The sequence below is a fragment of the Stegodyphus dumicola genome, chromosome 7 (assembly GCF_044657685.1).
Source record: "Stegodyphus dumicola isolate Sdum_Otavi_A_Nest chromosome 7, ASM4465768v1".
NCBI classification, from domain to species: Eukaryota; Metazoa; Arthropoda; class Arachnida; order Araneae; family Eresidae; genus Stegodyphus; species Stegodyphus dumicola.
This window is the reverse complement of record NC_140774.1, coordinates 181,317,431-181,438,236: the sequence shown is the minus strand read 5'-3', so window position 1 is coordinate 181,438,236 and position 120,806 is coordinate 181,317,431. Positions and strand designations below refer to the sequence as shown.

Here is a 120,806-nt window from a genome sequence, read left to right as displayed (position 1 = left end):
ATTGGATCCGGCTTATTATTTTTTGCAGAGTGTTAGAGCAATGTTATAAAAGTAAGCTTGAACTTTCGATTATGTCAAATAGAATTTCTGATATATATTTACTCCTATGTAAAGGATCTACAAAGCAAAAGTATGTTTCGAAGTCCATTAAACAAAAAGTGGAATTGCTGCAAAAAAGGATAAAGGATAATGGATTTGTTTATCTAACCATTCCGAAATCTGTTTATTAATTTCACGCTGCTCTGCGCGCGTGTGTGTGTTTGGGGGGGGGGGAGAAGTCGCGTCGCTCAATGAACTGGAAGTTGATCTGTCAGCATTATCCTTATCTTCAGGGCAGATGTTTTTATTTTATTTGGCTTATAATTCCTTACTAAATGTAGTATTTCATATCGATGCACTCCGTCTTTGATATGATTTAAATCAAATTCCTCGTCATTATAATTCACTTCCGATAGCGAAAAAGCGACACAGAGGTCACTTTCTTCGAAAACGAAAAAATTCCGATTGACAAATTAGTCGGTATTCTCGACACAGCAATTGTAGGACTTGAACAGCGGAACTTTGTAACTGAACAAGAAATTATGTCTGTTTATAGAATTAAAGAGAAAGTATTATCACATTAAAAACGAAGCAACAAATAACAACTTACGTTGAAAGAAATGTTTAATAAAGTAAACAAATAAATATTAAGCTTTTTTTTTTTGTAAATTTTGATACCCTTTAGATCATAATGATCTATAATCTGGAAAAATCGATAATCCGGAATTGCCGAAGTCCCGACGAGTCCGGATTAACGACTTTTGACTGTAGTTGGTATACTGCTGTGACAGTCGTATCTTTATTCTAATAAACAAACCTAACTGAAATAATGTCAGATTAACTCACCTTTCTGTGAAATTATTTTTACTTTTTAATAATTAACAATGTTTTGACACTTAAAACTATTTCCGAGAGTGAATCTTCTCTACTTGCTGTCCCAGATGATTACGATCTTCAGTGGAAGTGATCTGAGGGATGATGTTCAGTAAAAATGTTTATTTAAGAGTCTAGGAAATACCTTGTCAGTCCTTTTTAGAGATGGTCACCATGAGAATGTTCAGTGTATTTTGTTTTGTGTCTTCATAAGTAATGTAAATGATTTCATTTTATAGCCTGTAACAAAATCTAAAGAGAAACATCCCTTTTTTTTGTGATATTTACAAAGGCTATGCCGCTTCTGTATCAGATTTAGAGAAAATTTCTACATTTTTAAAAAAGCAAACTTGAAATATTAACCATTAACATTATGAAATAAATTCTTTAAAGATTCTCTAAAAGTCATGCATTTTCACCTGAAAAATATAATAAATAGTATTACTCTTAAATAATGGACTGCTACTACAATCAAATACCGAAAATCCACGGACCTGAAATCTGCGTTGCCTCTCAGAATATAAACATTCAGTTTATAGGTTCCAGAAACTGCAACACTGAGTACGAAATATCGAAGAAAAAAATACTTACCGAATAATGACGTCCTAATTACTGAATAATAATGAGTCAAAGCAGAAATACCAAATTATTGACATAAAAAAGTTGAAAAAAAATAAGATAAGTTTTTTCCCTCTCTAATCTGCATTGAGGTAAAAAAGCAGACGATTCACTCAACTCTTTGTTCAAGTTCACGATTCACTTTGTTGTATTTTCCGAGCTTTGTTTTTTCATTTCACGAGATTGTTTAGTGCTGCCTTTTTTTTAATCCGGATATTTTGTGGATAAATTAAGAATATTTTAAATTTCATCCCTTTTTAATACAATGACAGATAAGAAACGCACTCGTGATTTCACTGCTTGCAGCGTTGAAAAACGTAAACACTTTGCATTGACGGTAACGCAAAAAGTGCAAATTCTTCAAAAGATGGAAGCAGGTGCTACTCCTCGATTTATAGCAGAATGGTATGGAATTACGACATGATTGTGTACGACATACAGAAAAATAAAGAAAAGCTGTTGAAATTTTACAGCAACAGTGATTCTAACACCGGAATCCGAAACCAGAAATCTTTGCATGAAGCGAAATCGGCAAACCTTGATGCTGTGTACATATAATGCAATGAATAATATAATCAATTTATATATGTAATAATAAATTAATGCATATAATAAATTATTGCAATAATGTATATAATAATTTAATTAAATGTATCTAATACGACTTATTCATTTTACACTTTTAGTCCGAATATTATGCTTTGTCTTTTCTGTCCTGAAATCTGCACAACCTCTGGTCCCAAGTTTTGCATATTTCTGGAATTTTACTGTACTTTTTATGAATTTTATATATATTTGGATATGTTGAATAAAGAGTACATTTAAAAAAACTTTTTAATATGCATGGCACATTTTTCATGTTCAGGATTACGTACGTGGTACATTATTTGGATTACTAAATGAAGTAAAAAGGAAATTATGCCCGAGTATGCAGATCACGTTGTAAGGAATTATTGTATTTCACTTCGCCTGCTCTAGTGCTTAGCACATCCAGTGAGAGCTGGTCAATCCATGCATCTCATACCAGGAAGAACACAACTGATGTCTTTCATTTCCTGGCCCTGGAAAAATAATAAAGGTCTATAATGATGCCCAAATTAAAATGTGGCAAATGAGAGTTGCTGGTTTTGATTGACTAAACTTATATGACTCTCTTCTATCCTTTATTGAGTGGGGAAGAATGTAAGCTATGTCTTTGCATTGTTGTGCTATCAAATACATATCTAGGAAGAAATATAGAAGTCCTCGCTTGAAAATGTTTTAGTTTTGTACATGATATATGACTTAAAAATAAAAATGTTGATGAAATTCTTTAAAAAATTTAATACAGACCAAGATATCTGTTGGCAGCAATGGGATAAAAAATTGAAACCAGTTTTCATGTTTAAAAATTAAAGGAATGCAAGATATGTAAGTACCTCCCTTTTTCTATGAGAATATTGGAATATTTCCATTTTGAAATCTGACCTCTTGCATTAGAGTCCCAAATCAAAACTTTTGCTGTGTGAATCAAGTTAAAGCTTGAATTTATTTACTCTAGCATTTCTTTATTAAGAGCAATCTTGACCGACTTTTATTGGAGGGAAAGCATATGTTTTTATTGTAATGTAAGAAATATGATTTGGGCGTTTTCTTTGAAATAAAATGCTTTGCATCACATTTAAATTTCTAATTCTACAACAAAAAGTGAACTGATATATCACGGTAGTTGATTAAAATTCTGAGTCGAATTTTTGAGTCTCTGTTAAAAGCTTTTTAAAATTAATTTTGATAAGCTGTTCAAGAATTTTCTATCTCAACAATGTCTTTTCTTGCCAACTGCAGAAAGCAAGATTTAATAGAAGCACACAAAGAATTAAAGAAGGATGAGCTGCTAATTAGACCAATCCAAGAAATTAAAAAAAAATATTCATTGGAAGTCAATTTTACGATAAGGAAAAAGTTAATTTTAAACCGAGTAATTGCTGATCATGAAATTATAGAAGCTTTGACCGATTCTACAAGGACATATGCGTTACAATTTACAACATATAAAAGAGTGTTCTTTCAAAGCTTTTCTATCCACTACATTTTTTGTATTTTACAGTGCTCAAATTTTTATTTTTTGGTTCTTGAAAACAATAATAATATTTTTATCGAATTTACTGTGATATGATTTAAATTTTTGGAATAAATCAAAAATATAAAACATGAAACAAAATATCCCAATACCTATCACAAAACGTGAATCCACATACCTTGAATTACAATCACCATCATGTTCACGAAATTATAACACAATTAATGCTTACAGAATTAAATCATAATTGTATATAATTAGATGAATGACAATTCTTCATAATGAGAGCTACTTAGGAATGTGGATAAATTGACTACTGATTTTTGTCTCCATGGTTGTTGAAAGATAAGAAATTGCATTCATACCCTTTCCGAACATAAGTTTGAATGCAAAATCAAATTCAGCATCTTTGAATATCTATGAAGAAATGAACTGTAACATAACAACAAAATTCCTCTCTGGCATGCGTGCCCTTATATCTGACAGAATTGACAGAGAATATTTGAACTCCACTGAAAACATACAAACAATCCTGACACGGAAATACAATCGGTTAATAACAAATCCCACTGCATCCATCCATATGCACACATTTAAGCATGATCTCAAAACTGAATGCGATATATATATATATATATTTTTTAAATATAAAAAATGATCCTTGAACCATGAATGTGTGAGTGGGGGCCATAATGTTTGTACTTTACTATTCTTGTCAATTAGTCTATATAGGCACATATGATCTAGTTATATAAGTTTATTGCATCATTACAAATCGGATTCTTTACTCTCCTGCCAAAAGACCTAAAATGATCCTAACAGTGATGAAATGTTGAATTATGAATGTGAAAATGATAACATCTCAGCACAACAATGCACTCTTTGAAGTAAAGCTCATATAGGTACAGATATGTCATAACACAGGATACATTTTGAAACTTTCATAGTATCAAATGCCCAACATTTAAGATTCTTATTAATTATACATTTAATACGAGACAAAGGAAGACATTCACATTGAAAAAAAAAAAAGATATAGATTTCCAAAGTAAAATATTTACTCAAATTTTACAATAAATTTTGATGTGTGCAAGAAATAAATGATCAAACATTTCCATTTATTAACTAAAACTAATAACCAATATATGTAATGCTAAACTTTGAAATTAGAAAACAAAGTATAATTAAGTACAGTAATTTACACTTTTACAAATATACAGGAAATATTAGGTATTAGTATTATTGTTTGTTACTAGACTTGTTTTCAGTATATGTACTATTTAAAAAGATTCATACTCCTTCATTTTAAGATTACTTCAGCTGTGAAACAGGAACTATCCTATTTCTCCAGCTTAGAGAGGCAGAAGGATATTTACCCTCTCTCCGTATTTGAAAATTAAAGGCACAAATGAGCAAATGTTTATTTTCGAATGCTATCTGGGAGGGAGTAGAAATGCATTTCTATGGTCAAGAATTATCCTTTGAAACATTTCCCCTGTATAGAGCTTAACAAATGTGTATAACAAAAATAGTGTACTTTTTGAAACATTTTCACTGTGTAGAGCTTAACAAAAATAGCATACTTTTCAAAATTGTACAATCTCTCAGTGGAGATTTGGCAGTAAAAATTAACGTGAAAATTTACTTATAATATATATATATATGTATATAATATGTTATATAATATTTTTCTAGCATTTTAAACAGAGATTCTTATTTTTAAATGCATAGCAAATCAAGCATAATGCCCTTAGTATTGAGCAATTTACTTGTTACTTCTAAGCCCAATGTTCATACTTCCTCAAGCTCAATTAACACACCACCACAGTCCTTAGGATGCAAAAATACAACAGGTTTACCATGAGCTCCGATTTTAGGTTCTTCATTCAGCATTCGTATTTTCTTTTCTTTTAGATCTTTCACTGCATTTTTTATGTTATCTACTTCTAAACATATATGGTGCATTCCACCTGATGGATTCTTTTGCAGAAAATTTCCAATTGGACTTTCGCTGCCATAAGGAATAAGTAATTCCAATTTCATATTTGATAATTCAACAAAAACTGTAGAAACTCCATGATCAGGTAATGGTACTGTTTCACTTGTCTACAAAAATATGAAGACAATTAATATACTGTCAGCAATAAAACATACAGATATTTTTATGCAATTTCATTGCAAATCATCCATAAGAGTAAAGCTGAGTAACAAAATATAAAGAACAGAATGAAAGAAAAAGGAGAAAGTTTCAGAAGAATAAGTTGGATTACAAAACTTTTAAAATTTTTAACTTGCCGTCACCTATGATTTATACCAATAAAGCCAAAGTAGCACCCATAAGAATTCTTTTTGAATCTAACATTTCTGGTCTTTTATGAAAAAAGTACACTTATTATTTACTTTATTTAACAGTGGGATTTTTTCATATGGATGTGATTTGTATAATTCTCAAACGGATTGTCTGTTCCTCCAATGAGCAAGTTTTAAATTAATGTTCTCAGTTATTTATTTTAGTATATTTTGCTTTATTACATTAATTTGAATTTTAAATTCAGTAAAAAGTGTCCAATTTCTTTTGCTTCACTCGACATTAGAATTTTTACTAGTGCATGTGTCCTTTTTTATTTTTCTTTAAAAGAAATGACACTGCATCAGGAAGGAGTTCAGAATTTTCAGGTGAACTGTTATACTTAAATGATTTAGAATGGTTCATCAGCTAATTTTGGATAACAGACACGCAGCGTTTTTCAAAGGGAAGAAGGGGTTCAATTGAGTTTGATGTACTTCCTCTACCTATATTTTTATTTTTTGAGGTTTTAGTATTTCACATTTCTTTAATTTTTCTTACTTTTGGTTAATTTTACATATTTATTGTGAATTTTTAGAAGGATAATGGATTTTCAGCAGCATTTTTGTTGTAAAACACACAAGTGCTTTTTACAGACGGTTGAAAACTAGAATATAAAAGTTGCAAGTGATTATAGACAATGAAACAAGAAACTAAATAATATTTTTGGATTGCTGAAGAGGTTATCTGATATTACAAAATACAGGAAAATGTACATGATAATGAGGCTATATTTTCAGTTGCCAAATAAGTCACTTTCTTAAAAATGTGCATAGAGATAACATAAAATACCTCTAAAAAATAAACATAAATGAAGGTAATTTGAAACAGTATACTTTAGATAAAAATATAAATACATAAGATGCTGCAAACATTTTATTAAAAACATAATTACAGAATGATAGGCATCTACATGTTCATAGCTTTAAGTTATTTCACATGTTCTGTACAATTTCATTTCAGTGAAAATGTGATTAGATAGCTTTACCTTGATACCTAACACATCTCGATAAAGTTGAATATTTTTTTCCATATTTTCAGAAGCTATGGCAAGATGATTGACTCTAAGCACATTCCAAGCCCTTTCCTTGTTAATTACAGAATAACAGCACTGACTTTGGGGCATAAGCTTAGCAATGTTGAATAAGTTCGAAATTTTTCTACCTATCAAACTGGCCATAGTGATTTGTTCAACTGCAATGAAAATGTTGAATATTTTTAATTACTTACACATCATAATATTTTATTATTTTGCATTCGATAAGAAAGAATTTAAAAAGTAGGCAATAAGACAAAGAATCAGATAAATTTATATATGAAATAATATTCAAAATATTTAATAAAATGTTACAAATTTATTCTTATAAGCTGAAGTTTTAATAATAATGACAGCACAATTCCCAGGCGACTGAATTCAGTCCTTTCTGATTACCCATATCCCCACTGAAGGTCACAAAAATGTATTCATGAGACAAAGAGCAAGTCATCAAAATAGTTAATGTGACAACTCACAACATTGCCAAAAATTATTTTGGCAACTATTGGTACTATTTTTGGTACAAGTATTTAGTGTATATTTTTTATAGTTTCTAAAGTATTTAATTTTTTCTTCTTAGTATGCTGCTATTTTGAAAATGGCTATTGCCATTGATAGGTAGAAAAATTAGTTGCTACTGAGTTCAAAACATGGGGATGTAAATAATCAGAAAATAACTGCAATTTTAAAATGAAGAGTAATAATTAATGCACAGTGAGAGCCAAGCATATTCATGAAACCAATAAATAATACAGTATATTTACAAAACTAATAAACCACATTAGAATGTAACAAGGTTTCTTGTATTAAACAATAAAAACTAAACTTCAACCAACATACTGGCTATGTTTATTGAACAAATAAAATATTTATAAAGCATCTATAATGCATATTAGTATGAAAAACAGGAAAAAAAAAAAAAAAACTATTTTAAGTAGCCATATTTTGTATGCACATTATAATTAACTTTGTATGTAAAATTCAGATAATGAATTCCACATGGAGAATGACAACTTTGTTCAGTAAATTACTTATTTTTATTAATTAAATGGTGATTATTATACTCCACTACCTTTTAATTAAGGCAACAAAACTAAAAGTACAATCACCCACAGATTTTGAAAAATCTAAAATCTCAATTCTTGACTGACAGCAATCTGTACATACATCTCAAATCTGTTTGCAGAGACATAACAGGAATTTATATAACTGTAGAAGTACTCCCTACACCTGCCAATTTTGCTAGAAATTATCTTTAGGAAAGAAATTTAAATGAAATACAAAAAAGTATATAATTCAGAAACATTCAAAATAGATTTCTACAGTTAAAAAAAGTACTTTTCTGTTTCGTCGGCGCAAATCTCGCCAAGCAGACTTTATTGGCGAAAAACACATAAAAATTGTTGACAAATGTTAGTTCTAAGAATTTTTTATTTCGAAGGTATAAACAATTTAATGCTGTTCAAAATTTTGTAAAAAAGCCAATAAATAAAAACAATAAATTTGTAAAACGACATTAATATAAGAATTTACTATGCTTTCATCATACAACATCCTGATTCGCCGGTTCATATCACGTGACCGCAAGTGATCTCATCTCACATAAACTACGCTACAAAAATCTAATTCTCTCGACAATTATCTACATTAATTTCAAGTTAAATCTTAATTTGGAATACGAGTTTAAATGCAGGAATTATATCAATTCATACGAATAGAAATTATGTAAAACCGAAGTGCTTTACTTTGCTTAGTGCATTTGAATTGATGAATTTAACTGGTACTACTATTCCGTTTTGAGGACCGTAAAAAATCGCCAAACTATCGTTGATGCCAGTGCTGCCAAAAATAATTGCGGCAACCCTAAGGCAAGAAAGAAGTATAATAGTAAATAACTATTTAAAGATTATTGTTTTAATTTAGATAAAAGGTTAATTTCATATAATACTTTTTTATTATTATAATTTATATGAAAAAGGCTAAACCTGACTGAATGGAAGCATAAGAGTAAATAACTATTTCAAATCATTTTTATAATTTATATAAAAAAAAGCTAAACATAACTGAACGGATTCCTGCATCGCTATTTCGCTACCGAGTTATCGCTAAAGCATAATTTCATCTTGTTGGTTGTTCAAACATAATTTTCTATAATGAATGATGCCTTTTCTTTGAAAAAATTCTTGGTAAAGTGCTGAATCGCCCACTTATTTGTTTGGCAATTTTTACAAGGTTAAAAACAATTGAATTTTTATCAATTTTCTTTTACTTTTTAAGTGAAAATAGGCCGATGTGTACATAGATAAAGTCAAGGGTGTACGCAGTGCCATTTTTGTGATTTTTTTTTAAAGTGAAAATAGGTCGATGTGTACATGGATTGCAGACTTTTCGTCATGGGCAGTTCCAAAATTGTTAAATCTATAGGATATCAAAAAAGGATTTGAAATCAAAAAGGATTTAAAAATTAAACTAGTATTTCAATGCCGTCTTAAGAAATATAGAACTATCTAAAATTACGCAATTTGAAATCAGTGCGTACGCTAGATTTGGCGCGCTGTTAAATGGGCGCGTTTGCTAGATTTGGCGCTTTTGTGCATACATTTTTGCTGCAATTTTTTACGGTCCTCAAAATGGAATAGTAAAATGAATTTAACCCTTAACTTTGCCTCTATATTTTCGCTATCGGGTGAGCAGTGTGATTCAATCCTAATTGACTTAATTACCACCCATGAATGGCCTTAGGGCATAAAATGGAACTATCTGGTAAAAATTCTGTGTAATTGTCTGCCAGTATTGAAAGAAACAACCAATCTAATAAGAAATGGCTGCAACTTGTTTTGAACATGTAAAAGTTAAAGTAAAAGATTACCAGCGAGGATATTTCGTTTGGCATCGGTAGTACCATTACTGGCGACTTTATCGCTTGCGTCAGCAAAATGAAAAAGTACCGATGAATTTAACCCTTGACTTTGCCTTTTCTATATTTTTGCCTTCGGGTGAGTGATGTGATTGCATCCTAATTGACTTAATTATCACATATGGCCTTACGGCATAAAATTGAACTATCTGGTAAAAATTCTATGTATGGCAGTATTGAAAGAAACAATCAATCTGATAAGATATGGCTGCGAATCGTTTTGAAAATGAGGCGTAAAAGGTTACCAGCAAGGATATTACGTTTGGCATCAACTGTACCATTATTGGCGACTTTAATGCCTATGCCGGTAAAACGGAAAAGTATGAAAAAAATAATATTAGGAGACTTATGATTTCCCCAGAAATTTCACACCAAGCTTTGATTTATTTCTTGGCACAATGCAACTACTACTTAAATTTTGTATGAAGAATTTAAGTAGTAGTTGCTTTGATGTTAAAATAAAAGATCCCACTGTACCTTATGCAACTTTAACAAGTTTACAACAATGGAAACTTTAAAGAGATTTAAATCCCAATATTTGCCTTTATTTACAACCTTAATAAAATTTGTTATCAAGTTTAATTTAATATATAAAACTAACAGAATTACTCTTTCGGAATCAATTACTTCTTCTTCTTCTTTTTTTTTTTTTTAATATTCTTTTCCCTTATAATGAAACTTTTTATTTTAAAATTATTAGGGAAATTATTTTAAAATTTCCACAAAAACTTCAGTTATGCTCAATAACTGTTTATATGTAATATTATCTTCAGAATCTCATACGACTCCTTCATTTGGTGAAGTATGCCAATAAAATGAATAGACATTTGCATTGTACAGTAGTACAGACTTTAGAGATTCCGCTGACATTAACCAATTCCTATTCCCATCAATGCAGAAATGTCATTCATTGTTTGTAAAGTGGAAGAGGGGGTAAATATAAATGTTTCCTACTCAATTTAAAAAAATAAATATTTGGGTATTTTTGTCAAATGAATTCTAACTTTATGATTTTGATTTGGTACTTTTCACGGTTAATCTTCGGATTATGGTAACTTGGCTATTTTTTGGCGACCAACCCCGCTACAGAAACCTGCTAGTTTTGTTTTGGATGCCATTTTGTTTTCCTGAAGTAAAGGCATTTTTTTTTTTTTTTAACTCAACATTTTTTCCAACAATCTGCTAGCCGAATTATGCTTATACTAGAACTTTTATGGAACAAAAATGCTTAATCATGACGAAGATTAGGTGTGAAATTGGGAGAAAGTGCAGAATTGCCCACTGCTTGCCGCGTTTTTAAGAATTGCACATACACGGTATCATCCATGTACATGTCCACCTATTTGCACTCAAAAAAACATCCCAGAATTGCACAAAAATGGCATTGCACACACTCATTACTTTATCCATGTACACTGCTAAAGTCCTAGCTAGTAACCTTTATCGCCTTACCAAAATGTCGCCAAACTACCTGTTATCATATTCCAGAGATTAACCCTTTTCACTTTTGCTAAAGGTCTCACACAAGCTCAAAAGTTTTACTGCTTGACAATTCCTGTCCAATGCTAAACTTTCTAGTGAAATCAGTTTCCATTTTTTGTCTCATAAGATCAGAAATTTTTAAAAAGTTTTGGAAGCAAAAATTTATTTGTTAAGACCAATGGATATTATGAATTCAGATTTGGATAAGAAAACATATCTGTCATATATTTTTAATCAAGTTTTATTTTGAGGAAATAAAACTCAAATTTGTCTAATGGTTGGCTGTAAATTATTGCCACCATATGTCTGGTTTCCACTTTTTGTACTTATCATATGATTTATACCCAAAAGAGAATTGATAATTTTAACATTTTAATTCTCAGTACTTAAAATAACAAAACTTCTTTGATTTTTAAAAACAACAATTTAAACAAGTATTGATATTGGGAATAAAAAATACATTTTAATAACTATCAAATGAAATTTTATCTCAGTTGAAACACTGGTCATATAAGACAAAACTACAAATTCAAAGAATAAAATTTTGTATAAAGAAATTATTATTTAGGAACAAAAGATTTTAAATAAGCCCCCAGGTTCTGATTATCACTTAACTCAAAGAAACCTAGACTTAGATGTTAGGTTTGTGCATGCCATAAAATCATCTTACAACTTCTCGTAGTGAATTTTTTTCTTAATGAGAGCCCGGATATTGGGAACTCTACAACAGGTCGCCCTCAAAATCCATACTTTCATTCAAAATTTATGTTAATCTAAGTTTGCCCTCTTTTGGCTAATTTTAAAATTATTTTTAAGTTTATTTAGCTCACGACTTTTTTTTAAAATAAAATTCCACCCATTTAAATATTATATTGTTAATTCTTATAATATTGTTTTTCCTTAACATTATATTGGCATTAGAAAAATGAAAAAAACCACAAAGGTACTAAGATTTAAAAAAAAAAAAAAAAAAAAAAAAAAAAAAAAAAACTGTCATATGTTTCAAACACCAGCCATGACATTCAACTAAAAGTATTTAATATTAGATACAAAGATATGTTGAATACTAACATGGGATGAAAAAGTTTCTTATACACTGGAAAAACAAAACATTCATGTGAATCACTTTATTGTGGGGAACGTTGTGGACTTGGGACAACTTGATATTGTATCACAATCATACAATATCTAAAAAATAATCTACATGAAAGAAGAATGTGAGACAGATTTAAAAGAAAGAAATGAAAAGAAATCCGCATAATACTTCTGCGGGAAAAATTAAAATAAAATTCATTTTAAACTTTTAGCATTGGATTTCCCTACTGAATGACAATACTTTTACTTCAAAACAGTGGAATTTTGAAGAACGACGCTATTCAATCTAGGATGCTGTTAGTCGGATGATTTTCTAAAAATTTCAGTTCCTGTTTTCACACCGGCATAATTATTACCTTTATCTAAGACGTATTGGCAAGCATTTCACCTGTCTTTCCTTCTGAGCTAACTCCCTTTTCAATTTCCTTCTGCTTTTCAGGCCGTTCCACTATGAAATAAGTATACAACTGCGTGCCCAAAGTAATACCTAACACACCGGTTAGTCCTAACAGACCAGTAACAGCCACTTTATGTAAACGATCAAGGATTGCCATATTTTAATCGTTCTCTAGTTTGCTATCAATGAGTAATAAAAACAAATAGCTATTTAATATACAGTATAAACGTGATCAACAATTTGCAAAGATTACACCAAAGCTCTTTGGCTTACACTAACGATTCAAGACAGGAAACGTCCGTACAAAGAAATTTCTGCGCATGTGTGGATATCTTTGTAGCAATCTAATCTACCCTACGCAAAGATTCTTTGCCCTAAAGACGTTCTTTGGCATAGTTTTTGGTTTAAATTTTCTATGTTCTAGGTTCAAAGCAATTGTAGTTCGTTTGAATAATTAGTTCAGCAGTAATGAATGAAGAATTCAGTAACTCAAATTAAAAAATTCTATAGTTCTTTCATATAAAAGCGTAACGTATGCTATAGCCATGTACTTATTCAGCGGTTTATTTTTTATTAATTTCAAAGATATCGAATCGTAATCTTTAAAGTTTGTAAACAATCTTTCACGTGCTGTGGGATCGGGGAACATGGTTGTTACTGGTAAATATAGTTTCACACATGTTTGTAATCTATTAAGAAAATCTGATTAATTTTAGATTTGATGAAGAAATCTTTTACAGATGTGAAAAACATTATTTTGGTGTTGTCTGGGAAAGGCGGAGTCGGAAAATCTTCAGTGGCCGCTCACCTTTCGTTAACACTTCGGGACCTTGGTTTTAAAGTTAGTATTTTGACGTCTTAAATATTTGGTTTAAAGTGTTCCAGTTATTTCGCTGTTCGAAGACATAAGTTTCATAAGAGTGTAACTTACCTTATTATTTCATTATCTTTGACTGCTCTAACGGAGCATGTCAGCACATGAAATATTTAAAGATTTTGCTTGTCTGGTGTCATTCTAGCTATAAAAGATATCTGTTATATCTTAAAATAATTCCAGACGAAAACATGGCAAATGATATAAATAACAAACTTATTATATTTGTGGAATCCTGTATCTATAGCAGGTATATTCTTTTATGCCAGGGGTTCTCTTCTAGGGGGAAAATTCTCGTATGCTAGTATCTCGTATGCTGTCAGCCTGACTCCATGTGCTCTGCTGTTCAGTTAAAAATAATCTAAATCTGCAATTGTTTGTGTTTCGTGATAAGGGTGGGGAGTGATCTTCTAGCAATGGTGAAAAGGGTGCATGGGACAAAACGGATTGTGAACCACTGTTTAATGTAGTTCAAGAGATAATTTAATAAAGATGCTTAATAATGTTTTTTTCTGTGCAAATATTTTGCAAAGTAAAATTCACATTTCCATGTCATATTTACTTTTGTGAAACAGGAATTTATGATTATGTTATCAAAATTCATTCAAGGAACTTAAATCTTATTTAATTAATGGTAAAAATTATTTTGATTTGATATATGAATAGAATATGTTATTTTTGTAGGTAGGTCTCCTGGATGTTGACTTATGTGGTCCTAGCATACCGCATTTGTTAAACATCGAAGACAAAGATGTACATCAGTGTTCAGATGGGTATGCATGGAAGTTTTTTTTATGCATATTAGTAAACTTATATTCTTTTAATTTCGGTGTAATAAAATAATCCCAAGAAATGATTGAATTTAATTTAAAGAATATGTTTTTTAGGTGGACTCCTGTATATACTGACAAAAGTCAAACGCTTGCTGTGATGTCTATTGGTTTTCTGCTAAATAGTAGAAATGATGCTGTTGTATGGAGAGGGCCAAAAAAGAATGGTATCTTTTTAGTTCTTCTCCTCCTTACTAGTTACCCCCTTGTTATCTTTCAGTTTTAAAGTATTCTTATTTTATTCATTTACAATAATTCTTTTCAAATGCTTTCAATTCTCACTCATTCTGTTCTTCCCTTTCAGCAACAGCTTTCATTGCATGAAATCCATTTATTTATTTGATAAATATAATAGTAATTTGATTTTATAATATAATATTCTATGTATTCCATGATTGATTTGATAATATTTTTGCTACAGAACTGGAAGTAAATGATGGTTCTAATCTTGTAACATGATAATACCATTTCAGACACCTTGTACTTAAGGATAACGATATTTTTTTTACAAATTTCACAACAAGCAAGTTTTAAAGCAGGTCTCTTTCTTTTAAATGGCAAAAATCATTTGAAAAAATATGATTAAACACAGTAACGTAAATTTTACAGTGGCGGGAAACTTTCATTGAAACCCATTATATTTGGGCAATGTTCATGGGTTGCCTATTTTGGTGACATAATTTTTTCAGAGGGGTACAAAAATCAGAAAGAACCGAGGTTTTTGTGGTTACTGGATAATTCATCACATAGTAAAATAAATGATCTTGAATTTAATTTTCTGGATTTAAATAAAATTTATGATTTTTACATCTATCCTGAACCTTTTTTAACATATTTAGAATTCATTTTACTACATTATTCTCATATGTGTCCTTCTCTTTCATCAGCTGTAAATTATTCAATACATCTGATCAGCTTACATGAAGCTGGTATGTCTTCAGTAGTTTCTCCTTTATCTCACAACTACTAGAGAGAAATAAACATGTTTTTATACAGATCACTGCAGCCTCCAAGCAGCTCATACAGGCAACCCTGCCATGAGGCAAAATGGCTCACATTCCTTCATTTTTTTCCTCCTTCGAAAGTTGAGGCAGATCTAAATTTTACTCTAGTGCAAGCTTTGAAGAAATCTTGGTTCCCTTGCCCACCTAATTTTAGCAGACTGAAGGAAAAATTCAAATTCAGTTCTGACCAACTGGATTAATTTTCTTAATTTCTTTTCTTTTTTTTTTTTTTAATTTTTATTGTTAACTTCTCCTGTGAAGGTAATGAAACTATAGTTCTTAAAGAACCTTGCCATTTTGACCATTTGCAGCAAAGAGTCATGTACATGTGGGGCAAAATTTTACCTCTATTATCATTTAAAGCAGGCAGTCATCATTTCCCGTCTTTAATTGCTCGTGCATTATACCGAGTTTGTGCAAATCTTTGACTTATTATTTTGGCTTGCATAACGGTGATTTCTTCACCAAAAATTGCTGCTACACAAAGCCAAAATAACAAGACAAAGAATTGCACTAACTTGGTATCCATGTACACATCGACCTATTTTCACTTTAAAAAAAATCCCTGATTTGCACAAAAAAATGGCATTGCGCACTCCCTTTATCCATGTGCATGTCGACCTATTTTCACTTAAAAAGATCCAAGACTTGCACAAACTTGCATTGTGCACTCCACTCACTTTGTCCATGTGCACATCGATATATTTTCACTTAAAAAGTCAAAGGAGCACCCAATTCTACAATACAAGCAAACAAAAAATACATAATCTCAATAAACTACATTTTAAACCAAACGATAAAATAACATAAAAAAGGAAAAACAGTTATACATTTAAGCACTACAAAAAGCAAATATCCACTTACCCTATTTAGAAGTTCCTTCATCTTTATTCTGTGGCACACAAAATTCCTTAACAGCATCCAAAAACTTCCTAAAATTATCTGAACTTAAATCCGTATATTGGCGTCGCTACGAACAGGCGCCACATTATTGTGGGGAACGTTGTGGACCTGGGACAACTTGATGTACACTGCTCAAAAAAAAAAAAAAAATGGGACAGTCCTATATCTCCCGATCTACTGGGCCGATTGACAAAATTCAAATTGCGTTCTTCATGTCTCGAAAGCGCGACTTAGGATATATATTAGATTTATGTATAGCACTATTCTAACATAGGTATTTTGACACAAAATCGGACTTTTTCTGAAATAACATAGCAATTTTTTTACATATTTCGATTCTACGACTCAAATTACGCCTAAATATGAAATTTTGTAAAATTTGGAGCGAAATTTACGGAGAAATTCACAAATTTATGTTGGCACTTTTTTGTCAGTTTGCGCCAAGAATACTTCACTTGGCGAACTTCTTAATATATGGCAACCTAGTTTCCTTTCCCGTGAGAGAGGAAAAAAAGTCACCATCGTTCCTTTTTTCCAAATAATATTCTTTATATTATATTTTTAATTATAACTTATTTTTTTAAGTAATTTTTTCTTTTTCGAATTTCATATTAATTGTTTAAGTTGCACATTTTTTTTTTTCGAATAACTGTTTTAAAAATTTCTATTTACCTATTCGAACTGCATAAATAAAGGTGCAGAGTTTATTTATTTATTTTTTTTTCAAATAGTTTTCTTTATATATATTTTTCGTCATAGCTATTATTTTAGGTCATTTTTAAATTTTTATACTTTTATTTTAATTGTTTGTGTTGCATTGTCTCTTCAGATAATTGTTTTAAAATTTTCTATTTATTCCTTCGAACTGAGCATTTTAAATATATTTATTAATATCAATTTTCCAGAATTTGATTTTATTTATTTGAACTACGTTTTTTTCGGAAGAATACTTTGTAACCCAGACTACGATGCGTTTGAAAACTGCATACTATATTAAAAGAGAAAATACAGTAAAGCACAGTTTTACACGCCTTTCAATGTTCCGTTCAGAAAAAATATATATAAATAAGAGAGATGTATAACCGATATTTTAACTTAGGATGACTTGCATACACTGCTTTAAACAGTTTTATCATTGTGCTCATTGCTTTACACAATTTTATCCTACATTTAGTTTCTTAAAATGTTATTCATATTTTAGTCAAATATTTTATTTTTGAAATCGCAAGAATCAAATATCATAAGATTGAAAAGTTTTAAATTTAAAAATACGAATACTAAATTTTACGAAAATATTTATTTTTCTTCTCTGTTTCTTTAAGCATTCTGAAAGTATATTGAAAAGTATCCAACTTTTCGAAACATTTTGGTATTTCTGACAATCATTTTAAATAAAGTTATCGCCTTCCATTTCATAAACGCCTACAAACGGCCGAGCGGTAAAGTTGCTGAACACTGGTAGTTCACTCCGGGGTTCGAACCCCGGTAAACGGGCTGGTTGCATGGGCGTTTTCGTGGATTTTCTCATGTGTAACGTGTATGACAGCTGGTTTCCCTTAGAAAGTTCTTCACGAAGTATTTCGTCAGAGCCTTTATCAGTCTTTAGAGGCTAAACATTTTGAAGCTATGAGATGAAAGAAAAGACTGGTTTCATCAAAAGGTTTTGGTTTATTTTATTATGACAAAACACACTACGGCTATCTGTCTAAGGGGAGGGATGCCTTCCTGGAGGACTTTCTAAGGGAAACTGGCTCGCATACACGTTACACATGGGGAAAACCACGAAAACGCCCATGCAGCCAGCCCGTTCGCGGGATTCGAACCTCGGACCGAACTACCAGTGTTCGGCGACTTTACCGCTCGGCCGCTGTTTCATCAGGAAGGGAAAAAAACATCTTTAAGTGACATCCACATACATCACTGGATAAAATCCTGAATCTTCAAATAATTCGACTGAAGAAATCATGGGATTCACCATTTATGATACGATATGATGTTTTGTAACATAATTTACACAACCATATAGTTTAAAACCAGTCGCTCTTCACTTTAATCTGCAATGATATCGTTTTGTCTTTTCTGTTAACACAAGCTCAATTGATGGTATTTGCTGGTGTACTCATCCAAGTGTTTTCTCTTTGAACACTTAAATTCTTTGAAGTATCCTGAAAGTATATTCGAAAGCGTCCAACTTTTTGAACATCTTGGTACGTCTGACAGCCAAATTTCCCTGAAAATTTTTGCTTACATTTCTCTAATTTTCTTCTTTCCTTCTACAGTTATTTTCAGTGCTCACACAAGAAAATTAAGATTTTTCGACTGCTAGACTTCCATACATTTTGCATTCTCGTCAATTTTTTAAAATATAAATTATATGAATTGCGTTTCAGCTAAAGACAGCTTTTCATTTTCTAGTCATTTTAGCTATAAATAAAGTTTAAAGCAAAGTCCAAAGGATAAATATTTTAATTAAAAGATTTTTGCTAAATGACAAAGAAATAAAACAGTCCAGCAGGGTTTATTCTGTACTACAGAGTGACCCGATTCTTATATCAGATGAAACAATCTAAATCATATTAAAGATCATGTTTTTTTATACAATCTATAACGTGAGAGAAAAATTAGCTTCTTAAAACATGCTTTCTAAGAGAATTAATATAAAAATTTATATTTATATATATATTTTTTAAAGTTGGGACTTGAACCAAACTGTCAGACTTTTAAAGCTTATTTTACATGGTGGTTATTATTAAAGTTCCACTTTGAAATGGTCATAAAAGGAAAACTACCGGACCAAATGTTATCAAACTTGGGAATCGTGTAAAGGAGGTTATGAGAATTTATTTTCGGCGGAAAAAAAGTGTTCAAAAACTCACCATCAGGGGAAAAATGGCGCTGTATACAATATTGTTAAATGAAATAAGACACGAAAACATCTGTTTAAAATGTGTTTAATATTTTCCGAAACGTGTTACAAAGCATGTTCAATGTCGCGTCCAGCATTTTCCGAAAGCAAGTTAAATCATGTTACTGCATTCTCAACAGCAGCTCTTAGCATATCAGGTTTGGTTTTGGTTTGGTTTATTAGATTACGGCAAAGCACTCGAGGGCTATCTGCCTCAAAGGAGGGATGCCTTCGTGGAGGACTTTTTAAGGGAAACTGGCTCGTATACACGTTACACATAGCATATCAGAAGGAATGTTACAGTGTATCACATTTTTCATTTTTGCCAAATTGTTTAGATTATCACCATAAACAGTGCTTTTGAGATAACCCCATAGCCAAAAGTCACAGAGGTTGAGGTCTGGTGGGAAGAGGGGAAGTGTTGGCCTATAAGACGTTCATTCGTGAAATGTTGCCTAAGTAACTATGCGACGCTCTTGAGGTGGTGCCCAGCCCTGCATAAAAATCGTAGTATCTAAAATGCCACGTTACTGCAGTTCATGTATCACGAAACATTTTAATATTGGCTCTAAGTGAACTGCAATTGCAGTGGTCCAGCTGTCGACTGCTCTTCAGAAAAAATGGTTCAGTTATAAAACTAGCTGTCATTCAACAGTAAACGGTGTGAAATGACTGTTATGCAATCGAATGCAGTAGGAGAATGCAATGGAACTAGATAGATAACATGAGAGATTTTTTTTGGCCCAAATCAATTAAAAGCGTTTTGAATCAGTATCTTCATGTTTTAGTACCGAATTCAGGCTAAAAAAATTACAAATTAGCGATCTGTAAGAAAACGATTTCCAGATTGTACGCACTTGTGAGAGTGATTTGCGATCTCACATTTTCTAATCGCTAATTCGTGGTTTTCACGGACGAAATTCTCACTTACAGGGATAGCGCACTCGACATTTATCGAATTTAACGTCTTTAAATGGTAATTTGCCTACTTCAAAGTTTCTTAAGGGTATACAACATATTAAACCCGTTTAACAAAAGGTTAAGTTAGATTCCGACCCATATTTTGTTTAACAATATTGCATACAGCGCCATTTTCGCCCTGGTGGTGAGGTTTCGAACTTCCTTTTTTTCGCGGAAAATAAATTCCCATGACCTCCTTTACACGATTTCCAAGTTTGATAACATTTGATCCAGTAGTTTTCCTTTTATGACCGTTTCAATGTGGAACTTTAATTATAACCACTCTGTTTATTATTAAATTTTAATTTGAAGCTATGCGTTATATGTATACCATGCGTAAAATTTTCGCTTTTATGGAAAAATAAAAAATCGAAGCAAATATACTTAGTATAATGGACCAAAACTGAAAACATTTCCCCTCCCTCCGAAAATAAAATATTGAAATTTCGAACTTGAATTTACTGGGTTATCGAAATATTCAATTTGACTTATCTTCTAAGTCCTAGTTCCGACAACAATTCCGTCAAAAATTCCGAATTACTTAAGCTAAACTAAAAGATTTAGTATATATTCACTGTATGTTAATAAAGTAATCAGAGTGTAATAAAAATAGATTATAGAATTTACGCTGATGTAACTTTTTGTCTGACTGCACAGCATGTAATGGCAGAGAGGGTTTGTAGAGATCTGTTTTTGACATGCCTCTAAAAGTAGATGTCATACTCCTTTTGTCTCTTCAATATCAAAAAACTTTCCTTTGAGAGGCAACTTTAGTTTTGGGGAAAGAAAAAAAATCACAAGAAGACAAATTTGAAGAACATGCAGGACGATTGAATATACATACTTATTTTCCGAACACAAGCGGTTCTCCGACTGGTTATTGAATAATAAAAAGATGCATTGTCATGCAATACAAAACATTTGGAATACGTTTTCTGGCTGAATATTGTAAGATTAAAAGTCATCTGCTTAATTCACATCCATTTACAAGTCAACTACTCGGGCAATTGCAGAATCGTTTTGATCCTGAGCTTGTAAGACAAACCTAATATCACTGGATTTAAACACTTCTTTAATCTTCCGAGAACGTTCCTTCTTTAGCTCATATTCCAAGAATATTAAGTGAATACAATTATTGTCAAAATAATTGAATATTCATTTGCACTACGGCTTGGTAGTTTACTAACGAGTTAACAAAACTTAAATTCTGCTTTTTGTGTCAAAGAATACAACAATATTTTAAATATTTACAAATAAAATATTAAATTGGAGATTTAATTAATAATAAGAGCCTCATCCGTCGCCTAGCATTTGAAACAGAAAAGATTGTTAAATACTAATTGTTTGCTGCTCAGTCTAACCCAGGCTGCATGGTTGGTTTTCGTAGTTTTTTAGGTTCTCTTTACAAAGATTCTCTATGAAAGCATCTTAATCAAATAGCTCCCATGTTCTTTCTATGTTCAAATAACCAACTAACCTAGTTTAAGCACGATTTCCAAGTGAAGTTACTAGTAAAATCCGAATACTCATTAAAAATCATGTAGCTAGCCAATCGGGAGTAATACGAGGGCCATCCAGGAAGTAGATTACGTTTCTGTCTGTGTCCGCTAGGGGCGGGGCTAGCGCGGCCATCTTGGGGTCAGAGCGTTGCGCAGCTCAGTCTGCATCTAGCCGTGCTAGTGAGAGGTTCGTGCTGTGCTCCGTTCAGATACTGTGACGGTTTGAAATGTCTGCGTTAATTGAAAATCCCGCGAGCTGCGAGGTGCGCTCAGTAATAAGGTTTCTGACTGCAAAAAACTGTAAACCGATACATATCTATCGGCAGCTTCGTGAAGTGTATGGGGACAACATTATCACTGAAGGTGGAGTGCGTCAATGGGTCATAAGATTTCAAAATGGCCGAACCAATGTTCACGACGAAGATCGAAGTGGGAGACCCAGCATAGTGACCGCCGAACTTCTCGAAAAAGTCGATGCTAAAGTCCGTGAAAATCGAAATTTCACAATAACGGAACTTTCTTTGAGTTTTCCACAAATTTCGCGAAGTTTGTTGCACGAAATCATCAGCGAAAAGCTTGGTTACCACAAGTTTTGTGCAAGATGGATTCCAAAAATCTTGGCAGAGGACCACAAAAATCAGCGAATGGGTGCAGCGTTGAACTTTTTGGACGCTTACCATAAGGATGGTGACTCTTTACTCGATCGCATCGTTACTGGTGACGAAACATGGGTGAAACATGTGAACTGTGAAACGAAATTGCAATCAATGCAGTGGGGGCACACAAGTTCTCCCCAAAAACCCAAGAAATGCATGCAAACAATGTCAGCAAGGAAGATGATGGTGACTGTTTTTTGGGACAGAAAAGGTGTAATTTTGGTGGACTTCCTGGAAAGAGGCACTACAATAAACTCTCAAAGGTATTGCCAAACTGTCCAAAAACTCAGAAGAGCAATTCAAAACAAGCGCAGAGGAATGTTGAGCTCTAAGATCTTGTTGATTCACGACAACGCCCGGCCCCACACGGCAAATGTCACTCGTAAAGTTCTTGAATCTTTTAAGTGGGAGTTGTTTCCTCATCCGCCGTACAGTCCCGACCTGGCACCGAGCGACTTCCACCTATTCCCAGCAATGAAGAAGTGGCTGGCTATGCAGCGTTTTGATGACGACGCACAGCTGCAAGAAGAGGTAACGAAGTGGTTGAAGGCGCAGACGGCCGAATTTTTCGACGAAGGAATTTCCAAGCTCGTACATCGCTACGATAAATGCCTTAATTTGTATGGTGACTATGTAGAAAAGTAGTATTTGAGTGTGGCTTTCATCTGTATATAATAATATAATGTTTCCTATACTTTGTTTATTTTTTTATTCCAAAATGTAATCTACTTTCTGGATAGCCCTCGTATGAAAGATACGGAACCAATAATTGAAATGTTGTTACGTTACGCTGTTTCTTAACTTAGATGGTCATTCCTTAATTAAATAGCCCACCAACGGCCGAGCGGTAAAGACGCTGAACACTGGTAGTTCAGTTCGAGTTTCGAATCCCGCGAACGGGCTGGCCGCATGGGCGGTTTCGTGGTTTTCCCCATGTGTAACGTGTATACGGGCCAGTTTCCCTTAGAAAGTCCTCCACGAAGGCATCCCTCCCTTTAGGCAGATAGCCCTCGTGTGCTTTGCCATAATTAAATAATCCAATCCAATCCTTAATTAAATGTATTTGATTTGTAAATTCTACTAGAACTGACGGTAAGAATTGAAGTGGAAATAAGTAATATGGTGTGCAATCTTGATTAATATAAAATTAAAAATATTTGCATAGAAAAATGTTTGCATTCAGACAGAAAGTTTTTTGAAATATTTGCAATTACTTTATAAGAAGGATTTATTAATAACCGTAATAATTACTTATTATATTACTGATGATTAGGATTCAGTTCTTGACAATTACGTTCTAAATTAGAATTTTAAGGATATAATGAAAATACGCTACGCACAAAAATACATTTTAGGAAAAAAAATGAGTTGCTTTTTTATGTTTTAAAACTTCTTAAATTCATTTAGTAAACATCGTATCCTCGTTGTTTATTGAATCCAGAATGTTGGTGTCGTTTATATAATTATTCTTACTTGTCCACAGAATCTGCTGACTTATCCAGCCATTAAGTAGCTGCAGATCATTTCTACATAACCATTGAACTTCCATTAATTCAGTCTCTAGAGGGTTGTATGTTTATATCATAATTTGACTTTTATAAAAAATGATTATTCTAAATATTATGTTTCTATAAAAATATATTGTGCTTTAAAAATATGGATAATAGTATCAGCCGCTCTTTCAGCCACTTCAAAAGCAACAGTTTGTTTAGAAATAAATTATGCAATTAATGTCATAAAATTCAAATAAATATCAAACGAAAATTCTCAGTTTTAGACAATTCGATTTAAACGAAGTAAAGTAGCAGACGATAAAACGCGGAAGGTAAAAATTTACTCTTACAAAAACTTACTCTTAAATTTTTTTAAAAAAGAAAAGATACGAGAGAAATTTAAAAAAAAATAGTTAAAAATTTGAATAATATCATCTATAATTTAAAAAAATAGCCTTTCATATAGTATTAATAAATATTTATTACGCATCATTGAGGGAAAAAATGTCATATAATTAATTCTCCGTAAAATTTTACTTGAAGTTTAAGGTTAAAAATAGCTGTGGCAATTCAGTGTAACAAAAATCCATAGACCACATTTGGCGTTATTATCGCTCAAAAAAAAGGTGCCAAATTTCAAAACGCGAAATTATGTAAATTCGTGTATATTTTAGAAAATTTTGAGTAAAAAAGTCTAATTTTTTGCAGATATGCTTAAAAATACACCTACTTTAAGATGATGGTAAAAATTTTATAGGTTATAATTCAAAATTTTTTTCGAAAAATCTATAGAAATTATTTAAAAATAAAAATTTAAAAAATAAAACGCAAAAAATGGGTAAATTTTATTTGGAATGAACCAAAATTTCGAAATATGAGAGAAAAAATCAAAAAAGTTTAATAAAAAAAAGAGATATTAATAAATATTTGCCAAATTCAATTAACATTGAGGAGCTAAAATTTTGAGAGCTAATATTTTAAAAACTATTCGTACGATTTTTACAAAACTTGGTATTCTGGCATAATTTGAGTCGTAGAATCGAAATATGTAAAAAAATTGGTATGTTATTTCAGAAAAAGTCCGATTTTGTGTCAAAATACCTACGTTAGAATAGTATTATATATAAATCTAATATATATCCTAAGTCGCGCTTTCGAGACATGAAAAACGTAGTTTGAATTTTGTCAATCGCCCCAGTAGAACGGGAGATATAGCACTGTCCCATTTTTTTTTTTTGAGCAGTGTACATATTGTATTACAATCATACAATATTTAAAAAATAATCTACATGAAAGAAGAATGTGAGAGAGATTAAAAAAAAAAGAAATCCACATAATACTTCTAATTAAGTTCTAATTCATATTACTCTCAGTACTCTTCTAATTAAGTTCTGACCAACTGGATTAATTTTCTTCATTTCTTTTTTTAAAAATTTTTATTAAACACATTCAAATCCATCTAAACGGTTTTTACATTCGACTAGATGCATATCCTTCTTACATACAGGACACTTATAATGGCTACTAAGTAAACCTTCATTTACACACCAATTAACACTCTTTTCGTTCCACATCATAGAGAAACTTCGAATTAATCTTACTACATTCAGCCATTCTACCATCTAAACAAAACCAACACACTCCACAAAAGCACTTACAAAACATCCTGTGATTCAGAATTCTCCAAAATCATGCACCCAATTATGCCACAGTGGAGTTTCCATAACATTCAACTACTCAGGCTACCATAAATGAAACAACTTGGCGATAAATGAAACAACAACTTTGCCATAAACAAGGGGTACCTTAAAGGCTACTCTAACTGATAGAGTGACAAGATAACCTTAACTGCTCTTACTCATTCACAGCCTGCTAAGAAAATCTATTAGGGGAACACTGACCAAGCAATTTAGCCTCCTGTTTCTGTCCAGATGTTCAGAAAAACAACCACCTGCATTCTGTGAGGAATTTAACAATAAGAACTGAGTGTAATGAACATTTTAACTGCCAAAAATAAATTCTCACTACCAGTGCAAACAATTTCATTTAAAATTAAAAAATAATCCATAATAACAGTTGATTTAAATTTGTGACACAACAACTGCTCTAAACGTCCCATCTTAATGTATCAGTTGGCAATAAGTTGCCTGAACTTTGATAAATTAAAATATGTAGTTGTCTGAAATAATGTTTTTTCATGTGTCTATGAGTGATAGTTTTCATGCAAACAATAGTGCATCAAATTATAGGTTTTCAATGCAATGTTTATTAAACATATGTCCCAAGAGGTTTTTTTGTTGATATTTATTTAAATGATGCAACTAAAAGGATAAATTATTTAGTCTGATGTACTGAAATTAGTTCTTTTAATTGGTTCCAGCCACCTATACGCTTTTGCTAATCAAGGTTGTTGCCCCAAGTAATGTTTTGGTTTTCTTTAATTTTATGCACAACACAGTATTTGGTCCAATTATTTGAAAAATTTAATTTTTACATTATAAGGTATTTCTTTCGCCTTCTTAGCATGGTTTCATGGTGTAGTGGTCAGCACACTCAGCGCGTATTCGAGAGGTCCGTGGTTCGAGTCCCGGCAATGGCATTGCTCAGTTTTCATGTCTTCTTCAAAATATCTTAATGTCTCTACAACATATTTGAAGGGTTTTGAAGAGTTCACCAGAACCACTATTACAATAATGAGAATATCATACAGTGCTACAATTCTTATTGATTCTAACTTTCATAAATGCACACACACACATATATATAAACGGATAATTTATAAGAAAACTTTTCAGATACCATCTCCAAGGAACAGAAATTCAATTAAAATCATGAAAAATTAAAAAATTATTTTTAGTCAGAATTTTAATTAGATTTTCAAAAATAGTATTTCCTAAACCTCATTGCTTTAAAAACAGAAAACTCTTAAAAAAAAAAAATCTTGAATTGGAGGGGGGGGGGAACTCTTTTCTTGTTCTCTCTATATATAGAGTGAGAGAGAGAAATAGATGTAAGATAAAATTTTTATTTCTTAAGCTTATTTTAAATTGCAAAAAATATCCTTTTCAAGTTGTATCAGTTTTTTTTTTTCATATTTGTATATCATGCTGTTTTATTTCAGCAAAAATTTAACAAAATGATTACCTCTGGAAACAGTTAGATAGATCATTAATCAGTGCTAAATACTTTTGATAAAGAGTTGTTAGAACGTTCTTTTAATCCCATGTAATGTAGCATCATAACTAACAGTAATATAATTCAATAATAATATCTTTTGAGAAATTAAGAATGCTTTGATCACTTTCAAACTTTATTTTTTTAATATCAGCTTTGCAGCAGTGAAGGCATGAAATATATTCTGTAAAATTATAAATGGCAAGAGCTTATGTTAATTTATTGTGCTCACTACGCACATGTTTTACTAATCTTGTTGCAAATTATGGTGATTTAAAATTACCATGTCTAAATTTTTTATATTAAAAATGCATCATCACTTAATAATATATATACAGTCAAAAGTCGTTAATTCGGACACCCATAATCCGGACCTCAAAGCTACAAACTTTCTGCGCATGCGTCAACAACACATGCGCATAAGACCTTTACCGCTGCAAATTTGCGTGTGCGCGTGCGCAAAATACGTTTACGAATGTGTGTTTAATGTATAACGGACGGGATAAGCTAAGCTAAAATTATCTAATTATCTATTTCAGTTAATGTTGCAGATTGCGTTGTTTCTTAATCTTCGAATTGGATCCGGATTATTATTTTTTGCAGACTGTTAGAGCAATTTTATAAAAGTAAGCTTGAACTTTCGATTATGTCAAATAGAATTTCCTATATATATTTACTAATATGTAAAGGATGTACAAAGCAAAAGTATCTTTCGGAGTCCATTAAACAAAAAGTGGAATTGCTGCAAAAAATGGATAAAGGCATATTTTTTGTTTATCTAAACTTTGTTTATCTTTAACGCCGTGGCGGCGTGCAATGAATTGGAAGTTGATTTGTCAGCACTATCCTTATCTTAAGGGCAGATGTTTTTATTTTATTTGGCTTATAATTGCTTACTCAATGTAGTATTTCATCTCAATGTACTCCGTCTTTGATATGATTTAAATCAAATGCTTCGTCATTATAATTCGCTTCCGATAGCTAAGAAAGTGACATAGGTTATTGAAAACGAAAAATTTCGACTGACAAATTAGTCGGTATTCTCGACACAGCAATTATAGAACTTGAACAGCGGAACTTTGTAACTGAACAAGAAATTATGTCTGTTTTATAGAATTAAAGAGAATGCATTATCACATAAAAAACGAAGCAACTGAAACAACTTACATTGAAAGAAATGTTTAATAAAGTAAACAAATAAGTATTAAGCTTTTTTTTTTTTTGTAAATTTTAATACCCTTTAGATCATAATTGTTCTTTATTTTGTAAATTACAGTTTCATATTTTTAATTTTATAATTTCTGCATGCCATTTTACCAGATTTAAACTGATGATCTATAATCCAGAAAAATTGATAAGCCGGAATCGCCGAAGTCCCGACGAGTCCGGATTAATGACTTTTGACTGTATATATATATATATGTGTGTGAAATATAAAATAAGAAAATAAATCTAATATGCAAAATATAAAATAAGAAAATACATCTCTAATAAAATAAATTACTAACTTAATTAGCAATATCTCTTTAAAAATTTCTTCTTTTATTTTTTTAAAGATTTTTATATGTTCCTCTTCTGGTATCTACAATCAAATCAAAATTTCTCTCGACTACATCATTTCTAGATGAATCCGTACAAATGATTTAATAATGCTGATGACATAACTAATGAGGAACTTAAACCGAAACTTTGACATAACTAATTTGGAACTTGAACTCAAAATTTCAAGAGCTGAAACCTTTCTCTTAATAGATGTCCGTACTGAATAACTGTGCACCTTTAGCTTCTGCCCGTCTTCCCATCAAGACGCTACTTCGCTCGCTGAACCTCTGCTAACTGCTGTCCATTGTTCCAAAAATATAATCTTTAAAAAATTGGAGGGTGCGTAGAGTACCCACAATGATGATGTGCAATAAAAAAGGAATATATGTCTTAAGAATTAGTTATCAAGTAGTAAAATTATGTGAGGAATTTGTGGCTATATCTGTTTTCAAGTGTCATCTTTCTAACTAAGCAGTAAATCATTTGCAAGTTATTACAATGTAAAGAATCATCGCTAGTCCATTGCAACTTTCTTTAAGTCATCCTGCTACCTGTAGACACACACACATAAATTACAGTGAAAAAACTAAATTGAAAACACAATAATGTTAGAATAAAGAGTCGGTAAAAAATAAATAAATTATTTTAAATAAATAATAATTAAAAATAAATAAAGAAGTATTTACCATTATAAAAAATGAATGAACGAGTCTTTTTGCAGTTTCCCATAGAATTCAACTAAAAATGTAAAATATGTAAAAATGAAACACCAAAGGATTTTTCATGTCCCAGTACATCTTTTTCACAGGGGGTAGTACTTCCAATACAGATCAACTAGGTTAAAAATGAATTACAAAGGGATTTTACATTCCCCAGTACATCTTCTTAAGGGGGTTAATATATTGAGAGAAGCACAAGATGTACCAGTAGAATTCTTTTGCGTTTAATTTTTATTAATTAAATTCTATGGAAAATTGAAACTGAACTCATTTACTAATTTTTTATGATTGTGTATTGTTTTGCAAAATAATTTATTTAATTTTTACTAGACTTATTTACTAATTTTTTGTGATTGGTATACTTATTTGCAATATAATGTATTTAATTTTTATAAATTTGTTATTCCAGAGTGAATGAATTTAATTTTTTTATTTTAGAAGTATTACTACAAATTTTAGATTACAGTGCATAATTTGGTTTTGGTTTGGAACTTATTAATGTTTCTATTATATATATATATATATGTATAAGCACATACACCTAACTTATGATCTTTGTTTTAGCAATGATAAAACAGTTTTTAAATGATGTAAAATGGCAGTCTATTGATTATTTGGTAATAGACATGCCCCCTGGGACATCTGATGAACACATTACACTTTCTGAAAATATTAAAAATATTCCAAATGTTGGGGCTGTAATTGTCACTACTCCTCAAGTAAGTATTTTCATCAGACTTTCCCACTTATTAGATAACAATGCCAAACTAATTTAATATTTTCTGTCTAGATATTGTCAGAATTTCACACCATTTTTGTACTTATAGATGGTTGCTATTAGTGATGTATTGCGGGAAATCACATTTTGTAAAAAGGCTTCTTTACCAGTAATAGGAATAATTGAAAACATGAGTGGTTTTGTTTGTCCAAACTGTAAGGTATGTATATATTTTTTAAAAAAGAAATCTGTTTATACAGTTGCATTCTGAGCTTTCATGTACTGCCATAACTAAATGGTATTAAAACTTTATTAAAGCCTGAGGTGATATCAGTATGTTGTTAAAACTCAGTTTCAGAAGTATTACCATCAGCAAACATTAATCATTAAATTTTTTTTTTTTATAACTAAAATTAGATTTTCTCAGTGCTTCAAAAATTCAGACTGTACATCAAAATATATGAAATTGAATTGATGTTCAAAGTCATATGCTTCATATAATATGAAAACATACTGAGTATTGCATATGTTAAATAATGGAAAATATCCTCAATATCAGAATTTTGATTCTTATTACACTTAACACCTGTTGCTTAGAATTAATCTAGAATCCATTGCTGAGAATTAAACTAGGAATACATTAATTTATGAATTGAAGTGTAACCATGTTTTTCACATAATGTTTCCATTAAAAATAACTAATATTTTTTAAATGGATTGGGTTAAATTATGGAAAAGCATATTAGGATCATCTACCTGAGTCAAAAGATTACTTCATGGAGGATATTTTAAGAAATTCGCCCCTATTTACATTGCATCATGGGAAAATTTTATGCAGCCAGCCTATTCAGCTGCAAGGAACACAATCTGGATCAAACTGTAGTGTTTTGTGGCATTAGCCATTTGACTACTAGTTGGCAGTTTTAATGAAATAACTCTAGTTATCAAATATAAAGGATTATGTGAAGATATATGATCACTGATGTGTAGTGGTGTAGTTATTTATGTTAATTATTTACAACTGAATGCAAAACTGCATTTCTATACATAGGTTACTGCATGAAATATGCAAATTAAGTGATTGACGATGCATTGCGCAATGGATGCTTGTTCGAATTTCAGTGTGAAATGTTATTTTAATTTAATGTGGTTTCTTTATGAGGCGATGAGTTTAAGTGATGGTTTGTGTTCGATGGCCATGGTAATGAGTTTTCATTAGTTCTTTCTCGAAGGCATTTTTTTTGGTACGTACGTATAATCTTGTTGACCATGAAAGTTGGCCATGATCTCACCTTGCCAAAGTGAATTTATGGGTGCCAAAGTAGTCATTTATGGGGAATTCTGAGTTGCATTTCTGTCCACAACTCTTACAATAAAATATCATCAATGTGTTTGCACAATTCGCCAAATAGCCGCTGCTGCAGAAGTATTCAATCATTTCTTTTTGCACTTTATAGAAAGTTTTTGTTGATTTCTATTTCATTAAACCTTGCAATTTTCCCAAAAACTTTGTGTAGAATCTGATGAATATGAACTTTGAGTAGGTGATGGTTCTAGTCTGTTACTGTTCTGTTGGCCATATCCAGATGCTTGCTTGCCCCTCAACAGATGTTAATTCTTTTGACCAATTGTAAATGAACTGGAGTTTGGTCACTAATGTGATTCTACAGCCCTTGAACTAAATTTTTTTTTCTTTAGAATGAAAGAAAAAAGTACAGCAATAACAGTTAATTTATATACTTGTTTGTAAAAGCAAAAGGTGGCTTATCAAGAATCGTTCGAGATGACATCACATTTATCTATAATTGGCACTAAATTGTGCTGCTTGCAGTTTGTTATGGTTGATGGAACAGATTAAAAATCATCCCATCAACTATGAAATGAAGGGCAAAGGCTCAGTTAATATGTAGTCTCAAGGGAGGCAGACACAAATTAAGGTTGCGCAAGATTAGAATAACTTCAAAATGTCATATCAAGACTTTGGAAAAGTTTTCTAGCAGTGAGACAGCTTATAGAGTTTAGTCAAGGGGTGCCAAGGCTAACAACTGTATTGGAAGACCTTTTCTGACATTTTCAGTTCAAAGAAACTGAAAACCAACAACGACAGAGTTGCTTTTGGGCTTTCACGAGAATTTGAATTAGCCATTTTGCTGTTCCACAAAGACTTCATGAGGTTGGTTTTTTTGCAAGAAAAACCTCGATTTGTGTTCCATTTATTTGATTTCCCAAAAATAAAATAATAGCTTGTGTAGTGTGGTGTTGCCTTTATGTTCAATAGAATCAAGAGAAATAAAACCATGTTTTGTTTACTAATGAGTCCAGATATAGCTTTAACTGTGATTCTAGATGTGTGCTGATCTGAGAGAAATAGGCAAACTACCTTCTGTTCATGAAAGATCCCATTTCCACAAAAGCAGTTTCACGATTTGATATGGAATCGTCAAAAGGTCCTCATTTTTTCTGATGAATGTCCTTTGGATGGAGGTTTTATAATTGATTGCAAATATGTGAATGAGGTCTTTGGAGTCCCATGTAAGGCTATTTAGGGGTGCTGCTGGCTCAAATGTTTTGCTGATAGATGACCATGCTTGTCTTCATTGAGCAACTGTGCTGTCTGATTACTTGGTAACAGAATATATCATTTGAACTTACTTACCATACTTGAATATGTGTAGAATACTGTAGGCTGTCAAATTGCAGTGCACCAAATGTTTCTACTAACCCTTCAGGCAGTGTTGCCAGATCTTGCGATTTTTCACAAATTTGGTACTTTTGACAAACCTATGCTACTAACATTTGTGTCTATGCAACTTTGCAAAATTTTGTAACCTCCTCATTTCTCTGTGCTACTTTATGTTTAACACAGCATAAAGTATGTATTTGTTAATATAATGTATCCATTGAAATTAATTAAAAAATAATAGTTTATTTATACTTAAATAAAAATTGGCAAGTGGCAATCCTTCATTCATAGTCCATGAGCACATATGCCCTCAGTTTTCAACAGAAGTCTGATATTTTTCCATGTTTGATTGATTGCTTTGTTTAATATCTTGGTAATCTCTAAATAGGACTTCAGGTTATAAGTGCTGTAAGTCAGGTTATAAGTGCTGTGTTAATTAAAGCATAAATTGCAAATAATATGAAAAAATTCAACATGACCTTTCAAAATACTTTGCTTTAAACTCTCATGCTTGAGAACTGGTTACAAGAAAATGTAAATAGGTCAGATAAAAGTGTACAAGCTATGTAAGTGAGAAATGAGGGCAGGTAAAAAGTAAACCACCAACTTCAAAGAATTATTGTGTTAATAATCCAAATGTGGGAAAGCATCCGACAGTGGAATGAATTAATTAAAAAATAACAAACTAAACTAAGAATTAATTAAAGGAAGAAATGGAGGATTTAAACAATGGAAAATTAACAATAGGGTTTTAATATCTGGTTGTAACAAAAGCTTTCCCCCCCCCAAAAAAATGCTCTTGATAAAGTTAGAAAAAAACATAAAAGCAGTATCTTTAGTGCAAGTAGTAATCACCATCCAAATCTATGATTTTCTGCCAACATTTTGGTAGTTTTTGAAAGCCTTTGGCCCAGAAACTTGGTGGCAGCTAGTCCATGGGTGTGGCAAAACATCCCATTTGAGTCCGTACAGAGTCCAATCGGTGAATGCTACATGTGATCTTGCATTATCTTGATTAAACACTAACTTTTTGTATTGGAACTCAGTTCGACATTTTGCCTTGATAGCAGCATCAGCATGGACAAGCATCTCAATGTACACCGTACTGTCAAAAGTTTTCCTTTTTCCGGATACTTTTTGTGGATAATACCATGGCAGTCCCACCAGATGTAAACTATGATCTTTTTATGAGTCAAATTGCACTTTACAATGCTGCTGACTGGCTCACAGGGCACAGACCACCCCCTTTTCGGCCTGTGTTTTTGAAGTAAATCCACTTTTCATCACAATTGATGATTTGGTTCAGAATTTTGTCCTTGCATTGATATTCGAGTAGATTAGTGCAGGCCTGAACACATCTGCCCTTATCTGCTTGAGTCAGCTCATGCGGCACCCAGCGGTTGAACTTGTACATCAAGTTTATGCGATGCATAGCCTGATTAATGAACATTGCACTAACGTCTAACTCCTTAGCTAGCTTTCGAGTGGTTGCGTACTGATCTTCTTCCACAAGTTCTTGCAAACGGGCCTCATCAACATAAGTAGGTTAGCAAGAGTGCTCTGCTTCTTGAATGCCATAGGCCTTGTTTTTGAACTTCCGGTACCAAACCTTCACAATGTCATATAGTACAACATTAGAACCTAAAGCTGTACACATGATTTGGTGACATTCTGTAGCTGACCTTTTGCAACAGAACTGGAAGTAAAACATGTTTCTAATATGGTAGCATGATAGTTCCGTTTCAGATACCTTGTACATAATGATAATGGTATTTTTTTACGAGTTTGACAACATAGTGTTCTAAAGCAAGTCTGTTTCTTTCAAATGCCAAAAATCGTTTGACAAAATATGATTAAACATAGCAACGTGAACTGTTTGTGCAGATGACATTTGTGTTGGCGGGGAAACTTTCATTAAAAACCAATATTTTCATTAAAACTAATATATGCAGTATAATGACTAAGAATCGAATTACAATTCATAACCGATGAAAATTTAGGATGACATCAGAATGCATAGTAGCTTATGAATCTAAGATGTTACAAAAGTCACATATCTCTGATGTCACATACAAAATGAGCAAGAATCAAATTATAAGTTGTAACTTAGTAGCATAATGAGACTGATTTTGTGATGACATCAAAGGTCATGTGAGCTTGCATACCTACGACATCACAAAAACAGTGCATGATCTTTGCTACTTTTTCCAACTTTTCGGCTCCTTTCTTATTACTTTTGTTCAAAAATTTCTGCCAACACTTCCTCCAGGGTGCGAATGTGCACTATCAGAAAAGCAGTGTGCAATTTCACATTAACAGTTTGGTAAATTTTAAGAAATCAAGATGTGAGCTTTGCTTTTCTGTCTGAAGTGATCATACATCATGCAAGTTTTGTTGCAATATGAAGGTGTTATTTTTTCCATAATTTTAAAATTTACTTAAATATATATGACTTTGTATACAGTAGCTGAAGATAAATCAACTAGCAAACATAGTAAGTTATATGTTGAATAATGTTTTTGTACAAATTGCTTTTAATAATTTTCTAATAAGTTATAGTTTAAAGTTTATTTTTTTAACTAAAATTATTTGATTATTAACTATTTGATTTTTTATTATTAACTATTTGATTTTTATATAGACTTATATAGCCAAATTGAGAGAAAAGTCATATATCATACAAAATATTTGGTTCATATTCATATTTATGCATAGTATGCATATGTAATATATTTTAACTACATATCATTATATTCTTGTGTAATATTCTTTATACACAAATTGCTTAAATTTTGTGATAAATTTATAATGTTAGACAAAATGTGTCTTTTTCTTCCTCTATAATCTAAAAGGAAGTGATTACTATTTCCTAGAAAATTTTGGGCAATTTTTTCCCCCCTGTGTTTCCTTCCCAGCTTTCAGTATTTATTTAAGTTCATAATTTAACCTGCACATATTCAATATATTCTGTATTAGTGTAAGTGAGAGTGCTAGAAATTTTGATACATAGAAAGCTGTCATCATATGTTAATCATTATTCTGCAATGGAAGTATGGAAATCCAATTTTTGAGGCAGAATCTCTGCTGAATTGAACCATATTTGGACTGAATTTTTAGCAACATTTTGTGTGTTTTTGCACATTGTGATCTGTCCTTTAAAGCAGTTCTATGAGAAATTTGTGAGTAAGCTGTCCTGGTGTTGTTGGTCTGATATAATTTTACTAATCCATGTAACTTTTTTTTGAGATCTTGTTTTTTACATGGGCTTTGTTTCAGTTGTGATAGAAGATTAACAGTATATTTACTGACTACTTTTCATCCACAAGTATTTTGATATGTTCCAGAGAGTTGATAAATATAAAAAAGGCAAGCATTTTGATTGCGCTTTAGATGAAGTGCCATATGCAAATATTTTTATCCTTTTTCTTGTCTTTTATATTAATTGGATCAGTTATCCCCATTGGTATGGGTAAGCATTTAAATGCAATCTTGAATTTTTGTATTTACATTTATTTCAAGGTATTGTATTCAGTTGTGTGCGGAAGTTTTATGTCTAGAATTAACCTTCTATTTTTTCATAGTCACTGTAATTTTTTTACAGAAAACATAATTAATTATATTGCTCATGATAGATGATATCAGATTATGCAAGATATACTATATACAGTGAATGGACAAAAATATGGAAACACCTTGTGAAATGCATGTTTGAAAAGAAAGATTGATTTTAATGAAATATGTAGGTGGCGCTGGTGTTTTTGACTACTGACGCCACCTATACAACTTCGTAAATGTGCTAAACAGTTCAGTTGTTGTCGGAGTACTGTTATGTGAGGTTGTCATTGCATTATGTCAGAGTTAACAGACTTCAAACGTGGGCAAATTGTTGGAGCACCTGTGAGTGCTTCCGTAAGCAAGGTAGCCGAGGTGTTTAGTGTTTCAAGAGGTACTGTATCGGAGATTTATTCCGCATATTTGAAAAGCGGAAAAACATCATCTGCTAAATCACAGCGCGGACGAAAGTGTGTCCTGAGTGATCATGACAGACGATCATTAAGGGCAATTGTGACGAAAAATAAGACGACCACAGCTGCAAAAGTTACTGCTGAAATGAATGTTGTGTTACTGAACCCTGTGAGTACCAAAACAATTAGAAGGGAGCTTCATAAACAGGGAATTGCTGGCCGTGCTGCAATTGAGAAGCCACTCATCAGTGATGCTAATGCCCGTAACAGGAAAAGGTGGTGTTTAAGTCATAAAGCCTGGACTATAGAGCAGTGGAAGCGAGTAATATGGTCTGACGAGTCTTCTTTCACATTGTTTCCCACTTCTGGCCGAGTTTACATCTAGAGAACGCCATCTCAAGCCTATAATACAGACTGCTTGTTGCCAAGAGTGAAACATGGCGGGGGTTCTGTTATGGTTTGGGCAGCCATATCATGGTTCTCTGCTAGCCCCATGATAACTGTGTCAGGGCACATGACTGCCAAGACTTATGTGAACATTTTGGCCGATCAAGTTCATCCCATGGTACAAACTTTGTTCCCCGATGGTGATGGTGTCTTCCAAGATGACAAAGCCCCTGTTCACACAGCTCACATTGTCCAGGACTGGTTTTCTGAGCACGAGGATGAGTTGCCCCATCTCCCCTGGCCACCACAGTCACCAGACCTGAATATTATCGAACCTTTGTGGTCTACATTGGAACGGAAAGTGCGTTCTCGTTATCCACCGCCAACATCGTTATCTGAACTTGCCACCGTTTTGCAGAAAGAATGGTATAATATTCCCTTGGCAAACGTACAGGAACTGTATTTATCCATTCCGAGAAGAATGCAAGCTGTTTTGGATGCCAACGGGTTTCCTACACCATATTAAGCAAAGATACATGTTTTTTTAAAGGTGTTTCCATATTTTTGTCCAACCCCTGTATCTTGTATAAAGTAACAAGAGGAATATGACACTACACCGTGTACTGTTGCATCTGTCAGTGTTATTGTCACTTTTTTAATTGTATTTATGAATGATATTTGAAGCCATCCTAGATCATATAATAGTTGGTAGAGGTTGATTGCTAGATTGAAATCAAGAATGTGGCTTCAGCTGCCTTCGGTAGTTCTTGGCTGTATGAATAGATCTTTCCTTCCTCATCCATGGCAGTGTCACTCTACCCCCTGGTCAACATTTTCAGTGATAAGTTGGTTAAATGACCGATATGGGTGTGGCAGTTCCCATTAAATGCCTTCAAGAATATCTGAGCCCTGGGATGGTTTTGAATGCATACGCACCGTGGAACCATAATGTCAGTAATATATAAGTTCATGTTATCTGCTTTATGTATGTTCAAATTAATAGAAGTGTTCTTACGTAATGCTGATACAGCATTTCTTGTATAAATTCTATCTGGTACTTAATGATATTTAACAGAATGTTTTCTTAATGACCTGATTTTACATTTTTAACATAGTTAAGAGCTTGAAGTTAACATCTTTTCATACTATTTAAAATTGTTCAAAGTAAATGATTTATCTAGCTAAAAGAATCTCTTAATATCACTAATAAGGATCTTGAAAATGAAGAGATTTAACAAAAATACAGCTAATTTATAATGACTTATTATAAATTATAAAATGCTCATCTATTAAAAAATAGATGAGCATTTTAATATAGTCATAATCCACAAGTACTAATTAATATTTATTAAGGATAACAAATATCTTTAAAATTTAATTTAGGAATGTTCAGCTATTTTTTCACAAGGAGGTGGAGAAGCTTTAGCTAATGAAGCAAATTTAACATTTTTAGGTATGTAAGTTTGCATTATATTTCATTAACGTGGTTAAAAAAGATGAAAATATGAACTATGCATATTTAAATTATCTTTTAACTTTTTAAAGGATCTATCCCTCTGGATCCGGAATTTGCTTCATGTATTGGAAAAAGATGTGCAAAGGAAGATATTGGCGAAATTGAAACACTAAAAAAGTTTGAAAGTATAGCTGAAACTGTTGTAAATAAAATGAAAGTATCTTAGAAAATTGAGTTGTATTGTGTAAATATAATTAAATCAATATTTTTTTTTAATATATGCCCATGATATGCTTTATTCATTGAAAACATTATTTACGAAAGTGTAATGATAATATTGAACATTTAGCCCCTTACTCATCGTGCCTATCTCTCATACGGGTAACCAATACGAATAAATTTTGTCGTGCTCATATCTCACACGGACTCTGCTTTTGCAATAAAAAGTCAAAGGAATACCAGAATTTGTAGCAGTCCTTATAAATGCTTATAAGTCCTTATATTTGAAATTAAAATATAAAAGTCCTTGTAGGTGCTTACTTTTCCTCTAAAGCACTTATTTTTTTGTTTTTAGTGCTTTTTTTTTTTAAATGAACACACATTTTTTCCCCATACCAAAGCTGAAACTAAATAAGCATTTTTTGTTCATTATATGGAATGTCAGATGGTGAATCATACTACCAGAAATAGCTTTTCGCCCCTTTCTCTGCATTAACATAACATTTGGTGCGCACGAGTACAGACAGGTGCATGTCATTCTATTGGTCAAAGAATTGTAAAAGTGGTAGAAAGTTCCGATATATTCTGTATTTTGCTCCTACCTAATACTGCACACGTTTGAATTTCTATCAAGATTTTAATAATTTACATTCTCATTCCATGTGGTCAGTTTCATATTCGCGTTTATTATGATCGGTATGCTTATATCATGAACATATGTATGAATATTTATAATAATATATTTGCAGTTACTGCTGAAGTATAGATAAACTTCAAAAATGGGTAAGTGTGTTTTAACACAGATTAGTTTTCTAAGGAATAATATTTGGAATGGCATAAATAAAGTGAAAGTAATCGAATAGTCAAAATAATATATATATATATTTTCAATGCATTACACAATACGAAAGTTGGGGGTTCTCCCCTTTCTCCGCAAAATCTCAAATATTGAAACCATTACAGTTCACAGCAAAGCAAGCAACGGATTTTTTTTTTTTAGGTCACTTTCCAATCTGGATTGGCTAGGACTAAAAGTTCTGCAGTCTACCAACCGAAGCGAAGAATGATTCTGCTCCGGAAATTTAACGCAGTCTGTTCAAACATAGAATGAAAAACACCCCAGATTGGTAAATCTCTTTATTAATTAATATGAGCATGACAATATATCGCGCGGAGTGCGATGTGTCCTGCTCAATGATAAATATGCCACATTGCCGCATGACAATGAAAACTGGATGAAGCAAAGGAGACTTTTCCTTTATTTAGTTATTTATTCTCCAAATACCGACAGCTGTTGATTCCAATTGCGTAATATCACATGCAGAAGAATTAAGGCGCATATATTGCGCAATAACATTTGCGATATTTCACAAAGATAAGAGTTTTACTGTGCTTGCTAAAGCAGATTATTTATTTTTCAGTTCCATTGGGCTATTTTTTATATGATGCACATATCAAAATGTCAAAAGTATTAGAAAAATCTAAAGAACGGCTACATACTACCCCCTTCATCTTTTTCCAGTTACGCTCGACTATTCAGAATTTTCAGATACTTGGCAATTTCCGAGTATGCCAGTTAGTTTAGTGTTTACTGTTAAAGGATGACTGCATGAAGCAATTTTCCGCCTTTTGATTTCAGAAAAGTTCTTTTACTTAAATTACTTTGCTTGCAATATCTGTTAAGGGAAAACTGTTATACAATGAAAATTTAGAAAATGTTCAGAATTTTTATTTAAGTTAAATTATTTAAATATTAATATGAGTGAAAAAATAAATTGTATTTATTTTTAGGTGCCAAGCAAATATAATAATGGTGTATTATGATTTATTTTCTGTATTTTGAATTGAAGTTTCATCATTATATCTTGTAATATAATTTAGTTCTGCATAGTTTTTTTTTCTCATTGTAAACTGGTTCTGTAAATTAAACTGTTATTAAAAAAAAAAAAAAAAAAAAAAAAAAAAAAGAAAAAAAAAAGAATGTAATTGTTTTTTGTGATTGGGTAATGCTCATTCTCTCTTAATAAATACTGAATTTCTCATATTTTAAATTACAAATCAAATTTTTCTTTTAAGGTTATGTTGTTTTGTATAATGTAATTAGACAGGTGCTTATTCTTTTTCTTAAAATGTGATTGAAGAGTGCTTATATTTTTAACTAAAATGTGGCTATGAATCCTGAATACCAATTTTTATCACACCCACATTAATTCTATTTACACAGATGGCAGCACAGTACTTGTAAGTTGATTAGATAATAGTAATACATAGATTCAGAATATTTTTTCCATTAGAACACATTTTGAAAAGATGCAGTTTCAGTGCTCATCACTTTTTCGTGTTTAATGTTTGTAAAATGAGTTCAAGTGAACAAGAGAATTCAAGTCTTGAAGAATCGGGATGTGATTCAGAAGGCAGCTTTTTTCAGATGCTTTTGTTTCTGAAGTACCAGATTCTGAAGATAGTGACGATCTCACACAACTTTTACCAGGGTGCCAATGGAACCAAATTATGCCAGTCCCAGATATTTGTCCTCCAGATTTTCAGTTCAAATTATTTCAGTTAATATTTCATTTCAAGCCCGTGCAGGTGTTTTAGAATATTATGAGCATTTTATAAATGATGAAATAGTGGATATAATTGTAAAAGAGACTAATCGTTATGGTGAGCAATCAGGTAATGTTGTTGGTAAAAGAAAACTGTAAGGGAGAAGAGAATGAAAACCTGTATCAGTACATGAAATGCATTTGTTCCTTGTGCTTTCAGTTTTATAAGGTATTATAAAGACAACTTGAAGAAAGAGCATGTATTGGACTAAGAAAACATTGGTAGAAACTTCTTTTTTCCGTAAGATTATGTCATATAATCAATACTGTGAAATAAAAAATACTTGTATTTTGTGAACAATGATTCTTATGATCCAGAAAATTATCCTAATCTGAAACTCTAGAAAATTTGGCCTATTTGTGATCATCTGAATGAACTATATCAAAAAACAATTATTCCAAAAAGAGATATTACTATAGATTAGAACGCTGAATATTGTACAAAGGACGTTTATCCTGGTGCCAATGCCCTTGAAAAAAAAGCAAAATTTGATATCAAAATATACATGCTAAGCGAATCTAGTTCTGGGTTTATATGGTCATTTATTATATATACCAGAAAGGTACTTTGTTTCATCCTAAATTCTGATCTCTCTCGGTAACTTCACAAGTTATGACTCTGATGATGCCATTATTGAAACAAGGTTACTGCATCACCTTAGATAATAATTATACTTCACCAGAATTATGTGATATCCTTTTGACTTATAAACAGATGTGGTTGGAATTGTTAGGCAAAACAAAAAGGCAAATGATTCTTATGATCCAGAAAATTATCCTAACCCGAAACTCTACAAAATTTGGCCTATCTGTGATCATCTGAATGAAGTATATCAAAAAACAATTATTCCAAAAAGAGATATTACTATAGATTAGAAAGCTGAATATTGTACAAAGGACGTTTATCCTGGTGCCAATACATACCCTTGAAAAAAAAGCAAAATTTGATATCAAAACATACATGCTAAGCGAATCTAGTTCAGGGTTTATATGGTCATTTATTATATATACCAGAAAGGTACTTTGTTTCATCCTAAATTCTGATCTCTCTCGGTAACTTCACAAGTTATGACTCTGATGATGCCATTATTGAAACAAGGTTACTACATCACCTTAGATAATAATTATACTTCACCAGAATTATGTGATATCCTTTTGACTTATAAACAGATGTGGTTGGAATTGTTAGGCAAAACAAAAAGGATTTACCTTTAGCATTGGAAAATAAAAAATTATAAACCAATGGAAGGACAAAAAGGAAGTAACAATGTTATCTTTTCATGATTCTGAAATTACCCAAAGTAAAATTTGAAAACAAAACCAAAGGTAGTAAATGACTACAATAAAAAAATGAGAGATAAGGATTTTGTAGATCAATATTCTAATTATCAAGTAGCAAGAAACAGCGAGAAAAAATACTCTTTCACTTTTTAGACCAAGCTCTTTTTAACGTTTTTCAAATTTTTAAAAAAGTAGGTGGGAAAAAGTCACATTTAAAGTTGACTGGATTTAATGAAATAAATAATTGACAAATATCATACTTTTATCAATTTTTCAAGATGAGATCGTCCATCAATTGAACGCCATTTTTTGGAACCTATACTACCTACAGAAAAAATAGGAAACCAGAGAATGTAAAGTATGTTCAGCAAAGAAGTGACATCGACCAATGAGAGTACGAATGGATTTATCCCTGCGAGTTGATTGTCTGCGTATCATCACAGCCTCACCTAGCATATTCTCTTGTTGTATCTCGCTAGTCTTGTCCATGATGTGGACTGTCTCGCATACTGTACTTTAGTGTTGTGTTGACGATAACTTTTTTTAGTTAATTAAGCCCTTATAATGCCACCTAAACGCTGTGCTCCTGCGAAAGCTTCCTCCAGGGCGCCCAAGAGGAAGAAGATGATGACCATCAGGGAAAAAGTGAAACTTTTAGTTATGCATCTGTGGCACGCCATTACAGGGTGAATGAATCTATAGTGTGGTACATCAAGAAAGAGGAAGCAAACATCCGCAAAACTGCTTCAGTAACCTTCAATAAAGAAGCGAAATGTGTGGTAACTGTGTAATAACAGAATTATGAAAATGGAAGCTGCATTGGCATTGTGGATTGCTGATTGCAGGAAAAAGACGGTGAGTTTGGACACTAGTATGATCAGGACAAAAGCCAAAGCTCTCTACAACCAAATCTTGCCCGATGAAGAGGCTGAAGAAGGTTCTGATGAACCTCGAGCCAGTAATAGCGCTGCCAGGAGTGATTCTCCTCCTCGAGAACAAGGCTTTTCAGCCAGCAAAGGCTAGTTCGAAAAATTTTAAAAAACATATGGCCTCAGAAAGTGCTTCTGTATGGTGATTCTTCCTCTGCTGACGATGATGCTGCTAGTCATTACATGGAGGAAGAGTTTCCTAACCTCATCAGTAAGGGAGGCTACCTCCCTGAACAAGTTTTCAACATGGATGAAACATGCCTTTTTTGGAACAGGCCTTCACGTACATTCCTCTTCAAGGACGAAGTGAAGAGGCCAGGCTTCAAGGCTCACAAAGACTGTGTGACTGTCATCATGGCTGGCAATGCTGTAGGTTTTATGCTTAAGCCAGGTCTTATTTATAAAGCCAAAAATCCACGTGCATTAAAAAACAAAAATACGGCTCTGTTGCCCGTGTTCTGGATGCATAACTCCAAGGCCTGGATAACAAAAGCTCCGACCCTCAAGTGGTTCCTCCATTGTTTCATTCCTCAGGTGAAGCTGTATCTGGCTGAAAAGGGCCTCCCCTTTAAGGTCCTTCTGATGGACTGTGCAGGAGGAGATGCAATGGACCTACAATATGACAGTGTCAGATAGTTTCTACCTCCAAACACTGCATCTCTAATTCAGCCGATGGATCAAGGTGTCATACGTGCCTTTAAGGCTCTCTGCACTCGCTCCATGATTGAGGGCCTCATCTCGGCAGTTGACGATGCCAATGACAAATTCATCTTGAAAGCATACTGGTTGCCTCATATTTGTCTAATATTCAGCGAGCATTAAAGAACATTAAGAGTGAGACCATAAATTCTAGCTGGAAGAAATTATGGCCGAACATGGTGTGCACGATTATCCAGGCTTCACTACTGAAGAAGTTCACCAATCAGTGGTGGAGAAGGTGGTGAGGCTGGCTCACATCATAAGGAATGAAGGATTTGTTGACATGACAAAAGAAGACATCAGTGCCCTTATCGATTGTCACTCGGACCCACTGACCGATGAAGACCTCCTTCAGATGACAAAATCCGCAAGTGAGGAAGAAAACGAAGAGGAAGACAAAGAAAAAACTGAAAAGTGTGGCTTTACCCTGGAGAATCTGTAACAATTGTGCAACATGGCAAGAGCAATACAACAATAATTTGCACAAGACATTGTTGACAATATGGTTCGAGCTGTCGAGTTCAGCAATCGTGTTGATGGGGTTATGTCCTTGTTTAGGAGAATTTTGAAAGAAAAGAAAAAACACAGACAACAACTACCCATCACCATGTTTCTCTCCAAGGTAAAGCCCCCGGCTCTACCATCAGCGCCTCCAGCAGAAGAGTCTCCGAGTGAGCCTAAAGCTTCTACGAGTCAAGTGAGAGCCTCTCCTCCACCACGAACACAAGACTCTTCGCCTCTCTCAGAAAGCAATGTTGATTAATGTTTATTAGTGTATAAGGTTTTGTAATTAACCTTATTAATTAGCACTGACACGTTTAAGCAAATACGTATACTGTTGTAATTTTATCTTAAATGTGTAAAGTATAAACACTGTTAACATATTTAAAACATTCTTGTACCAGCATACATGAAAATTCCTAGGTGCAAATCCTACTTTGCGGTTTTTCAGCTTTCGCAGAAGGTTCTGGTCCCCATTAACCATGAAAAATGAGGGATCACTGTATTTATGTAAAGATTGCAGTGTATGACTGTGCGTACCATGTTTCAAACTTTACCATACCCAGAAAGATGATTAAATTTTTGAAAAACTAGTACAGCTGTTATTAATGATGAATAACGACATCAGTATTTGCAGATAATAGTGTGCGTTATTTAAACATACGTGAATTTTTTCCCTCCAAAATTTACATATAATCTTAAAGACCTGCATTGAAGCTTTTCTGCCTAGCTTGGGTGTAAGCCAAATATAACGTAAGGTAAGGTAATAAAAAAATTTACATATTTAAAAAAACTTAAATTTAACAAAAAAAAAAAAAAAAAAAAAAAAAAAAATGTTTTGTAACAAAATAGTGTTTTTATATGATTATATATTAAATTTCATAAACATTAAAAAACAGTTAAAAAAAACTGATGATTGCTGAATAAATTTTGCGACGAGTAAGGGGTTAAATATATTGAATTGTTGTAAAATAAGTAGCTTAATATGCATATAAATACTATTGCAATATGACAAACTTTATATAAGAATTTAACTACAGTTTATACATAAATATTTAAATAGTAAGCTATTTTGGTACTGTTATGTTATCGGAACCAGATTCAGATATCACTAAAAGCTGATGATTTGGCAAAAGTTTCGAAGCATTAAAATAATCGCCAAAATGTTTATGATGCGGTTAAGTTGAAAAAAAATCCAAGTGGGGAAAATAACAGATATTCATAAAATTAGGAATTTTTAATGTAAATTAAATACTTCACAAAGAAATCAGGGGGGGGGGAGTTTGGTTAGTGAACTAGAATTAATGTAGTGTCATGAAATTGCAGATATAATTTAACATGGAAACATTTGTGTTTTAGGATGCTTTTGCCCCATGTAAACTCAATGAAAAAAGAATCTAATTGGTTATGGTCAGTGCTGCATTGACATTTGTTTAGCTATTTCGCACTGCCCCATACCTTTTCAATAGCTTGTTCATGACAATCAGTGGTGGGATGAATAAATTTATATTTATGGTTAATGCAAAAATGTTCAAGTCTACCCTTTGTTAATTCCTTAGCATTATACCCTTTCAAATAATCTCATTATATTATAGTGCCATCAATAATATTTACTTCCATAGCTTTAAACAAAGTTCTGGCATAACAACTAAAACATTCTTTTGTTTCTTTGCAAATCCTGCCATACACCCACTGGGGTGGAAGGATAGATGGATGCTAATGCTACTAATATTTTTCTGGGACCTACATTGCTTCAAAACATATGAAAAAACTAATTAATTAATGATCCTAAGAAATTTTTAAGTGTGTACTAAATAAAAAGAAAGTTATTTTAGGCAATTAAATATTCCAAAATATCACATTAGTTAGAGAATAAAGAATTCTGCTGTTTGCACATAATGTATATCATTTCCCCCCAATGTACCCATTTTTTTTTTGTTTATATAGGTTTTATAACGTCATATTGTATTTTTCAGTATAAGCCTGTTTTATGTTGGGCCAGTTGGATTCTAAATTTAAAGGTTGCAACAACAAATCTTCCAATCAATTTTGATTAATGCACTTTTTGCATATCTTATAAGAAATCTTATTTTAATTCCTAGCAACCCTGTGGCAAATTTTGAATCATCTGTATTATTTTCTATTGAATGTTTGAGACAAAAGCAAATGTCCATTTTAAGTCTTTAAAGTATGGCATTTTGGTGTAATGAGTGTCTGATATTGAGTTTGCAGGTGTTTGGAGTTACTGTGACTATAACAAAAATCAAGGATCGTATTTCAAAATGAAAGTTTAAGTGGAAAAATTCAACAGAATTTTAGTGCATTTTGTAAACTTTGTGGTAATCAGGCAGGGGATTGCAGTCCATTCTTCTGTCAGGCTACTTGCTTTCGTGAAAAACATATCAGAAATTAAAAAAATGACTGATAGCCAGGAAGATCAAAGGTATCGAGAGATGAAGGAGTGCAATCAATATTTGTGACAAGCTGGAAAGGAAGAATACCATCAAGCAACATATGAAAAAATAATCTCAAGCATCAATATACTTTGTTTTGAGAAAACCTTTGCAGTAAGGAAAAAGGTTTTGCCTAATAGGTTCCTTACTGCTTGATGCAACTTTATTGAAATGAAGATTTTATGAAGAAGGTGAAAGATTTCTGGGAAGCACTTCCGCAGAGAACCCGGTAAATGTAAACATCGCCAACTTTGGCGATAATAGTTCAAACCTGGTAACCTAGCTAATTTATCCTATTCGCTTATGCGAAGGTTGTCGTTGTTCGCATTTGAAGATTTATATTATTTTTCTCTTATTTATTATTATTTTTTCTGAATTTTTTACCAACGAATAGATAGAAATATTTTCGCATAATTAAAGAAGTTTTCGTCGAAAGATGCCGGATCTCGGGTCGTCAGTTCAGGATCAAAGGAAGAAATTATGGCGGGAGGGGTGAATGCTAATTTGTAACATGACTGTTCGCGTTATGTTCTTAATTATTAACAGCTGTAAGCACGCAGAACTATGAGGTTTGCAACCCCTATAATAATTTTTAAATGTATAAAGTTCTAGTTTTATTAAAAATGCTACTGAAGAAAATTTGATTACAGTTGACGGTTATTTGTATTGTGAAATATATTATGAAAAAGGATACGTATTTGTTTCAACGTAAAATGCTTTAAGCTGTATGCAAGTAACTTGAAAAAGAAAAATACTTAAAACTATGTAAAATGGATATATTAAAGGTCATGCATTCATTAATTTATTACATGGGCATGGCTCTTACCGAAATACATCAATCAACAGGCAAAGTACTTCATAGTGAAAAAAGACATTTGTAATAGAAATATTAGTATTCTATATGAATTAGAGAAAATACATATAAGAATACTAATTGTTATTTTTTAAATGAATTTTTACTTCCCGTTATGTTTAATACATTGTTTTCTGTGCTAACTTGAATTTAATAGAAATTTATTTTCATATATCACGTTTAACCTGTTAGTTTTATATCTACATACTTATTATCTGTGAATTTTTACTACCATTGTCTGCTAACTTGAATTTACATCACTAAAAACCACGTTTACAAAATATCACGCTTACGGCTCGGCTCATCAAGGATGAGCCGCGAGCTTGGCGAGTAAAACTGCAACGGCGCCAAAAGGGTTCTTTCCCGAAGCGCCAACGGGTTCTCTGCGGATGAAAAGCCGATTTCTGGCTTAAATAAACTAAAGAAACATGACTTTGAATTAAAGGTGAAATAATGGTCAATCAAGTGAAGAAGTCCATCCTCCCCATGGCTCTGAAAATTCGACATGCACAATCATAGATATAGTAAATCATGATTTGTGCATAAGATTACTAAGGAATTATTACGAAAGATAGAAACTACAGCTGGAAAAATGTAACTGTAGTATAGCATTGAAAGTATTTGCAAAAACTGCACAGAAAAATGCACAAGAGTCACCTGAATTGGTTAGGTATGCTTAGAAATGGACATTGTGAGCATTCATGCAGATCCATACCTGAAAAAAAAGCTATGAAAGATCTGTTGACCAAGTAGGAATGAGAAGTTTTACCTCATCCACCATAAAGTCTATATGTACACCAGTATTCAGACTTCAAATACTTCTACAATTTGAAACAGCATCAGTAAGAAATGTGTTTTCCATTCTTGAAAGTGGTTTTGCAAATCTTCCAAGACAGGGAATTGCACAGAACACTAAAGAAAACTGTGAAAAATAAAATCTGACAGAAAAAAAAAAAAAAAATGAGAGCACATTTTTAAAATGATCTTTACATTTATCCTTTGTGCTGTCACAGCTGCCATTACCTTCTTTAAAAATAACATGCCTGCTACAGTAATTCAGAGAAATAGAATTATTTGACATTTGTAATTCTGATGTATGATGGATAGTTTGCAACCAATTAAATTTTTACACACATAGTATAACTAAACAAATTAAATGACTAATTAATAAAAAAGCATGTCATTGCATTCTATTACAAAATAAAACTATTGTTTATTGTGTGCCACATTTAAGGGACAGTTTAGTGAGACAGTTTAGCCATGCTTATTATATATGAAAACATCTAACACATAAACAAGGAGTTTTTATCCAGAGGAATATTCTGTAGCACTATGTACAAAGGAGGACAGCAAGGAGAAAATTTTTTCTTCATCTAATTGACATTTAAATTTTAGAATGCTATGGAACTCAATCCTGAAAATGTTTATGCCTTTTTTTTTAATCTGAACCAAGAGAATTGTTACTGTTTGAAACATTTATAAAGTAATTTATGACATTTTTCCAAATCACAATCTGCAGGTGTTTCGGTGAATTCAGAACAAAGTCTTGTGATCTTTGTGGCCGATTGGCCACTACTTAAACTAATCAAAAGAGTAGTCTATGGAATAAATATTAAACAAATCATGTAGCTTATGCTTTTAGACTGCCAACTGTTAGAAATATTTTTCATAAAAAATGTAGTTTTAGGTATCTTTGTATCATTTGTTTGAGAATCAATGAGAACAGGCTTAATTAGGGGAAAAAATTGCTCCAAAGATTTGATTACTCAAAAGTAATTTTTAACATCATATCAAGTGATAAGTCTTGGTTCTGTCTATATGATCTAAAAATTAAATGTCTACTATATGGGTTTGTTCTGGTAAAGATCAAGAAAGAGTGAAATACTGAGATGAAAATAGTGTATTCTTTCTTCTCTACAAGTTGATGCATTAAACCTGTGATATTTAAAAGATGCATGAATAATGACTTGTGAGTAGCATACTACAAATTTCTTACCTAGTCCAACCAGAAAGTAGATTAGGATTAACACTGTTACATTGTAACAATGCAACAGCTCCCTCAAAAATGATAAACACTTCAATTTCTAAGGAATTCAAGGTTTGAAATTCTTAGCCATTCTCCATATATTCCAGATTTAATGTTCAGTGGACTCCTTATTTTATAAATATAATGAAAATATTCCTGGAGGAATATTTAGGATAGAGATTTTAACTCATCTAAAAAGATTATGCTGGTCTGAAGAGAATTTAAGGACAGTATGTCAAAAGAAAAATGAAAGTTGTGTTTAGCAAGTTGTTTAAAGAAGCTTCAGCAGAAGAAAGAATATTTCGAGAAAATATAATAGGAATTACTTTGATACTTGTCTATTTTAATAAAAATTCTTTCATGAAGCAACCCTTATAAGATTTTGTCAATATCAGAAATTTACTAACCACGGAATCCTCGAAATAAATTCAGTTTTCCCCCATTAAATTATATTTCTGTTATGAAAGAAAATTCTTGTTTGACGTATTATGCAAATGAGAATAATAGACTTCTACAATAATTTTAGAAAAAAACTTTTTCTATTAAAAATAGTAATTTATAAATTTGTATAGTTTATTTCCATAATCAGTTCTTGACAAAATAAACTCTATTTCATGAATTGATAGTATAATATAATCTGCAATATAAATATTTTAACCAATACAATAGGATTAAATGTTGAAATATTAATTTTTTAAAGTTCTCACTGAAAATGTACAGATTGAATAAATGTTGGTTTCATAAAATTTCTAAGACTTGACTATTTTTAGGAAAAACTGTGGACAAGTTTTAGAGTTGTAATTTGGTACATAAAAATAACTTATTGACTTCTTCTCTCAAGGCCAAAATATTCCCACCATAATGGAAATTAATTGCAAATAAAGTGAGAGTTTGAAACTAACACTGCATCATATAAAATTAAGCTCATGTTTTTTAAATAATTTCCACACTGATGTGGCTAATAGCAGCTATAATATTCAAGTTTCTTAAAAAAATTAAAAAAAACCCTGCAAAACAAAGATCACCACTATACAACAACTAAAATCAATGAAAATAATGCTATTGCTTTAAAATAACAATAAACACAAAAATCCCGTAAATAGGATGATTTACATAGAAAACCAGATGTTTGAAAAATAATCCAGCAAGAAGTATTGTATCAATTGATATGAAATTACCATTTTGCTCTTTATCTGTACGAGATTTTGACTTTGCAAAACATAATAAGTAAATAAACCGTATACTATATAACCTTATATTTTCCTGTGGTGATGACATTATTATTGTTTTTGCTGTTGTATATATAACATAATATAAATGGTTATGCTTTTACATTTCTGCCATTTATAATTTCTTATGTAAACAGTTAATTACTGAAGTATGCTTGAATATTTGGATTGAACTATTTTATTCTAAATATTTCATTCCAGTTTGACAAAAATGTGAAGTATGAAATGTTCTAGGAGTATTTTGAGTTGAAATATGAAATCCTACTTATAATTACAAATGCATTAGCAGGAAGAAATAAACACACAAATTTTATTTCATTTATTATTATTATTTTATTAGTCCTTTTTTTATTCGAACACAAAACATCACATTTTTAGACTTTTTAATGAATATAAACAAACTTCGTATAATTTAAATTCATACTGTATCTTATTTGAAGCAAAGATCTGATAAGTAAATAAAAGAAATATATCTACTTATGTTTTGAAATTTTTGCTATAGCTACAAATAAGTTCTACTTAGTAATACAAATAATAGATTTTCAATCCCCAACAAAATTCTGGTAGATATAATAGATAAATGCATCCCATTAAAAACTCAAGTTGACTGACTAGAAGGAAAAGGATGTATTTAAAACCTCATTAAAATGGAGGAAATGGCAAAAGGAAAATTTAAGTAGAATATGAGTTAGAAATTATTAAAAAAAAAAAAAAAAAAAAAAAAAAAAAAAAAAAACTAACTCAATCCCAAATTATATGACAAAATAGTAAATAGTATTTTTTGATGTTTCTCAGGACTCAGGAAACATATCAGACATGATGAAGGTTGTAATTTAGCTAGGCACTAGCATTAAAAAATTATCAATTTTAAATACACTTGTGCAATTCTAACTAATGGACTGTGTCATGAAAAATAAACTGTTAGCTAATTATTACATTTATATTGGCACACTATTTTTTGATTGACAATTTAGTCACATTTGATATAAGTTTTCTCAGTTTCATACATATTTATAATTGCTTTTATTTTGTGCATATTATTCTTTAAAGCAAAAGTATTGCTTTAAGTATAAAATATAATTTCTGGAATTTGTCCATCTTCAACAGAGGTTCCATTATTGTTCCCGGCAGCATATGTATACAAAAAAGTTACTTTTCCACCACTTGGACAATCTAAGGTAATTTTTCTTAATCCTTTTGTTCCATAATGTGAATCTGGACCCTAAAAACATATGAGAGAAAAAAAATAGTTTAAAATCCTAATAAATCTATTAAAAGTGAAATGCTAACACACAACTGTCAATACAATAAAATTCTGTCTGCATTTGGTATCGCATCTTCAATGACTAAAGAATGAGTTATAACAGAAAAATTCATATGCTGAAATGCTAACATGTGACATTGCTTGTTAAAGTGAAGACTTATGCACACAATCCTGGAATTAAGCACTTTTTGAAAATTTAGTGACTTCTAATAAGGTAGTTGCATTAATACATAATAACCCAAATGGTATGCTGGAATCACTAAATCACTGCACCCCAGATGCTTTTGTTGATACATAATTTCATTTTGTGGCCAGTTAAGCATATTTAAATGTGAGGTAAAATGTCTTTTTCTTGAAAGAATGATACTGCATCTTCCTTATTCCTTGGTAAATTAAAAATCATTAACATATTTTGGGGGAAAAAAGAGCAAACAATATAAATCTGACAACACCATGTTGCTTAGGCTGGAATAATAAAGTGCCTTTTTACTTCCTCGTATGAAGTAAAGCAAGTATTGTAATTGCGGAAATTTTTGGGTATCATATTTTAACCAATATATCCATTTTGACTGCTATCAAATGCAATTTAACGATGTTTTTACATGACATATATACATGAGAACAGAATAAAGGACTCTTTTTCCCACAATGGGTTGCAAAAAGGATTTAAAATGGATTCAGAAGAAATTTTTTCATGATGTTTGTACATACTTACGTACAGCACAAATCAAAAACGACTAGCCTTAGAATGTTAAAATTTTGTATATATGACTGCTATAATAATAACAAGTCGTTGTGCACCTTCCTTTCTGGTGTAATTGGCCGCACCAAAAGTATATATATATACACCCACACACCAAAGATGTTATACACAATACAGACAGAAGTTTCCAGTAGACCTTATACAATATAGTGTGACTCAGTTGTATGTTACTTGGCTCCGTGACCTCGGTTTCCTTAATTTTTATATGTTGGTAAAAAGTGCATTTTTGGTTTTAAAAATGATTGAACTATGTTGTTCTTATCTTCTATTTAAGGTTTTTATGCCTTTTAGTTAACCTACATGCAATAGTTGTTGAATTATCAACAATTAAAAAGTTTTAAGTGCAGCTAAGCCAAATTTTTTTACCATAGCAACCATAGTTGTTTACATTTGAAACTTAGTAAAGTCAGAATAGTGAAAGTCAGTTTAAATCTTAAGTGTCTTTTTGCCAAGTGAGACCAAAAGTAAACTTTCAGTTTTGTGCACGAAAAATCTGCCTTATTGCCTTCTGTAAACTGCTTGTTTTTGGGTAAAAACTCTAAATGAAAAAAAAAAAAAAAAACTTTATTTGGCATTTTATATTTTTCTATATTTAAAAATTTTTAATAAACATATTTTAAGGTTTTATGTATTTTTGCCTTGCTGCGAAGTGAGAACTGAATTAACTAAATGAGAAATATATCTCTAATTGAATTAGAGAAAATAAGTTTAAATGAAATGCAGTAAAAAATGCATATAATTTAATATTCTGTACAAGGAAGTCATGTGATGTACACATCAGATTTTTTTTTATGGGAATGAAGCCATTGAGTTTGAACTACGAGAAACAGATCCAAACCAGTGCTTCTAAACTTAAGTATCTAAGATGTGTGTGTACAGACTCAGAAAGAGATAAAATATTATTTACCTTCAGTAAGAATTTCAAAATTTACATGCTCATAACATTACATGCACTTATAAAGTATTACATAACATCGCTACAGCAATTATATTAATTTATAATAATTATTTATTTTACCTTTAGTGTTGCACAGGCTGTGTAATTGTTACTTGGAATAATTTCTACTGGTGTTTTAAACATTACACGGAATGTAGAGGCTGATCCATCACAACTGAAGCTTGTATCATTTGAACCAAGTAATTTTCCTGTTCCAGTGTGAATAATCTACATAAAATTTATACATATAAATATACATTCTGAATTCTTCAATTTCAAAAAGAACATTTATATTTTACCTTGAATAAAGTCATAACAATAATTAAATCGAAATTTTGAAAACCAGTAAACATATTTCAATTCATATAATATATGAACTGAATACTTCATTAAATACTTAAAATATATAAAAAAGAAATTTTTAAAATTAAAATTTTAAATACCTGTATATTAACTGTATAATCCGAAGGTCCATGAATAGATCCATAAAGCCCAAAACCAACAACATAAATTTTTCGATCAACCATAAACCTACACATTATGAGGAAAGAGATAACACTAGAATGCATCATATTTTTACATATAAAATATCAAGCCAAAAATTTCAAACTGCAATGTAATTTTACTACAAAATCAGACTTAATCATAATAAATGTTAAAATTCTTATAAAAAATAAAATGTAAATTAATCAGTTTTCATTTACATTCTCTTTTCAAAAGAAGAATGATAAGCACTGACCTGAAATAAAGTACATCTATAATAATAAAAGCAAGTGTAATGTGTCTGTCTGTCTGTCTGACCGAGCTCTCCAGCCAAATCTATCGCACGCAGGGACCTGGAATTTTTTATATGGAAGCACAAAGGGGCTGGCCACCAGACCTCGAAGCCCGATTTTCGATTTTTGAATTAGAAAAATTTAAAAAAAATTATTTATAATTAATTAATCACGGTTTTTTTGACTCACTGATATTATTATTTGTTTTCAAATAACGTTCGATTGTAACAATTGATTTCTTTATTCTAGCATTAGTTTGCTGTTTTGACGATACATTAAATCGATTAATTACAATTCATTTCCTTTTTGTAGCTTGTGGGGGGGGGAAGAGAGAGAGACAGTCTACATGTCCTACACTACTATTCCTGCGCTATTCACTTATCTGCATTTTCTAAATGCACGGGCAACGCCGGGCGGGTACACCTAGTATGAAATAAAACTGAATCTAAAATAACCAAAAACTAAAATTAAAAAAAAAAAAAAAAAATCTTGATATTTTAATGTATTATTTGCAAAAAATTCTAAATGCAAAATGTCATTTTTCACCAATTTCAGAAGGAATTTTGCAATACGACTTCAGCTGGAACCGTAATAACCTCAGATACTCAAAAACGTGATTAACAGAAACTAAGTTAGAATTCTTTTGATAAGGTTTTTCCAATTTTTTTAAATTCTAAAATAAATACACAAGCACTATTAATAATATTTTAATCAACACTTTTGTTACAAAAATATTCATGAAAAAATTAGAAACTCGACAAACTATATGAAAATTTATGCACATTGCGAAATTTTATTAACATTTCTTGCCTGTAATTTTAAGATATTAATTTTGTTTGAAATTTTTTTTCTGCGATTGTCCTATAATGCTATCAGTCTTAGCATGATTATGCCAGTTTTTGATTATAAATTATCCATAGTAGAAATATCAGACACTGATGCTGATTTAAAATTTTTATTGCTTATTTAAGTGATATCGGTACGGGAAAAAACAGACAGTTATATAAAATGTTTATTCATGAAAACAGTAGGTACTTTCAAAGTATTCTATTAAATTAATTTGCTAAATAAATAACTATGTTGTGGCCACCCTCTTGACTGTTTTACTGACCCCTGACCAATACTACCCCATGGAAGGCTAGAGTGCCAAATGGGAGATGGTATTGCCTCCATTGGGAATCATGGCATAAAGCATTTTCTCAAAATAAAAAAAAAATTAAAAATATATATATATATATATATATAATAAATTAAATATTAACACGAAAAGAGTAAAAAATACAAAAGGTACAATTCTGAGATTTGTTTCAAATATTAAAAACTGTTGAAAGGCGCTTATATACAAATAATGATTATAAGATATCACTTTAGTTATTTATTTATCTCTTAGATGGCCTATTGAGGGAGTTCTGTCTATTGAGGGAGCTACCATGATATCTTAGTGCTAAAGTATTGTTTATCCTGTTGCTTTTATTTCCACCGCCACATTCGCAATGCTTGTAAAGAAGGAGGAGAAAGCTATTAGTCCAAAATAAACAGCTGCTTGCTACGAGTAATTTATTTGGAGTCAGATAACATGAAATAAATTCACCGCAAACAAAAGATCATATGAATAAGTAAAAATGGATTGCTCATGAATGGGTGTAAGATACTCAAATTAATAACTGCAGAATGAAGAAAAATTTGCTTAGAGTACTAACAATAATTCTATAAGCATATTAGAAATAACAACAGATTATTTCAGGCAAGTCCTATAAAATAAATTCAACACTGAAAATATTTATCTATTAAGCTCACATACATGTACCATACATTAGTTACTAGATCAAAATTTCATAGTTGATGCAAATAAAAAAGGAAACATCTATTATTTAAAATAAGATTTGAACATTTATATTGTTTAACAATTAAAAACAGCTATTTAAACTTATTGCTTACATTTTTACATCCCTTTAAAAATTTAATACTTTAATAAATAAATAAATAAAAACACATGCTATAACATTATCATGTCTAAACCAAATAATACTCATGGTGAATGCCGACAATTTAATAATTAAGAAACTGCTAATTTTTTTGCAGCATAAATGCAAGGGAAAAAAATTAAAGGTCACACATTTCTTTAGATGCCTTTTTCATTTATGTGTCTAAATAAGAACATAACCTTTAATTTAGCTTTTCAAAAATTAATGATATCATAGCAACAACATAAATGTGAAAAAGGGACCAAGTTTGGGAGAAATGTTCGGTGTAGTCGATGACACCGAATGTTGTGAATGTTGTTGTTATGATTTATTTTACACAGGAATGTACTAATGAAAAACTTATATATGGATAGAGTGATTTCTTGCATTAATTCATTTATAATAGATGTTAATTTAAAGTCATCAAGTTCATTTTGTCAAAATAAATTTATCAAGTATTTTCCTTTATGACAAAAAATTCAAACCATTCAATTATAGTAAAACAATCACTATGAAATGCAAATCAATCTTTCACACATGCTATTTTTTTTTAAATACATGATGCAGCTATTTACCTAATTCTATCACTAGTACCGCTATAGCCCCATCGGCTTTCAGACTGTTGAAATCTACATACAGTTTGCTCTTTACCAATGATACAACAACGAGGAACATCAGGAAAGTTGATTGGAGGTTTTGGATTTACAGTAAAATACAAAAAGAGAGAAACTATTTCTTTATCAGTCAAAATATTAGCTTGTGCTGGTCCAACAGCGAACTCCTCCACAGTCATTATGGGAAACCTTATAAGATGAAGAGCACGGCCAAGCAGCATTCTAAGATTTTCAGCATTAGCTGTTAAATTTTGACGTATGCTTTCTTGTTCTCCCCACCTAAAATTTAAAAACATAATGTAATGTAATTATCCTAGCACAAAACAAATTTGTGCAATTAAGTTAAAAAAACTAATAAATTTAACAGACATACATACAATTCTTCACATAAAAGTACCAATTTCAGTTCCTGATAGATCTACACTATCAAAACTATACTTGGATAATAGAATAGGAAATTTATGACTCTTACCAGAATAAAAATGAATTATTTTAAATATATTTTATAGTAAAATAGTTAGAGAGCTATAATCATATTAATAGAATTATCACAAATTGTTAGTACAGTACAATGCTCAAAATCCGGAAGTCCAACATAAGGACAACCAGGATTTTTTTTAAAGGAAATTTTTTTTTTCTTTACAAAATCTAGGAATAGAGGTATAATAACTTCAGGAAAATATCAAATGTGCCATAAAAGCAATTTTTCTGACTTAAATTCCTATATAACTTTCAAATACCTGCTGGCTAGGAAATCATACTGCCAATGAAAATAAATTGACAATGTATTGATATTGGTAACAGTCACACTTTCAGCTGTTGAGCGACTGAGAAATTACCATTTTTTTTTATCTGATCTAAACGATAGCTGAAACTCTAAGACATTTCTTTGCAGTGGGATGCTGCTTAAACTGCATTCTTTTGGTTGCATAGCAGCAGGGAAAGAAGAAAGAATTAGATTGCGAGAATTAACATAGCAAATTGTGCTCTTCTTTAACGTTCTAATTTGATTTAGCTTATTGTTTTTTATATGCTATTTTTATTATTATAGCTATCTCATCAAAATTAAAGTTTGAATTTTTGATTATGTTGAAAAGAGTTTTTAATACTAGAGCTGCAGCCAAATCTGGAAAGTGAAAGCATTTTTTGATATCAATTCAGCAAAAAGTAGATTTGGTAGGGGGTAAAAAAATGGATAGAAATATCGATTTCAAAATTATGCCATGAATATGGTGCTGAAAAACATTTGATTTTTTTTGGTGGATTCTGACATTTCATTCACAAAGAATAACAGAAAAATCATTTATTATGCTAAAAGTGACAATTATGACAGATAACTCAATGTGTAAGACAGCCATTGATACGTCCAATGCTAATAGGTGTGAACACAAGCATTCACATCGGTATTTTAAGTTCATTGAGGTCATTCAATGAGTTAAAATCATTGCCGAACCTGTTTTTCCTCTCTTGGACTGTGAATGCCACTGGTGAAGTAGGTTTTACCCTTCTCTGTGGCTCAAGTATGTGCCCGAGTTTTTAAACCTCTTTCCTGTGGCTTGTGTATGTGTGCTGAAAATTTTTCTTCGAGTTAGCAGTTTATTGTGGAAAACGTAAATTAAAGTAGTCATTTTTAGCAGTTTGAAGAATGCCTACGAGTATATTCTTCCATCTATAAAGAGATTTCTTTTAGCATGAGATACCAGATGTTCAAAACTCTTAACTTATTTTTCTTGTTGCCATTTTACTTTCTGAAATCAGAAAAAATACCCACACCTCAGGCATTTCAGAAATAAAGATTTCCCCTGTCATCTTTAGTTAAAAAAAAGAAAAGAGCATGGATGATACAAACATTAATGTATGATTGGCTTGAAATTCATTTCATATCCAGCAGCATTTGATATCTATGAACTGGTTTACTGGATGATGCAAAAATTGTCCCAACTATACAAAAGCATTCAGCTCAAACTTCACTTATAATTTTAATTAAAGAGATAAAAGTCTTCTTCTTATTCTTTTCACCAGATAGTACCATTCAATCAAAAGATATCAAAGTGCTGCACACATAGAAATAATGAACTAAGGTAGTCATTTTAAAACTTGAGCTTAACTTTCTGAGCAGTGGCAAACCATTAAAAATTTTTTGAAATATTTTAACATAGAAAGTCACCCATATGGTATAGTGGTTAGGGGGGACTTGACTGTGACACTGAAGAGCCAGGAGAAGGCATGATGTAAAATTGTCTGTCCCTTCCTAGGACGTAACAGTGCCCGCCTGTTAGGTGCCTCCACTTCTGGCCTTAGGAGTAGCCAATGCATAGGCAAATGGCCATCACTGGGGAAGGGGAGGACATAAAATCTACTGTGTAGATCATTGCAAGGTCATGGGAGAATAATGTGTTTGCGGATATTAAAAAAATGCTTGACATGATTTATGGCAGCTAATTATATTCCCCAGTGATGATGATGATGATAGCTGCAAATTTAAAGGCATTTGAATTTGACAAACAAAAGGAAAATTTTCAATTAACTCCTGTACAGTTGTGTCCACATGCCAGATGAAAAACACTTTTTTTTTTTTTTTCCCAGCCTGATTTGCCCACCAGGGTTCGTACACATTTCTGCACATGGAAATTAAGGACTTTTAAGGACCATTAATGAAAAAAATTAAGGACCTATGAACAAATGGGAACTGAATAAATTCAATTGAAGATATTATCTATGCCTGAATTTCACTTTTATAATACCATCCTAAAAATAAAATAGATCCCTAAGTAGTACGCATTATTACTAAACATGAATTAATTAACATAATTATTAATAAGTTTGAGAATAAAATAAAATATGCAAATTTATCAAGTGGCATTAAATATTTTACACTTATGACAGTTGGTCATATTTGAACGTTTATATCGATTTCCTACTCTTTTGAGCATCTTTTCTAACAATTAGAGATTTGTCTCAGTATGCAAACCAATGCTCTCACTAGTTTCTGCGTGCTTCATCTCCTGACTTATCAATCTCTCCATAATGTAACTATGAGGGTTTAATTGATCTGGTAAAAGTTAAATAGTCCAAAACCCCCGACAGACGTGAAGCATATTATCACTATGTCTGAAATTAACTACAGTATCAGACAAAGTATCAGACAATTTAATTGTAATTTAATCTGGCTCAATAACTCTATCATATAAGGAAATAGAAATTGGAAATTATAGTAAAGGTTGAAATCAAACAATTGGGTAATTTACATAATAATAACTGCACATATCTTTAAAGAATAATTTCCTTTATGTACTCAGTTTCTTTCTTCAACACGTTTCCTTTTCATTTTAGAACTTTTGGATTTAATTAAAGATTTCCATTATTCTAAAAACACTAAATGAATTTAGAAAGTACAGAAAAAGTGGCTAATTTTATTTCTTTAGTAATATGAACATTCAGAAGCAATATGAAATATATATAGTAAAGGATGTTTACAGAGCTGATGTGGCAGAATTTCTAGAATTTAGTAACACACCGAACAACAAAATCTAGAAATGGCAAAACTTTTAGAATTTAAAGCAAGCATTGGAAGCAGAATTTAGAAAGGCAGTAGGCAGCAGAATTTAGGATCCACAGAGATTGCATCAGGTGGGAAAATGCCTATTGCCAGCTATGTGTATGATGCATTAAGAAATATTAGATGAATCTTTTAAACTGTAAGTTTTCAATTTCTTTATTAATAAAAAAATCCCTTTCTATAATGCCTGCCCATGTGATAAGATCAGAAGCATTTTTGATATTTTCCATGCTTCTGTCTAATGAAAAGTAGAGAAAATAAAGAAAAGATAAACATGTTAAGATTCTAGTATCAGAAGTAATACATTCAAATATTATGTTTTAATTGTTCTTCCAGATGTTCTCCCAAAATTAAGAAATTCATTGCAAACTTTCTGTAAAATACATCCACTACGTGTTGATACCATGGAGACATTTTTCATTATGTCGCATATTTCTCGAATCTTCTAGAATCTAGGTCTATAAATCTTGCCTTCAAATTCTTCTAAACTTTCCAAGCTGCAATGTCTAAAATCCTAAAGAAAAATTATCCCTACCATTTCTGTAACAGAAAAAAAAGCCAGAAATATTTTGGAAAAAAGTATAAAATTAATTTTATAGAGAAAACTGATGCACATTCTGAGAATTTTGAATATTCTGAGACAATTACATGGGAAAAACTTTTACTATGAAAAAATTAAAAACAAGACAGTTTTAATTAATTACACAGCTAATTTTGCTTTTGCTAAGAGCTGTTTCGTAAATTGTGCTTTATAGCATTATACCTTGTTTATTTTTCAGATTTAAAATATTGTATAAGTTGCCAAAATAAAACTTTATAATATGACTGAAAAATAAAAAAGTTTTATTTTAATGTTATTTTTTAAATATAATTTCAATATACTACCATTATTTTAATAAAATTTATCAATGTTACGATGTTTTAAAAAAAAATCGTTTAAAAATTCTCAGATTTTGGAATTAAAAAGTTTCTATAGAAACTTATCTTAAAATCGCCAAAATGTTGAAAAGTCGCGAAATTTAGAACAGTTTAATAAAAGAACTCACATCCCCAAAAGCAAAAAGTTGTTTAAGAGCTCTTTACTACAATAAATGAATTTTGAAATGCTTATGTTTCACTTCTTGCTTAGAAACTCGAGTATCCCATCATTTATATTAGAAATAGAAACAAATTACAACTCATGAACCTATTCAAACCATTACCATATATACGGCAGTGAATCACCAAAAATATTCTTCAAAATGCTAATTCACACTCAAAATGACAGTCGTAAAAAGAGACAGAAATTTTAGATGATTAAAATTAAGGACCTTCTGTTGATTTTGACCAAAATTAAGAACTTTTCAAGGACCAAAAATCGATTCCAAAAAATCTAAGGACTTTTAAGGACTCTTAAGGACCGTACGAACCCTGCCCACATGTGGCTTTTCATTTCCAAGTTTTAGATTTGACTATCCTGTGTTATTTATTTTAGTTCACTTTTTCAGTTTCTAGGCTGTTCATACTTTCCCCCTTTTTGCTAGTGAATTCATAGTGAAGGGTCTACTTCATTACAGTTACACTGGTGTTGCATTTCCTGAAGGTCTTGCTTAGTAATGTTTTGTTACAAATTAAACTTTTATTATCTTATTATTAAAAGCATAAGAACTTTCAAATTATAATACTATTATTGTAATTTGCATGTTTTAAATTTTTTTTTTTTGGTTCCTTGTTTTAAAATATACCAAACATTATCGTTCACATGCCATTCCTTGTTTTAAAATATATCATACTGAAATGATGTATTAAATTACAGATAAAATTTACAGATGCGCAATACCATACGTAAAGCTATGTAAAATTTTTATTACTACCTGCAAATGTTGAAAGTGTCAGTATTACAGGGTTATTTTATGCAAAATAAGCTTACTACTCATATTCAAGTATGTGCAAAAAGCCAACATTATAAGAGTATTGTATTTCTTGGTGCGTTTTCAATTTTTTTTTTTTTTCTGATTTTATTTTCTGAAATTTAATAGCAAAATTTTACAAATAATTTAATTTCTGAAGAACACAGTTACAGTAAGAACATAACAAATGAGCAGATGTTGTGGATAAACTACAGGTAAATTAATTATCTCAATATTATTTCTTTAAGAGAAACTTGCATTCCAATCAGAATATACAGGATGTTTCATAGATCTTGGGAAAAACTTGGAGGGGTGTGGAGCATATTAAAACATGTATTTTTTTATAGGAATGTAAGACCTAAAGTGATGGATTAAGGCAAAAAAAAAAAAAAAAAAAAAAAAAAAAAGAAAGACATGAGAGGAAAATGTGTTTATGTACAAAATCAACGCAAAGTGCTTCTTTGTAGCAATACAGTATTCACAATAAATGTTCAAAATTCGGACCACCAGCAGTAATACATGCTTGGTAACGTCGCAGAAGGGATTGACGAATATTTTGAAAAACGACAGGCATTTCGCGCATGCTTGCAGCCACAATGGATAGTCGTGCAACGAGGTCCTCCAGCGAGTCAACGAGAGTTTCGTAAATGATGCTCTTCAGATGGCCCCATAAAAAAAAAAAAAAAAAAAAAAAAAAAATCCAAGCTGGATAAGTCTGGCGAATGGAGTGGCCATCGAACGAGTCCACCATGGCCAATCCATCGGCCTGGAAATGTCCCATCCAAGTAATTGCAGACCCGCACGTGATTATGGCGCACCATCATGCTGGAACCACATGCAATCACGATCAACAGACGGAACATCCTGCAGCAATTCCGGTAGCACCTCTTGCAGAAAAATATAACATAAGACGTGCAGGTAAGAGGTATAGGCCTATGAGGTAGTCATTAACAATACCTGCCCACACATTCACGGAGAAGTGGGTTTGGAATGCATGTGGACGTGTGCTGTATGGATTATGAGTTGCCCACACGTGCATATTGTGGCTATTGAAGATGCTATCCTGTGACAAAGTTGCCTCGTCTGTGAATAGCACATCCGATGGGAAATCTGCCTGCGCCACACACTGCTGCAAGAACCAATGACAGAAATGAACTCAAAGAGGATAATCTGTCTCTTGCAAGGCTTGGTCTCTCTGCAAATGGTATGGGTGCAAACCATTTTCATGCAATACTCTCCAAACAGTGGAATGACTCGGCTGCAGACGACGTGCAATAGCTCTTGTACTTGTCTGAGGTGATTCATGGACAATGTTCACGATGGATTCTTCAATGCGAGGTTGTCGTGCACTTCTTCCACTCCTAGTGTCAGAGGTGGCTTCAAATGACCTGTTTTCACACAGAGACCGATGCAACCTCTCGAATATTGTGTGCTTCGTCATATGCCTGCTTGGAAACCGTTCCTGGTACAACCACAGCGCTGCTCTGCCGTTCCCATTAGCAGCACCATACATGAGATGCATGCCAGCTTTTTCCCTGTGCGCAAACTCACCCATCACGCTCGACATCAAAAGTTGTGAATGATCTTCTGATGCATCGGATCGTGGTTTGTACGGCTCACTACCGCCCTTTACCACTGCATTGCCAGCCAATCACAGTTGTAGTTCCTATTACTGTTAGTGTTCCCTTCTTTGAACATTTATTGTGAATACTGTATTGCTGCAAAAAAGCACTTTGCGTTCATTTTGTACATAAACACATTTTCCTCTCGTGTACTTTTTTTTTTTTTTTTTTACGTTCCTGCCATAACCCGTCACTTTAGACCCTGCATTCCTATACAAAAAATGCATATTTTAGTACGCTCCACCACCCCTCCAAGTTTGTTGATCTATGAAACACCCTGTATAATAAATAATATTACTAGTACAAAATCTAATAAGATATTTAATTTCTATTTCCCTGAAATTGAATCTTGCCTGTTCTTTAAGTTGTCTCCACTGCTCCTTAGGCCTCAAATCATACATAAATAATAAAGAGAAGGTAGTGTGCAGCTGACTCAGTGAAATCATACAGTGACTGTCAATTCGTGTTCGGTTAACTGTGACTGGTTGACCCTTTTATTAGGCTCACATGAAGTTTACTTATTAGAAAGGTTCAGCATGACATTTGTAGGCAGTTTGTGAGAATTTGTCTGTTAGTAAGATGAAAACAATTACTATGCGGATGAATCCAATTTAAAATTTAGGGGTGCTTCTTCACTGATGAAGAGTAAAATTAGGTAAATATTTTTTTAAATTTTTTAACCTAGCTTTAAAAAGCTAGGGTGGGAAATATGAAGGAACTATGGTATACTTTATTTTTTACATATGAATTACTTTTACATATAATTCATCTAAAAATGCAATTTTCTTTCAAATTTTACAACAACAACAACAACAACAACAACAACAACAATAATAATAATAATAATAATAATAATAAAAAGACAATGTTTGGAAGATTTTTTGAAATTTATTAAGATGAGAAACTGTTAACAGAATTTGTGAAGAATTTTGGAGAAGTGACTATAAATGAAGATGATGTAATAGACATTTCTTATTGTGATGACAAAGTCCCAATCATCAATTAAATAACGGATGACACAACCTATAGCATAGTTTTAAATCTAGAAAATATCACTACTGATAGCGAAGTACATGACAGAGAGCTAAAAGATTATAATTGACGGTTAAGGCAAGAATTCTCGACATAGGAATTGGATAATGGAACACTGTAACTGAATAAGAAATTATGTCTGTCTATAAAACTGAAGAGAAAATAGTAATATAAAAATAAAATAGCTAAAGCAACTTATATTGAAAGAAATATTTCACAGACCACCCAAATACTGATTTTTTTTTTTTTTTTCCGAAATTTCGATTTTCTTCAGATGATTGCTTCACTATTTCATAAACAAGTATTTAAAATTTTAAATTTTATAATTTCTATATGTCATCTTACTTGATTTCAAGTGACGGTATAAAACCTGGAACTGTTAAACTCGGACTTTACAATGTATATTTGTTTTTGTCAAGTAGCTACAACAGCTCAAATTTGTTCAGAGTGCCATCTCAGTTAGTTTCCAAAATGATTTCCAACTTGCATTAATTCACATAGTTATGACTGCATTACACAGCTTTTGCATCAGATACAGTTCATTTTGTAAGTAAAAGCATAGACTTCATTCTAAAGATGCTTACAGAAATGAAGTTCAAAGAACAGAGAGGTGCCAAGTTTTTTTTTCAACTGAGGCAAAAGGGAAAATGCACACCCTCCTCTCTCTATATATACATATATCAAAATAGCTATATTTGTATTAAACAAAAGTAAATGTATTAAATCAAAATATCATAATTCTTTAAGTATTTTTTAATCATAGCTTTATAAATTCAGAAAATAATATAACCAATTATTTATATCAAAATATCATAATTCTTAAAGTATATTTTAATCATAGCTTTATAAATTCAGAAAAATAATATAACAAATTATTTGTAACTTTCACATGAAAATGTTAAAAAAATTATTTTTTGATAAATAAGAAATAACATTGAAATGCACATTGCATTATTTTCCAAGTTTTTTTACAATTTTTCCTATTGGTTTATTAATTTAAGTTTGCTGAAGCTTATTTTCTCTAATAATAATTGACAAATTTAAAAACATAATTAAAGTAATTTTTGAATTCGTATGGCCAATTCGGAGACCCTTCTAGTGATTCACCCGAGGCAAATGCCTCACTCTTGTCCCGCCTCTATTTAAGAATTATAATAGTTATTGAAATATGACAAACTAAATGTCGTTTTCTCGGAGCCTTATCATATCAGGTTCACTAAATCTTGGTCATGATTGCAGTTCTGTTTTGACAAATTAAGCATCAGGTTAGTTCAGGTTAGTAAGCAACCATTTAGTCTTATATCTGGTGAAATAAGTGTTTCAGAGTACTGATAATATTCTTCTAAACAGATGGCACCACTAGCAATGCTTCACTCAATTGCACTGCTAAAGATATGAAAAATATGCTAAAATTTTAGCATATTTTTCAGATGCTGCCCTACAGACTATTTGCTTTTCTGATTGATGTAGTAGTTTTTTCAAGGGTTTGAGATGAAGTCAAATTTGCATTTGATCACTTTTCCCCATACAAGTGAACACATTTTTATATAATAGGAATAGGTTATCACAAAATGAATCACTAAATTTTGAACTACTTTATACTTCTATGTATATGATGATTAAAACTTCTCCAGTCTTCGATTTTTCCAAAATCACTTTCTTTCCAACCTGTTATTGACATTACTATTCCATTTTGAGGACTGTAAAAAAATTGCAGCGAAAAAGTATGCGCAAAAGCGCCAAATCTAGCAAACGCGCCCATTAATTTTTAAATCCTTTTTTGATTTCCTATGAATTTAACAATTTGGGAATTTCCCATACGAAAGGTCTGCAATAGAATTTTGGGTAAAGAGCAGAATCACACACTGCTTGACACGTTTTTAAGAATTGCACATACTCGGTATCCATGTACACATTGACCTATTTTCACTTAAAAAATCCCAGAATTGCACAAAAATGCCACTGAGCACACCCTTGACTTTAATCTATGTACACATCGACCTATTTTCACTTAAAAAGTAAAAGAAAATCAACAAAAATCCATTTGTTTTTACCCTTGTAAAAAGCGGCAAACAAATAAGTGGGTGATTCTGCATTTTACCCAGGATGTTTTCAAAGAAAAGGCATCATTCATTACAGAAAATTATGTTTGAACAACCAACGAGATGAAATTATGTTTTAGCGATAACTCGGTAGCAAAATAGCGATGCAGGCTTCCATTCAGTTATGTTTAACAATTTTTATATAAATTATAATAATGATCCGAAATAGTTATTTACTCTTATGCTTCTATTCAGTCATGTTTAGCCTTTTTTATATAAATTATAATAATAAAAAAGCATTAGATGAAATTGACCTTTCATCTAAATTAAAACATCAATCTTAGATAGTTATGTACTATTATACTTTTGTTGAATCTTCGGATTATGGTAACTTGGTGAATCTTTGGCAACCAACCCTGCTACAACAACCTGCTGGTTTTTTTTCTTTTTCGAACGCCATTTTGTTTTCACGAAGTAAAGGCATTTATTTTTTTTTTTTACTCAACATTTTTTCCAACAATCTGCTAGCTGAATTATGCTTATGCTAGAACTTTTGTGGAACAAAAGTGCTTAATCATAACGAAGATTAGGTGCAAAATTGGGAGAAAGTGTAGAATCGCCCACTGCTTGCCGCGTTTTAAGAATTGCACATACATGGTATCCATGTACACATCGACCTATTTTCACTTAAAAACACATCTCAGAATTGCACAAAAATGGCATTGCACACACTCTTGACTTTATCCATGTACACATCGACCTATTTTCACTTAAAAAGTCAAAGAAAATTAACAAAAATCCATTTCTTCTTACTCTTGTAAAAAGCGGCAAACAAATAAGTGGGCGATTCTGCACTTTAGCAGCAAAATTGTTTCTAAGTGCTTATTAGCTAAAATTCCGATTGGAATTTTCCCGACTATGTCACATTACATACCTCATGATCTCTCATTTCTCCGAGACAAAATAATCTGTGATTCGAACTGTGTACTTCTCAGATTATTGCTAACGTCCTAGCTAGTAACCTTTATCGCCTTACCAAAATGTCGCCAAACTACCTGTTACCATATTCCAAAGATTAGGCATACTTTTTTTCTTGCATTAGGGTTGCCACAATTATTTTTGGCAGCACTGGCATCAACAATAGTTTGGTGATTTTTACGGCCCTCAAAACCGAATAGTACCTAATTAGCATATAAGCTAAACATGGGATAAAAACTTTTCTAAATAATGAAGATTACATAAAATATGTCATTATATAAAAATGTAATTAAATACAAATTTTTATCACAGAAGACAGAATAGCCAATTAGCAACTAAAAAAAAAAAAAAAAAATAATGTAAAAAAAAATTTCACAAGAGTTTAAATTTTATGACACTAAATTAAATTTTATTTTTAACAACATACATGAGATAAATAATCATACTAAAATTTTCATTATTTTACATAAGAATAGGAAAATATCAAGCAAAGTGGCAATCGAACAATCATTACCTGACAACAGCATTGAACAATTTAGCTTCTCTAATTCGCAATGTATCACGCTCCAAAACAGCACACAGTGTTTCATGATCAATGTCAGTGAAACCTTCTGCAGCCAAAGCTTCAGAAGTATATTTATCAATAGTTTCCAAACACAAAGCAGCAAGCTGAGGTTCATCAAATAAACGAGCTTGAGTCAAAAGCATGAAAGCATTATCACTGCTCAGATTTGATTTTAAAAAATCTACACAAGCTTTTTCAAGAGCAGGAACAGCATATTTTTTTGCTGTATATAACGTCATCATTACAGTTTCTGGACCTATTTGCACTTCATCCGAGTATAAAAATCGTAACAGAGCTAAAAATGCTGCTGGTTCTACATCAGGAAGTTCTATTTCATCAGATGTTGTAGCCATTGCACCATTGAACATTGCATCAAAGACTGCACTACCAACAGATAATATAAACTTGTGAGCTGGTATCCTCTGCTGTTGGGCACCTTTACCCACAATAAAATGAACGTCACTAAGAATTTCTTTATTAAATATAAATGCTAGCCTATCCTTTACAGTAAGACGAGATGCTTGCCAGTTGAACATAATCTGCCCAGAATAATTGACAACACTGTTTCCCACAGCAGCTTGAGTAGTATTAGGGAAAGTGTCTTCTGGTGGTCGACGGCCATTTGTATTTTCTCTGTCGCGATGGTTTCCAGGGATATTAACTGGTAATTCCTGTACATCTGATGGGCACATATGTGAGCCATTACTTGGTGTAAGCTTAGGAATGCCGGAAGACATTTTTTATTTTTCTTTATGCATCAAACAAACAGCATGGCATCTGATTAAAGATGAAGAGACCGACACCTGGAAGAAAAAATATCCAATGAAATTAAAGGTAATATAGCATTAAAAATGTACACACTGCAGGATAAAAAGGGGGGACGCAGTTATATATCTCCTTTCTACTAGGCCAACTGATGAAATTTAACTTACATTTTTCATGTCTTGAAAGCACGACTTAGAATATATATTACATTTATACATAGCATTGTTCTAATACAGGTATTCTGATGCAAAACTGGAATTTTTCTGAACTGTTAATCTTTAGTTTAAAACTTTGAATTTGCATACTGTTTTCTTTTATTTAGAATGTTTTCAAAACTTAGTAAAAGTATTGATAAGACAATTAAACAGAAACACACAAAAATTACCAGGAACTGGATAACATTAATTTAACTTAAGGTGAATTTAAATTACGGTGATATTCAAAAATTTAACCATAGGAATTTTTAACCCTGATTGCAGTATCAAAGGCCAACAAAAAAAAAAAAAAAAAAAAAAAAAAATGTAATTTTTACATCTGCTATTACTTGGAAAGATGCAAGCACAAATAAAAAAAAGACTGGGCAAAAATGTGGTCAAATGCCACGAGGAAAACTTCTATTAATACTGAAATATTGATAGAGATACAGAGGGTGTTCACACATTTTTGTAATGGTTTTGCAAAGATTTATATAAAAAAAAACCTTAAAATTTTATTTTTTAATATGTTCAATTCGATGGCCATTTTGTTGAACTATCATATTACATCTTGATTTTCAAGATAAAAGTCATTTTCTTAAAACATCAAGGTTGATTTTATTTCACGTCTCCTTCACAATCTTCCAGAGTCCATCTAATATTTTGGGATGCCGCTTATAAAGAGCTTGTTTTAAGAGTCCAAATGCACAGTAATCCATAGGAGACTTGGGTGGGATGCATTTAAAGGGAATAGCTTCAATTCCAGTTTCATTTCTTTCAAAAAATAGAGCAGTAGATTTAAAGATGTGGCTTGGAGCCTTACCCTATTAAAACTTTTGTATTACCTCATATGTGAGATTGTTTGGATAAAGAGATGGAATTTCTTCTTTAAAAATAGGTGATAAAATATACTTCTGATGGTAATATGAATTAATTTGGACATTTTGTTCTACTTTCCTTATTTTAAGTTTTCCGTAATAAGAGAATCCAGTAATAACCATAAAACCTTTAGAAAAACTTTCCTTGTTTTCTCTGAACCAGCATATTATTAAGTCTTTTTCTCTTCTTTTTGTATTGCAATCAGATAAGTATATCCAACCCTCATCAGTTGTAATTATATATTTCTATTTTTCACTTTCTAAATAATTTTCATAAGCAATCTGTACATAGTCCTATGTTGAGAAACAAGTTTCGGCATTAGGCGATGAACATCATGTTTTTCTATTTTGCTTTACCTTTTATAATTTTGTTCACAGTTCCTACAGAGATATTTAAATATTTTGCAATAGCTCTTTAGGGAGCTGGATTTTCCTTTAAAACATGAGAAGCGACTTTAAGATTTAATGAGAGCTGTACATACCTTTGTTCAGTATGCATTTTTTGTCTTTTTTTCTAGTCAGATGTAAACTTTAACATTTGTTTCCTTTCATATTAATTATGTCACTTATTTTACGTGTAGAAATATTAAAACAAAGCTTTTCACATTTTTTTAATAATTGTATTTCTGTTTGGACAGCCCAAAAATATAGCTTTCAATCCATTGTTTATTTTTCAGCAATATTTTAATGAAAGAATATTTTTAATGCTTCAGACGATAATTAGACCTTATTCCAATTTGAAGCCAGTCATGTTTGCATTTAAAAATTAATATTTAAGTTCAATTATTAAAAATTAAAATTGTTACAAAAATGTATGAACACCCTCTGTATATATTGAAATACTGAAGATTCAATGATTACTGCTTTGAGTTATTAAAACAGTTTGAAGTCTTTCGAAACAATCCATTAATCACAAACTAATCAATTCTGACAATTAAATTAATGAATGGATTAAAAGTGATACCACAGAAGAATTAAATGAGGATATCATAAATCAAAGATTATTGAATATGTATACAGCACAATAAATGAATAGAAATAAAGAAGGAGAAAACTCAAACGAGATTACTTGAAATATGGCTGGAGAAGCATTAAACATTAGTTCAGTTTGCTAAAAAAAAAAATGAAAAATACAACAATGGGGATAAATAATAAATATTCACATTCTATGGAATGACATGAAAAAAAAAAAAAAAAGAGAGAAAGCACAATCTATGAAGGAAGTAAAACTCAAATTTTATTTAGAAACACTTCATGTATTAGTAATATCAATTTCTGAGCAAAAAATTATTATATACGAATCACGAAATCAATTATGAATACGGTTTGCCAAATGAAAGTGCTACTGCCATAACTGTGCTATTGTTTCAAGATGTAAAAGACTATGCATGTCCCTATAGAGGGTGCCATATTGTCAGATTGCAACAGATGCTTGGCAATAGCATAGAAGCAAGGTCAACAGTATTGTTCGTATTAGAGATATCAACGTGCAGCTGTGCAATTTTTAATAGCTGCAGAACATGAGTGCTGGAAAAATTTACTTCCACATCCAAAACATGTATAGCATAGAGTGTATGTCACACAGATGAATATTCAGATGGTGTAGCGATTTTCGTCGAAGGACGAAGCAGTATGGATGACAGGACAGGACCAGATCATGCGCATGTGGTTATCACCCAGGCAGCAATTGCAGCTATAGACAGTCTTCTGAGAAACAGTCAACAATCACCACTTGCGAGATAGCGGATGGAATGCCTATGAGCAAAAAAAGTGTTCACACATTTCTACATGAAAGGCATTGCAGCATTTCTGCATGTTGCAATGCCGAAAGGTTTGCAGGAAATGAGTTCCTAAACATCATCTGAAAAAGAAGCAGAAGAGTTACTGCATAGGTGTTTCCATGTAAAACCTTGTGCATTACCACAAAATGGAGAAACATTTCTTTCCTTGGATTATTGCTGCTGATAAAACGTGGTGTCATCTCTTTGAACTGGCCACCAAACGCATAAGCACAGAATGCCGACACCCTTCATCCCTGCAGCTAAAGAAGGTTCATTTATCCAAGGGAGCTGGATAAGTCATGCTTCTTCGACATTGATGGCCCACTGTTGTTAGGATGGCTGACTCTAAGCACAACTGTTAATGCTACCAGCTACTGTGCCACATTACATAAGCCGACATAATACAAGAGTCATAAAAAGTTCTGAAGTTTTGCTATTAAGTATGAATTAATTATCAATAATTATATACATGTAATTATTTCATTTCCTACCTTTTTTTCAGTAACTACAAGGTTACCACATGAATACATTTAGCAATTCACAGCTATGTGCATTTATGTCCTACACTAAAAAGTTTGAGAAGCACTGGCATAATAGTTTTCTAATAAAATACAAATCAAAGTTTAATCTCTACTTACAGTCATTGTGTTCTACTAAAGCTTTTAAAAGCAAAAAAGCAATTAACTATTAACTTGTACTTTAAAAATACAGTTTTCTTATATGCTGAAATTTGGGTTAATTGGAATGTATTATTGTTATTTATTTGAAAAGTTCTGACAAAAAAGTGTAAGCACTCAAGCACTATAAAATACCTCTACAAACAACATTTACAGAATTTCTACAAAAATATGTACACTAATTTACAATTTTATAAACCAACTAACAGAATCATAAAGTATGATTTTTAATTCAATTTTAAATAATTTAAAATGGATTGAATATATATTCAAGAACCTTTTAATGTAGCTAATGAAATGCTTAAAGAAGAATTTTACTTTACCAACAGACACTATTTCACACAAGGATAAATAAAGATATAAATTTAAAGAGTAAAATTTCAAAATTTTAATGAAGTTCTACAAATATATGAAGCAACACATTTTTAAAAGCATATTCTTGAAAACTGTTAACAAAAAGTCTATTTTATACGTTTAAATGCTTTATATATAACGTTAGCACACATTTCAGAAAAGTATGCAAAAAGATTTTGTTTGACTCCTAGACTGTGTTTTCATAAGCTCACACATATTAGAGTTTTAATAAAGTGCATCTTTATAAAAATGATTTAACATGTTGAAAGCTGTCTAAATAAAGCATTAGAAGACGCGTGAATAAATATTCAATCTTTTTCTAAGTGCAATTATTATTTAAATTTGTTAGCATGCTTTAAAGTATTTATAGAAAATAAAACAGTTTTTCATTTAACAGCTATATTTAAGCATTTTAAATAACACACAATTTCGTTCACGACAATTGTTAAAATATCGAAATTCAAACAATGTATTTCTGAATTTAGAGAAATTATTATCGAATTAAAACACACTGAAGAAAAAACTCATATACCCCCAATAAAATCGAGACGTTATTATAACGCACATAAAAACAGATAGTGCAAATTCAATAAATATGTAAAAATGTACCACTTAACATGGTTTGGAAAAGCGCTGAAAAATGCTACAAAGATTGCGAAACACTGTTTACCTTTTGCTAGCTAATTTGCATACAATTATACTTGAAAGATAAGCAATAATGATGAAACTAACTTGCATTCCATCCTTGATTTATAACTAATTATCGACGCACCATCTAAAGCTGCACGAGTTTTTTTTTTTTTGGCCCCTTTAAATAAAATAAATTGACTTAGTGATTGTCATTTGTACTTTTTATTGAAAGACAGACAGACAGACAAACCCAAATAGTTCTTAATTGCAAGGTCACGGTTATGATTAAATTGGAAGTTAATCATGATTTTAGAGTTGATTTATTAGTTAAAAATAAATAAATTCATAAAAAGAAACCTTCTGCTAGCACTTTTATGATATTTTAATTTTTGGCTTTCCAAAAGAAATATCAAGAAAGAAATTTATTTTGTTCCCCATGTTATTTACTTCTCCTTCGTAAAAGTTGTAATATATCACTTCATGATTGGTTAAAATTAAATCAGAAATACGAGTCCTCCTTAAGTTTATCCACATTTGAATTAAAAAAAAAGTTCTGATGTCAAGATTACAGTAAAAGCTATAACTAGGGAGCTGATAGGGCTTTAGGTTAGGAACCTACCACAGCACAGACCTTTGTACTGCATTTGGCGGCTTGGACGAAAATTCTGCCCGAGTCTTTCTTTAAAAGCTTTTCTTAATATATTCTTTCAGATGTTTTAATTAATACTTGCTTATTCGGACCAACTGTCTGCTTGTTCTTCTTATTCGCTCCTGCCCTTAAGGCTGCTGTTGACCTGGGGTTAACTAGACCTAGAGCCCGAGTCTGGACACCGTCGAAACCGGTATTTTTCTGTGATTTATTCGATAAAGAGCGAGTCTTGTTGTATTCGTTTCGATCATTACAGAAATCGGCGGGTCGGAAATTTTTTTGGCAGCCCTCTAGAGAAATTTCTTAATTTTTCGGTTTAACATTTTGGCGACTGTTTTAAAGTGGCTGAGTTGACAGACTCTTTTTGGAAGTACCATGGATCTCAGAATGTCAAGATTTAAGAACTCGAGTGCTTTGTGATAGAAGCAACTCATTTTATGCTCATGATTAAACTTTTATCAGGTATACGATTTTAGAAGTCTATAAAATTGCCTCTTATCAATGAATTACAGCCACGTTTGACGGGGAATATCGACATCGAAGACTACAATAACTACTAAATTAAAGGTAAGGAATAATAACAGGCGAATTATTATTTGCATTAGTTTGATGTTTGTGTAATATAGGTTTCTGGCTATTGATCTCTGAAATAAAGTGTTCATTAATTTTAGTAAATATAAAATATTTGGCACTCTCAATTTCACGTATCAAACTCAGGAATACATTATGTTCCTGTTCAAATAGACTGTTTTCTCTGTCTCTGAATGGCAACACGAAAAATCAATAGAAGAGCATTGATTTAGAGAATGCTAAGTGGCAATAGTCTCAAATTTGGAACTTGCTTTCGATTTCTTTGAAGCAACTCGAATGCTACAGGCGTGGCGTAACTAGAACTCTAGGACTCATATGAAAAAAAATTTCTTCCCCCCAATAAATTTAAAGTATTCTCCCCCCAAAAATCGGGGTTTCTAGGAGCCAACATTTTGATAATGATTTTTCTGAGATCAGGATTAATAATTTAAAATCTGATATGAACACACATGACTTCTTTGTATCGCCTATTAAATTATACATATTTTTTGCTACCCTTCATATAAAGTTATTTCCTCGAATTATATTTACTTAATTAATTGATCCCTCAAGGAGAGTTGAAAAATAAAAAATTGCAAATTTTTAATATCCCGGTCAGTTTTTGTCGTACGGGAGTCAAATTTCTCTCAAATAATTTATTTTTTCATAACGAGTATAAAACTTTCCCAAGTATTAGTATAGGAACCGGGAGACTGCATGAAAAGTTAAATTTCATTATTCGTGGAAAATTATGTTTTTTTAAAAATTTGACTCAGACAAAGCATTTTTCGTCATTTAAAACATTCTGATTTGTCACTATTTTATATGGTTTTTCTGGAATTTGATAGGATACACAAATGTTTCTACGACCTTTTGCTAGGTCGTAGAAACATTTGGGTATCAAACCTCCTTTCTTATTATATATATGTAAGATAAAAAATATGAAAGCAAACTTCTAAATTTAATTCACTATAACCTCTTATATTTTTTATTTCATTTAGGAACTTCATCTATCCGTCCTAAAAATAGCGCTTACACCTAAACTGCGTCATTAAAATTAATCATGCGATCTTACGTAACGCTTAATGCATATGCCTCTGGACCAGTCACCGAATTGTAAACGAAAACCAAAAACTGAAACTTTTGACTCCCTTCCTTCTTTTTACGAACTGATGCGCCACTTTTGCTTGTGCTTTCCTCTTGGCCAGACGTCTGTCTGCAATCATGTGTGTACTGCTAACTTCTCTTCTATGGCAATAGTATCAAAATTGTAAATGTTCTTTAATAGGCACGAGTAGAGTGCAAAGTGAATTGTGTCCACAAAATGGGAATTTAAATAAAAAAGGAATTTAATCCGGCTCGACTGCTTCTTCTTCAAAATGGATGGACGCTCTAAGCATAAAGTATCGACGCAATTAGTATTTCTGCGCATAGTGCTTCCAAAATTTGTGCTATCATTACATATATACATATATGTACATACAGATGTCAAGAAAAAATTCCTTTTGAAACCATTTTAAACATATTTTAGGGAAATAGAGTCCTTTGTACTGTCTGTACGTACAGTCGTCAAGGAAAAAAAAAGGCCCAAATGGTTTATGTGATTACGGCAAAGCCACGAGAGCTATCTGCCTAGGGAAAGGAATACCTAGGAGATAGCTCTCGCCTTAGATAGATAGGAGGTCTTTCTAAGGGAAACTGGGTCGTATACACGTGAAGGGCCAAGTCACGGATACAAGTGACGTAGCAGACACATCGCCGAAACCAGTTTTTCCCATAGGACAGCAAGTTGAAAAATCTGAACTCCAGGTATAGCGGAGCTAGTTGGCACAGGGAACTGACTCCGTTAACTCAGATAAACCCCAGTAGGAACGGCCCTTTACACATAAGGAAAACTACGGAAGCACATGCAGCCAGCCCGTTCGGGGATTCGAACGGGATCTGTCAACCTCGGACCGGACTACTACTATTACTTTCAGCTCGGCACTGGTGGACCCCAGATGGATTTGGGAACGGTCAAAATGGATATTTCCGTTTAAATATGATAATATTTAATGATGATATGTTAAATAAAGGACAGCAAGTTGAAAAATCTGAACTCCAGGCATAGCGGAGCTAGTTGGCACAGGGAACTAACTCCGTTAACTCAGATAAACCCCAGTAGGAACGGCCTTTTACACATAAGGAAAACTACGGAAGCACATGCAGCCAGCCCGTTCGGGGATTCGAACGGGATCTGTCAACCTCGGACCGGACTACTACTATTACTTTCAACTCGGCACTGGTGGACCCCAGATAGATTTGGGAACGGTCAAAATGGATATTTCCGTTTAAATATGATAACTGAAGTTTTTGCGATTACGCTACTTTCTTTACTTCGTTCAAAGGAATAAAAAAGAGAACTTTTAATTTCATCCAAAAGCTTTGTTTTCAAGCAACTACTACTTAAATAATAAATTAACTCATTTACTGTTGCAGGATTCAAATATTCACAGTGCTTGAGCAATTTTTTAACATTCATCACAATGTAATATTCTGCTAATAATTTGACATCAGATAAAAAATTAGCTATGTATTATCTGAGGTACTTTCTATGTGTCCGCGAAACCATTGTTATTTTCTGCTAAAGTTATCAGGATTTAATCTTATAAAACGAATTGAAATTGTTTTCATATTTTTTCGATTTTTGAATATTTGATCAATACAGTTATTTGCTTCCCAATTTTTCTTTGTGGTACAACTTGCGATATGATGAGAACTTCCCTCGCGCATTTCTTTTCTTATTGTTAACGTTTTCCTGTCGACCACATATCTCCTTATTTGAAATTAAACAACATGGTTCTTAGTAGTCTTTGTTAAGTTCAAGTGAATAACAAAGCAAAATATGTCTCTAAAAACGGAGTTATTAATCACTGTATAATTAACAGAAGGAAATGATCTGCTCTCTTGATTTTGGGACAAATTGGTATCTGTTGGTCTACAAAAATAAATCTTTTCTTCTCCTTTGTACGGATTTCTAGATAATGACCAAAATCGGATGGATATCTTTCATTTTTTTATATCTCTAAAAGCAGTTGGAATATTGTCTGATCTTTCGTCACTGTTTATGACCTGTAACTGAAATATTTTCTGATAGTTCGCCTTCTTCATTGATTTCAGTCGAAATAGTTTTTGATACATTTTTAATTCTTAAAATTATATTTGAACTGTCTGATGCTGCATTTAAATGCTCGCAAATTTCTGATGAATGTTCCTGAGAGCTCAGAGTTGATGCTTCATATTCTTCTTGACTAGAATTTTCAACTGGGGAATACTGATCAGCAGTTTTGATTTTTTCATTGCCCATTCAAAAGCATCGCATAATTCTTTTTTCTTCTTTCTTTTTTTTTTTTTTGTACCCATTTAAAGCTTTCTTCTCTATGTTATAAGATTTTTCAATGTTCTAGTTTATGAACAAAAAGGAATATAAGTAGAGTAAATCATTTAATTCATCATTTAATAAATCAAGAAGAAAATTTTAAGAGTATCATTCATTATTTTATGCCTATTTAAATCAGTAAATTCTGTATCGTTTCATAAAATCATAAGGAATTCATTTCACTTTACGTTCATTTCCAATCTAAACAAATAATATAAATTAAATACAAAATTTTATATTATTTTTTATATTTAGATACATCCTAGAGTTCCTTTATGTTAATTAACTAGTTATGATTTAGACGTATACTGTCATTTCTTCTTTCCGTTTCCATGCCAGAATAAATACGGCTCCGAAAGTCAGAAGGAGATAGTTGGTATTCAGATGTGAGAAACTGCGGTTCAAGAGAGTTAGCTGAACTGCGCTTTAGATCTTAGTCTGAGAATGATATCGGTAATTTATTACATTTCTCGTGTGTTAAAGAGGATTTGCTTAATACCCGATTTCTCCTTAAGCTGTTTATAGGTATTATTTTTACTGCGCTTTTGCTGTGTTTTTCTACAATAAACTATCAGTCTTTTCCTCTTCATATGCAATGTAATTATTTAAAGCGGTAGCCAAGAATTTGTAACTTGCAATAATACTATGATATCGAAGCAAGTGAAGGATAATTCTAAATAAATTCTAAATAAACCTTCTAAAAACAGATTTAAGAAAACTAAGAAAATGAGAAATTATTCTAAAACTTCATTTATTGGGTAATGGTTTGCATTTTTTTCTCAACTTTTACCAATTTATAAACTTCAGTGCGTAATAAACTCTCCGTATTAGAATGTAACTACTACAGTTCACGTTTTTTACTCTTAAAACTGCGTAGCTACTTAAACACGTTTAGAATAACTGTTTGCACAATTTTACAATAATTTTATTAAAAAAATGTAACCTGAAGATTTTAAGGATTTGGGATTCTAGGGATTTTAGGGATTCGGACTATAGACCTCGCAACTGCTAGGCAGATGGGCTTGTAATTATACCACGAAGGTAAGCGGTAAGGAAGAAGAAAAATCCCTTAAAAAATCTCATTACATTTTTCAAAAAATTATAAAAAATTAAATAACGACCCTCACGAGTGACCAAGTTATTAAAACCGCTGAATACTGGTAGTTCGGCTTGCATTGTGTTTGACCCAGGCAAATGGTTGATTTATGTGTTTTCGCCATGTGTAACGTTATTATGGACCAGTTTCGCTCATGAATTCCTCCACGAAAACATCCCACCTCTTAGGCAAAGAGCTCTCGTTGCCTCCATATTCAAATTACTTAACCAGACAAACAAAGGATGAAGAGAGGTTAATCTGCAGAAATTGATTGCAAGAAGATGGATATTTTCCTTTTGGGATTTGGAAGGTTTAAGTCTCTTTTGCTTTATAATCTATCAAATAATATCCTTTGAGTGATGTAAGTGGTTTCTTGAAAGTGCACTTTTGATATTACACTGATCTTGGTCGTTATTGACGATATGATTCAACGTCATTTACGGGGAAGAAAAGAACTAAATATTTTGTTTCCACCCTCCATAAGCCCATATCTTTCTTTCATTTTTAAACCAATCGCTTTTAATTACACTCACTCTCTTCGATTTTATAAGTTTAAAACTTTTTTTAGAATTTTCAGGCTACTTTGTAACTTTCAGATAATTTTATTTTGTGTGCTTCTGCTAGGAGGGAAATTGTCTTCAGAGAAGGCTTACACATGAAAGTTGATTTATATGTTTATTACACAAAGAAGTGAGAAAAGCTTTTATCACTTTAAAAATGATGGATTAAATGAGCTTCTTAATTAATAATTAATAACTAATTTTTAACCAATATTAATTCTGTGCTATTGGTTATGAAAATAAAGTCATTTGCTGTTTTTATAAATGATTTTAATTTGTCCAGAAGGCATAAAAATTTACTAACCTAAGGACACAGAATATACATCTTTCGGTAATTTTACATTGAAAATTTTAAAATCTTTCTAAGACTTATAAATCTCCATATGTACAATACACTAGCATAGTTTTTACTAGTTACGCATTTTTCTGTAAGAAAGGTCCATTTTAAAAAATAAATAACTTCTATTATCTGAAAATCAATGTATTTAATGAGTAATACTTACGTCTTCAACTATTCTTGAGTTCATATGCATCATTTCTGAAATCGTTCATGTTCTTCTATATTAAGTAACGGTCTTTCAAAATAACTTTAATCGACTAAATTTAATCGGTAACTAATTTTTGACTTTAATCGGTTTTCGACTTTAATCGATTTTCAAACGAGTTAATTACCTGAGAGATGGTTTTTGGCACTTAAAAATCCTTCATACTGATTTTAGCTGAAGCCATTTTTCATACATCTTGCTTCATGCGAAACTAAGGCAATGACTAAGGTTGAATAAGCAAATAGTTATCATACTCAATTCTAATATGGTAAATTAATTGTATAATCTAGTTATCACATGTCCTAGTCTGGTGATAATTGTGTTCAGTATCCATCTGAACGATTAATGGTTTTTGATACATTTAAGCATTTTTTTTCAAATTGTACAGACATTTTAATTTTTCAAAAATAAAATGTCTGTACTTCTAAGGTGAGATGAATTCTAATATTCATTCAGTAAATGCTGAGGTATGATAAAGAGCAAGGCAAATACAACAAGCACAAATGTGTCATATTAAACTAATGAACGAAGACTGCTAGAAACATATAAACCCAGTCTTACTACCACCTATGAAGAAGGATTACACTGATGGCAGTAAATTACCAATAAAATAGCCTCCTCACCTTCAAGATTTATGTCTCAAATTCTCTACTGCCATTTTTTAGAGGATTTTGGTCAACTAGATCGTACCCTGAGACAGTACCTTCAAAAGATAAACCTATTTTTGAGAATAATGGTTCCTCGCAATTCCTCTGGCATGTTTCTACTCCACATTTATTGATGGTTGATTCTTGGAAGTTACATTTGGAAACGCGTTTGATATATAGCCTTACCTGTTCTACATGAATACGTTATTAATGAATGGATGGTAGATAATTCGAAATAATCCGTCTATATAAGTATACCAATCAAGGAAATTCTAATCAAAGAAATGCATAGTTTCTACAGGAAAAGGTATTCAACATTCTAAGGTTCATCAGACGGTTTACTCATATCGAAGATTAAATGGAATATTGTCTTAGCAATTTAATGGTTATGTATTTTTTAAAGGTGGATATTCATCTCATTTCCTTTCTAAAGCAAATTATTTGAGTCTCGATTTAATTAAACGCACAAGATAGATTTCACAGAGTTAATAACTGTTGTTGCGTTTGACAAAATACAGAAAAAAACTTAAAGTGAAATATGAAATAAAAAACTCTTATCTTAAAATGCATAAAATGTTAAAATAAAAATTAGTTTTTAGTTCCATTTTTTGTTCATTGAAAATAACAATTAGTAGTAAATATATTTATTCCTACAAGAAAGTCGATTCATTAGTTTTTGGGTTTTTTTTATTACTTGGATTTAAATCAGTTTGTATCATCTCGTATCACTTTAAAACTTCGACTCTCTAATATTTCAACATTTCAAGGTAGATTACGTTATTGAAAAAATCCTAGAGATACTTAAGAGAATCCTAGAGATACTTAATCCTAAAATACTTAAGAGAAAATCCCCTATGGATTCAAACTAAGAAGAGTTTATTATTTTTAGTTCCAAACAAGTTTTAAAAATTGAAGAGAGAATTAACAGAGAAAGAACATTAATGTCACATACAACAAATTAAGTTACGAAATTTATTTAGTTTCCACTAACAGTTAATTTTGAGCTAAAGCAACTTTCTTTTCGCTCTCTTTTTCACCTACGCTTTTCACGTTTGAACGTAAATGAGGTAGCGAGCGTTTATTTAGATTAAGTGAGAAAGAAGTGCTATTTAAGCGAAGGCTTCGCAAATTGATTTTGGACCGTGTTCTGCCTACTTGAGGCTATGTTGTTACCTTGACTAAATACCGATTTGATTCTGTGGTGTTGAGTGCTTCCTAGCCATTAGGCTTGTCTCGCCGCCTTCTAAAAACCAGAGCCTTCCTGCGCTTTACTTTATCCTATGAGCCGTTAAGCTAATCTAACTACATTTAATTTCAGTTCAACATTACTTGTTTATGTTGAGCCAGAAGTGTTGGCTCGTGCAGAAGTAGGTAGAAGGCTTTTCAACTTCTACAAGAAACCCACATATGATCCAATCTCTTATAACTTCTTCATCAACATATTCTTATCTGGACATGGTCCTTTCCGCACGTACTACTTTGCACGAAATTTGAGCGAATCAGACAAGTGCGTATGTGGGGAAAAGGGAGACCCAGAGCACTATATTTTCAAGTGCCAGCTCACAAAAGAGCTACACTGCAAAGGAAGGTCACAAATTACGCCTGAGTACATTAAATGCATGCTAACGATACCTCATTTACAACAAAAGGTTTCCTTGATTATGAAGAAACTTTTTGCATATAAAAGAGAAGACATATGTCAAGATGCTATCGCATCTGTATAAATACCTCTTATTCTACAACTTGCAAAAATAATGCAAGATGTCAGAAATATTACAAGTGTCTGAAACAGGCTAAATATGGTATAAATAGTTTTTATAAAATAGTTACATTAAGAATTTGGACTGTATTAGTGTAATAATTAAATCATTAATTAAAAAATAATGTAAATAATATACGACTCTATTAGATATATTAGTGTAAATGTAAGTATTATGTGATTTTATAATGTATATTTTCTGTATTTATGATACATTAATTTACAAAAATAATAATGTAAGACTTCAGTGCTGATGCATTTGTGTGTAACAAGTTAAAAAAATGAAAGGAAATGTATTAATAAGAGAATTCGCCTTAGTAATTCAACTAAGTATGATAAAATGCACAAAAAAAAAAAAAAAAAAAAAAAAAAAAAAAATTAGCTCCTTAAAACGATGTTTATTTTAATTCGATGTAACTAGATATACTAATGTAAATATATTGTGTATGAAGTACAATGTACAATGAAAGTTTGTATGTATGTTCGAAGTAATTATGTTATTTCAATCTGCCATAATCCAACTTTTGTTAATAGGTTAATTTCTTTGCAATAATTGTATACTATGTCTTTGTAATTGTATATTCAATACGTAAGTCTAATATTAATGTAAAATTACTATGTAAATGTCTTGGTAGGCTAGCATCCGATGCGGGCCAACTAAAAGCCCAGCGGGGTACAGTAGTGCGGCGGAGCAACACCTGTAAAAGTCACTGACGAAGTTCTGGTGCTCCGTCCACTTTTCCCTGTCCCTGTCCCTGACTTTGCCTGTTTACAGTTTAAGACAAGAGGATAACTCTTCTGTAGTCTTTCTAGAGCTGAGTTTGTGCTACCAAAGAAAGTGAGATTCCATAAAGTTATTATAATAAATTGGTATGTAATAAAGGAATGCAGAAATAGTCAGACTTGTACCACAAATCATACCAGTTACGATTCTCTCTCTAAATTTAAGCACATCTCTCTATAAAAATCTGCGTAAACAAGTGACAACTAAGCAAGTGACAAAAGGACGTATAAGGGCAAGACATCATATATCTTAACTGTTATTTAAGTTTAAATGAAATGTCACAAATTTAAACTGTGGGCGGTTTTAAATGTCACAAATTTAAACTGGTAAATCATCATAAAGAGAAGGTGAGGAATCAGAAGCCATATTTAATCGCAGCTCCTTAGCTCGCTTTCATGAATAATTTTTTTAGAAAGCAATACTTATAACGCAGTGATTTTCTTTTACGATGTTGCACAATATATCAGAATTTCGGATATTAGCAAGTGATTCATAAAACCAAACAAGTAAATAAAGTGGCCTCGTCTCCGGATAACATGCCAAACACCAAAACAATAATTTATCAAGGAGTTAGAATCTTTTCCTAGGACGAACGCAGCCAAATAATGCAATGCGACTATCCTCCTTTAAAATTTCGGTTTTCAGCAAATGATTGTTGAAAATTTCGAAATTATTAAAATATTTTATTTTACAAAATGTTCATACGTCGCATGCATGTTGTAGGGACATTAGGTATTTTGGAAGCAGGAGAAATGAGCAACGCCTTCGTCGGGAATCGAACCACGGACCTGCGCCCAGAGTGCAGACCACACACTACGGAAGACACGCTAAGAAGGCGGATAAATGCCATATATAATCCCCCTTTTAAAAAGCGAGTGGGGTTTTTTAGGGGACCCAATCGCCAAATCCTAAGTGGGGAGAATCATCATCCACCACCTTTTAGTTCGGGCGCCACTTGTAGAGATGCTAGGTATTTTGGTAGCAGGAGAAGTGAAAAAGGAGTAACGTATTCACCGGGAATCGAACCACCGACTTCTGGAATACGCGCCCAGTGTGCAGACCACCACACCACAAAGGCAGGCTAGGAAGGCGGGAAAAATACGTTATAACGTAAGTAAGCAAATAACTTTCATAAAATAAGTATGACGTAATTTTCGTTTATATGTACAGTAGATCTTTGATTATCCAAACCATCCGTTATTTGTCTTTGAAAAATTTTCATACTTTTAAAATTAAAATTGCGTATATTTTCTCTTCATTTTGAACCCACTAAACAATATAAGACCTACATAATTTTTCAGTATTCACGTAACTTTTCGTTTCCTCAAAGCTTTCAGAAAACGAGCTTCCCTGAATTTAAAAAAAAAAAAAAAAAAAAAGGGATCTGTCCACGTAGTGACTGCTTTCATTTTAGAACATGATCTGCTCGTGAATTGTGGGTGTATGCGCTTTGACTGCTGAAGCATTAAGAGAGCTTTAAAGAAACGGGACCATTTGATGCTCATAATCGTTCTGATCATTGCACATGGATAGGTAGGTGATAGGTGACGGAGGGCGTGGGCACCATCCCTCTACCATGATGGTCAATTGGTATAGCGCCACGTCCTCCCTTACCTAGAGTCCAGCTTGAGGGCCCACACGCGAGCCTCGCACAGGACGCTCTGTCCCAACGCCCGGACCGTACCGTCAGCAGCCATGCCGATCAAATGCCAACGGGGTAACGGTAATAAAGACGATGACAAAATTGATAATGGCGACCACTTTCAAGTTTTACCAGCATTAAAAGATTTGGGGCCTAGGAAGTAGCAGTGGACTATAATAAGGGTAAGCGAGATTCAAGATACTGGCACCGGGGGGGGGGAGAAATGAAGATAGCTTATTAGATACTGGTAAAGTTAATATTACTAAATAATCTTATTGGAATGTAGGTTTCTAATTAAATAAATATTATAGTCATAATTACCAGTAGTTTATCCATGATTACTACAGGTAACAATCACTATTATGCATAATTTTCAGTTGTTATTTTCTTACTGTATATACGTCCTCCGCATAGTTGGAAATTATATTATTCGTATAACTTTCAACTCTCGAATTTCGTAACATAAAATTAATAACAAAAGATGGAAAATACACACGAAAATACAAGAAATAAAGTAGATAAAACGGATAATAAGGTAGATAAAAAGGATTTACACTACATATTGAGAAATATAAATTCTTGATTAAATTTCTTAAAAAAGCAGATAGTGTTTCCCCCATTTTCTCTCTCATGTAGCTATTGAAATAATTTACTAAAATAGTAATATTTCGTACAAGAACGAAATGGATTTCTTGTTGCTTACAAATACTGGAGCTTTCATAAATATCAGAATACACACGTGTTATTATTATTATTATTATTATAAAGTTAACAGAGATGACTGAACAAAATGTCCTTTTTCATCTTATCAGAACTTTGATCAGGTTGCACTAGAGAAGTAGGTAGATAATTGCACTTGTAGAGGAAGAAAGAGACCCTACCCCCCCCGAAAAAAAAAAAAAAAAAAAAAAAAAAAAAAAAAAAAAAAAACAAGCTAACAGAAGCAGTATCAAATGAAATTTATTAGAGCCAGGAATATATTTCATGTAATGCTAATTTTATTTTAATATTTAAGAAATTAACCCTGTAAATGGAAGAGAGAAAACCGAAGAGAAAGCGAGATAAGGATGCTACTTTATTTAACCAACTAAATTAAATTTTATTTCAATTTAGCTCATTAAATGGAAGAAAAATGAGACTGAAACAAGTAATCCTGTTAAGGTGTTTTAGCCCAGTAAAGAAAATTTACTTTCAATGTAGTTCACTAAATGAAATGGGAAAAAACCAGAGACACCAGTGATCCTTTTTCATTTTAAATAGCTTTCATTTATTTCAGCTGAGGATTTGAGTTTGAAAGAGAAATTTCATCACTACGTTTAATGACAAAGCTATTAGAAACCACTAAATAATAAGCTGCAATAAGCAAAATTCATAGGATAGCTAACAGAATGCTTAGATGAAAAGTAAAATAAAATATATAAAGTAGAGAAAAGCCTATTTAATGCAAGCAGTGTTTAAGAAAAAAAAAAAAAAAATTAAAACAGCCCATTATAAAAGTCTTTCTAGAATAGAATATATGTTACAGAAATTTTAATCCCAACACGGCGGTTTATGAAATAAATGACACTTTTTAATACAGTGTAAAAACAAGGTGTTTAGTTTACAACATACCATATTGCATAATAATCCAACATCATTAACAAGAAAAAATAAATAAAAGCTAACAATTAGATGCATTTTAACGCATTGCTCTACGTCATCTGAAGCTCTCTATTATGCATTTTATTAATTCTATGGATTACATCTGACATTGCTTTCTGTGTATTCTAATGAAAGAAGTTTCATATTGGTTAAGGCTACATTTAAAATACTCTTTCTATACGAAAAACAAAAACATGTCAAACTAAGCAAATAAGGTAGCGAACGTGATTTGGAAACGCACACACATTTTCATAGACACAAACACCATCATTAAAAATTACTCATCGCGTTATTTTAAATATCATTTCGTAAAAATCAAAGCTATTTGAAAACAAAACATTGCGCTTTTGTGTAGAAAGGGGAAAAGTATAGTTTATTCTTTGGAAGGACTCTCCAAAGTAGTGTCGCATATAATAAAACATGATAATCTTGGAAGAATTTAAGAGACTAGACTGCAATGAAAAGAAAACTAGATTGCAATTTACGGTATTTTCATCATTGAATTAGAACACAACAGCTTGTAACAGCTTTAAATAATATTAAAATCTTGTAGTTTAAATAATTTAAATAGATGAATATTAAGGTATTTGCGAATGGCAATATTTGAAACCAGACTCGAGTGCCTCGTGCGACTCTCGCACGAAGAATGTAATTTATTTTTAAATGTTAGAATATGTTTTCTCTTCTTGTTTGTATGTCGCCATTTTTTTTTGAGTGTTAAATAAAAGTTATTGCTGTGTTCCAACATTGGAGTTGCTTCATTTCGCCAAAGAAGTTGAAACAGTTTTAAATATTATGGACTGAATTTCAAAAATTGTGTTTTGGATAAAAAGACAATTTTTAATTGAAGGTATGAAACTGCCATTCGTTATGGATAAGAGAGCACAAACAGTATCTTTGTATTTTACAAAATATACCTTTCCACTATTATTCTCTTTTAAGCTATAAAAAGTATTCTCCACACATATAAAATATGCAAAGATGTTTTATTTAGTACCATCTTCTAGACACAATCCCAGACTTTCTTACAGTCTAGTATCCTGTTTGCAGCGTCAACGTAAAAAGAACCATATTTTATGGCGACAAGGCTCTGGCCCTGAGGGAGAAAAAATAAGCAGATACTTTTGCCCTGAAACCCATTCGTAAATCTGAAAGAAACCCTGTAAACACTATAAAAACAGAGTCACAACTTTGGATTGATATTAATGGAGCTCCCACTCTTTTTTCTTTTACTTTTTTCTACAAAGTCGCAACCTTCAAACTTTCTCCTGTTATGTTGATGTATTAGCGTAGGAGAACCAAAACTGAAAGTGCAGTTTACGGCTATTTTTTAAAATGTCTCTTAAACTTAGCATTCAAAAGGAAAGAATGAAATTAAAAAAAAATATGTTATTGGGTACTTGCATTCCATTATTATTCATTAAGCAAATTAATCATGTTAAGCTATCAAGCTTTTTTTTTTATCTTTAATATCAACATATCCAATAACATGTCCGAGTATGTAGCGTTGATGTAAAATGTTACGTGATGGAAAAATCGCGCTTTTTAATAAACATTTTATTACAAACTGAATTGCAGTTGAAATAACTGCATCATCTGTGACACTGTAGGAGTACTAAAAACTAGCATGCACGCAATCTGTCCTCTGACGTCATATAATGTCCGCATTGGAACTCTGTTTGTGTTGTTAAGCAGACTAATCATTTTTCCAAAAACAAGTAATATAAAAAAATTTAAAGTCAATTCCTATTTAGGTCAACAAAGAAAAATTTCATAATTACGGGGAAAAAAAAACCATTAAAAATTTTTTTTAATATGGGAAAAAATTGTATTATCAAGTATCATCCACTACAAGTTTAAAAAAATGTATTTGAACTGAAGTGCATGAATAAAAAGTATTTTATTAACGACTGAAAAATTAATTAATTAATAATTAATTAAATAAAAAATTTAAATTCCTACTTAGGTCAACAAAGAAAAAATTTTAAAATACAAAAAAATTAAAAAATACAAAAAAAAATTAATTTTTTTGAAAATTCATTTTTTTACATATTAAAAATTAAAAAAAAATAATAGGTACTTTTCCGTTTTGCCGGCGCAAGCGATAAAGTCGCCAATAATGGTACAACCGATGCCAAACGGAATAATCTCCCTGGTAACCTTTTACGCCTCATTTTCAAAACAAGTCGCAGCTTTTTCTTATCAGATTGATTGTTTCTTTCAATACTGGCATATAATTACATAGAATTTTTATCAGATAGTTCAGTTTTATGTCTAAGGCCATTTTCGGTAATTAAGTCAATTAGGATGCAATCACAGCGCTTAGCCGAAACACAGCGAAGCCGAAAATATAGAAAAGGAAAGTCAAGGTTTATATTCATCAATTCTAATGAGAATGCATTAGTGAAGTAAAGCACTGCAGTTTTACATAATTTTCTGAGTAAGCTATTCGTAAGCATTGAAATATTTCTTGCATTTAAACTTGTGTTCCAAATTAAGATTTAACTTGAAATGAATGTAGATAATTACTGAGAGTATTAGATTTTTGTAGAGTAGTTTACGTGAGATGAGATCGCTTGGGGTCACGTGATATGAACCGGCGAATTAGGATGTTGAACCATGAAAGCATAGTAAATTCTTAAATTAATGTCTTTTTACAAATTTATTGTCTTTATATAAAGTTTTAAGCGATATTAAAATGTTTATGCCTTCAAAAAAAGAATTCTTAGAACTAAAATTTTTTAAATATTTTTCATGTGTATACTGTATGTTGTCGCCAATAAAGTCTGCTTGGCGAGATTTGCGCCGGCGAAACGGAAAAGTACCAATTAATAATAAGAAAAAACTGTATTAACATCCAACAAGTGTCATCCATTACAAGTTTAAAAAAAATGTATTTGAACTTCTGTGGATGAATAAGAAGTATTTTCTTAACGATTGAAAATTTGAACAAGATATAGGGAGAGTTGAGCTAATAGTAGGAATTAAGACACAATAACACGCCGAATAAATACTAATTCAGAAGTCAAACAACAAAAATCAGCGTTAATTTACAAAATTTTGTAAATTAACACTGATTTTTGTTGTTTGACTTCTGAATTAATAGTAGGAATTTAATAATGAATTTTCATAGTTGAAAAATATTTTGCTATTTTAAAGTTACAATGAACAATGTGATATACTAAGACATCTTACAAAATTTTTATTGCGTTTCTTGTAGTTAATTAACATGAGGTATAGATTCCAGCAAGATAATGCCATTGCCATCTAATGAAATAATGCAGTTCTTGGATGTATTTTTCGGCACTTGTTCAAAAGTACTATGGCTTCCAGATTAATCGATATATCGTACACAGAATTTTCCTGTGGATGTGTATTAAACGAAACATCAATGCAAACAATCAGCATGCACTGGCAAACATCACCGCGGCGGTTGACAGTATCAATGTATAATCTTTTAAGATATTTTGAAGGCGACATCTGCGTCATTTTATCAACTTTCGCCAGTTTAATCTGAGCCATAATGGTTGGTTTCCCAAATCTCTTCTGTCCGCAACTGAGCTGCATTCTCCAGAAAAGGGACGACTAATCATCTTGTTAATCTCAAAGTATTAGGTACTGCCGCATCCGGATATTCCTAATAAACTCGTTTACAATACGTGCATTCGAATGACTAGCGAAATACTGCTCATAAATAAAAATTTCTATAGCAAATATTATTAAGACTTAAACATTTCCTGACTTATCAAATTTATTAAAATGAACTTGAACTCGTTTATAACAGAGAAAGATCTCTTTTATATTGCATCAGTTACAATGAATAGTTAATTCATAATAATAATTCGGTATTAAGAATAGAGGATGCAATGGTGCTATTTTTTATGAACTGGTGCTATTTTTTATCGTTTGGGTTCGCAAATTTGAGTTCTCGCCATTAAAATGGTGTTAGCTCCTTGTCTATTGCATAAGCGAAACATTCTTTGTATATTCAAATTTTGTAAAAAAATATGAACTATTTTGCTACTTTTCGCTTCCTTGTACGAAGTAAAGGAAGTATTAAACGCAAAAAATTTCGGGTGTCATATTTCAACGAAAATATACATTTTGTCTGCTTCCAAATCCATCTGAACAATGTTTTTGCGTGATGGGCGTATACCCATCACGCAAAAGAAGAGATGAAAAATTAGCAAACACCTTCACCGGGAATCGAACCACAGACATCTGGAATACCGGCCCAGCGTGCAGGAGCACTACATTATAAAGGCACGCTAGGAAGGCGGGAGAAATACCTTACCTCCATAGCACAAAACATCCTCAGGATGTCCTATTTAAGTCGCAATATCCCTGGACATACTTAGGATGTCCTGAGTATGTTGATTCTCAGATGTCCTGAGGACATGATAACTTAACATCCTGAGGATGTCTTATTTAAGTCGCTGTGTCCCGGGATATGAGAGGATGTCCTGAGGATGTTGATTCTCAGATGTCCTGAGGACTTAACAAATTTCACATCCTGAGAACATTCATACTGCATTGTCCGGAGGACTTCGGTTGTCAAACATCTGGGGATATTTGTTCTCAAGTTTACCAGTTTTAGTTTTTTGACATTGCACATCTGAAACTTGCACATTATTTAATTTTCACATGTATTTTACTAAGTTGTTTCTAAATGCTGTACATTAAAATATTGATATGATTGATAATTTATTCTTGTTATTTTGTTATTAATTTTAACTGCTATTTCTTCTGACGTTTTTAAAAATTATTTAGTCATGAAAAGATTTTTTTTCAATGGATTAGCATTTTCTAGAATATTTGCTAAATTCCAAATAACATATATTTTTTTATAAAAAACGTATAAATTACATGTATAATTACTTACAGATTACAAACCCTACTATAAATACAAGTAAAATTGGAATTTTTTTTTTAATTACGGAAACGAATTTTTTTAAATTAGGGTGTAGAGACATTAGGTATTTTTTTGGAATCAGGAAAGATGAAAAAATAGCAACTGCTTCGCCGGGAATCGAACCACGGACCTCTGGAATACCGGCCCAGAGTGCAGAACCACTGGAATACCGGTCCAGAGTGCAGAATTATATATAAAATAATTAAGTTATGAGATGCAGGTTAAGAAATCTTCATGAAATTAATTAAAGCCTTTCAAATGCAATCAAATGTTAATCAAATGCTAATCATGCAAGTTTGTTTACAGGAAGAGCTATAGAGGAGATCTCATTTAAGCTAGCAATGCTGAGTATTTTTACCTCCTGCACTTAGTCATGCCTGAAGTCAATTTTTGTTTTTAACTCCTTTTTAACCTAACTTTGTTTAATTTCGTTATTCTCAATCTCCCTGGCACTTGTTAATTGTCTAATAATTTGCATTTAGCGAACAGATAAATGACGAGGGATATTGTCATTTTTTCAACAGTAATTCAAGCTTCAATCTATACAAATGAATGCCGTATAGATAAGACAAAAACTATAATAATACAAAATAAATTCAGAATGTTATGTTGGGTAAATTCTGGCGATTTTAGCTTGGAATCATATGTGTTATGTAGAGAAATTATCTGATAGCGTTATAAAAAAATTAGGTGAATGATTTTATGATAATTTAAATTTTATTTTGATTCTGAATTATTTAATTTAAGGCTTTAATTTTGGGGAAAAACAGATGCTTCTGGAAATATTATTTAGTTTAAAAGAGTATTATTTATTTTCCTCTATTTGTAAATCTTGTACAAACTTTTATTCATTGTGAAAGAAGCAGGGAAAGGGAGGCAATTTTCGCCAAGTCATGATTTCGCGCGCTTTAGAATGTTCGAGAAAGAATTTTCATTGTTAGTTGACCTTAAGAGAGGAAAGTACGTGACGGAAAGGTCAAAGGTTGCTACTTGTCTTTCAATGTAAGTCATTCAGGTTTTTGGCGATTGAGGGTCCGGTGGTTGGCTAAGTGAAGAAGGGCGCGCATGCGCGATCACCCTTATTTCCGCATTTCTGGAGTTGAAAACGAAGATTTTGCCATAATTAAGGGGGCTCAAGTAGCAGTTCTGCTTGCTCCTGAGCGTGAAGGTGCTCGTCCCCTCGCTCTGCGTTTTCGCTGTTCTGCAGTATTAACCTCTCGTTTTTCTGAGTTTGACTATTGTGACTGAGATACTGCTGTGCTCTCTCGATTGTGTATTCAGGTCAGCATGCAAATCACTATGTTTAGTATGCTGTAAAACGACCTGCTTTTACCCTGTGCTTTTTAAGCATAGACTTTCTGCATTTCACTACTTCATCAACCGGCATCATGGAACGTTTTCTGGACTTCATTGCAACTGAGATTACTCAGCTGGAACTCCGTCAAGAAGACAAAGGTTTCCTTACCCCTGAAGAAACAAGAGACCTGAATTTGTTCAAAAAATTCCGAGCTCTTGCTGACCAGGAATTTGTGAACTCCAGAACACAGGACGACCGTGCTAAGACCAAAACTGATGACAACCCTGGCTTCCCGCCTCTCCCAAAGATCAACGCTCGACGTGCTGAGAGTCCCGCCAGGTCGGATGAGGACTTTACAAAATACAAGGCTTTAGATGTCAGCTCTGACTCCGATGGAGAACCCAAAGGAGACAGAACCAGACGCACCAGAAAACCTGCGAAAAAAGCTGTTGCATCCCTGGCTGCTGCGACTGCTCCTGAAATTCCAAAGACTCACCCTGTTGCTGATCTCACTCCGCAACAGAATATGGACACAGACCCCGCCCCAGTGCAGACACCTCCAACCAATCAGAACGCTCCGATCAACAGTGCGAGAAAAGTGCCGCCGATTATAATCAAAGACAGCAGATTCACATGGAATGACTTAAAAACGCTGTTTAATAATAAGAATTTTTCTCTGCACGATTTCTATGGAGAAAACATGAAGGACGGAATCAAGATTAAAGTGAAATTGCCCACCATTTATCGGGAAATGGTAAAAGTGTTAGAAGAAGAAGGCATCAGGTATCACTGCTATGCGCTTCCCGAATCTAAACATATAAAAGCTGTGATACGTAACCTCCCGTCTTACATGGACCCTGAGGAAATTATGATGGATCTTAAAGAACATGGACTCGACGTCGTGCGGGTCAACCAACTCACTATCAGGCGTAACGGAGAAGTTATTAAGCTTCCCCTGTTTCTCGTTACTCTCACCCGCAAGGAGAAAAACAAGGAGATACACCAGTTAAAATTTGTGCTGGGAATGAAGATTAGTGTTGAGAGATACCGTGGCCGTAAGGGACCCCTGCAGTGTTATCGCTGTCAAGGGTTCCATCACGCCCAATCGCACTGCAAACACGAACCACGTTGTGTTCGTTGCGGTGAACCTCATGAATCATTTAACTGTGACAAGGATAAGGCAACTCCGCCTAAATGTGCCAATTGTCATGAGATAGGTCATACAGCTAACTACAGATTATGTGTGCGTTTTCCAAAACCAAAAACCACTCCGGCTGTGAAAACGTTCTCTGATCGGGTAGTGCATAATAAAACTTATACACAAGCTTTAAACACCGGCTTCGCTCCTGAATTTCTAACTGAAGCAAAACAAGTTGCAGCTGAGCTACGTATGCTTGTCTCTGTTCTAAAAGAAACTGGATTTACTCTGATGGCAAAATCAAACGTATCTCAAGATCATACTCCTGCAGCCCCTGTTAATGGCTAATTACATGAAAAAGTGTACTCCCGTACAAATAATGATATGGAATGCCTGCGGGCTACCCACCAAAATTACTGAACTGCACCATTTTTTAAGTGAGCATGATATTGACATTGCAATCATATCAGAGACTCATGCAAAACCATGCCAACGCCTGAGAATTGCAAATTATAATTCATACCGTTGTGATAGACTTTCACACAGAGGTGGTGGTGTGGCAATATATGTGAAACGTAATTATGCATCTTGTCTTATATCTGATTCAAGAAATTTTAATTGTGAGCAAACTACTGTGTGTGTCACTCTTCCTGTGTTTAATAACATCAATTTTTGTGCTGTGTATAACCCTCCTACGAATAGATTATGTGATAATTTTCTAAATAGCATTCTACCGGATGACATACCTACCCTTGCTGCCGGGGACTTTAATGCTAAGCATATAGACTGGAACTGTCGTCGAACAAACCTAAATGGTAAAATTCTCCATGAATATATTTTACAGCATCCGGTGGCGCTACATGCCCCACCAGAATACACGCGGCTCCATAATAGAATTGAATTTTCTGATATACTAGACATTGCAGTCACTACAACGACTATCCCCGTTGCAATGGAAGTATTTCATGAATTGTCCTCTGACCACCTCCCCGTAATCGCAACATTAGGAGTGACAAAAACTTCTGAGTTCTCTACTAAGCGAATTACGAATTGGAATCTCTTCAGCAATATCATGAAAAACTCACCTCCTCGACTGCAAAATCTCAATACCAAACAAGGCATAAACACCGTAATTAATGCCTTAAGTGAAAGCATTCAAGGTGCAATTAAGGAAGCCAGTACTGAAATTACTAATCGTGATAAGGCTTTCAGACTGCCCCTTAATATACGACAGCTTATGAGAGAGCGAAATAGACGCAGGAAATGTTATCATTTAACGTGGGACCCGGCACTTAAACGTGAAATAAATCGTAAAAATAAGCAAATTCAGAAGGCCATTAAAACCTTCAAAGAAGAACTATGGGATGATAAAATGTTAAATCTGGATTCTAGAGAAGGTACATTCTGGTCTTTAATCAAAAATTTTAAAACTTCCTTCACAAGTAATCGACCCCTCTATGACAGAGGTAATATTGCCATCTCCAATCAGGAAAAGGCAGAAATCTTCGCAGCACACCTCCAAGAACAGTTCTCGCCAAATGATTGGCCAAATGACTCTGATTTCGAATTAAAGACCCTCCTACGAGTGAGGGATTGGCTCAACGCCCCTTCAGTCAGACTTCCAATTAAATATGCCACTCCTACTGAAACGACTAATATTATCAAACACCTGAGACAAAAGAAATCTCCAGGAATTGATGAAATCAGCAATACAGCAATTAAAAATTTGCCGCCTAACATCATCTGCAGCCTGACAAGTATTTTTAATGCTTGTCTTGCTCTTTCTTACTTTCCAACACCTTGGAAAATTGCTAAAATTATTTTACTACCTAAACCGGCTAAAGATCACACCCGACCAGACGGATATCGTCCTATTAGTCTACTGCCGGGCTTAAGCAAAATTTTTGAGAGAATTATCCTGAATAGACTGAAACCATATTTTCAGCATCTTCCGCCGGAACAATTTGGGTTCCGTGCTCACCTCTCAACAACGAAGCAACTGGTCCGAATAACCGAATTCGCTGGTGCAGCTCTGCACTGCAAACTTAATGTTGCTATACTCATGCTAGACGTGGCGAAAGCATTCGACCGCGTCTGGCATGAGGGCTTAATTGCTAAATTAATTGACCTTCAACTGGACAGAGAACTCATTCTGCCAATCCATTCTTTTATCAGGGATCGGACATTCAAAGTCTCGGTAAAAAATGAATTATCCAGCACTAAAATAATGACTAGCGGTGTTCCACAGGGTTCTGTGACTGGCCCTATACTCTATCTATTCTACGTTTCAGACTTTCCGAGATTGCATTTAAATCATAATTCTATGCTAGCCTGTTATGCAGACGACACTGCCCTGGCAGTGAAGTCTGCTAACATCAATCATGCTATTCGGAAACTCCAAGACACTATTCCCTCCATAGAACAATGGTGTGGATATTGGAAGATACGAATTAACGCTCAAAAATCGCAGCTCCTACTCATAAGGAAAAGGAAGAAAAATGTTCCGATCAGGCAAAGTGTTTATCTTTTTAACGAGGCTGTGCCTATCGTGAAACAAGCCAAATATCTGGGCATCACCATCAACGACAAGCTCACATGGCAGCATCACATCCAACAAATCAGGGATAAAGCGATTAAAGTCATGAAATGTTTATATCCTATGATAGGGAAATATTCAAAACTTTCGTTAGACAAGAAACGACTTATTTATCTAGCCACAATCCGACCCATCATGACGTACGCTTCGCCAGCATGGACTACCGCTACGAAGGGTGAAATCCAAAAATTACAAGTTGTGCAAAACCAATTTTTAAGAATTATCACAAATGGACACCCGTATGTGAAGAACAAACGTCTCCATGAAGATTTAAAAATGGATACAATAGTGGAATATTTAAGAAGAACTAACACGGCATTTTATGACGCCGCTAAGGAGTGCCAACATATGGACATTTTCAACCTATTTCACTATGAAATTTTACACGAGGACAGGCACCTCCGTCCATATGCCGCTTTTCTACTCAGTGGAAACCAGGATTTTCCAACATAATTTGTGTTTTTAAGTATGTAGTGAAAAACTTATTTGACTTGTAAATAATGATGTTTAGAAATCTTAGCCGGATGATCATGTGACACACACAGCCAAGCCCACAAGATATTACTTATATTTTTCCTGTATATACTATTATACTTTTTGGAATCGTATTCTATTTTCTGCATTTATGACTGCAACACACACCTTTTATGAACTGATTTAGTACTATTTTATGTATAACTACTGTAAAACTTCAGATTTACAGCGCTACGATGCCTGGATACCTCATCGCCAACCAGATGTCTTATCGCTCATCACGTGACATTGGTCACACCCCCTGCATCTGCTATCCTGTCTCCACGAGAACTACGTTCGGCATTTCCTTACCTGCAGCGCTCCTAGAAGCACCAAAGTTCGATAGCCGAAACACAACCTGCGATTTCGCAGGTTAATCGCAGCAAATAAAGCAAGTTGGAGTTGGAATTAAGGGGGCGATAAGTGAAGCCATAGTGGGAGCCCGTTTTTGTGAAGGAGACGAAGGAAATTCGAGTTGGATACAGACTTACTCTGGACTCGCTTAGGCACTCTCTGACTGACTCGCTGATTTTCGGGCTTGCTGGACAAAATGTAATTACGAAGCGGGATGTTTTCCGGCGGGGAGCGGCAAATATGCTCCCCGGCCGCGTTTGGTTAAGAGGCGAGACACACTTACTCTTGACTCGCTTAGGCACTCACTGCTTGGATTCGCTGACTTTCGGGCTTGACGGACTTGTTGACGGAGACTGAGAAAAAACTTGTGGGTGTTGCGAAGGAGAAAGGAAAAGATTTAGTCGGCATCGAGCAGTGCTTCCGGCGGGGAGCGGCAATTATGCTCCCCGGCCGCGGGTTTTCTCAAAAATGCGAAGAAAAAAAAACTGTTGAGCGAATAACAAAAAAATTAACAGAGACTTGGGTCTCTATCTGTATCGGCAAAAGTCAGGACGATGTCCTCTGAACTCCGACTTGAAAACAGAAGGAATTATGTCACCTTAGTCAACTGGAAGCCTGCGTTAGCCGTTCTCTAAAATGCCTAGCTTAATTGTCTACGTTTTCCTTGGTGGAGCTGAGAGTCTAGGCAGACAGCCGTGCGGTGTAAGCTGTTCTCTTGCTTCCAGTGGGAATAATTTTCTTCTATGGAAACCAGTAGCAGGCGTAAGATTTGACGGTATAGCTGATGTAATTTATTGTCGTGCCGTTCGAGTCTCTGTCTTGCGGATTTGCCAAGTGACGTAAGGATAGAGCTAAGATATGAGCTCTCCTCCACTTCAAGATGTCCACTCAAGATAAGTATTATTTTTTTTGGTGTGTTGGAACTTTAGGCAAGTTTTTTCAAAAACGTCCTTAGCAGTGAAAACAACGTCGAATCTAAAATTTAACTCTCAGGCCATAAATTGTTTCCCTTTCCTTTCTTTTAAATCACCAGACAAACCTTAAGTTTTTTTATGAATTTAAATGAACAGACTCTCAGATGAGGTTAAGATTTTTCTTATTGTGTTGTAATTGAATAAACTGATATTTAATCTGGAACCTCTTACAGTATGTTTTCTTTATATATTTAATATGAACTTTTCCTTTATATCTTGTATATGTTTTATGTTTTCGATCCTCTCACGGCGCGGTCCCGGAATGCATTTTTTTTTCACAACGCAAAAAATGCTGTACACGTTTCACTATACGATCACTCCCTTTAACGGCAAGTAGTTTCATATTTAACATTTAACAATATAGGAATTTCAGATATAACTGGTACCTAGAAGTAAACTATTTAACCTTGGTGTCGAAACGTTATTCTTTATAACATTGGTGCCGTGACCAGGATCTTAAGGCGAAACTTTCTTCATAACATTGGTGCCAGGCGTCTTTACCAGATAAGAATTTTTTTTTCTTTGGATTGAATTCTCACGAAACTTCTATATAACATTGGTACCGTGACAGAAACTTTTAACATAACATTGGTGCCGTGACCTCTGCTTAGTGAAGGATCGAATCAGTAACCTATTTTGTGAATTTATTTATTTCGTATAACTTACTGTTTTAAGGAGGTGTTAAATTTTAGGTGCTAGGATTAATTAGAGTTTTTTGATTTGTGTTTGCTTATTTGTTAATACGAGAGTGATAAAGTTTGAAAATGTGTGTGAATTTCAGGAATTTTGGACTTTAACGTTAGGCACACAGAATTGAACTTTAAAGTTAGGAAAAATATATATTTTTAATGTAGGAGAATAGATACTGTATATTTTTACTGTAGAAAATCCTTGAGTGTTTTCTGGATGTATACTTTTGATTTCTGATTTCTGATACAAGATGGAAAATGAATTATTTCACGATAATCCTATGCTATTTGTGTATCCTTGTATAAAGTTTCGAGTGCTTGTCTTTAAAAACTGGACTCATTTTTTGAGCACTTCTAAGAGAAAGAGATTAAAGACTCTAATTATTTTACTGAATGAGACAAGCCATAGCTATGCGTAGCTAGACATTTTTTTTTTGTCTGTGTGTTTTTGCTAATTATTTAACCTAGAATCTTGTGAAATGTGTAATTGTGAGGGGTTAACGTTAGAGAAATTCTGATTTTTTTTTTTAATTGATTGAATAATATTTTGTGAAATGTATGTAATGTTTTCATGATTCTCTAGCGTAGTATATTATTGCTTTTTGATTTACAATGTTTTGATATAATCCCAGTATATTGTGTAATTGTTAGTAATTTAATTTAGTATTGAGCAATGAATTTTATAAGTTCTTAAGGCATAATGATACAAATGAATGAGTTAGAAAAATTGAAGATTGTTTTTCAATTGCAAAATTCTGTTTTAAAATTAACATGGGTTAGATTTGGATTTTTGCCAGAGATCAGCAATAGTGATGTTTGCATACTTAATTTTTTTTTTGGATTGAATTCAGCAGCTTGAGTGAAGTCCTGATTAGTTAAATGAGTCAGAGTAATTGGGATTAGTTATCTTCTGAGTTTTAAGTTTGTGAAGAGTTGTCATGTGAGAATTGTTTAAACAGTAGAAATTTAGTCTTGTGAATTGTAGAAAGTGAAATTTTAATGAGAATTTTGTGACAACGGGAATTTGTTTTGTGAAAATGTTTTGAAATAAGTTTGAGAAGATTAGTTACTTTTGCTCTGTACTCATGTGTGGGAATTTTCTGTTGATTACAAGTAGTTTGACTTGAATTTGCTAGTGAATCGTAATAGATTTGATTTGAGTTACTGAATTTTCTTTCTTGGTTGGACTTGTTGCTGAATTTGGGGTTAATTCTTGTTTTGGCTTAAGTTTTGTATTTGAATTGGTAGTATCAAGATAGTTGTATCAAGTTTTTGTTTTGTTTCCTGGTGGTTTCTGCCAAGGTCCGTAAAATGTAAGTTCTCTGATGTTTGGTTTCTGTGGAAGAATTGATATTTCTGTGGTTATAGGAAAATGGTAGAATTTGAGTTATGGATTTGATTTGTGAGATTTTCAGGGATTTTTGAGTTATGAGTAAGTACTTTTTTTTAGTTTAGCACTTTTGAGAACTTTGCATTTGTTGCTTGCAGTTAGGTCTTGCGTGAAGTTGTAATGTCCTGAAAGCTCGTTTTCTTGTAAATACTTGCACTTCATGGTGGCACTTGACCTCTTACACCGGGAGAAACAGGAACTTGTTATCTGAGAAAACTATTGTTGTATCTTTTTCATTGTGTTGGTTCAGGATTGTAACGTTTCAGTCAGCGCACTTTTCTTTCCGAGATAGGAGATCTTATGCTCTCTTTCAACGTGTCTGGGGGTTTGCTTGATACGTAAAGTTTGAGTCTGTCATTCATAATACAGCGCTTTTCTCAGCTTACATGGACGCGGTAAAGAGTTACTTTGTTTCTTTTGTTTGGGTGGAGGTGTTGCTGAAGGCTGCTACTTAGGTTACTATACAACATTTTGGAAGAGTCTGATGCAGAATAGATCTCAGTTTTTGCCTAAAATTGGGAGGTTTGTTTTAAACACTTTTTTTTTATTTGTGATATTTTATTTAGTGTTCTAGTAACGTGCTTCAGTCCAGCTTTGATTGATTTCTTTGACTAGTTGAAATTTTTTTTTTGTGGAATTAAGGGTTTTTTAGAATTACTGAAATTTTTGTTGTCTTAATAAGGGGACTTAAATATGGTGTTGTTACTCACTAGTGTTTATCTTGAAGTTTGAATTTTTTTTTAGTGACACTTCACTCTTGCTGGTTGATTTTTTTTTGGCTTGATTTGAATTACAGTGAAATATTTTTTGACTTGATATGGTTTAACATAATGACTATTTGTGTATTTGTTTAGGTATTGCAGTTTAAATTTTTTTTTTAAGTATCGCTGATCTCATTGCTCATTTGAATTATGTACGAAATTTTTACAGTTTAATTGTATTTTCATTTTATGTCTATATGTGTATCTTGGTAGTATCTGTTTGTAATTATTGGCCAAACGTCATTTTGTATATACATTAGGTTGTATTATTACTATTATTTTTGTGTGTTTTGGATAAAATTCTAATTGGTATTTGCACAGCGTATTCGTTATGTTCATTCTCGGAATTGATTTTGGTTGGATTGAATTTTTGGACAATCACGTTTTCCTTCTTTCTGATCTTTGTGTGGGGTATTTTCGGCTGGTTCCGAGGTTCCTTGTGTTGTAACGTTCTTTTCTTTTCTAATGCTTGGCCCTGATCAGGCCGCTTCTGTTCTTAGACGTGACTGTTTGGGATTCAATCTTAGAAGTTATTCAATTTCGTAGTACTTAGGGGTCTTTACTCCTTATTTGAATACGTTCATGTGACATATTTTATTTGGAATTGTTTGAATTATTAGTGTGTTTATTTTCTCAGGAATGTATTTTATGTATCTGCGGCGCGTTAATTATCTTATTGATTGATCTTAGACATATTTTGTTTGTGATTAGCGCCTTATTTTTATTTTTATTTTTGTATGTGTTCTGAGTATTTCTAGGTTTAATTAAGTGATTTAATTGATGTTTTGATTAATTATTTTTGATGATCTTCCTTGAGTATTTTAATTAGTAATTGCTTTGATTAATCTTGTTGTTTTACTTGCACATTTTGGACTTGAAATTTAATGTGTCAGTAACGTCACTGTTACCAAGGAGTCGTGTGAAATATTGTTACATCATGTTATCCTTTAGCCTTATTGCACAGTATGAGTCATGGTATTTCAAGAAGTGTCTGTCTGCTAAATTTTGGTAAACCAAAATTTAATTCCTTAGGGGAAAGGAATGTTATGTAGAGAAATTATCTGATAGCGTTATAAAAAAATTAGGTGAATGATTTTATGATTTATGGAAATTTAAATTTTATTTTGATTCTGAATTATTTAATTTAAGGCTTTAATTTTGGGGAAAAACAGATGCTTCTGGAAATATTATTTAGTTTAAAAGAGTATTATTTATTTTCCTCTATTTGTAAATCTTGTACAAATTTTTATTCATTGTGAAAGAAGCAGGGAAAGGGAGGCAATTTTCGCCAAGTCATGATTTCGCGCGCTTTAGAATGTTCGAGAAAGAATTTTCATTGTTAGTTGACCTTAATAGAGGAAAGTACGTGACGGAAAGGTCAAAGGTTGCTACTTGTGTTGTGTAGCGAATTTAATTTAATTAAGTGATTAATAAAAATCAAAATTTTAAAGTTTTAATTATTCAAAATTTGAGCTACACAAGTTTGGTTATATTCTTTTTGGGCCTATTAATTCTAGTGTAATATATTTTGGCTTTCCGAGTTTACGCGAACTGCGTCTTCAATCTTGTACATGCAGACAATGGATAAGTATTTTTGTTTCTGCGTAATAAACTCAGTTTTTCATGTCAAAAATTAATTTGATTTCTTAGTATTTAATATCATTAGTTGCAGAAAAATTAGCTCTTTAATTTGGTATAACTTTCATTTTTCTAACTTTAATTGCATTTCAGTTATGAGCTTTAATTAGTAGATTTTCTTCGTTTCGCTTGTGATTTAGTTAAAGGGGGATGAAATGCCTTCTTTCCGGTTGAAAAGTCACTTTTTGCGAGTTTTCAGCGTTCTTTCGTTGGGACCCTTGCAGGGTTGTTGAAATTCCTAATCTCCCCCGGTCGCAGGTGGCAGTTATTTGGCGAGGGTTTGGCGACTTGGATTTTCCGTTGAGGTTTCAAAATAGTGGTTTTGGCGAGTTTGATAACATGAGGGTATGCTGTGGTTGCAACTATTTCAACTTTCGGCGAAAAAATGGGTTGTGCCAACTTGGCAGTCCGGCGCTCTCCCTTTTAACGGGTTGTTTTAGGGGACGAGCTCACTTTTGACACTTTTTGCACTTTACTTCTGTTGCCCTTTGAATTGGCCGGAGGCGACAGCTGACTCCGACGAAGAAAATGGAGTTTCTCCCCGATAGGCCTACGGGCCTCTTGGCTAAGCGCTGTGAGCGCGGGCCGTAGGTATGGGCATCTATGTCTTCAAAAAAAAAACAAATCGAAATTCTTTCATCAGTTTTTGTTGTGGGTGTTTGTGTATCTCAAGGAAAATATACAGAAGTAAATTTCTAGAAAAATGATGCGCACCATTGATTCTTCGCTTCACTCGAGACCAGAGCGTTAATTAAAAACCATTGCTTTTGGAACCTCATTTGCTCATCCTAAATTCTACTAGAACTTCAAGGCTACCATAATGAATAAATTAAACACGTTGCTTTTGGAACCTCATTTGCTCATCCTAAATTCTACTAGAACTTCAAGGCTACCGTAAGGAATCAAACTGTTCTACGAACATCTTTTTCCATTCAACAGGCCGCCAGCACTGTATTTCACTTATGTTGCCGTAATGGAACCTCAATTGTTCATCCTAAAATCTACTAGAACTTCTAGGCTACAGTAATTGAATCCAAACTGTTCGACGAACATTTTTTTTTTCCATTCAACAGGCTGCCAGCATTCCTCATGAGCTTCAATGGATTTCTTTTGTTTGATGATCCTTTACTAATAAGTTCCTTTTTCTTTTTGGTTAATTCTTGGTTAGTTAAATATTATAGATTTCTGCAGTTAAAATGATTGAATTAACTTAATTTGTTAATTTGTTGAACCCTAAAATTTTTTATTGTAGTTGATAACTTTATCCTAACTCTATAGAAATCATTTTTCCTTGGTGTATCAATCAAGTAAAAGCTTTAAATGGAATAAAGATTTATAACCTTATTAAAATTATTGTAACTTAACTTAATGGTTAAGAAAATTAAGTTCTTCAGGAAATTATTTACCTTAATATTTTTTTTTTTTTTGAATTACTCATTGGTGAGGATGATTTGAAATAGTGCTTGTATTAGAGCTTTCTTGTTTCTCAGGACGAACTTGTTTGTAGAATAGTAAATGTGTCAATACTTATCTTATCCGGTTAAAACCATATTTAATTAATCTAAGAAAAAAAATTAAATAAATAAAATTGTTATGTGCAATAATAGTATTTAAATGATTATATTGAGTGCAATATTAAGCAATATTTTTGTTGTATTGATGAATTCTGTGTGAAGTAGAAAGTGTAGCTTGTTAAATTTTTTTTTATTATTTTTTCCACGGGGAGGGTAGTGTTTCTTAAATTTATAGTTTATTTTGGTATGTTTTACCAGATTTGCAATATTAAATTTAATAGTAATTACAAGGATGTAAAATGTGTAAAACAATAGTTCAAATTTTGTTGAATATACTTTGATATTTTTTTTTAACTAATGGATATATATATATATATTTATAATTGGCATTAATAGTTAAATAAATAAGTTTTTCTAGATCATTCAAAGGTTAAATTTTTGTGTGTGTGCTCATGATTTTCACCCTTCTCATTCTCAAGTTGATTTCAGGGTTAATCCGAAAACACAACGCAAAATGTACAGGGCTTATTGATATTAGTATATTACTGTTAAAAAAATTTTAAATGTTATGTCAATAGAGTAGGAAACCATATGATTTTTTCTATAACAATTATTGGTATCATGATTTTTTTTTCTATAACATATTGGTGCCATTTGAGTTTTAACATAACATTATTGGTGCCGTGAACTTTCGAACCAAATTTTTAGCACTTAACAATTTTGTTGTGCTGTTTATTTTCGCATCACGTTTGGCTTGTGCTTATAGTGGAACTTAATTTTGACTTGAGACTGGTGATTGTCATGTGCACTATTGCATATTTATGTGAAAGTTTTCTTCCACATGTCTAGGCTTTTTACTGAAACCCTACTCGTTAGTTAGTTACAGTGACAGGCCTATACAGTGGTCGTATTACTGTGCTTATTTTATACTTATTGTTTGAGGTTGCATACCAGATATGTACTACTGATACACATTTGGACTTTAAAACTATTGTATCCAACACAAACATTTTCACGCAGTACCTGTTTAGTTAAGTATTTTATTTTGTGCAAAATTTTGTATTGCATATTTACATATTGGTTTTGAGGATTACTGTTTCACACTTTTGCAACTGTATGTTTGCACATAAGGTTAAAAGGCACGCGTGTTGATCACACATTGGGATACATCCCTATTTATGTGCTGGAAATTGCTGATCGCAGTTTGAAATGCCAAAGAAAGTGTCAAAACGAGCAGCCAGAGCGGCTAGTAATAGTGCAATAGACTGGGAGGAGAGTCAAGAAGTAATGGCTCTATCAGTTTTTGGTTCTGATCCTCTGGATTCTGTTCCTCTGTTCTCAGGTGCAGACAAGGGAATTAGTCTGAATGACTTCTTAGATAGGATTGATCTCATTGCCACTCATGTGGGTTGGTCTGACGAAGATAAGTTAACAGTGATCAGAGTCAAGGTGGCAGGTGAGGCGGCAGAATTAATTAGGAATAATCCTAGGTTAAAGAAAGAAGCCAGTCTTGACTATGTTGTGAAAGCGTTGAAAGAGAGGTTCAGTTCAGTGCACAATTTGCACTCTAACATCCGTGCTCTTATTCAGGCTTTTCAGAAACCACACGAGTCAGTGCGACAATTTGCAGCACGTATAGAGGCTCTTTCGTACAAAACTGTACCAGTGGAAAGAAGCAGTGATCCTGCAGCAGAAGCACAGAGACAGGATTTACTTCTGTCAGTGTTTATCGAAGGATTGCAGTTGCATTTGCGACGCTTGTTGCTGCCACAGAATCACAAAACTTTTGCATCTGCTAAACAGCATGCAATTATTGAGGAAGACATGTGGGCTAAGAGCCATGCTAGTAGTGATTTTGCAACAGCTGAGGTTAGAGCAGTGAATGCTGCTAAGCCAGCAGTTGAGAAGGCAGTTACACCGCCATCAGTAACCAACTCAGAACTCACTACAGCTATTAAGATGCAGCAAGAAAATATAGCTCAGCTTACAAAAATGATGGGCTCTCTCCAAACACAGGTGCAGAGTTTATTATCACAAGGTACTCGTTCAAGACCCATACAGCCTCGTTGTTACAGATGCAACAGAATAGGGCATGTTAGCAGGGACTGCTATGCGAATATTGTGCCTAATCAGTATTCTAGACAGGGTCAACAGAGATTTCGAAATAACCAAACAGCCAGGAGACATTCTAATAACACCACACCAGCTGTTTCGGGTGCTCCAAATACCACAAGTGTGGCTACAAATGCTTTGAATCCCCAAGCACCAAGTTTTAATTTAAACTAATTCAGGGTGGGGAGAAACCAGTCTCCGTTTCGTCTCCTAAAACCCTTTTGGAGGTGCCATCGGTTTTTACAGTATCCACTAGTGAGGCGTCTTTGCCTATTGTTGAGGGATCTATTTTGGGGAATAAAGTAAAGTTTTTATTGGACTCGGGGGCAACTGTAAACATCATAGAAGCTAAATACATTCAATGTTTTGGAAATAAAATCTCATTGGATTCATGTAACATATATTTAAAGGGTATTGCTGCAGAAAAAGTAAAAATAAATAAGAAAATGAATTTAACAATAGAATTTCAACAACAATATTTTGAAACAGAATTTTTAATTACTGACACACCTCTTTCATCTCAGTATGGTGCTTTATTAGGAACAAAATTTTTTGCAGACCACAATATGCATTTGGATTTCTCCACTTCTCAACTCTTAGGATCAAATGTAATTCTTAAATGGAATCTAAGTCAGCCTAGTGCTATGAGTAATAAGGTTTTCTCAACTTCAGTTTCTCAGTCATTTTGTTACTCTGTAACCAAACATAAATTACCACCTTTTTCTGAAAATATCATTAAGCTCACTGCTCGTTCTGTAAATTTCACTACTGATACTGTCTTAATTGAACCTTTAATAGAACATGCTCAAAGTCAATTTTCCATAGCCAGGTCAGTTAATCAGACTTCTTCATCTAACGAATTTTATGTCAAAATTGCAAATTTTTCACCGAATACACTACATCTCAATAAAGGAATGAAATTGGCCAGTGCCCAACCTGTGAATGTCATCATACATAACTCTGAACTTGTAAACAACACCACCATAGAAACAGGGGAGGATTTCGAGTCTTGGGGTGGTGAATTTGATCTTACACATTTACCTGAGCAGCAACAACAACATTTATCACACCTTCTCAATCAGTATAGTAACATCTTTGCTGCCTCAGTCACTGAGTTAACAGGGTGTGACACCATCTTACACAACATCAACTTGCGTGATAATATTCCTGTTAGGCAAAAGCCTTACAAAGTACCTTACCATCTCAGGGATGAATTAGATAGACAGGTCGCAGAGCTGCTTGAAGCCAACATCATTCAAGAAAGTGACAGCCCTTACAGTGCTCCTGTTTTATTTGTTAAGAAAGCGGATAACACCTACCGTTTAGTCACTGACTTCCGCAAGTTGAATGAGAAAACGATAGAAGACAGTTTTCCTCTGCCTTCCATGATTGAATTGATAGAACAGTTAGGAGATTCGAATTATTTTTCCACACTTGATTTAACTTCAGGGTTTTTCCAGATGAAAATTCATCCTGATGACACCTTCAAAAGTGGTTTCTCGACTCCTTCTGGGCACTATGAGTGGTTACGAACACCTTTTGGCATGCGAAATGCTCCTAGTTCCTTTCAAAGGTTGATGTCTATAGTTTTGGCCAATCTTTCACCATTAAAAATAGGGATTTACATTGATGATATTGTCATTGCTTCTAAAACTTTTGATGAACATTTGGAAAAATTGAAGTTAGTTTTTGATAGACTAAAACAGCATAATTTAAAACTTAAACCTTCTAAATGTCATTTTCTGAAAGAACAAATTACGTATTTGGGATATAAAGTTACCAAGGGTATTATACAGCCGGATGATAAAAATTTAAAGACCGTTCAGAGTTTTATTGCACCTAAAAATAGAAAAGAAGTTAGGCGATTTTTAGGCCTTATTGGCTTTTACAGAAGGTTCATTCCAAATTTTGCCCAAAAGGCACTTCCTTTAACTCAGCTCACTAAAGATAGAGTTCCATTTTATTGGTCACATGAAGCTCAGCATGCTTTTGATATTCTAAAAGCTGAACTTCTGAATGAACCCATTTTGGCTTTACCTAATTTTCTTAAACCTTTTTCCTTGTGTACAGATGCTTCTAATTATGCATTGGGTGCTGTCTTGTGTCAAGAAGATTCTAACGGTTTCCAACATCCAATTTGTTATGCTAGTAGAAAATTAAAAGGTCCTGAAACACGTTATAGTACTGTAGAGAGGGAAATTTTGGCAGTTGTTTGGGCCACAGCACATTTTAGACAATATCTTCTTGGTAAACCATTTACTGTATATTCTGATCAAGCTTCATTATCTCATGTTTTAAAACTTAAAGATCCCACTTCTCGAATTGCACGTTGGATTATGGGTTTATCCCAGTTTGATTATAAGATTGTTCACAAACCAGGTAGATTAAATTTAACAGCAGACTATTTATCTAGAGCAGTAAATGTTACACAGTTAATTCAAACTTCCATTACTCCTGAATTGTTGGATTTATTCAAAAAAGAACAGGCTTCTGATCCTTCTTGCCAACAGATTGTAACTGATCTTAAGAATAATAAGTCTCCTACACCTAATTCTCAGATATTTTTTGTAAAGGAAGATGTTTTGTATTGCAAATACAAGAAACCCAAGTCACGTTGGCAGAAACAAGATAGACTAGTTGTTCCTAAAACACTAGTATTAAGAATTTTGCAGGAGCATCATGATTCTCTTACTGCTGCACACTCAGGCTATCACAGGACACTTCATAGAGTTCAAAAGTCTTTTTTCTGGAAGGGTATGCATAAACAGGTGCACAATTACATTAAGTCCTGTCACTCCTGTATCCAGAGGAGGGTTCATAGACCTGCTCATAAGGCTCCCCTTATGAGAATGCCTATGGCTACCCGTCCCATTGAGCGAATTGCGATGGATATAGTGGGTCCCCTTCCAGTTACTACGGCAGGCAACAGATATATTTTGGTCGTAACTGACTATTTTTCGCGATGGCCTGAAGCTTATCCTTTGCAGGACACTACATCCATATCCATAATTGAGAAATTAGAACAATTTATTTCAACTCATGGTATACCTCAGCACATCGTTACAGATAAAGGTACTAATTTTATTTCTCAAGCTATAATGGAAGTTTATAAGAAATTGGGGATTACTAAACATACTACTACGAGTTATCATCCACAGTCTGATGGTGTAGTAGAAAGATTAAATGCCACCTTAATTAATTCACTTAGCCACTTAGTTTCTCAAACTCAGGAGGATTGGGATAGACATCTGCCTTTTGCCTTATTGGCACACAGAACTGGTCGTCATAGTGCACTTCAGGAATGTCCAGCTTTTATTTTATATGGCAGGGATTTGTGCTTACCAATTAATTTATTATTGCAAACCAATTTTAGAACTTATGATGACACAAACAATTATTCTAAAGATTTGGTTTTGAGATTACAAAAGGCTTTTAAATTAGTCAATCAGAATTTAACAGAGGCTGCTGATAAGCAAGAATAGCCCAGGTTTTTTTTTTTGGAGGTTTTGCTGGGCTGGTCCCCGCTTTTCCCATTTTCTTAAGTTCAAAATTTTTTTTTCTCTCTCTCTTGAAATCCCTTAGCCATGGTAGTCGGGATTTGTTTCGGTTAGAATTTTTGACTAGATAGTTTTCCAGCCAACACTTCGTGGTGATTGCCTTCTGTTCTTCTTAGTGCAACTCGTTTTTAGTTTTCTTATGCCAAGAATTTATTAGTAGTTTAGTCGGCGCTGTACAGTCGCGGTGTTTACTCATTTGCCCTCTCGTATTGGTGGGGTGTCAGTTCTTAAGGAAGTGAAATTCTGTGTGTTAGGGAAACTTAGGATTTATACGGTACACTTTTTCCTTAAGCGTACTTTTGAGTTGATATTATCATTTCAATGGGTGATTGCAAGAACTAGTTTGTTTACATTTTGTGTCAAGCGCCAGTAGCTCTTGAATTGTTTTGCTTTAAACACTCGTATACTCAGTGGTGTTTGTTTATTTACATATATTTTGTTTTACACACTTTTCACTTGATTTGCCTTTGGGGGGGTTTCGTGATTTTACATTTTACTTTTCACATTTTATTTTAGGGCGTGTCACGTGTTGTTTGACAACATTTTTATTTTGTTTTGATGTATGCTTGTAGTGTGCCTGGGACACTTCTTGACCCTCTTACTCGGTTCACTAACGAATTTGCTAACCATACAATTATGGTAGGATTTGGATTTGCTAACCATTGTTTTGGTAGGATTTATATTTGCTAACCATGATTTATGGTAGGATTAATTATAAATAGGTATATGTGTCCTTCTTTGTGATTAACATGTGATACCATTATGTATTTTTTTTTCCTCTTCGTATTTAGTAACTTATGTAAAACTTTTCCATTGTCTGTGGTCCTAAAATTTATTTGGCTTCGCGAAAAAAATTTTTTCACGATCATCGGAGGGATGTTGTGTAGCGAATTTAATCCCTCCGATGATCCCTCCGATGATCGTGAAAAAATTTTTTTGGCGAAGCCAAATAAATTTTAGGACCACAGACAATGGAAAAGTTTTACATAAGTTACTAAATACGAAGAGGAAAAAAAAATACATAATGGTACCACATGTTAATCACAAAGAAGGACACATATACCTATTTATAATTAATCCTACCATAAATCATGGTTAGCAAATATAAATCCTACCAAAACAATGGTTAGCAAATCCAAATCCTACCATAATTGTATGGTTAGCAAATTCGTTAGTGAACCGAGTAAGAGGGTCAAGAAGTGTCCCAGGCACACTACAAGCATACATCAAAACAAAATAAAAATGTTGTCAAACAACACGTGACACGCCCTAAAATAAAATGTGAAAAGTAAAATGTAAAATCACGAAACCCCCCCAAAGGCAAATCAAGTGAAAAGTGTGTAAAACAAAATATATGTAAATAAACAAACACCACTGAGTATACGAGTGTTTAAAGCAAAACAATTCAAGAGCTACTGGCGCTTGACACAAAATGTAAACAAACTAGTTCTTGCAATCACCCATTGAAATGATAATATCAACTCAAAAGTACGCTTAAGGAAAAAGTGTACCGTATAAATCCTAAGTTTCCCTAACACACAGAATTTCACTTCCTTAAGAACTGACACCCCACCAATACGAGAGGGCAAATGAGTAAACACCGCGACTGTACAGCGCCGACTAAACTACTAATAAATTCTTGGCATAAGAAAACTAAAAACGAGTTGCACTAAGAAGAACAGAAGGCAATCACCACGAAGTGTTGGCTGGAAAACTATCTAGTCAAAAATTCTAACCGAAACAAATCCCGACTACCATGGCTAAGGGATTTCAAGAGAGAGAGAAAAAAAAATTTTGAACTTAAGAAAATGGGAAAAGCGGGGACCAGCCCAGCAAAACCTCCAAAAAAAAAAAAACCTGGACTATTCTTGCTTATCAGCAGCCTCTGTTAAATTCTGATTGACTAATTTAAAAGCCTTTTGTAATCTCAAAACCAAATCTTTAGAATAATTGTTTGTGTCATCATAAGTTCTAAAATTGGTTTGCAATAATAAATTAATTGGTAAGCACAAATCCCTGCCATATAAAATAAAAGCTGGACATTCCTGAAGTGCACTATGACGACCAGTTCTGTGTGCCAATAAGGCAAAAGGCAGATGTCTATCCCAATCCTCCTGAGTTTGAGAAACTAAGTGGCTAAGTGAATTAATTAAGGTGGCATTTAATCTTTCTACTACACCATCAGACTGTGGATGATAACTCGTAGTAGTATGTTTAGTAATCCCCAATTTCTTATAAACTTCCATTATAGCTTGAGAAATAAAATTAGTACCTTTATCTGTAACGATGTGCTGAGGTATACCATGAGTTGAAATAAATTGTTCTAATTTCTCAATTATGGATATGGATGTAGTGTCCTGCAAAGGATAAGCTTCAGGCCATCGCGAAAAATAGTCAGTTACGACCAAAATATATCTGTTGCCTGCCGTAGTAACTGGAAGGGGACCCACTATATCCATCGCAATTCGCTCAATGGGACGGGTAGCCATAGGCATTCTCATAAGGGGAGCCTTATGAGCAGGTCTATGAACCCTCCTCTGGATACAGGAGTGACAGGACTTAATGTAATTGTGCACCTGTTTATGCATACCCTTCCAGAAAAAAGACTTTTGAACTCTATGAAGTGTCCTGTGATAGCCTGAGTGTGCAGCAGTAAGAGAATCATGATGCTCCTGCAAAATTCTTAATACTAGTGTTTTAGGAACAACTAGTCTATCTTGTTTCTGCCAACGTGACTTGGGTTTCTTGTATTTGCAATACAAAACATCTTCCTTTACAAAAAATATCTGAGAATTAGGTGTAGGAGACTTATTATTCTTAAGATCAGTTACAATCTGTTGGCAAGAAGGATCAGAAGCCTGTTCTTTTTTGAATAAATCCAACAATTCAGGAGTAATGGAAGTTTGAATTAACTGTGTAACATTTACTGCTCTAGATAAATAGTCTGCTGTTAAATTTAATCTACCTGGTTTGTGAACAATCTTATAATCAAACTGGGATAAACCCATAATCCAACGTGCAATTCGAGAAGTGGGATCTTTAAGTTTTAAAACATGAGATAATGAAGCTTGATCAGAATATACAGTAAATGGTTTACCAAGAAGATATTGTCTAAAATGTGCTGTGGCCCAAACAACTGCCAAAATTTCCCTCTCTACAGTACTATAACGTGTTTCAGGACCTTTTAATTTTCTACTAGCATAACAAATTGGATGTTGGAAACCGTTAGAATCTTCTTGACACAAGACAGCACCCAATGCATAATTAGAAGCATCTGTACACAAGGAAAAAGGTTTAAGAAAATTAGGTAAAGCCAAAATGGGTTCATTCAGAAGTTCAGCTTTTAGAATATCAAAAGCATGCTGAGCTTCATGTGACCAATAAAATGGAACTCTATCTTTAGTGAGCTGAGTTAAAGGAAGTGCCTTTTGGGCAAAATTTGGAATGAACCTTCTGTAAAAGCCAATAAGGCCTAAAAATCGCCTAACTTCTTTTCTATTTTTAGGTGCAATAAAACTCTGAACGGTCTTTAAATTTTTATCATCCGGCTGTATAATACCCTTGGTAACTTTATATCCCAAATACGTAATTTGTTCTTTCAGAAAATGACATTTAGAAGGTTTAAGTTTTAAATTATGCTGTTTTAGTCTATCAAAAACTAACTTCAATTTTTCCAAATGTTCATCAAAAGTTTTAGAAGCAATGACAATATCATCAATGTAAATCCCTATTTTTAATGGTGAAAGATTGGCCAAAACTATAGACATCAACCTTTGAAAGGAACTAGGAGCATTTCGCATGCCAAAAGGTGTTCGTAACCACTCATAGTGCCCAGAAGGAGTCGAGAAACCACTTTTGAAGGTGTCATCAGGATGAATTTTCATCTGGAAAAACCCTGAAGTTAAATCAAGTGTGGAAAAATAATTCGAATCTCCTAACTGTTCTATCAATTCAATCATGGAAGGCAGAGGAAAACTGTCTTCTATCGTTTTCTCATTCAACTTGCGGAAGTCAGTGACTAAACGGTAGGTGTTATCCGCTTTCTTAACAAATAAAACAGGAGCACTGTAAGGGCTGTCACTTTCTTGAATGATGTTGGCTTCAAGCAGCTCTGCGACCTGTCTATCTAATTCATCCCTGAGATGGTAAGGTACTTTGTAAGGCTTTTGCCTAACAGGAATATTATCACGCAAGTTGATGTTGTGTAAGATGGTGTCACACCCTGTTAACTCAGTGACTGAGGCAGCAAAGATGTTACTATACTGATTGAGAAGGTGTGATAAATGTTGTTGTTGCTGCTCAGGTAAATGTGTAAGATCAAATTCACCACCCCAAGACTCGAAATCCTCCCCTGTTTCTATGGTGGTGTTGTTTACAAGTTCAGAGTTATGTATGATGACATTCACAGGTTGGGCACTGGCCAATTTCATTCCTTTATTGAGATGTAGTGTATTCGGTGAAAAATTTGCAATTTTGACATAAAATTCGTTAGATGAAGAAGTCTGATTAACTGACCTGGCTATGGAAAATTGACTTTGAGCATGTTCTATTAAAGGTTCAATTAAGACAGTATCAGTAGTGAAATTTACAGAACGAGCAGTGAGCTTAATGATATTTTCAGAAAAAGGTGGTAATTTATGTTTGGTTACAGAGTAACAAAATGACTGAGAAACTGAAGTTGAGAAAACCTTATTACTCATAGCACTAGGCTGACTTAGATTCCATTTAAGAATTACATTTGATCCTAAGAGTTGAGAAGTGGAGAAATCCAAATGCATATTGTGGTCTGCAAAAAATTTTGTTCCTAATAAAGCACCATACTGAGATGAAAGAGGTGTGTCAGTAATTAAAAATTCTGTTTCAAAATATTGTTGTTGAAATTCTATTGTTAAATTCATTTTCTTATTTATTTTTACTTTTTCTGCAGCAATACCCTTTAAATATATGTTACATGAATCCAATGAGATTTTATTTCCAAAACATTGAATGTATTTAGCTTCTATGATGTTTACAGTTGCCCCCGAGTCCAATAAAAACTTTACTTTATTCCCCAAAATAGATCCCTCAACAATAGGCAAAGACGCCTCACTAGTGGATACTGTAAAAACCGATGGCACCTCCAAAAGGGTTTTAGGAGACGAAACGGAGACTGGTTTCTCCCCACCCTGAATTAGTTTAAATTAAAACTTGGTGCTTGGGGATTCAAAGCATTTGTAGCCACACTTGTGGTATTTGGAGCACCCGAAACAGCTGGTGTGGTGTTATTAGAATGTCTCCTGGCTGTTTGGTTATTTCGAAATCTCTGTTGACCCTGTCTAGAATACTGATTAGGCACAATATTCGCATAGCAGTCCCTGCTAACATGCCCTATTCTGTTGCATCTGTAACAACGAGGCTGTATGGGTCTTGAACGAGTACCTTGTGATAATAAACTCTGCACCTGTGTTTGGAGAGAGCCCATCATTTTTGTAAGCTGAGCTATATTTTCTTGCTGCATCTTAATAGCTGTAGTGAGTTCTGAGTTGGTTACTGATGGCGGTGTAACTGCCTTCTCAACTGCTGGCTTAGCAGCATTCACTGCTCTAACCTCAGCTGTTGCAAAATCACTACTAGCATGGCTCTTAGCCCACATGTCTTCCTCAATAATTGCATGCTGTTTAGCAGATGCAAAAGTTTTGTGATTCTGTGGCAGCAACAAGCGTCGCAAATGCAACTGCAATCCTTCGATAAACACTGACAGAAGTAAATCCTGTCTCTGTGCTTCTGCTGCAGGATCACTGCTTCTTTCCACTGGTACAGTTTTGTACGAAAGAGCCTCTATACGTGCTGCAAATTGTCGCACTGACTCGTGTGGTTTCTGAAAAGCCTGAATAAGAGCACGGATGTTAGAGTGCAAATTGTGCACTGAACTGAACCTCTCTTTCAACGCTTTCACAACATAGTCAAGACTGGCTTCTTTCTTTAACCTAGGATTATTCCTAATTAATTCTGCCGCCTCACCTGCCACCTTGACTCTGATCACTGTTAACTTATCTTCGTCAGACCAACCCACATGAGTGGCAATGAGATCAATCCTATCTAAGAAGTCATTCAGACTAATTCCCTTGTCTGCACCTGAGAACAGAGGAACAGAATCCAGAGGATCAGAACCAAAAACTGATAGAGCCATTACTTCTTGACTCTCCTCCCAGTCTATTGCACTATTACTAGCCGCTCTGGCTGCTCGTTTTGACACTTTCTTTGGCATTTCAAACTGCGATCAGCAATTTCCAGCACATAAATAGGGATGTATCCCAATGTGTGATCAACACGCGTGCCTTTTAACCTTATGTGCAAACATACAGTTGCAAAAGTGTGAAACAGTAATCCTCAAAACCAATATGTAAATATGCAATACAAAATTTTGCACAAAATAAAATACTTAACTAAACAGGTACTGCGTGAAAATGTTTGTGTTGGATACAATAGTTTTAAAGTCCAAATGTGTATCAGTAGTACATATCTGGTATGCAACCTCAAACAATAAGTATAAAATAAGCACAGTAATACGACCACTGTATAGGCCTGTCACTGTAACTAACTAACGAGTAGGGTTTCAGTAAAAAGCCTAGACATGTGGAAGAAAACTTTCACATAAATATGCAATAGTGCACATGACAATCACCAGTCTCAAGTCAAAATTAAGTTCCACTATAAGCACAAGCCAAACGTGATGCGAAAATAAACAGCACAACAAAATTGTTAAGTGCTAAAAATTTGGTTCGAAAGTTCACGGCACCAATAATGTTATGTTAAAACTCAAATGGCACCAATATGTTATAGAAAAAAAAATCATGATACCAATAATTGTTATAGAAAAAATCATATGGTTTCCTACTCTATTGACATAACATTTAAAATTTTTTTTAACAGTAATATACTAATATCAATAAGCCCTGTACATTTTGCGTTGTGTTTTCGGATTAACCCTGAAATCAACTTGAGAATGAGAAGGGTGAAAATCATGAGCACACACACAAAAATTTAACCTTTGAATGATCTAGAAAAACTTATTTATTTAACTATTAATGCCAATTATAAATATATATATATATATCCATTAGTTAAAAAAAAATATCAAAGTATATTCAACAAAATTTGAACTATTGTTTTACACATTTTACATCCTTGTAATTACTATTAAATTTAATATTGCAAATCTGGTAAAACATACCAAAATAAACTATAAATTTAAGAAACACTACCCTCCCCGGGGAAAAAATAATAAAAAAAAATTTAACAAGCTACACTTTCTACTTCACACAGAATTCATCAATACAACAAAAATATTGCTTAATATTGCACTCAATATAATCATTTAAATACTATTATTGCACATAACAATTTTATTTATTTAATTTTTTTTCTTAGATTAATTAAATATGGTTTTAACCGGATAAGATAAGTATTGACACATTTACTATTCTACAAACAAGTTCGTCCTGAGAAACAAGAAAGCTCTAATACAAGCACTATTTCAAATCATCCTCACCAATGAGTAATTCAAAAAAAAAAAAAATATTAAGGTAAATAATTTCCTGAAGAACTTAATTTTCTTAACCATTAAGTTAAGTTACAATAATTTTAATAAGGTTATAAATCTTTATTCCATTTAAAGCTTTTACTTGATTGATACACCAAGGAAAAATGATTTCTATAGAGTTAGGATAAAGTTATCAACTACAATAAAAAATTTTAGGGTTCAACAAATTAACAAATTAAGTTAATTCAATCATTTTAACTGCAGAAATCTATAATATTTAACTAACCAAGAATTAACCAAAAAGAAAAAGGAACTTATTAGTAAAGGATCATCAAACAAAAGAAATCCATTGAAGCTCATGAGGAATGCTGGCAGCCTGTTGAATGGAAAAAAAAAATGTTCGTCGAACAGTTTGGATTCAATTACTGTAGCCTAGAAGTTCTAGTAGATTTTAGGATGAACAATTGAGGTTCCATTACGGCAACATAAGTGAAATACAGTGCTGGCGGCCTGTTGAATGGAAAAAGATGTTCGTAGAACAGTTTGATTCCTTACGGTAGCCTTGAAGTTCTAGTAGAATTTAGGATGAGCAAATGAGGTTCCAAAAGCAACGTGTTTAATTTATTCATTATGGTAGCCTTGAAGTTCTAGTAGAATTTAGGATGAGCAAATGAGGTTCCAAAAGCAATGGTTTTTAATTAACGCTCTGGTCTCGAGTGAAGCGAAGAATCAATGGTGCGCATCATTTTTCTAGAAATTTACTTCTGTATATTTTCCTTGAGATACACAAACACCCACAACAAAAACTGATGAAAGAATTTCGATTTGTTTTTTTTTTTTTTGAAGACATAGATGCCCATACCTACGGCCCGCGCTCACAGCGCTTAGCCAAGAGGCCCGTAGGCCTATCGGGGAGAAACTCCATTTTCTTCGTCGGAGTCAGCTGTCGCCTCCGGCCAATTCAAAGGGCAACAGAAGTAAAGTGCAAAAAGTGTCAAAAGTGAGCTCGTCCCCTAAAACAACCCGTTAAAAGGGAGAGCGCCGGACTGCCAAGTTGGCACAACCCATTTTTTCGCCGAAAGTTGAAATAGTTGCAACCACAGCATACCCTCATGTTATCAAACTCGCCAAAACCACTATTTTGAAACCTCAACGGAAAATCCAAGTCGCCAAACCCTCGCCAAATAACTGCCACCTGCGACCGGGGGAGATTAGGAATTTCAACAACCCTGCAAGGGTCCCAACGAAAGAACGCTGAAAACTCGCAAAAAGTGACTTTTCAACCGGAAAGAAGGCATTTCATCCCCCTTTAACTAAATCACAAGCGAAACGAAGAAAATCTACTAATTAAAGCTCATAACTGAAATGCAATTAAAGTTAGAAAAATGAAAGTTATACCAAATTAAAGAGCTAATTTTTCTGCAACTAATGATATTAAATACTAAGAAATCAAATTAATTTTTGACATGAAAAACTGAGTTTATTACGCAGAAACAAAAATACTTATCCATTGTCTGCATGTACAAGATTGAAGACGCAGTTCGCGTAAACTCGGAAAGCCAAAATATATTACACTAGAATTAATAGGCCCAAAAAGAATATAACCAAACTTGTGTAGCTCAAATTTTGAATAATTAAAACTTTAAAATTTTGATTTTTATTAATCACTTAATTAAATTAAATTCGCTACACAACACTTGTCTTTCAATGTAAGTCATTCAGGTTTTTGGCGATTGAGGGTCCGGTGGTTGGCTAAGTGAAGAAGGGCGCGCATGCGCGATCACCCTTATTTCCGCATTTCTGGAGTTGAAAACGAA

At 32.8% G+C, this 120,806-nt stretch overlaps 3 protein-coding genes across 7 annotated transcripts; 1 reads left to right on the top strand and 2 right to left on the bottom strand.

Annotated features, from left to right (window-relative positions):
- Positions 1-4,331: 4,331 nt before the first annotated feature.
- Positions 4,332-13,270, bottom strand: LOC118195429 (methylmalonyl-CoA epimerase, mitochondrial-like). 4 transcript variants are annotated; one of them, XM_085821137.1, is made up of 3 exons: positions 13,137-13,270; positions 6,925-7,130; positions 4,332-5,695 (listed from the first exon to the last, which is right to left on the bottom strand). In XM_085821137.1, exons 2-3 carry the CDS (start codon positions 7,114-7,116, stop codon positions 5,381-5,383), a joined length of 507 nt encoding a protein of 168 aa, XP_085677263.1. In that variant the 5' UTR covers positions 7,117-7,130; positions 13,137-13,270; the 3' UTR covers positions 4,332-5,380. The 4 variants fall into 4 exon arrangements, with proteins under 4 accessions (XP_085677263.1, XP_085677262.1, XP_035222624.1 ...); XM_085821136.1 differs by having other exon boundaries at positions 13,117-13,198; XM_035366733.1 differs by lacking the exon at positions 13,137-13,270 and adding an exon at positions 12,855-13,130.
- Positions 13,271-13,338: 68 nt separating this feature from the next.
- Nubp2 (NUBP iron-sulfur cluster assembly factor 2) lies at positions 13,339-38,907 on the top strand. The gene is made up of 8 exons (XM_085821134.1): positions 13,339-13,523; positions 13,604-13,704; positions 14,422-14,510; positions 14,625-14,734; positions 29,987-30,141; positions 30,250-30,360; positions 38,559-38,628; positions 38,721-38,907. Exons 1-8 carry the CDS (start codon positions 13,511-13,513, stop codon positions 38,855-38,857), a joined length of 786 nt encoding a protein of 261 aa, XP_085677260.1. The 5' UTR covers positions 13,339-13,510; the 3' UTR covers positions 38,858-38,907.
- A 13,226-nt stretch (positions 38,908-52,133) lies between these two features.
- On the bottom strand, positions 52,134-74,964 carry LOC118186369 (BTB/POZ domain-containing protein 2-like). 2 transcript variants are annotated; one of them, XM_035356447.2, is made up of 6 exons: positions 74,814-74,964; positions 69,382-70,235; positions 57,707-58,024; positions 54,835-54,922; positions 54,473-54,619; positions 52,134-52,649 (listed from the first exon to the last, which is right to left on the bottom strand). In XM_035356447.2, the coding sequence occupies exons 2-6, from the start codon at positions 70,167-70,169 to the stop codon at positions 52,491-52,493; spliced, it is 1,500 nt and encodes a 499-aa protein (XP_035212338.1). In that variant the 5' UTR covers positions 70,170-70,235; positions 74,814-74,964; the 3' UTR covers positions 52,134-52,490. The 2 variants fall into 2 exon arrangements, with proteins under 2 accessions (XP_035212338.1, XP_035212337.1); XM_035356446.2 differs by having other exon boundaries at positions 74,752-74,952.
- Positions 74,965-120,806: the final 45,842 nt, after the last annotated feature.

Coding starts and splice junctions, on each gene's coding strand:
- LOC118195429 (XM_035366733.1), bottom strand. CDS start 13,020: ATGGCAATCCTTGATCGTTTACATAAAGTGGCTGTTACTGGTCTGTTA. Junction 7,131..12,854: donor TAGCTCAGAAGGAAAGACAG/GTGAAATGCTTG, acceptor TTTTCATTGCAG/TTGAACAAATCACTATGGCC. Junction 5,696..6,924: donor GAGATGTGTTAGGTATCAAG/GTAAAGCTATCT, acceptor ATATTTTTGTAG/ACAAGTGAAACAGTACCATT.
- LOC118186369 (XM_035356447.2), bottom strand. CDS start 70,169: ATGTCTTCCGGCATTCCTAAGCTTACACCAAGTAATGGCTCACATATG. Junction 58,025..69,381: donor TTGTTCAATGCTGTTGTCAG/GTAATGATTGTT, acceptor TTTAAATTTTAG/GTGGGGAGAACAAGAAAGCA. Junction 52,650..54,472: donor CAGCCTGTGCAACACTAAAG/GTAAAATAAATA, acceptor ATATGTTTTTAG/GGTCCAGATTCACATTATGG.
- Nubp2 (XM_085821134.1), top strand. Junction 14,511..14,624: donor GTACATCAGTGTTCAGATGG/GTATGCATGGAA, acceptor TATGTTTTTTAG/GTGGACTCCTGTATATACTG. Junction 14,735..29,986: donor GAGAGGGCCAAAAAAGAATG/GTATCTTTTTAG, acceptor TCTTTGTTTTAG/CAATGATAAAACAGTTTTTA.